At 49.0% G+C, this 139000-nt stretch overlaps 7 protein-coding genes, 2 long non-coding RNA genes and 1 other non-coding gene across 15 annotated transcripts; 7 read left to right on the plus strand and 3 right to left on the minus strand.

Moving 5' to 3' along the window:
• Positions 1-2230: 2230 nt before the first annotated feature.
• ST3GAL2 (ST3 beta-galactoside alpha-2,3-sialyltransferase 2) lies at positions 2231-52062 on the plus strand. 5 transcript variants are annotated; one of them, XM_061137634.1, is made up of 7 exons: positions 2231-2266; positions 37025-38314; positions 41068-41261; positions 46600-46779; positions 48319-48364; positions 48669-48788; positions 49640-52062. In XM_061137634.1, exons 2-7 carry the CDS (start codon positions 37976-37978, stop codon positions 49811-49813), a joined length of 1053 nt encoding a protein of 350 aa, XP_060993617.1. In that variant the 5' UTR covers positions 2231-2266; positions 37025-37975; the 3' UTR covers positions 49814-52062. The 5 variants fall into 5 exon arrangements, with proteins under 5 accessions (XP_060993617.1, XP_060993594.1, XP_060993610.1 ...); XM_061137611.1 differs by lacking the exon at positions 2231-2266 and adding an exon at positions 2959-3096; XM_061137627.1 differs by lacking the exon at positions 2231-2266 and adding an exon at positions 5010-5031.
• LOC133049859 (large ribosomal subunit protein eL34-like) lies at positions 16202-17675 on the plus strand. The gene has a single exon (XM_061133897.1). It carries the CDS (start codon positions 16726-16728, stop codon positions 17077-17079), a length of 354 nt encoding a protein of 117 aa, XP_060989880.1. The 5' UTR covers positions 16202-16725; the 3' UTR covers positions 17080-17675.
• A 4871-nt stretch (positions 52063-56933) lies between the features above and the next one.
• LOC133052824 (uncharacterized) lies at positions 56934-66264 on the plus strand. Its single transcript, XR_009692077.1, has 3 exons — positions 56934-58034; positions 58217-59631; positions 65463-66264. It is a non-coding gene; the product is annotated as an uncharacterized LOC133052824 (long non-coding RNA).
• Positions 59843-77124, minus strand: LOC133052744 (ATP-dependent RNA helicase DDX19A). Its single transcript, XM_061137607.1, has 12 exons — positions 76946-77124; positions 73760-73808; positions 71290-71340; positions 70197-70332; positions 67881-67973; positions 66758-66860; positions 66272-66386; positions 62964-63141; positions 62370-62607; positions 61676-61838; positions 61042-61233; positions 59843-60826 (listed from the first exon to the last, which is right to left on the minus strand). The coding sequence occupies exons 1-12, from the start codon at positions 77000-77002 to the stop codon at positions 60765-60767; spliced, it is 1437 nt and encodes a 478-aa protein (XP_060993590.1). The 5' UTR covers positions 77003-77124; the 3' UTR covers positions 59843-60764.
• Positions 77125-77162: 38 nt separating this feature from the next.
• Positions 77163-104117, plus strand: LOC133052843 (uncharacterized). Its single transcript, XR_009692078.1, has 3 exons — positions 77163-77248; positions 99025-99170; positions 103668-104117. It is a non-coding gene; the product is annotated as an uncharacterized LOC133052843 (long non-coding RNA).
• LOC133052832 (ATP-dependent RNA helicase DDX19B) lies at positions 86682-104306 on the minus strand. Its single transcript, XM_061137669.1, has 12 exons — positions 104104-104306; positions 96096-96144; positions 95180-95233; positions 93827-93962; positions 93454-93546; positions 91254-91356; positions 90576-90690; positions 89122-89299; positions 88528-88765; positions 87825-87987; positions 87192-87383; positions 86682-86976 (listed from the first exon to the last, which is right to left on the minus strand). Exons 1-12 carry the CDS (start codon positions 104158-104160, stop codon positions 86915-86917), a joined length of 1440 nt encoding a protein of 479 aa, XP_060993652.1. The 5' UTR covers positions 104161-104306; the 3' UTR covers positions 86682-86914.
• Positions 104307-110574: 6268 nt separating this feature from the next.
• On the plus strand, positions 110575-130565 carry AARS1 (alanyl-tRNA synthetase 1). The gene is made up of 21 exons (XM_061137683.1): positions 110575-110665; positions 113424-113588; positions 115959-116147; positions 116390-116535; positions 117166-117357; positions 117725-117869; positions 118235-118380; positions 118982-119090; positions 119245-119395; positions 120248-120372; positions 120782-120926; positions 121967-122145; positions 122858-122971; positions 124277-124483; positions 124953-125137; positions 126206-126314; positions 126938-127051; positions 127616-127735; positions 127858-127944; positions 128331-128444; positions 130020-130565. Exons 2-21 carry the CDS (start codon positions 113445-113447, stop codon positions 130203-130205), a joined length of 2907 nt encoding a protein of 968 aa, XP_060993666.1. The 5' UTR covers positions 110575-110665; positions 113424-113444; the 3' UTR covers positions 130206-130565.
• Positions 130566-131260: 695 nt separating this feature from the next.
• On the plus strand, positions 131261-132557 carry EXOSC6 (exosome component 6). Its single transcript, XM_061137689.1, has one exon. The coding sequence runs from the start codon at positions 131299-131301 to the stop codon at positions 132115-132117; it is 819 nt and encodes a 272-aa protein (XP_060993672.1). The 5' UTR covers positions 131261-131298; the 3' UTR covers positions 132118-132557.
• Positions 132558-132712: 155 nt separating this feature from the next.
• On the minus strand, positions 132713-136407 carry LOC133052873 (uncharacterized). 2 transcript variants are annotated; one of them, XM_061137703.1, is made up of 6 exons: positions 135839-136407; positions 135078-135128; positions 134846-134988; positions 134618-134731; positions 134158-134300; positions 132713-133461 (listed from the first exon to the last, which is right to left on the minus strand). In XM_061137703.1, the coding sequence occupies exons 1-6, from the start codon at positions 135928-135930 to the stop codon at positions 133423-133425; spliced, it is 582 nt and encodes a 193-aa protein (XP_060993686.1). In that variant the 5' UTR covers positions 135931-136407; the 3' UTR covers positions 132713-133422. The 2 variants fall into 2 exon arrangements, with proteins under 2 accessions (XP_060993686.1, XP_060993681.1); XM_061137698.1 differs by lacking the exon at positions 132713-133461 and having other exon boundaries at positions 133496-134300.
• On the plus strand, positions 136289-136359 carry TRNAG-GCC (transfer RNA glycine (anticodon GCC)). The gene has a single exon. It is a non-coding gene; the product is annotated as a tRNA-Gly (tRNA).
• Positions 136408-139000: the final 2593 nt, after the last annotated feature.

The following is a 139000-nucleotide window of genomic DNA, read 5'->3' on the forward strand; positions in this document are numbered from 1 at the left end:
TGACTGGGCGCTTTACAGGGAGAATGAGAAAGTATGGAGGGAGGTGAGCAGAGAAGTGAAAACTACAAAGGGTTGGTCAGTGTACATGTTGATTAGGTCAGCTGTATCTGTTAGCTGGCAAGCATTGAAGCTAGGATTCTACCCTCCCACAGAGGCCCTATTCTTTCCAGTGATTATATATTCCAAAGGAATGGCTTTCAGGTCCTTGAGAAAGACACGTAACACATATACATTTGATGCACACCTTAAAAGGAAAGGAAGAAGTCACAACTGTAAGCCTTTTTAGTAAACGCTCTAAGAAGGGGTGGGGGGCGGTAATTACAACTGGTATTGGCTAGAATAAACAGTAAATTTTTGAGCTTTATCAGGCAGGCACTTTAAAGGGGGGATAGAGTCATCCCAGGGATGCGGCCTTGAGATGTTAGAAACTATGTTACTGTGTTTAAGTCTTTTAATGTGGGGGGAGGTTGTGTGTGTTAGTGGCTCAGTCCTCAGTCATGTCCAACTCTTTGTGACCCCATGGACTGTAGCCCGCAAGGCTCCTCTCTCCATGGAATTCTCCAGGCAAGGAGACTGGAGTGGGTAGCCATTCCCTTCTCCAGGGGATCTTCCCAACCCAGGGATCGAACCTTGGTCTCCTGCACTGCAGGCAGATTCTTTACTGTCTGAACCACCAAGGAGGAGGGTGGATAAAGTCATCTGTGTTGAGAGTACAGTTTTTTGGTTTTGCCGGGGTGGTTTTGTGGCTGTGCTGTGTGGCATGTGGGATGTGACCTTAGTTCCCTGACTAGGGATTGAACTGCAGTGGACCAACGGAGTCCTAACCAAGAGTATAGTTTTTATAGGCCAAGGTTGAGACATACTGGAGAAGAGGGCCTACAGGAGCCTGGTCAGAGTTTGGTGGAGCAGAGAACTTGATCATCTCACAGCTGAAAGGGTCTGAGATCGTGCCAGAGGGTGAAGGTGACCAAGTTTCCCCTTGGAGTTCTATAGCTCCCAGAACATCAGGATAGCAGGTGGTTAAGGGTCTACCCAGGTAAGGTGTGGTGTGAGAGTCACTTTCAGATACCTGACAAGTCAAGAATCCACCTTCCCACCTCTCAATCCTCCAGCCTGTTATAGGTCATAGAACACCTGGAAGCAGAGGATTCTATGGAGCTGACCCTATCCTAGAGGTTTGAGATCTCAATCCCATAGTTTGGGGAGTAGCACCACACCCAACAAGTTCCCCTTTGAAACAGAAAACCTTACCAGCTTTGAAGAGAATGCTAAGGGCTAAGGACTGGGACATCTTTCAGGCTCATGTGGAAAGTGAATGTCGCTCAGTCATGTCTGACTGTTTGTGACCCCATGGATTATACAGTCCATGGAATTCTCCAGGCCAGAATACTGGAGTGGGTAGTCTTTCCCTTCTCCAGGGGATCTTCCCAACCCAGGGACCAAATCCAGGTCTCCCGCACTGCGGGTGGATTCTTTACCAGCTGAGCCACATGAAAGTCCAAGAATACTAGATTGGGTAGCCCTTCTCCAGGAGATCTTCCTGACCCAGGAATCGAACCAGGGTCTCATGCATTGCAGGCGGATTCTTTACCAACTGAGCTATGAGAGAAGCCCTCAGGTTCATATAGTATTTTCCTTTTACTGCAGCAACTGATTGATTTATTTAAATTAAAAAGAACTTTTTTTGTGCTAAACTAGCCTGAAACCCCACTTTCTATGGCCTGACTTTTCTGAGGCTTATATTATCCCACAGCAGGCTTGTCCTTGAAGGACAATGCCAGAACTCTAGCCAACAAACGCCAATAGGCGGGGTTCTCAAAGTGGTTCCTCAAACCAGCATCTACTGACAACGTGTTAGAAAGGAAAACTCTCAGAGCCACCCTGGACTTAAAGCAACAGCAACGGGAGGGGTATGGGTCAGCTATGTTTACACAAACTCTCCAGGAGAATCTGATAGACGCCTGTTAGAGAACCAGCGACTTACAGGCCTCCCTCTGCCCGAAGGGATAAAGCTTGGAGGGCAACCGGGCGTTTCATTAACGATTTGAGGTAGATCTGGAAACTGGGGAAAGCACGTGTTAAGAGAAGACATAGAAAAATATTTAAAATGGGTAACACCTTGCCCTATGTGTGTACTTTGCCCTAAACAGTTGGGAGCTAAGGGCGTCAGCTAGAAAGAGAGTGGGTGGGACTGGAATTATCAATAGAAGGTCCCCAGGGGGGTGAGCGCTCCAGGAAACCCAGACACTCGGCCCACCTTTTCCAGGTAGGGAAAACCCCACGCCCACGTGGGGTGATCTCTTTTCTCCCGCCTGGGCGCAGCGGCCTCACCGCAGCTCCGGCTTGCGGAGCCCGGGCAGGAAGCCAAGCTAGCCTCAGGTCAAGGCTCTTTCCGCGCGAATGGTAACCGTCCCCAGCGTGAGGCTCTCGGGCTAGAGGCTTCGCCTGCAGCCCTGCGCGGCTGCAGCGGACCACAGCCGTGTGAGAGACATCCTCCACTGCTGGGCGCCCCCCTCGAGGTCTAGGTATTCAGCCCCGGCGCAGCGCGTCGCAGACCCCACATCCTGTCTCCGCCGTCGGTACCCCGGCCTCACGGGAGTGGAAACCTCCCATCCCCCTCCCCACCCGCGCTGTAGACGTCCCGAGCCCCCGGGGGACTACAAAGCCCACAAGCGCGCGGGCTGGCGCGCTGTCTTCTGGGAGTAGTAGTTCCGCATGTCGGGCTCTCCTGGCGGCGCGGCGCGCACTGGACTCCATTTCCCAGGATGACTAGGCGAGCGGGGGAGGGGGCGGGGCAGGGCCGGAGGATGTGAGTGGGGAGGGGGCCCTCGCCCCCCGCCCCCCGCCCCCACCCTTCCCTTCCAGTCAGGCTGGGTGGGGGGAGGGGCCGGGCTGAGGCGGCGGCGGCGGCGGCGGCGGCGGCGGCGGCTCGCTCCGGGCGGGCAAGGGCGGGACTGGCCCGCTGCGGGCGGACTGGGGAGCCGCTGAGCTAACGGGTCCGGACGCTGGCGGCGGCGGCGGCTTTCTCTGCATCGGCGGCGGCGGCGGCGGCGGCAGCGGCGAGCATGGCCCGCGCGGCGCCCGGAGCTGCCTGAGGTGCGCGGGCGGGCGGGCGGGATGTGAGGCGCCCCGGGCCCCTTGCTGCCACGAACCCCCTCCGCTCGGGCAGCTGGCTCGACCAGCGGCCCAGACCCTCCCGGTCCACCCCGTTAACTTCCCCTGGGTCGGGGCGCTGGGCTCCGCCGTGGGGGCGGTGGTCCTCTTACCCTGGCCTCCCTCCCGGTTGCCCGCCTTCTGCTCCTGCACCTCCAGCCGTTCCCACGCGCGGCTCTTCCACCCCGTGGTGGCAGTCCCCAGCCCCCCAGCCCAGCCCGAGAAGCGCTCCGTGCCCCAGTCCCGACTTCAGCCCACTGCCTAGTTCGCACCCCCAGCCCCGCGCGCGCTTCTGGCCTGTGCACCCCTTGGGGACCCTCGCTCCGCTCCTCCTGGCCACAGGCTGTCTTTGCACCATCAGCAGCTCTCTCCTCTTTTCCCTACCTGGCACTGCCCCCGAGCCATCCACAGTGGCCCAGTTCTCTCTGATGAGACCTAACAGCCTGACCTCCTTCCCACTTCGGAGAAACCAAGGCTTGGCACAGTGAACCAGGAACTTGGCCAAGTCCATGCCCCAGCCCTGTCGGGCTGGTCTGAGCCCTTGCCTTGGCATGAAAGAGTCATTTCTTCCCTCAGTCATTCCTCTGTGACTGGACCAAACTTCCCAGTTGCCTGCCGCAGCTCCGTGCTGAGCTCCGTTTAGTCTCCCTTTCCCCGTTCTCCCACTTGTTTCCCCCTCCTCCTTCCTGTATTTAATTTCTGGCCTCCTTTGCCTGTAGAGTCCCCCACCCATCACTCCTTTACTCAAGTTAGCCATTTGATTTCTATTTCTTGCCAACTGCATCCGTCTCCCATCTTGCCTCTTGCTTTACAGCTACAGTGAAACACTGAAGAACAGAGTCTAAGGTGCTGTTGGGGGGAAAGGAGAGAGGTGCTGGTGGTGGGAAGGGAGTGGCAGCCTCTTCCAGCTAAAGCTGCCGAGGGGGCTCAGGGCACTCTGGAGTCCCTGCATCAGTCAGTCTTAGCCAGTGATGCACACTCCCATCTTGTCTTTGGGACAGTTGTCTGGAAGCTGGTTGGTCATTTCTTCCTCTCATTATGCGTGGTGGACTCCACCATCCCTCAGAGATGGAGGGAACCTCCCACATTGGTGGAGATGGCGGCATAAGAGAAGTCTGGGAGACCACACCCCTAACCCTCATCTTGCTTCTGCTGCTAACTTTGGAGATGGTTGCCGGCAAAAGGAAGGATGCCTGCTAGGTGCCCCCTGAGCTCTTTGTGGAGGAAGATGTAGTGACTGTAGGTGGTGATCTCAAGTTTATTCGTGGTATTCAGGGTTTGAAGGAAAGAGGGAGCCAGGGCTCAGAGAGGTGGTGGAGACTTGCCTGTATCAGTTTTGTGTTTTTTTGGTTTAGTTTTGTTTTATCTTTCTTCGGCAGATTTACCTATGGGTCATCTCTTCTTAGCCCAGTTTTCAGTTTCCCAGTGGGAAGTTGGGGGAGGGAGGGAAATCTATGAACCATCATGAAGGCAGGCTCTGGGAGTTCCGTTGGGGTCCTGAATGAGCAATCTTGATCTGAACCAGATGGTTCCCTGCTTCAGCACCCCCTCTCTCATCCCTCCCCCTTGGCTGTGAATAGGACATCTTTAATCCTGTAACTTGAGAATGGAGGCAGGGAGGCCAGGGGGCCAGCTGTCTGTGTGCGTGTTTATGTCTGCATCTGCGCTCACCATGTGAGCTTGCCAGGGGCCTGTGGGAGTGACCCTGCACGGGAGTGCAGTGCCGTGATGTGCTGTGGCGTGCTCACAGCCCTCTAGGAACTTTCCGAGCCCAGACCCCACATGGGGTCAATTTCTCAGCTGCTAAGAACCACTGGTTGTAGCCTCATGGTCCGTTTCCCCACAAGCCAAACCTCTGGACCTGAACGATGCCTCAAGGTGAGGATCACTCTTATTTTGAAAACTACCTGCAGTTAGGAGGAGTCTCAAAGAGAAGCCTGGGGTGGGGGGCGGGTTTCCTTGAATTGGAGTTCCCCCTTGCCAACATGGAAAGAGAAGAGCTGGCGGAGGGAGGAGGAGCTGGCGAGAGGGGTGAGAAGTTGATTCCTTTGCCTTGTTCTATACGCCATCCTGCCTTGTGTATTGTGTACTTGATTTTGACCCCCCACCCCCCGCCGGCTGTTAGACTGTGGAAGTTCTTCAGATGTGTCCTTGTTTCTGAAATACCACCCCACAGCTTGGTCTTTGGCACAGAGTAGGTGTTCAGTAATCCCCCTGAAGAGCTGTGTAAGGCGCAGTTTGCTGGGCCCCACTCCCAGACGTTTCTGATTCAGGCAGTCTGGGTGTGGCCTGAGATTTTATTTCTGTCCGGCTTCCTGACCATAGCACTTGAGAACCACTGGTTTGGGGCCATGAGAGTTGCCTGGGCGATTAATCCAGGCCCATGTAAGGTCTTCAGGAGGCTGCCTCCCACCTTGTTTCCCCACCCAGGACTGTTCTGGCAGCTTCCCTGGGTTGGTCTTTTCCTTCCAGTCCCATGCTTTCCAGTGTGGGCTAGATTAATGGTCGGGGTGACTTGTAGGGCCTGAGCTCCCAGTCCCCCATAACCACATAGCAGACACTGTACTGTGGCCATTTGAAGGAAGGACCCCGCCCCCCGCCCCCAGCCAAAGCAGGACGTTCAGGCACCAGGGCTTTGGAAAAGGGGTAGCTGCGAGGACATGGGGAAGCAGACATTGAACTAGGCGCTCCTCTGTCCCGCCCCTCAGACTGAGCCGGTTGGGTGCTGGCCATGGCTGCACACTGGACAGGATGCCGAGGACCCTCTGATTGAGACAAACAGGAGGAGCCCCGTACATTGTGCTTTATCTCCGCCATGCATTTGTTCACCTACTGTTTTTCAGGAGGTTTATAAGGCAGAGGTAGACCCAGGTGGGGTTACTAAGAAACAGAGATGCTCTGTGGGTCACACAACAGGCCCAGGGCTCATGATTTCAATCCGCCGAAAGAGCATCTGCTAACCCAGGAGCTGTGGGTAGCTGGAGTGACGGCTGCTGTTCCCTGAGTGGTTACTCTTAGCCAGTCACCGGGCTGGACGTTCTTGCATGTCCGCTCGTCACATTCTCACAGCAGCGTTGCAGGGTTAGCATTATTGTCACTCTTTCACAGAGGAAGAACTGAGGCTTACAGAACTTATGAGGCTTGCCCATAAACTCAGCTGGTAAGTAGAGGATGTGGAAGCCAAATGGGGTCTTTCTGACCCCGTGCTCTTTGTCACTCACTGTCTGTCTTGCCCAGAAAACCTGTAATTGGCCTTTGAGTTGTCTGCCCACAAAGCCTAGTGAATTTATTGAGTCTGGAACTCTGCCAGGTGTTGTGGAGGACAGGATGACCAAGTCCCTGTCCACCGGGAGCGGGATAAGACAGGTACTCCGATATCCGCAGTGGGAGGCAGAAGGGGTAGCCAGGGGCTTGTGGGTTTAGAGGAGGAGAGGTCATCCCCAAAGAGGGCTCAAAAGAGGACTCTGGGTTGGGCCCTGAAGGGGAAGGCAGAGTTCCAACAGTGCCTGCAGGCCAGGGAGTGTACTGGTCAGCAGGGGAAGGAGAGACCATAACGGCGCTTTCAGGGAATTTTCTCTTTTGGTTGGAGCATAGGAGAGGTATTTTAAAAAGAAGTTTGGTTACAAGTAACACCTTGGCTGACTTTGGTAGGAAAGGACTTCATTGGAAGGCTGTGGGAACTCCTAGAATCTGAGGAATGACTCGAGACCCAAGTCCCCTGCAGGGTCTTTTTTAAAAGCAATTATTTGTCTTTTTTTTTTTCTAAATAGGTTTTTAAGAAATTATATATTTATTTTATATTTGGTTGTGCTGGATCTCTGTTGCTGCATGCAGGCTTTCTCTAGTTGCCGAGAGCGGGGCTGCTCTCCAGTTGCGGTGCACAGGCTTCTTCTCCCTGCAGTGGCTTCTCTTGCTGTGGAGAACAGGCTCTAGGGCATGCGGGCTTCAGTAGCTGTGGTGCATGGGCTTGGTTGCTCCGTGGCATGTGGAATCTTCCCAGACCAGAGATCAAACCCGTGTACCCTGCATTGGCAGGCGGATTCCTAACCACTGGACCACCAGGGAAGTCCCCCTCCAGGGTCTTGGAGTAGGTATGTCAGGAGCCAAAGGCCAGCCTCTTCAGGGTACCACTGTGGCCAGGATAACTCTGTTCCAGCTGTGCTCTGGGATTTTGTCACCATAGGTTGGGAGTCATATCCCAGAGAGGAGATGTCTGGTTGGCCCAGACTGGGCCATGCCTCCTCCCTTGGCCGGGGAAGGACTGGTGACACAGTAGGCAGTCCCCCCAAACTGTATCGAAAAGTTGGAGTCCCCAGAAGAAGAGGCAGTAGAGATTGCAAGAGATCAGTCCAGCACAGTGTTGTTCAGTGAGGACTTGACTCAGCAGATAGCAGAAAGAGGGCTCGGTTTCGACAAGTTTCTGAGCAGGCAGAGGGCAGGCTGGTAGCAGGGTATGGCTGGGTCATAAAGGGACAAGGAAAGAAGGGAGGGAGGAAATGGAAAATTAGTTAGGGTCCAGGTGAGAAGTAATGAAGACTGGAACTTGGCAGTAAAAATGGAAAGAAGGGACTGATTCTGGAGAACTATGAAAGTAGATATCTTCTGGAATAGACAGTCAGTTGGCTGGGGTTAGACACTTCCTTGCCTGGGTGATGAGGTCAGGTCCTTTAGCTGAAGTGGGGCAGTCAGGAGGAGGAGGAGTCTGCAGGAGATGAAGTGTCCTTGCTTTGGAGGAGCTGTGTGCAGGATGCTGACAGCGCTCCCGGAAGCCTGGTTAGCTTGTTACTCCGGACTCCATGCTGCCTGCCTGAGGTTTGGGGCCTCAGCCCTGAGGGGGTGGAGCCCCACCGCCTCAGGGGCCCGGTTCATTCTGAAAGCAACTGGGGCTTTGTGGTCCATGCTCAGCATGCCCGCATCTCTTCTTGTCTCTCCACTTCCGCCAAGGGTGGCCTTCTCCTTCCTCCCCCTTCCCCGTTCTCAGTTTCCGTGCCGCAACTTTCCCCCACCATGTTGTCCCAATATCTGAGCCCTTACCCACTCCAGGAGCTGGCCCAGCTCTTTGGGGACCTCGGTTTTAGATTTTCCCCTCTTCTTTAGCAACAAGTTCTCACTATTAGGACTGCTGCTGCTGCTAAGTCGCTTCAGTCGTGTCCGACTCTGTGCGACCCCATAGATGGCAGCCCACCAGGCTCCTCTGTCCCTGGGATTCTCCAGGCAAGAACACTGGAGTGGGTTGCCATTTCCTTCTCCAATGCATGAAAGTGAAAAGTGAAAGTGAAGTCACTCAGTCGTGTTCGACTCTTCGCGACCCCATGGTCTGCAGCCTACCAGGCTCCTCCGCCCATGGGATTTTCCAGGCAAGACTACTGGAGGGGATTGCCATTGCCTTCTCCGAATTATTAGGGCAGATATCTGCAAATGACATTTTGCATGTAGGGGGTGTGAACTTTGCCTGCTATCTGAGGAAAACAGTCATTTCCTTCAGTTATGCTGGGCGCACCAGGGACACCTGTGTGTGTGCCTAAGCAGCCATTCTGGGGCACCTCTTGGTGCTTATTTATAAATCATGATTGTAATTACAGCGTATTGTCAGTCACACTTTCACGTTGCCATTGCAGACCTCTCCTAAGGCTCCAGGGCATAGGCTGGGCTTTGGGCCACCCCAACTTTCTAGCTGAGCACTGGAGAGGTCTCCTGCTGCAGGAATGGGAGAAGGACTTCCCCGGTGGTTCAGTGGTTAAGATTCCACTGCAGGGGGGCTCGGGTTTGATCCCTGGTTGAGGAACTAAGATCCCACATGCCACTCAGCCAAAAAATTAAATAACTACATAAAAAGAAAGTGAGGAAGGGAGCAGCGTTCTCTGTGAGATGGGGCAGAAGGAGTGATGCTGAAGGGCACTTATCCCTGCGGGTTTTCAGAGAGGCTCATCTTCCTGGGGTGAAGAGAACTGTCCCCCTCAGTTATAGCTGTTAGCATTCAAATGAGTGTGTATTTTTTTTTAATTAATTGATTTTTTATTGAAGGATGATTACTTTACAGAATTTTGCTGTTTTCTTCAAACCTCAACATGAATGAGCCATAGTGGATGTGATATTTTGCCATGCATGATATGAACGCACTGCCTGCTACCCGTGTACAATAAGGTGAACTAGGAACAAGAGAAATCTAGAGACAAATGTAATTTTTCTTTATTTTGCTGTCAGTGCTAAATTTGTGTTGTGAAATAATCATATTAAAACAAAACAACAGTTCTGCTATCAGATGTTGAAAAACATCCTCAAACGCCTTCTTCCTTAAGGGGGATGTGACTGCAAATGAGGAAGCTCAGAGAGGGAAAGAGGTTGATTGGCATCCCCCCAGTGGCTGCTGAGGTTGGGAGGAGCGGGTAGCACAGGCTTCTCCTGCCTGGAGGGGCATCTCTTCCTGGTTTGATCACGTTTACCCGTTAGCATCCTTTTTCCTTTTCTCCCCTTCTCTTCTTCTCTAGGCTCAGGGTGGGAAGCAGGAGGGGGACACAGAAAGCAGCTCTGCTTGTGTACAGTTGAGGTGCGAGGCCCATCCTGCTCCCGAAAGGGGGCTTGGGGGACAGAGGAGACCCTGAGGGGTCAGGGCATGACCCAGAGACCCCAGAGAGCAGTCCTTGCCCCTTCCCTCTGAACCCTCCAGCTGTGAAGTCCCTGCACAGAGGGCCAGCAACACTCCCCGGGCTGGCCAGGTCTGCAGCCTTCTGAGGGAGGAAATCCGCAAAAAACGCAAATCGCAAATTGGTCTAGAGGGGACTGCTCTGATGAGGGAAAAAATCAACAACTTTTCTGTGTGGTTTAAAGGAATTTGGAGGGGGCGGCGTGGGTAGTGAAAGGGGAAGTTGAGAGGTGGATTGTAGGAAGAGGAACAAGGGAGGGAATTGAGGGCTGGAGTGGGGCGTCCCCCTCCCTGCCCTGTCACCCCACAGCCCCACCCTGCTCCTCCACTCTCTCTCCCTCCTTCCTTCTTTTTTTTTATTGACATATAACTGACATATAACATTATATTGGTTTCAGGTGTACAACGTAATGATTCCACACTTGTATACTCTGCGAAATGTCTACAAATTAGTTAACGATATGTTACCATGCATAGTTACTACCTTCTTCCTTCTTTGTAGGGAGGATCCCTTTGGGTTTGCAAGGGACTCTCCCTGACCTTTGAATAGAGTTCCCCCCAACTGTCAAGTTCAGTTGAAAACAAAACACTCATGGTTTGATGCTGGTGGAGCCAGAGTCAGGGGGAAATGAAAGTCTCTGTGGCCCCTGTGCTGTGTGCTCTGCCCGAGCAAGCGAGCAGGCTGCAGCCAGAAGGGCCGAGGCTGTGCCAGAAAGCCGGGGAGGGGCGGGAGCCCGGTCCTGTCTCTCTTGGGTTTTCTCGGGAGCCATCTGAGGCCCAGGCAGCCAGCCGCAAGGGGCTTTCCAGCAGTTGGCCTTCTCTCTGTTCCATCCTGTCCCAGAGGGCTTGCTGTCTCCCCGGGCCCACACCTGTGTAGCTTCTGGCCGGTTCCTGGGTCCTCCAGCATGGCTCAGGAGGAGACCCCAAGTGTGACAGGTAGGGGGAGACAGGACAGCTTGAAAGGGGTTAGGAGAGTCCCGGGGACTCCTGCTGCGGGCTTCCCCGGTGACTCAGCAGTGAAGAATCTGCCTGCCAATGCAGGAGATGTCAGTTTGATCCCTGAATCAGGAAGATTCCCTGGGGAAGGAAATGGCGACCCACTCCGGTGTTCTTGGGTGGGAAATCTCATGGACAGAGGAGCCTGGTGGGCTATAGTCTGTGGGGTCGCAGAGTCGGACTCAGCTTAGAAACTAAACAGCAGCAGGATGCTCTGTTCAAGCTCTTCCAATGTAGGGAAGCCAGCACTGGCACTTCCTTAGGAGGATGCTGTGAAATGGGTGCTGTGTGACCCAGGGCAAGCTGCTGCCCCTCTCTGGGCCCCAGAGTCGCCTCATCTGTAAATAGAGAATTTAAAGATCTGTTCATGGACTTGCTGTCAAATCGTCTAGTAGGCCGAACAGAGGAGCGCCATATCCTGCGAGGGGAATACTGCTGGGGCCCCAGGATACCACTGCAGGGTCCAGGAGGCGCTGAGAATTGTTCCGACCTTTCTGCTAACCAGTTGGACGTATTGAACGTCACCCAGCCTGCTCTGTCCTCTCTGGAGAACTTGGGCTCCTGCAGCCAAGGGAGCTGCCCCCTGCCTCCCGTTGTCCTCATCCCCCTTCCCAAACGTTGCTCTGCCTCTGTCCTGGGCTCAGGCAGAGAAAAACCCCCGGTCTGTCATCACATCCATCTCTTCCTGTGCTGGCCATTGGTTAGGCTTTGGAGTGACTGTGTATAGGCTTTCTGTTTCTCTCTGCTCCCAGTCCCCTCACCTCCTCCTGCCTTGGGCTCTGCTTTAGTGAGAATTTGCCCCCAAAGCCAGCTTGGGGGTTGGATCACATGCTGAAGACGGGAGGTGCTGGGTCAGTAGCGCAGACTCTGGGTGGGCCTACTGAGGGTTGAGAACTCGCCTGGAAAGGGGGGGCGGGGCAAAAAGACCTCCTAAAGGTTTTTAGGAGAGCGGAGGACGCGGTGAGGCCAAGCCACATATAACGTGACGTGGAGGCCTGACCTGAAAGGCCAGGGGACCAGAGGCCGGGGTAGGCCAGGGTGGGCTGAGCATAGGGTTTCATTGCCCAGGAAGGAGGGGCAGGATGGGCGGGCTGGCCAATAGGTGGACCCCCGAGACTGCCCTGGCAGGAAGAGAGGCCCTGGCTCCCCGGGCTGGGCTGGTCGCACCGGGTTGTGCGCGAGTGTGGGCAGGGTTGTTAATGACTGTTTGTTCTCCGCGGGCTGCAAGGCTGCCAAGGGTCAGTCTGATAAGAGGGAAGAGATAGACTCCTCGAGGTTTATCCTCCCGCCAGCTGCCTCCTTTCTGATGGCCCCAGATACTGACAGGCTATTGTGGCCCTGCTCTCGCCCCTTCCTGACACATACCGCCCCTGGCTGCAGCCCAGCTGGGCTTCCCCTGCCTGGCCTCCAGCTCCCGTTCCCATCTGGGGTCAGTCCTAGAAGGCTGAGCCAGTTCCAAGTCAGCCTGGGATGGGAGAACCCGGGGGTGGCCAGGGCTCTGGACTGAGCAGCCTCTCCTAGACCTGCCTGGTCCATGTTGGCCTCAGGGTTACCCCCAGCTCCCCCAGCCATGCCGTGGGGTCTTGAGGGAGCCCCACCTTTGCCCCAGAGCTTTGGGAGGTCTGGTTCTTTCTCTGAGAGGAATAGAAATGGGGATCTGATGGAATTTGCATTTGGGAAGGTCATTTGGCCTTTCTGTGGAGAGTGAATTGGTGGGAGGGAGGTCTCGAGTAGATTTGGGGCTTTAGCAGTTCAGGGGCTACTGTAGGTGGACGATGGCAGTGCTTCGATAGAGAGGGAGTGGCAGACGTGGAGGAAGGTAGAAAAGGGAGAGATTTAGGTGGGAAACCTCAGATGGACTTTGTAATAGGTTGGCTGAAGGAGGTTGAAGGAAGGAAGGGGCGTAGATGATTCCCAGGTTTCAGGGTCAGATGGATGATGCCCCTTTGCTGACACTGGGAATACAGAGGGAAGTTCAGGTTTTGGGGGCTTAAAGTGTGGGTGAGTTTGGCATTGTGAGTAGGGTGAGTTTGAGGTACTGTTGGGTACATGCAAGGTGTCTCATCAGAGAGGTGGCTGCTAGAAATGAGTGGGATAGATGGATAGAACTCAGGGTAGTGTCTGGCAGCATTTAGAAAAGTCAGACATGACTCTTAGGTTGAGAAACAGATTTGGAAAGGGTTTTTTCCCTCAAATCCATTGCCAGACAAGGAATGGCGCCAAGGGTCCTGACTCCCCGTTGCAGTCCGTGTCCAGGTGGTCTTCTCTTGCCCTGATCACTTCAACCAGGTCAGGACCCAGCCGGGCAGCACCCTCCCCTCCAGTCTTGCTCGTGGTTGCGGGACTTTGGCTGTGAGCAGTCCTGACCCCGGGCCACCCGGAAAGACTGCATACATCAATGGCTCTCCCACCATCTGTGCATCCGGGCAGTGTCCTCAGCTGGAGAAGGGTGTGGGTCCTGGCCAGGGAGTTCCCAGAGTCACTGCTGGGAGCCCAGAATCCCTCTGTGCCTGAGGGCCCCTCAGCTGGACAGACTTATCAAGGGCAGGGTTTCAGGGCCAGGTTCAGGGCAGCCCTTTTGCACTACGTGGCAAGTGATACTGTAGTGGTTGTTAAAAATTCTTTTAAATGAAATGGAAAATAGTTGTACATGTGTGCAAGATTGTATCAGTTGGACTTCTTCCATTACAGCAGCCGAAAGCCAACTCTAAAAGTGCTTTGATAAAAGGGAACTGGTTGACTCATACCTGAGGGAATGGCTGGCCACATGCAGGGAAGGGAAGAGCTCAAACAATAGCCGCCTCACCCTGCCTTCTCTGTCAGGACACCGTCCTCGCCCCCCACGTGGTAGAAGGTGTCTGCCAGCAGCGCACGCCTCTGCCTTCTGAGCATCCCAGCCCAGAACTGCCTCGGGACTCCTGGGTTCACTTGGAATCGGGGCCCTCCCCCAGCCCTGGATCAAGAACTGAGCTGTGCTTAGTCCCTGAGTCGTGTCCGACTCTTTGCGACCCCATGGACTGTAGCCCGCCGGGCCCATCTGTCCATGGGATTCTCCAGGCAGGAATACTGGAGTGGGTTGCCATGCCCTCCTCCAGGGGATCGTCCCAGACCAGGGATCGAACCCAGGCCTCCTGCACTGCAGGCAGATTCTTTACCCTCTGAGCCACCAGGGAAGCTGGCTGGATGCATTTGGTGCTCTGATTGGGCACAGAGATGGAAGTTTGGGAAGAGATGATTCTCAGAAGGAAGATGGGGTTGTCGTCCATTCTAAGGGCATCGTGTACTGAGGCGCAATAAGCAGAGCCAAGTGTGTGTGTCAGAATCACACCGTAGGCAAACTTACAAGGATTTGTTGCCATTTATTCACTCACCTTGTTAAAAACTGAATGCTGGAATGTAGACTAAGACTCAGAATCACAGAGTCACTCCATTTTTAGATCGGGAAGTGGGAGCTGAGAAATTTGCCTAAGATCCTCAAACCACTAGGTAGAAGCACTGAGTCCAAGAACCCAGGCCGCCTATCTGACTTGCAGACAGAGGTTCTTTCCAATAGGAATGGCATCTTTACGGGAGGAGCTCCCTGCCGCAACCCCTGTGCCCTGGCTGCCCATCCACGGAAGTCCTGCATCCCCTGGAAGCAAGATAAAGAGCAGACACCGGCGGCTCATGGCAATGGTCCCTTCCTCGTGGTGGCCCAGGGCCATCCACGTGGTGGCTGATGTTATGCAGGCCTCTGTCTGGGCTCAGGGGGTCGTTCACTCTGCATGTTCAGCCTGCTCCCTTGGCCCAGCTAGGCCTGTCCGAGCCCTGGAGCTGCCCCCATGCTCTCCCGCCTGCCCTGCCTTCTTGGCTCCTGAAGTGCCCACCCTCCCGTGAGTTTCCTTCTGAGACCCTGTAAGGACACAGCTCCAGGGCCGCTGCGCTTCCTGGGTGAGTGGAGTGCTTCCTGCTGGACAGGGCCATGCCGCGCCCTGTCTTCTTGGCTCCTGAAGTGCCCACCCTCCCGTGAGTTTCCTGCTGAGACCCTGTAAGGACGCAGCTCCAGGGCCGCTGTGCTTCCTGCTGGACAGGATCGTGCCCTGCCCCCCCGGCCTGTCCCCTCCCTTAGAAGACGGTGCTCAGGTCAGCAGTGCCGGTTTCAGTTACAGAGATGATTTTGGCCTCAGTTCACCCGTCACTTCCCATTTGTGGGGGTACAGAGGTTTGACTCAGCCTGGCAGAGCCAAGAGTGGGGTGTTGTGGAAAGAGCTCTGTGGGGACTCCCTGGCGCTCCAGTGGCTAGGACGCCACACTTTCACTGCTGAGGACCCAAATGCAATCCCTGATGAGGAGCCGAGCTCCTGCAAGCTGTGTGCTGTGGTCAAAAACAAAGCAGACAAAGCCCCACGGGGTGAGCCCACCACAGACCTAGTGGAATGGCTAGTCTCCTGAGCTGTCGGCCGACCCAGTCTGGCCAGAGCGCTCTGTTGCCCCACATGCTTGGCTCCCACAGGCTCTCTGGCCCACCTGTTTCTGTCTGGGGTCCTGTTCTCGGAGATCGGCCAGTCTGGGCCAGGCCTCCTGCTCCCGCAGGCAGGGCCATGGTGTCTGCACGCGTCCCCGCCCCCTCCCCTCTGTGATGCTGAAACCCAGCGGTACCTCGGGTGTGTAATGCCTTGTAGCTTACAGTCGTCACTCACTGCATCTTGACGGTGACTGTGAGGTAAGCAGGGCGGCAGGTGTCACCATACCCATTTTACAGACAGAAGACCTGAGTACCAGAAAGGTATGATTTGCCCAGACTCGCCAACTTTCAGATAGAGCCAGTCTTGGAACTGAAGTCCAGAGTCCACTAGGCTAAACTCACAAGCATGTGTTGAAGTGGGGCTGCCTCATCTCACCAGGCGAGGGGCTTGGGAGGAGGCCCTGGACCCCCCCTCTTCACAGCCCTGGTCACTCATACAGCCCAAGCTCCAGACAGGCACCATCGTGTTGGCCAGCCCCTGGTAACCCCAGGGCACGTAATTAAGTCAGTCAAGAGGTATCCCTCCCTCTGGACTCTCATGGTGGACCCTGGTCTCCCTATTCCTCCTGTCCATGTTCCCCAGAGTTGACACCAGTAATGTCATGATGTCCATGATTACTGGACATCCTGACCAGCAATGTCAGGATGTCATGACAGTTATTATCTTAGCATGGAGTGTATAACTCAGGCCAAGTCTGGGAGGGTCAGCCACTCTCTGCGGATGGGACTGGGGAGGGCTCCTTGCTCCACAGCCTGGCTCCCCTCACCCCGGGGCAAGGGGCCCGAGGCAGGGCGAGGGGAAGGCCGCCTTTGCGGTCCTCATGGCAGCCGACACTGCCACTTGGCTGAATTGGTAAAGCGGATTACCTGCCTAGCAACCTTGGGGGGGGGGGGGGGCGGTTCTTTCCCTGCAGGGGTCCAGCCTGAGTCACTCACAGTGTATTATCAGCTCCTCGGTGACAAGGACGGTGGCTTAGCTGGAGCCAGGGAGGAATGGAAGCAGGTATGCACTGGTCTCGACAGTTTCCTAGCCACCTGCTCTCTGCCCCCTGGAGCTGACTTTTAGTGACCCGGGATTGGTGCGGGCACAGGCAGGAGTGCGTCCGTGGGGTTGGTGCTGGGAGCGCCTCTGTGGCACTGGGCAGGGCGCAAGCTCAGGGCCTCTGCCTGGATGGCACAGCTCTCCCTTCTGCTGGAAAGATGACTCCGGAGAACACAGGCTGAACGAGGGGCCCACCCCTGGGCTTCTCTGCACCTCCAGTCCTGGGGGAGAGAGACGACATCACTCCCTTTAATCTCCTGGTCCAGGCGTGGATGCAGACACCTCCTTTGGGTTTTCATTAACATAGCTGTCACAGGCTGACCTTTCCAAAAGACATTAATAAATATAAAAGGACTCTTCTGGGGACGGCATCTAGAGGCATTCAGGATGGTGCAGCGTCTGACGTACCGTCATAGGCTGTCCTACAATACAGCCTCTAACAAAACCAGGCTGTCCCGAACCCCTGGTAATAGAATTGTTTACCTTTATACCAAGAAGGTTGGGAGAGCACCAAAATCCACATGTGGTGTGTGTGCAGGCCAGCTTAGAGGCGTTCGTGCCGTGAGACCTAAAGTTCTCATGAGGTTGTCTAAAACGAAGAAACACATCAGCCGAGCCTGTGGTGGTTCCATGTGTGCTAAATGTGTCCGGGACAGGATCAAGCGTGCTTTCCTTATTGAAGAGCAGAAGATCGTTGTGAAAGTATTGAAAGCACAAGCACAGAGTCAGAAAGCTAAATAAAAAATGAACCATTTTTGAGTAATAAATAAAAAAAATAAATATAAAAGGAGAATAAAAGAAAGCTAAAGATAAGGTGTATGAAGAATAAAAACAGTCTGGCTCACAAGGGACAGGTTCCTGGTTTGTTTCCGGGGTTTTTGGGGTACTCTTCCCCACTGGAGATATGCTCCCCTAGCATGGAGCGCACCTCTGCATGCCTTTCTTCCAGAGTCTCTGGTCTCCTAGCGCTGACCTGTTTCCCTGTCTAAGGAGCCCTGGTGCCTATCCTGCCTTGAGTCCTCCCTGGAGCAGGTGGGTCATCTCTTCTCGTTGTTATTCCGTTGCTAAGTTGTGTCTGACTCTTTGCAACCCCAGGGACTAGAGCATGCCAGTCTCCCCCATCCACTGTCTCCCACAGTTTGCTCAAAATCCTACCCATTGAGTCGGTGATGCTACCTAACCATTTCATCCTCTACCTTCTCCTTTTGCCTTCAGTCTTTCCCAGCACCAGAGTCTTTTCCAGAGAGTCAGCTCTTTGCATCAGGTGGCCAAAGCATTGGAGCTTCAGCTTCAGCATCAGTCCTTTCCAGTGCATGTTCAGGGTTGATTTCCTTTGGGGTTGACTGTGAGGGAATGTGGCTCCTTCCCAAGGTCCCCCAGAGAATTGGCACCGACTGGGCTGTACCTGTAACAGTGCCGCCTCATTTATCCTAAGTAAGCCTTGTAACAGGAAGGCATTCTCTTGACACGGTGCTCAGGCCCCAGCTTAGCCCGTGAGCTGCTGCAGAGGGCTAGTGGCTCCTCCAGCATCTGATCTCACCACCTGGCTCCTTCTTCCCACTGGGCAGCAAGAATAGAAACTGATAAGTTGGCCTGGTTGATGAAAGTTTCTGGGTGAGTTGGGCGAAAGATTGTTCTGGTTTAAAAAACAACAGAGAACACTTTGAAGTCATCTAGTCCTGATAAAGGAGATAAGCACCTGACCACAGATCGGCGTTTCTGGTCCGCCTCCTGCCTGGCTTATGAGTGGTGCTAAGACGGGCCTCCACACCCCACCGGCATGCAAGGTGGTCCCATTTCATTCCCAGTGTTGAGAGGAAGCCAGAGAAAAATAAAAAAAAAACTGCCACCTGATAAGGAAATGTGGGGGCAGGATGGATAGAATACCGGAGGTTGTCTACAGTCCACTGGCCCTCCCCTGCTGGAGCTGTTTAGAGGAATTTGCAGCTGACAAAGTAGGGCTCTGTCCTGCAGCCCTGGCCGTCCCCTTCACGACGTTGCCTGGTTCCAGCGGCTCGGCAGACTTCCCACCTGGGTGGCTTGGCTGGGTCGTGAGGATTGAAAGGTTCCAACCAAGGTATCCTGAGGGTATCCTGACCAAGGGGAGGAGGTTGGCACAGTCCTGGGGCAGAGGACACAGCCCTGTTCTCACTCGCACCTTCAAGTATGATGCTGGCCCGAGCGGAGAGTGCGTTCCTTACTTCCCTCCTGGGCTGGGGGGCTGGAGAAGCCTGGAACTGGGGCTGCTGTTTTCCTGGAAGCATTGCTTCTGGACCATCACATCCCAGGAGCTCTGTGAGCATTCCTGGGGGCTGGAGCTGGTCCCACGGATCAGAGCTGTGGGTCAGGTCTGTCCCACTGTGCGCCCAGGAGGAGCTGGTGTCTGCCCTCTGGTTGCTGAGGGCCTGCAGTCCTGCTGAATCGTGCGTGTGCTGTGAGGACACAGACCCCGGTCCTGCGGCCTGCCTTGCCCGCAGAGCATCGGTCACCTGCCTCCTGGGCTCCTCTCCTGCAGGGTCACCGTGCTGCTCCTTTAGGTAGGACCTCTTCTCTGACATTCTCTCTTCCCCCCCGCCATCCCACAAAGGATACAGGGGTAGACGCTAGAGTTTTAAGTTGAATCCTTCAACTCTGAGCCTGGGCCAAGGCCTGGCTGGAACTGGGAGTCATGGAGATGGTGGCCTGGAGGCTTCTAGAAGCACAACTTCTCCCTTCCCTGGGTGTGCACTGGCAGGACTAGTGTAGACCCTAGCTCCAGCCTTCTCCATCAGCTGCTTCAGGTTGCCGGCCTCCCAAGGCTTCCGGTGCTGGGCGGAGAGCCCTGTCCAGAACCCCATGCCGGGTGCAGGCTGGGGAGGGCGCGGACCAGGACAGTGGTGGGGAACGGAAGCACCAGTCCTGTCCCTTCCCCGGTGGGAGGGCGGCAGTGATCAGATGCAGGATTCCTTGGGTGCCATCTCAGAGCGCTGGTTGGAAATGAGGGAGAGAACATTTGCCCTTTGCGCGCAGCCCCTGGAGCTTCCTTCTCAGCCTGCACGCCCTTGCCGGGAGTGCTGCAGGCAGCTGTCTGGGTTCCCTGGCTGGTCCCCCGCCCTGTGGGTGCACGCGTTGGGGAGGTAGAGGTTGGTTACCTGGAGAAACTATCTACTCCTCTTCCTGTTCACTCAGTTCCAGCAGGGGCAATGGAATGTCGTGAGCCTCTCTTCTAAACCCTCTATCAAACCTACACCTGCCCTCCCACCCCAGGGCAGAGGGTGTGTGCACATTTGGGGGAACCGGTGTTGAGAAGGATTGGATTAACCCATGTTCCTGAGAAGAGCAAAGAGTGCTGTCTTTCATGAGCGTGAGCTGGATGAGAAGCATTGTCCTTCTCCCCAGGGTCTAGGAGCTGAGGATCTGACTCACCCCTTCCTTCTGGAAGCCCTCAGCTCTGCCCACCATGCCCATTCTAGCTGTGGGCATTGCTCCGGTTATGCCCTCCTAAGTCCTCTGGGATAGGCCGTCCCCAGGGATAGGCCGTCCCCAGCTCCATCTTCTTTAGCGGCAAGGCCAGCAGCTGGTCTTTAGGGTTGGCTGCCCTTGGCATGCCCTTGAAAGGGCAGCTCTCCTGGGGGAGCCTGGCCAGCAAAACCAGGGAGCCCTGGGTGGTGGGTGGACCAGAGGGGCTGGTGGAGCCTTCTCAGAATGGGATTCGCATTGCTCTGCTCCTTGAAGGAGCAAGAGCTGAGAGGCCAGAGAAGGAGCTTTGCTGCAGGGTCAGTGATACAGCTGCTCAGGATGGGGAGGGCTGGGCCCTTCTGTGCCGCCTGCCTCTCCCGGGTGCAGGAGATGCTTGTTGAACAAACACATCCTCTGCTTTGCTCTTGAGATCTGAAACGTCCCCTGGACACCCAGACAAGGGACAGAAGGAGACGGAGGGCTCGGTGGCAGCTCTGCAGCTCTTCATTACATCTCTGGTGTGACTGAGGTCTAAATCGTAAACTGTGGTGAAGAGCCGAGCCACCTGGCGATTTGAACCTTATCTTTAAAGACAATCAGAGCAGACTCAAAGCACCCTTGTCCCCTGGCCCTGGTAGGCGGTGTGGTCACGTTTAATTGCCTTAGGGAGGCAGAGTTGGGCAATAAGGTCTAGACTTCAGGTTCTCCAGACTGCTCTCTGGCTTGCCCCAGGCCACCATTTATCCATTTACTCATCCCACTCCCTCTGCCTCCAGAAGCCCTCAAAGATCTCTCTCCCAGTCTCTTACCTTCAGCATCTCCTGGCTGTCTCCTGCCTCTCTCTTTCTCTTTCTCTTTTTCCCTTTCTTTGGCGGGGGAGACTGCCACACAGCTCTCAGGATCTTCTTCAACCAGGGAGGAGACCCATGCCTCCTGCATTGGCAGCACTGTCTTGACACTGAACTGTCGGGGAAGTCCACCTCCTGCCTCTCAATGTCAGAGGCTTTCAGCCCTGTGAAGAAACCCTCTTATTAACTTTGTCTTTTGTAGAATCTTGTTGCCAACGTGTGTCTAGAGAGTCACAGAGGTGGCCAAGTATGGGATGGACCTTGGTGAGCTGTTTAGAATCAGCTTAGGGACTTCCCTGGCGGTCCAGCGGTTAAGACCCCAAGCTTCCAATGCAGTGGGTACGGATTTTACCCCTGGTTGGGGAAACTAAGATCCGACATTCCACGCAGCACGGCTGAAAAAAAAGGGACCAGCTCAGGGCAGGCTTGTGTTCTGAGTGTGTGATGAAGCCAGGCACAGGTGACAGGCTCCGTGACCCCTCTGCCGCAGGATGGACACAGTGTTCCTTACTGCGCGGCCTGGGGGTGAAGGTCCACGGGGCGACTGGCTCTGAGACCTCAGGCCTCTGCTGCCCGCCCCGCCCCCGGAAGCTGCCGCTGTGGGGGTCGGAGGTTGGGCAGGCAGTGCCTGTGCTTAGGCACAGGAGGGAGCTCTGGGGCGAGACCTTGGCTGTCCGGGACTGAGAGGCGGGGGCTGGGGTGGGACTGACTGACCCGTGGCCCCCACCTGCCCAGCCTGGGAGCACAGGAAATTTTCTGAGCTTCCTGAGCTGGAAGTTTTCTGGCTCTCATCCTTACAGAAACTCTCCAAGATACGCGATATCTCCATGTTACGGAAAAGGGCATGGATCAGAAAGGTTAAATGGTTCATAGCTGACAGGTGGCAAAACCAGAATCTGAAGCAAAGCTTTTTAGGTGCTTTCCCCTCCCCCCCCCCCCCCCCCCCCATTTTGGAAGGTTTAACTGGGAAGGACTCTGAGCTGGGGTGGGCGGTCGTGAGATCTGACAAGTCCCAGCTCGAGAGAACCTAGCCAGCAGCCTGTGGTGCTTAGGGTCGGACCAGAGAGAGGTGCGTCCTAGCAGTCCTGGTGTCTCTGCTGGTAGAAACTGAGGAGCGGGCTGCCTCAACCATTCCTACCATCCAGGCAGCCCCCTTAGCTTTTATACATTCACCTTTCTCCTTGCCTCTGACTTGTGAAATCTGGTTTGTACTTGAGGCCTCATGTTTCCTGGTGGTCTGTAAGAAGTCAGAGAAAACTTTCATTTCTAGACTGTCATAGCCGTAAGAGTGGGGGCTGATTATAATGATCATTTCCCTTTGCACATTTACACAATGATTTATGAAAGTGGTTTCAAAGCATTTTTTATTACCCTTATTTCTTCTGCTTCTTACAACCCTGTGGTTATATAGAGAGATGATATTCAGTTGAACAATTTTAAAAAAATTTTTATTTCATATTGGAGTCTAGTTGATTTACAATGTTGTGTTAGTTTCAGGTGTAGAGCAAAGTGTTTTTGTTATACATATATCCCTTCCTTTTCAGAAAATCTTTTTCTGTATAGGTTATTATAGAATATTGAGTAGAGATCCCTGTGCCACGTAGTAGATCCTTGTTGATTCTCTGTTTTATACATAGTAGTGTGTATATATTAATCCCAAACTTCGAAATTATCTCTCCCATCTATGGGCAAATATTTTTTGATGCCTGCCATACAAAGGCCAATGCTAAGTAATGAATTAAATAACATGTCCGTGTCTTTTTAGGTTTTGTGTAGGAACTTAATAAATGTGGGCTAGATTTGGCCTATGGTCCAAATTAGCTCATAACCCGAGAGGAATGGGCATAGTGAGAGATGAGGCTTGGGAGGGTGGCCTGGTTTAGGGGGGTCTCTGGGTGCTCTGTGAGCCTGACCTGGGCTGTGTGAAGGAGAGTGCTGTGTCTCCATCTCATGCTTTTGAATGCAGGAAGGTGATGCGTTTAAGTCTGAAATGCCACATGGCTAAAGAGGCAATTGAGAATGTAGGTCTGGAGTCTAGGGTAGAAGGGTAGGCTCCTATTTGGAAGGGGCACATAGAGAGGCAAAGGAGGAAAAGAGCCGAGGGCGGAACCTTCAGAATCCATTAGCTGCTGGAAAAAACAAGCAGTGGAAGGGTCTGAGTCAAGAAGGTAGGTCACAGTGGCTTGGAAGTCAAAGTGATGGTCAGCAGGAAACAAACAGGAAATAATCAGAGAGGAAGGAGAGGGGATGTGGGAGAGCCTTCCTCTGATTGTTCAAGAACCTTGTCCTGGAAGGAAAAAGTGTCTAGCTGCCTGATGATAGCCCAGACTAGAATTTGGCTCCCAAATTCGCTGCTGTCCTGATGTAATTGAGACTAAAGACTGGGCCTGCTGCAGGGGGCTGGGGTCTTGAAGGGAGTCAGGTGGGCCATTCATCAAGAGTGTCCATGTGGCCAGTATGCAAGTTTCCCTGGCAAGGTAAAACACTGGTAGATGCTGAAGTGGTGTGGAAGAGGGGCTGAAGGCATGGGGCTGGGTGTGTGCCCACCCCTGCAGCCGCCCCACGGTGGATTGGGATGAAGATGGGGTGGGGGTGGGAGAGCAGTTTTAACTGGAGCGTTTGCTTAGCTTACCCCAGGCCGTCTCAGTGAGCTTCCCTCAGTGTCCTGGCTGGAGTTCTGTGAATCCCATTAGAGAGGGCTTGATATGTCTTCTCGGGAGATGGGTATCGGCAAGGAGTCCTAGTTCCTTGGTACGAATAATTTAGTCCAGCTCATCCAGTCAAGATGGCACTGTAAATGTATACGCTAAACACATAGTGATACGTAAAAAAGACAAAAAGCTGAAAACATAGTCGGGTCCTCCCGCTCCCTCCCCGCATAAAATGATAAACACCCCTGTAACGAGAAGCAGAGCGAGAACACTCGGGCGAGCAGGGCAGACGCTGCAGCCCTGCTGGTCTCTGAGTCTGGGTGTCGGCAGAAGCGACTGGACATCTGGGGTAGCAGCTCCGAAGTGCTCCACACAAAGCATGGCACTAGCGCTGGGCACCCTGCTGCCACCCGGGGGCGGGGAAACTGGCGGTGCCGCCCGTTCCTGGGGCTGTGGCTCGTCAAGAAGGTGCCTGCCTAGGCACACCCCAGGGTCAGAGCCCGGACCTAAGCTGAGCTAGTGCCGCAAGATGTAATTCTAGGCCAGGAGACCCAGAGGACCTGGGGACGCAAAGGTCAAAACCCCTGGATGGTGGAGGGATGAGCTTATATACTCAGAAACATGTGAGGAGGGAATTCCCTGGTGGTCCACTGGTTAGAGGTCTATGCTTCCACTGTAGGAGGCATGGGTTCAATCCCTGTTCAGGGAATTAAGATCCTGCATGCTGTGTAGCCAAAAAAATTAAATAAATAAAAATGTTAAAAAATCACAAAGATGGTGGCCATGTTTGGGTCAGCCTTTAAAAAAAAAGTAAGGAAAACTAATATGAAAAAAGAACACAAAGAAAATTTTACCCTAGAAGAAATGAAAATAACAGAGTAATCAGTAAATATCTTTAATAGAAATAGGTTCAATTCAGTTCAGTCGCTCAGTCATGTCTGACTCTTTGTGACCCCATGAATTGCAGCACGCCAGGCCTCCCTGTCCATCACCAACTCCCGGAGTCTACTCAAACCCATGTCCATTGAGTCAGTGATGCCATCCAGCCATCTCATCCTCTGTCGTCCCCTTCTCCTCCTGCTCCCAATCCCTCCCAGCATCAGGATCTTTTCCAATGAGTCAACTCTTCGCATGAGGTGGCCAAAGTACTGGAGTTTCAGCTTCAGCATCAGTCCTTCCAGTGAACACCCAGGACTGATCTCCTTTAGGATGGACTGGTTGGATCTCCTTGCAGTCCAAGGGACTCTGAAGAGTTTTCTCCAACACCACAGTTCAAAAGCATCAGTTTTTCGGCACTCAGCTTTCTTCACAGTCCAACTCTCACATCCATACATGACCACTGGAAAAACCATAGCCTTGACCAGACAGACCTTTGTTGGCAAAGTAATGTCTGTGCTTTTTAATATGCTGTCTAGGTTGGTCATAACTTTCCTCCCAAGGAGTAAGCATCTTTTAATTTCATGGCTGCAATCACCATCTGCAGTGGTTTTGGAGTCCAAAAAAATAAAGTCTGACACTGTTTCCACTGTCTCCCCATCTATTTCCCATGAGGTGATGGGATCAGATGCCATGATCTTAGTTTTCTGAATGTTAAGCTTTAAACCAACTTTTTCACTCTCCTCTTCCACTTTCATCAAGAGGCTCTTTAGTTCCTTTTCACTTTCTGCCATAAGGGTGGTGTCATCTGCATATCTGAGGTTATTGATATTTCTCCTGGCAATCTTGATTCCAGCTTGTGCTTCTTCCAGCTCAGCGTTTCTCACGATGTACTCTGCATATAAGTTAAATAAGCAGGGATGGTAGGTGTTGCGAGAGGGCATCTGAGGGCAGACACACTAAAACCATAGTCACAGAAAACTAGCCAGTCTGATCACACAGACCATAGTCTTGTCTAACTCAATGAAACTAAGCCATGCTATGTGGGGCCACCCAAGACAGATGGGTCATGGTGGCGAGGTCTGACAGAATGTGGTCCACTGGAGAAGGGAATGGCAATCCACTTCAGTATTCTTGCCTTGAGAACCCCATGAACAGTATGAAAAGGCAAAAATGATAGGATACTGAAAGAGGAACTCCCCAGGTCGATAGGTGCCCAGTATGCTACTGGAGATCAATGGAGAAATAACTCCAGAAAGAATGAAGGGATGAAGCCAAAGCAAAAACAATACCCAGTTGTGGATGTGACTGGTGATAGAAGCAAGGTCTGATGCTGTAAAGAGCAATATTGCATAGGAACCTGGAATGTTAGGTCCATGAATCGAGGCAAATTGGAAGTGGTCAAACAGGAGATGGCAAGAGTGAATGTCGACATTCTAGGAATCAGCAAACTAAAATGGACTGGAATGGGTGAATTTAACTCAGATGACCATTATATCTACTACTGTGGGCAGGAATCCCTTAGAAGAAATGGAGTAACCATCATGGTCAACAAAAGAGTCCAAAATGCAGTACTTGGATGCAATTTCAAAAAAAAAGAGGTTAAGGATCGTCAAAGAAATTAGGGCAACAAGAAACTTATTAAAGCAAAGAAAGGGGAGTCATAAAGGAAAGAATAGGTGAATATGAAAATTTTAAATAAAAAATTACAGCATTGAAAAATAGTGTAATTAGAACTTGAGACGATGGATCACTATAGCCTGGACACATAGAAATCATGAATTGGACACTCATGCTGAGGAATTAATTTAGAATGCAGGATAGACGTGGAGGACAGAGTGACAGGCTTTAGTACAAGTCTAGTAGGAGTTCCAGATACGAATCAAGGAAATGGCAGAAAAACATCTGAAGTGATAATGACTAAGAATTCCAAAACTGACGTAACAGCATGAATACCAAACAGAATGCTGCTGCTGCTGCTAAGTCGCTTCAGTCGTGCCCGACTCCGTGCGACCCCACAGACGGCAGCCCACCAGGCTCCCCCGGCCCTGGGATTCTCCAGGCAAGAGCACGAGTGGGTTGCCATTTCCTTCTCCAAGGCATGCATGCATGCTAAGTTGTTTCAGTCGTGTCCAACTCTGTGTGACCCCATGAACAGCAGCCCGCCAGTCTCTCTTGTCCACAGGACTCTCCAGGCAAGAATAACTGGAGTGGGTTGCCATTTCCTTTTCCAATCAAACAGAATAAATAGCTAGATATAATACAGTGAAACTGCAGATAAGAATAAAGGGGGTAGAGTAACTTATTACCCTTCCCCCCAAAAAAGAAGAAAAGGAAAATGTGGGAATTCACTGGCGGCCCCGTGGTTAGGACTCTGCACTTCCACTGTAGGCGACACGGGTTCAGTTCCTGGTTGGGCAACTAAGATCCTGCAAGCTGCGTGGTGCAGCCAAAGAAAAAAACAATAAAGGGAAAATATTAAAAGCTACCAGGTGGGGGGACTAACAGAGAAATAAAAGATTTCAAAGAAATGACAATTAGACCGACAGACAACATTTCATCAACATTAAATGCCAGAGGTGATAGAAGACTGTCTTAAGGGAGCTAGAATTCTATATTCAGCTCTCATTCAAGACTGAGGAGAAATAAACATATTTCTGGACATGCTAAGACAGTTTTTAAGAATTTATTTTTGATAGAAGGATAATTGCTTTACAGAATTTTGTCATTTTCTGTCAAACCTCAACATGAATCAGCCATAGGTATACATATACCCCTCCTTTTGAACCTCCCTCCCATCTCCCTCCCCAGCTAAGACGGTTTTATCACCTGTAGATAGTGACTAAAAGAACTACCAAAGGTATACTTTAGTAAGAAGAAAACTTGGGGGAAGGAGATTGCTAGCATGAACATGGAGTGCAGAAATTGACATAGTATGTTGATAAATTTAACTATGGAATATATATTCAGATAATTCAGTCACCCACAGTGACTTAAATTCCAGAAAATATTTAATAAGCTTATGATGAGAAGTGTGGCGTTAGGGAGTCCCAGGGTTGGGGCAGTGGTCTAATACTGATATGAAAAACCCTGGGTCATTCCATTGTTCTGCTCTGCCGTCTCGAGGGTGTAAGATCCTTCTCGTTGTGACTGAGAGATGGCTGCTACAGCCCCGGGTAGCACAGCATCACCCTATAACTTCCCAAGCAGGCGGATGCTAAGAAAAAGGAAGCTTTCTAATGTGCCTCTTTGTTGGGAAGAAGAATCTTTCCAGGAAGGCCCCGGCAGATACCTCCTTATGTCTCATGGGCCCGAGCTGGTTCATCCCTACACCAGTTCCTGGTAAAAGGGGACAGGCTTACTGTGGTTGCCTGTCCAGGCGTGCCTTGTCTCCTGGGACTGGGTTCTTTGCCGCCTGAGCCAAATCAGGACTCTGTTGGCAGGAAAGAAGGGGGAGCGGCTGCTGGTACACAAGCAGCAGTGTCTGCCACAGACGGCAAAACACAAAAACAGGGATTCTGTGTCTAGTTTGGTTTTTTAATTTTAAGAAGGAAAACTAAAATTGTTAACCACATAGGCAAGGAAGAATAAGGTAGAGTAAGGAAGGGAATACCATTCTTAATTCACATCAGGTTTCTGCCGTGTTAAATAGAACAGTATTACTGAAAACCTTAGGCCTCGTTAAGAAAGTGTATATATGCTAGCAATTTAAGATAGCCACTAAAAGAGGAAAGAAGAGGGATATGATTTCCAACCCAGGAGGGAAAGAAGTGGTGGGAGTAGGGACAATGTGTCAATCCAACAAGGCAGGAAAAGGAAAAAGAACTAAAGGAAAACTAGTAAAGAGAAAACAGAGAGAGTAACATGAGTCCAAATACATCAGGGTAAAGGGTTATACTCATGTGTTAAACAACTACCAGATAAGATGCAAATAAGGAGTGGTCTGAAGCCTGGAGAGACTGGTCAGTGGACACACGGCCTTAACAGGAACCACCCTAGCCTTCACCGTACAAGTGGTTCTGTTCTTTAAAACACTTGTTTATTCCTTGTGCTATATTCTGGCCTCTCCTCAATTGTTTCTGTCTGGCTTTGCCTTGCTATTGAGATAGTATTGCTTTTCCAGACTGCTTCCTGCCTACTGTAGATACGTATAACAAAGTCCTGGACTCTGTCCTGCCACAGGACACCAACACACCACGCAGGGACTCCTTTAAGGGCAGGTGTGGTGCAGCGCCAGGACCCCGCACCCCGCGCCCCCCTGCCCCGCTGCTTGCCCATGCCCCAGGACTCAGCATCCCTCCCTTGGAGCCTGTTTCTTAGGCTGCACCATCGATCCTGATCCTCTCACAATGAAGACTGATGTTTTATTTCTCCCGGGCTTATTGGAAAGTTAGCCAGAGTGACGACCATAGGCTGGAAGAGCTGTGTTAGCTCTTGCTTTCTGGTTTCCTGGCTGCCAACTCTGGACAGCGTCAGCAGTCCTGGAGCTGAGATCTCAGACTGGACATCCAATCAGAGTGAGGTGTCCTATAGTAAGACGGACTCCTAAAGCAGACACTGCCGGAGGGGTTGTGACTGGGGAGCGAGGGGGCCAGAGTCACTAGGATAACTGAGGGGTCTGTGCCAGAGGCTGGTGCCAGTGTGTTGCAATGGATGAGTTCAGGTAGCCAGGCATGCAGAGGTCAAGCTAGCAGTTCTCAGATCAAGGACGTGGGCTCCAGTTGAGTGTGAAAGGGGGGGCTGTTGGGTCCCTTCCTCCGCGTCTTGACTGACCCCCCCCCCCCCGCCCCGGGCATCTGCTGTTGCCACACCCAGGAGGCAGGCAGTTTGCTGGGTTGCTCGGTGGCCAGGTTCTGGGACACAGGGAGTGCTTTGATGATTGTACCTCAGTAAGTGGGAAAAGCCTCTCTGTAAGGAAGGCAGTGAGGGCCTGTGGAGGGAGCGCTGGCCTTGGAGCCATCAGCCCTGGGATAGCATTAAAGCTCCGTCCCTCGCCGCCTGGCTGACCTCGTTCGGCTGTCTTGGGACTTCTGTGAATACCGAATGAGAGGCTGTGCCTGCGAATGCTCAGAAACGCAGAAAGCATCACACATGTGAGTACTAATCTGGGCTTGATGCTTTTCCGTTGAGGCTCTGGGACACATCCTTAGGCCGTGTGTCAGTGGGTGGAAAGAGGGAGCTTTATCAGTCTCGGGCTGGGATTTTCTTTCCTTCTCTCCACCCCCTCCAGCTTCAAACAGCCTCCCTTCCCCCCCAGCCTCTGCTCCTTATTTTGACGTTTCTTTTCTCTGCCTGCCAAGAAGATTGTGTTCAGCTGCGCTGGTCTGAGGCTGTGCTATCCTGTGCTTCATTAGGTTAATTCGATGGCTTGTCTCCTGGGAACGGACCAGAGACTGGCTCTAAAACCGCACTCGCCTCCAAAACCCAGTTCCCACTGTTCTCCTTTGGGGCTGGCTTTGCTGCTCAGTTCCATATGCCTGCTTTTCCTTTCTTCCACCTGCAAGCTGGCCAGGGCCTCCTTTGGCTTCCCTTGGTTCTTTCTATTGGTGTAGTTGTTCAGGCTTGCATCCCCTACTGGGTAGAAGGTTCTAGGGGTCAAGGCTGCCCCCGACCTTCTGGATTCTGGTCGCCAGTTCCTCTGTTCAGCCTCAGAATCTTGAGTTCAGCCAGTCTTTCAGGGGGCATTTATCATTAAATGGTCTCAAAAGATTTGCTAACTTTGCAACCACAACCCTCTTGGACGACGCTAGCACTGCCTTGCCTCCCACCAAATCCCCCTCATTTCTCTCCTCTCTTAGAGGATTGCTTTTCATCTATCTCTGTAAATCTCCAACCCCAGCTGTAAAGGTGCATCACTCCCCGTGCCTGAGCCCGGGCCCTGCCTTTCCTCCTGCTAGGCTAGTAAGCCCTGTCCATGTGGGACTGGCTCCCCCCACCCGCTGCCCTGGTCCTGCTACTCAGGACTTTGCTTCTCCATTAACCTCTTTTTCCTGCAGCATTAACTTCTCCCCCTACTGAACCATCCCCACCAGTATACAAGCATTCTATATATCGCATTCCGCATCTCCCATTCCACTCTACCTCATGCCTGGTTTTTGGTGACACCTTTATTGAGATGTAACTCACGTAAAGTTCGTCCATTTCAAGTGTACCAGTGAGTTGGTTCCAGTCTAGTCACCTGGTTGTGCAATTTTAGGCCACAGACCATTTTAGAACATTTCATCATCCCGTTCACAGTCACTCTGCACTTCCTCTAACCCCCAACCCTGGGCAATCACTAATTGACTTTATTCTGGACATTTCCCGTAAATGGAATCACATTGTAGATAGGCTTTTGTGTTGGGCTTTTTTCTTTTTTTGGGGGGGGAGCTTTTTTCACTTAGCACCATGTTTTCAAGGTTCATGCATGTAGCCTGTATCAGTGCTTTGTATGGCTAAGATTCCATTGTATGGATATTAGACATTTTGTTTATTCATCAGTTAATGGAACCTTGAGTTCTTTCTATAATCATTTGTATATGTGTTTTTATGTGGATATATATTTCCATTTCTCTTGAATTATAGACCTAAGATTAGAATTGCTGAGTCATGTGGTAACTCTGTGTTTAACCTTTTGACTGCCAGACTGTTTTCCAAACTGGCTGCGCCATTTCATATTCTCACCAGCAGTGTATGAAAGTTACAGTTTCTCCATATCTTCACTAATACTTGTTATTATCTGTCTTTTTTGATTATAGCCACCCTGGTGGGTGGTATCTGGTGGGATTTTTTTTTTTAACCATTCTACTTTAAAATTTTTTTTAATTTTTATTTATTTATTGGGTGTGCTGGGTCTTTGTTGTTGCATGGGCTGTTCTCTAATTGCAAAGAGCAGGGTCTACTCTCTAGTTGCAGTGCACAGGCTTCTCTTATTGCAGAGCACGGGCTCCAGGTTCCCGGGTTTCAGTAGATGAGGCACATGGGCTCAGTGGTTGCAGCTCCTGGGCTCCAGAGCACAGGCTTAATAGTTCTGGTACATGGGTTTAGCTGCTCCATGGTCTGGGGAATCTTCCTGGCCCAGGGTCGAACCTATGTCTCCCGCGTTGGCAGGGGGACTCTTCACTGCTGAGCCACCAGGGAAGCCCTGATTGTGGTTTCGAGATGCATCTCCCTGATAGCTAATGATGCTGCATCTTCTCCCCTGCATGCTGGCTGTTTCTCATCTAGTCAGGTGTCCACCCCTCCATACCTCTGGATCAGCCATTGTGAAGGTCGCTGCCAACAGCCTTCTCTTATCTGAGTCAGGCCTTCCCTCGACACTGTCTTCTGGTCCTGTAGTTTTAAAATGAACTATGCTCTGATGACTCTCGCTGGATCACTTCAGCTCTGACCTCATCCATGGGCTTCCGACAGCTGCGTCCTGCTGCCTGTTGCCATTTCCACATGGATGTTTAAAGGGCATCTCAGATTTAACCTGTTGTAAACAGAGCTCTTGTTGGGTTTTTTTTCCTTTTCTCTCACCCAAATCCATTTCTTTCCTGACTTTTCCGCATGAGTGAATGGCACCCCCACCACCCTCCATCTAGCCCAGCAGTTAAATCCTTCAGAATACGTCCAGCTACTCACCACCTCCACTGCCTGGGGTATTGTAGTAGCTCCTCTCCGGTGCCCTGCTAGTCTTACGCAGCAACCAGAGTTGTCCCTTAGCAAAAAATGTTTTAACCTGCAAAAAAAAAAAAAAATTAGATTTTATAATGAAATTCATCACACATTCAGAATAGTACATATCATGTACATTCCTTAAAGAATAAAAATTTAAAATACTCTGTTCTTCCTACCTGGATTAAAGAGGAACACATTTTCCTAGTACTTCTAACGTCCCGATAGGCCCTTCTTCTTCTTTTTTCTTTTCTGTTAGGGCCTTCTTATCTTACCTGTCTTCTTCCTCTCCAGGGAAACTTCCTGAATTTTACAGTGTTTCCCTGATTTTATCTGTTGTTTTATCATCTTTGTACAGAGGCTTAAACAATTGACTGCTTAGCGTTGCATAGTTTTGAACTTTTCATGAATTCACACAATAAGTATCCCTGACTTATTCTTTTTGCTCAGCATAATAGTCTTTTGGTCATATTCATCCCTGTTTATTTCTGAAACTGGAGTTCATTCATGTTTACCATATGACATGAATGGACCACAATTTATCCATCCTATTCTGATGGGCATTTGGGTTGTTGACAGTTTTCAGCTATTAGCCAGTGCTGCCTTAAGCATTCATGTATGTCTCTTGGTACATATGTTCACGTGTATCTGGTGGTAGAAACACCAGAGTTTACTACACAACCACAAGGATAACTAAAATTGAAAAGATAGAAGATACTCAGGCCATGAAACAAATGATACTCTCATTCATTACTGGTGGAAACTTATGCTACAGCCACTCTGGAAAGCTATTTGATCATTTCTGGTAAGGTTAAACATACTGGTGTATGTACCATATGACTCTATAATTCCACTCCCAGGTATTTACCCCAGAGAAGTGAGACTGTGTGTGTCCACAAAATGACTTGTACAGAAAGGTCAGGGCTGTTTTACTCACAGCAACCAAAAATTGCAAACAACTCACTGTCCAAACATGGATAAGAATAAACTACTGATACATACAACATGGATGAATCTCTAGAACACTGTGTTGAGCAAAAGAAGCCAGCCAGGCAGGAGTGTTTATATGAAGTTCAAGACCCAAGTAAATCTAGTGTATGATGACAGGACTCAGCAGAATGGTCGAGCGGTGAATGATGACCAGGAAGGGGCACAAGAGAGCCCCCTGGGCGGGGGAGGGGGATGGCTGTGTGTGGAAATGCACTGTATTTTATTCTGGGTGCTTACACACACACACACACACACACACACACACACATGGGTAAACATGCATTAAGCTCTACATCAAAAGGCGTCTGCATCTTATTGTTTGTGAATTAAACCTCAGTGGAAGAAATAGATTGTCCCGAGTAGGGGCAAGATTTTAGGGGAAAATGAAACAGCTGTCAGGGTTCAAATTAAGCTTTATTTATTTATTTCTTGATGTGGACCATTTTTAAACTCTTTATTGAATTTGTTACAATATTTTGTCTGTTTTATGTTCTGGTTTTTTTTGGCCTTGAAGCATATGAGATCTCAGCTCCTCAACCAGGGATCGAACCCACACCCCCTTCATTGCAAGGCAAAGTCTTAACTGGACCAGATGCCAGGGAAGTTCATGAACTTAAGCTTTAAATCAGCTTCATAGGACAAGCAGGCTGGACTCACCAGTTTTATAACTCATTGATTCCAAATATCCAGTCTTTGGGTGACAAACTTCATTCCCAGCCAAACCAGAGGGAGACTGCAGTTACTCCAAACGTCTTCTCACCTGGGGCATCACAGAATAAATCAGACCAGGACAGACGGGGAGACTTTCTAATCTCTCATGTTCTCATGCTCTCTGATCACGTGTGTTCCCATGCCATATTTCCTGTGAGAAAGATGTTTTTAAATTTTTCTTAAAAAAAATACTATTCATGTCCACGTTTTTTTAAGTAATGCCAGATTAGCCTCCCAAGCATTGTACCAATTTATTTTCTTACCAGAGGTGACTGAGTGTTCTTGATACACTGCATCCTCTCTCCACTGTTGGTACTGTTAGTTTTTAAAAATTTGCTTCAAGGGCCCATTTTAAAATATAAATCAGGTCATGACACATCCCTCCCTTAAAGCCGCCCATTAGATTCATAATAAATCCTAATCCTTTCAAAGCCCATCATAACTGGGCACCTCATACTTTCCTCTCCAACACTCTCCCCCATTTCCCTGCCCTTCTTGCCGTGTTCATTTATTTAATATTTATTTATTTGGCTGCGCCGGGTCTTGGGCTGCCCTGGTGGCTCAGACAGTAAAGAATCCACCTGCAATGCAATCCAATCCAATGCAATCAAAACCTAGATTTGATCCCTGGGTTGGAAAGACCCCCTGGAGGAGGGCATGGCAACCCACTCCAGTGTTCTTGCCTGGAGAATCCCATGGATAGAGGAGCCTGGCGTTCTGCAGTCCATGGGGTTGCACAGTCGGACACGACTCAGTGCCAGGTCTTAGTTGTGGCATGCCACACAGGATCTTCAGTCTTCTTGCTGCGTGTGGGATCTTAGTTCTCTGAGCAGGGACTGAACCCGGGCCTCCTGCGTTGGGAGTGTGGAGTCAGCCGCTGGACCAGCAGGAAAGCCCCTCTCCCAGCTTTAATGGGTCAGGCTCTTTCTTCCTGTGTCCCCTGTTCGCTCTCACGGCACCTGTCATTTCCGTCGTGGCATTCGTCACCCCTGTGTGTTTGTATTTGCCCTGGACCGGAAGATCCATGAGGACAGGACGCGTATGGACTGTCCCACACTAGCCCCCGAGCCCTCCCTGGCTCCTTCAGTATCTGTTGAATGAATAAACAAGCCAGCACCATCCAGGCGGCCCTGGAAGACTGGCCTCCTTCCTTCTGAGTGCCCCAGAGGCAGGGGCTGGTGCCCAAGTGTGTGCCCTTCCCCTGTCTTTTTGACCCTGGGGTTGACCTGGGCTTAACACGAAAGACCAGAGCAGCTGTGAAAGGGGAGAGATCAGAATTAGGCAGTAGCAGCCGGAGGCCACGGGGGTGCTTAACCATGCAATTTCTGGACTTGGAGCACTTGTCGATGACCTCGGGAAGTTTCTTGCTGCTTTAGCAACAGCCCCGCCCTGTGCCCAGAGTTGCCCTCAGCACCAGCTCCCACACACAGCCCAGCCTTGGGATTTGCAGAGCAAGGGTTCTTGCTGGTGACCGGCTTCTCTGCTCTTCCTAAACACAGTGACGAAACTTGGGCTTTTCCTCTCCCTGGCAAGCAGCCAGTTACCTCAGGTGCCTGATTCGTTAGGACTCCAAGGAGTTACTGCAGGCCCAGCCTGGGAGCCTTCGGAGCCTCCTGTGCTGGCTTCGGCTGGAGTCTGCCTTCAGGGGCCACACTGGGCCACCCTCCAGAAACCAGGTCTCCCAGCCTGACCCCTCGCCCCATCCCTTACTCATTCTGGAAAGTCGCCACCTCCGGGCGGGTTGCCTCGTGGCAGGCTCTCAGCTCACAGGGTGCTGGGAGCAGGACTCTGCAAACCTAAGTTCTTTTCGTTAGATGTTGGGTGTGAGCATTCGGAGGCCCTGAGGAGACAACAGAAGGAGACTTCTGTTGATACTGACAGACCGCGCGCCCAGCCGCTGTGCCTGGAGAGGGTGCAGGAGACCCTCGGGCAGGAGCGCGCTGGACCAGTGTGGCTGGGCCTGGGGCTTAGAGCTGGGAGCCCTGCTAAGGCCTGTGGGCAAAGCTTCACCCTGGACCCTGGGAAGCCAGCTTCTGTGTCTCCTTGTCTCTTACCCTGAGCCTCTGGGCCGTTGAAGGAACTCGTGGGCTGCTTTCTACACCCTGGCCAATCTCAGGCTTTGGAACCAGGTAGAACTGAACTTAAATCTCAGTTCCACTCAGGAGGCTACGACCTTAGGCAAGTCTTTCACGTGTGCAACCATTGTTTCCCCACCTAGAATAATGTCTCCTCATTGGAACATGCTAGTTCCGCTCCCTGATGGCTTTGTGGTTTGGCGTGGCCCCAGAAATTTGAGCTGCCATGAATGGAGAGGGTGGCAGAGGTTCTTGAATGTGGAGCCGAGAGGCCTTCTGTGCAGCAAAGGACCTGGGAGGGCTGGCTGAGGTGGCGCTCCTGTGAGCAGCTGTGCCCGGGGCCAGGTCAGAACCAGGGCAGGCGGGATTTGGAGAGGAGCTGGTGGAGACATGTGGGCCACGGGGATTAAGTGCTCCCCATGGCGTGGAGTCAGGCCTGGGGCTCCACTCCCAGCCTTGTCCTCACTCTCACCCTGGCTCCCGAGCACATGGTGTGAATTCGGGCTCCTTTCCTTCGGGCGGATCCACACGCCACCCTGCCGTCTCTTTTCACGGCGCTGGCCCAGGGCCTCAGGCTGTGAGTACCCACAGGGGCCCTGGCGTTTATTCCATAGCCTGCAGATGAAGGCAGCTGTCCAGAGGGCTGAGCAGTGGCCCCAGCGTCCTGTCACGGTCAGGTTCTCTGCTGACACCAGAGCTGGAAGGAGTGTGAACGATTCACCCGGCTAACCCAGGACCGCCTCATCTGTGTAGCCCACGCTGGGGAGAGAGGAGGGTCAATCCCAGGGCCCAGGCCGGCTGCACCCCTCACTGTGGGGGTGCTCTATCTCTTCTCAGGGGTCCAGAGCACCCAGGCCAGGGGGGTCATATCTGCAGTCCTCTGTGATCTTTCCTCTGGGCCATCTTCTCTTGTTTCACCTGAAATTAACCTCCTATAGCTGGGATAGGAGCTTCCTAAACCTGGCTTTTGCAGGTACTCATTTTGTGGCTCTAGGGAGATCACTTTCCATCCTTGTTGTTGAAGTGTCAAAGTGTTAGCTGCTCAGTCGTGTTTGACTTTCTACGATCCTATGGACTGTAGCCCACGCGGCTCGTCTGTCCATTGGATTCTCCAGGCAAGAATAGGGGAGTGGATTGGCATTTTCTTCTCCAGGGGCTCTTCCCGACCCAGGGATCAAACTCCACTCTCCTGCATCACAGGCAGAATCTTTACTGTCTGAACCACCTCTGGCTCATAGTGAGGATGGCGGGCTGCTCTAGTCCTGTGATGGCCTAGTTAAGGAGTGGAGCGCGGTGCTGTCTGCACGGGGAGGGAGGAGCCCTCCTTTGTTCGCCCTTTGGTTAAGGGGGCGTCTCCTTCCGCCAGCTCTGCCCACTCTGGGCCTCGGGGGCGGGACCGGGGGACAGCATGTGTGCATGTGGGATCTGTCTGCACGTTATTTTTCCTCTCTGATTTCAGAGTCACGCTGCGGCAGCCTGGTGCCTGACAAGTGAGGGGAACCTGCCGGGGGATTACTGCTCGCTCAGGGCAGGACCGAGGCCTCGGAAGCGGGGATGGGCAGGGCAGCCTCCAAGCCTGGGCCAGCAGCACCAAGAGCGCCCGCTCGGTTGCCCCAGGTGGCACTCAAAGCAGCACTCTTCTGAGGAGCGGGTGATCGCAGGCCCCAAAGGACCGCACGGCAGGAGCTGGAGCTCGGCCACCCCTACACAACTAGGACCATCGGGGGAAGTAGGAAGGAGGAACCCAACGGCAGGAGGACCTTGTCCCTGAAGAGTTTACCGGCACCCGCAGAGCTTCCTGAGTCTCTTCTCTCCAGATTGGGCTCGTTCCCTTTTCTCCCCCGGCAGAGGCATTGGGCCCAGAGACGGGAAGATTTCATGACGTTCTGGCTGCTGGAAGCCCACGTGCTCTCTGCTGTGACTGGGGTTCGAGGGCTTCCCCGCTGCGGGGGACGAGGGGCCGCCTCGGCATCTGCTCATGAACCACAAGGACCCCGAATGCTCCAGACTGGATCGTTTCAAGCCGCCAAAGAGGGGGACCCCCAGAGCTGGCAGCCAGCAACCCCAAGGGACTAGAGGGCTGGAATGGACTGACCTCCTCTTTGCCGCAGCTCCAGGAGCAGCAGAGCCTCTGTGGCCCAGCTAGTGGCAGACGGAGCTGATGAAGCCGTGAGCAGGGCTGGCGGCCGAGACAGGAGCCGCTGCTGCCGCCGGACTCTCCTGGCGCCGGGGGCGCATGCGCGGGCCCCTGCTGCAGTCCCAGCTCGGCACCCGCCCGCATGTCCTTTGCACGAGGTGCCAAAGCACGTGGGCTGCTCTGTAGCTGGCCTGTCGGCGGGCTGGGGAAGCAGTGGCCGCGGTGAGGTCCGCCTGCCGCCGGCCTGAGGGCCCAGCTCCCGGGGCGCGCACCATGAAGTGCTCGCTGCGGGTGTGGTTCCTCTCCATGGCCTTCCTGCTGGTGTTCGTCATGTCGCTGCTCTTCACCTACTCCCACCACAGCACAGCCACCCTGCCCTACCTGGACTCGGGCGCCCTGGACGGGGCCCCCCGGGTGAAGCTGGTTCCGGGCTACGCTGGCCTGCAGCGCCTCAGCAAGGAGGGGCTGGCCGGCAAGAGCTGCGCCTGTCGCCGCTGTATGGGCGATACCGGCGCCTCCGAGTGGTTCGACAGCCACTTCAACAGCAACATCTCCCCCGTCTGGACTCGGGAGAACATGGACCTGCCCCCCGACGTCCAGAGGTGGTGGATGGTGAGAAAGTCGTGGCCTTTGCTGCCCCCTCCCTGGGGTCTGTCCCCGTCTGTTTAGGAGACCCCCTGAGGGTCCCCTCTGGGATTTGGGCCGTCTGCCTCCTGGCCCCCTTTGCACCCTTCACTGGACCAGAGCCAGCCACCAGGGGCACAGAGTGTGAAGGGCAGAGCGCACTTTGGCCAGGAAGGGGAGAGAACGTACATTTCTAGTGCCTGTAGAGGCCAAACAGAGACCAGAAATGCCTGCTGGGTCAAGGAGGTAAAATAAACAGGAGAGGCAGGTCCCTGGGGAGAAGATGCTGAGAAGTGAGGCCCATGGCAACAGGAAGGCCTGCCCTTCAGAAAACAGGTGGCCACTCGGCTCCAGTGCTTACTGCGATGCTGGCTGCTTCCTCATTTGTAAATGTTTGCCCCAAATAATTTGAAACACCGTTCCATTCACTTGGTTCTCTCCACTTGCTGGAAAAGGTTTCCTTCTGGGTTAGGATAGGAAAGCATCATGGATCCTTTGGGGGCTGAGGGGAGGGGAGGAGAGGAAGCCACTCTGCTGGACCCTGTCACCTCTTTGCTGCTTTGCCCCCCCCCCCCCCCCCAATCGACTCTAGCGCGTCGCTCCACAGGCTCCGCCAGGGCCATCTGGTCGCCACACATGTCAGCTGTGGCTCTGTGTCAGTCCTCAACCCAGGGCCCCGCAGGCTGCCGGCGCTCCCTGCTGAGGGCTGCGGAGGCACTGCATGCTCCCCGGTTTCCCCAGCTGGCAAACGGGGAGGGTGGTAACTCTCCCTCTTTCTCACATTTAGGGCAGCTGTGAGAATGAGCTCCTGCGACCAGGCTTATCAGAGCAACTCACAGATCCTGCTCCTAGCCCAGACTGTCAGGGCCCCCAGGGAGGGGGAGTTTATAGGGCAGGATCTACCAGGAGCCACACAGGCCCTTCCCATGACAACTCAGAGCCCTCGAAGGGTCCTGCCTGTCCCTCATAGTCACATCCGTCATTTTATGGGGAAGTCCAGGTTCGGAGAGCACACAGGGCTTGCCCAAGGGCATAGGTCTCAGAAGTGGCCACGAAGGGCCAGAACTGGCCTCTGGGCAGCAATGGGCTGAGAGGCCGGCCAGGCCCCCCTGCCCACAGGGATGAAACTCAGAGCTGTCTAAGCCCTAGAAGCCACTTCTCTGCTGCTCCCCACAGTCACCTGCTTTTGCTGTGAACCTAGAAATTCCTACTTCAGAGCTAAGCTTCCTTTCCACACTGAGTCTTTGTTCTTGTGCTTGGGGGCCCTTCCTGTGCTCAGGGCAGCAGGCCCACCATCCCCTTCCTGCGTCTCGCCCCTGAGCAGCTCCTATGAGCCGCAAACCTGCAGTGTTATGGCTCAGACCGCAGAGCACGTTAAAGCCCTTAGAGGGGGTGGCTGGGGGTTGAGTCCAGCTCCGTGTTCTAAAACTGTTGTAGGAAGGGGGACCCCCTTCCAGGGCCCAAAGTTGGGCTCTTGTCTAACACTCGGAAAAGAATTGTCCGAGGAGACACGTGCTGACAAAGCAAGAGATTTTATTGGGAAAGGGCACCCGGGTGGAGAGCAGTAGGTAAGGGAACCCAGGAGAACTGCTCTGCCGCGTGGCTCGCAGTCTTGGGTTTTATGGTGATGGGATTAGTTTCCGGGTGGTCTTTGGCCAATCATTCTAATTCAGAGTCTTTCCTGGTGGCGCACGCATCGCTCAGCCAAGATGGATGCTAGCAGGAGGGATTCTGGGAAGTGGACGGACAGGTAGTGTCTCCTCTCGATCTTTCCCGAACTCTTCCGGCTGGTGGTGGCCTATTAGTTCCGTATTCCTTATCAGGATCTCCTGCCATAAAACAACTCATGCAAATGGTTACTATGGTACCTGACCAGGGTGGGCGGTTTCAATCAGTGTGCTTCCCCTAACAAAACTGTTTGCCTTAATTGCCATTATTAGGAATCAGCATATTTCACATGAGATCTGTATTTTCAGCTTTTCTTGAAAAATTAGAAAATCTGGTCCCTCTGACAGTCCCACAAGGCAACAATCGGCTGAAGTCAGCCCTTTTTCATGGCGGCTCCTGTCTGCTATGGGCCCACCTGCCTCTTCACTCCTGAGTGTTACCTGTCTGGCACTGTGGGCCTTTAAGTGCTGCCCTGGCCTCATTCTACAGTCTTCAGAATCACTGGTGGCGAGAGGGGCAGGGACCAGTTTCTCTCCAGCTCTTCTGACTCTGGAGGATATCTGTGCCCTTTTGCCTTTTCCCCAGGGCTGAGGGCTCCAGGTGTCCCCCGATCTCGCCTGGAGCTTCCGGCTGAGTCCCAGGGGCGCCCCCTGCAGGCTGACTGGGAATGAGTCTCTGAAGCTCCCCCGAGACTTTCCTTATCAAGGCATTCAGAATGACTGTAGAGCAGCTGCCCCAGAGGACTGCAGAGCAGGGGCCTCTCCACTTTGTGGCACAGGCCTGCAGACTCTCAGAGAGCAGGCTGGAGAGCACCTTGGCCCCTGAGTCCGACCAGGATCGCAGAGCTGCTCCTGAGAGCAGGGCACTGGTCTGGACACCGCTCTGTTGTTGAGTTCCGGGAGGGCCCTCACTGCTCAGGGGGGCTTCCGCCCCGCGACAGTAGGAGACCTGGGCAGCTTGGACCCTGCAGGCTGAGGGCAGCGAGGGGGAGCAGGCGGGAGTTGCCTCCTGCTCGCTCCACCCTCCCCACCCTCCCTGCTCCCCCCTTTCTTTTTTCTCCCTCTTCTCCACAGATGCTGCAGCCACAGTTCAAGTCACACAATACCAACGAGGTGCTGGAGAAGCTGTTCCAGATAGTGCCAGGCGAGAACCCCTACCGGTTCCGGGACCCCCGCCAGTGCCGGCGCTGTGCTGTGGTGGGCAACTCGGGCAACCTGCGGGGCTCTGGCTATGGGCCAGACGTGGACGGGCACAACTTTATCATGAGGTGAGTCCCCGGGGGAGCACAAGGCTGGATACGGGACAAGCCTCCAGGAGGGGGCACTGGCCTCCTTGACCTTGCCCAGCTGTGGGAGGAATTGCCAGCTGCTGGGGGTCCTGGAGGACCCTGATACCCAGAATCTTCCATGACAAGCTCAAGTTTCTTGCTTTTGTTTCTGAGGTGAATTTATTGTTGTTCAATCTCTCAGTCGTGTTCGATTCTTTGCGACCCCACGGACTGCAGTGCGCCCGGCTTCCCCCTCCTTCACCATCTCCCGTAGCTTGTTCAAACTCAGGTCTGTTGAGTTGGTGATGCCATCCAACCATCTTGTCCTCTGTGGATGAAGAGACACAATTCCCATTCTAAACTTTGCTTGAGGCCCATACTCAGCTTTCAACTCTGAATACCTCTGGAGAGAGCTAAAATCAGACTCCTGGCTGAGGTCTTGTGAAAACTCCCACCAGAGGCCCTTTCACCCGTCTGGTCCCCTTAGTTGTTGGGCCAGGAGTGTGGGCCCCAAACAACTGTGGGTGATCCCTCTGGCGACTGACAGAAGAGGGGTGTCCTGGGCAGAAAAAGGAGCTGTTGGTGCCTGCTCTGAGCCCTCATCCCTGACCCTTTACCTTTTTGCATTTAGACTGTGCAAGGGCTCATTCCCTCCACAGACATCTGAGCTCAGCCTTGAGGAGAAGAGAAGGGTTGGGAGGGCACGCCTTCCGGACAGAGACGCAGAGCAGGGAGCCCGGGCAGGGGAGCAGGCGGACTTGTGACTGGAGGTGGGCTGCTGTGCCGCCCCTGAACTTCTGTGTTCCCCACCTCCGCCCCCCAGACGTGGGGGCAGATGCCACGTGGGGGATCCTTCCATCTCACTCCTGGGTGGAGGGAGCGCCCTGAGAATAAAGATACTGAAAATGCCAGTTTTCACTAAGCATCTCTTAGGATGAGCATTGAGAAAGACCAGGTTTCACAGGAGGCGGAAGGAAGGGCTTTGTCTTAGAAACTGTTGCTGTCTCCATAGCAACACCAAGGCGGCAATATGTCTCTGAGGCTTTCCACAGTCCTTGCAAAACCTTTCTCATGTTAAGAGTGTTGGGGGTGGGGGAGAGAAGGGGATGCTAGGAGTAAGGAGGGTGGGGCAGAGAGGGATGCTAAGAGTGGTGGGGGTGGGAGAGATGGGGGATGCTAAGAGTGGCGGGGAGAGAGAGGGGGGATGCTAAGTGGGGGGTGGGGGTGTTAAGAGTCGGGGGGAGAGAGGGGGGATGCTAAGAGTGGGGGGAGAGAGAGGGGGATGTTAAGAGAGGGGGGAGGGGGCAGATGCTAAGAGTGGGGGGGCAGATGCTAAGAGGGGGGGGCAGATGCTAAGAGTGGGGGGAGGGGGATGCTAAGAGGGGGAAGAGAGGGGATGCTAAGAGTCGGGGGAGAGGGGATGCTAATCAAAATCCAGGCCCCCAGAGCCACCTGAGATCCTCCCCATCTTCTGGCTGCTGGCACCCAGAAAACAAGAGAGGCGGGCTGGGAGCCAGAGGGGACCTCTCTCCCTGAGATAGTGGCAGAGATGGGTGATAGGTGGCTGGCCAGTGCCTCAGAGCAGCCGTGGGACCCTTGGAAAGCCCGGGAAGGGCTCTGGCGTCTGTAGGTGCTGCCTGCAGGGCCTCTCCACCTCCTGCAGGGCTTCACCATGCACCTCGGGACGGTTGGGAAGCTCCAGGGAGTGGAGCACAGCGGGCAGAGACGCTTGGCTGCTGGACAGACCTGGACGGCACCTGGTCCTAGTCAGGCAGAGAGAGGCTCACAGGAGTCAGGCCAGGAGACGGGTGTTGTGGACTGACACCAGGACTTCTTTGTGGGTGTCATGAAGTCAAGTCGCTCAGTCGTGTCCGACTCTGTGCAACCCCACGGACTGTAGCCTACCAGGCTCCTCCGTCCATGGGATTTTCCAGGCAAGAGTACTGGAGTGGGTTGCCATTGCCTTCTCCAGGGTTCTTTACATATTCCGTATCAATGACCAAAACCCTCAATAGTGGCAGATCTAAAGATACTCTTATTAAAATCAAGTGGAAAAGAAGGATATTTTCTGCAACATTATTTAACATAATTCTCAGAGTTAGGAAGGAAGTAAAGCAAGGAATGAACAGCAAAAATGGCGATTGTGCACAGGATAAAAAAAAGTTTTACTTGTAGATAATATGAATAAACCAACAAGCTTGTAGAATTAATAACACAGTTGAGTAAAATGGTTAGATATTATGATAAATATGTATAAATATCTTTTACTTATATGAAACTGCAGATGAAGATTTGAGTTTTTCTGTAGGTGAGTGTTTGTCAACCCTGATTGCACATTATTAGTGTTACATGGAAAATATTAGTGTTACATTAAAAAATATACAGATGCCTGACCCCCACACCAGACTAGTCAAATGCCAGTCTCTTTGTGGAAGGAGTGGCTTTTCAGCTGATTTGTGGAAGCAGCCAGATGGCAATGGAGAGTGACTGCTTATAGGCGCGTGTTGGTTTGGAACCTGTGGGGAGGCCTCCCTTCCTGGAAACAGGACGGATGAAAGCCCCACGGATGAAAGGGAGGGCTGAGCTGAGTTACAGTGAGCTGATGGGGGAGTGTGCCCAGCCCCCAGCCCCCAGGCCCTCCCCTCACCGCCACCTCCCCTCTGACTCCAGAGCCCCCCTGACTAGATGGAGCTGAGCTGGTTCCCCTCAGCTGGCCAGCAGATGGATCTGCAGCTCCTCAAATAGCCGCGTGCAGATGGTAGGCTCACCGTGAATACATGAAAGAGTGAAAGGGACTGAGTGCCCACACTCTGAAGCCTAAGCATGCCCATATGCACATCCTGCTCCGGGTGCTCTGGCGGCAGGGGACAGAGAGAACTCTAGAAGCTTCTCCCTGGAGTCACGGAAATCCAACTTATCCTCTGCATCTCACCCTGGTCCCTTTCCAGGGCCTGGCTTCTCCAGAATGAATCAGCTGTCTCCAGAAGCATGCCACTTCCTTCCCTTTCCTTGGAGGCTCTGAAACATCTTTTTAGATCCCTTTTCCATTCATCTCCAAACTTTCGGAAGCGGCTGCCTGCCCAGCAAATGGGGGGCACTCGAGGGAGGTGGAGACTCTCCAGGAGGGCTGACTCGAGGCTGGGAGGCTGTGATCCTGGACGACAGGTCTAAGGAGGGGCGTCGTGACAGCTCTGGCTGCTGAACTGTGGGAAAGGCAGATGGGGGGTCTTCAGGGCTGATCTGGGGCAGCTGCAGCCCTGTGATCTGCAGGGCCATCTTGGCCTCTCCATCTTCAATGAGATGAGGTGTGTTTCTTGGGTCCTCACAAGCGTGAACCTTGACCCCAGCTCCTGCCCAGCCCAGACCCCAGCCAGCTTAACTGCCAGCAGTCCAAGTCTGCTACCCACTTGCATACCCCAGGCAGCTGAGAAACACCATCCTCTGCAACTGCTCTGTTCCTCACAGACCCCAGGGCTATCGTGGCAGAGCCAGATCCAGACTGTGGCTGTGCTGACAAGAGGACCAGTGGTGTGTGTGGAGCTGTACCCCACAGTGGATGAGAAAAAGGCATTTCAGCTCCTCTAGGAGACGGGATCTCTCAACCCTAAAGACCAAGACATCAGAGGGGCAGTTAATCTAAAGAACTGGGTTTGGGGGAAGGGGGGCAGGATCTTAATCCTTGTTCTGGGGCCAGAGCACAGTTGGTCCTGCAGGAAAGAATCTAGGCTTCTCCTTGAAGCAGACAGGAAGTAAAGTGGCTAAGAATAAGGACTCACTTTCTAGTTCCAAATCAGGCTACTCTTGGTTTCCCAAACATAATACTCTCCAGTCCCTCAAGGGAAGGGAACCAGAGAGGCAGAAGGTACAGCAAGTGATTGGTAGAGGGGGGCATCTTGGACACACCCTTACCACACTGTGCCATCCATAGAGGTGGCAGGGGAGCCCCTGTGACACAGGGCCCAGGACCTAGGGGGTGCTGGCCCCTTTAAGGACAGGGCATGTTTGAACTGGCTAAAAAGCTGGGAGAGCAAGTGGGGACTTTGCTGCCTCTCTCCCAGATCCCAGTGGAGGCCCAGGTTACAGCCACCCGCTTGGGTGGTGTGATTCTGCAGTGTGATCCACATAAGACTGTGTTCTCACAGCAGAAAAGACCAACAGGTTTGTGTTTAAAGCTGGATCATTTGTTTTTAAGATGCTCACAACAAGAGAAGCTTTGATTTCATTGATCCTATGTTTTGCACCACTTGAAAGGAATTGGAAGCCACCTTAGTGTGTCACACCGCGGTGGGCAGGGGAAGGTTGGGTGGAAGAGACTGTGCTGGGGTTCCAGGTTCTTTTAAGACGGCAAAGGAGAGAGCCCCGCACTGCACGTGTGCCCGGGACAGCTGAGGTGGGCACTGTCAGAGCTCCGGGTTTCCCCCTTGGTCTTGGAGTGGAAGGGCAGACAGGAACTGAAAGTGCAGCGACAGGGCGCTGGCGCTGGTGGAACTGAACCGGCTGCCTGGGGGCTGAGGGGGAGCTCCAGCTTCTTACCTTGCTTCACTGTCTTCTAGGAAAGGACAGAACAGCCTAGTGAGCTGTAAGCTGTGAAATGCTGTCTTTTTATTTTAAAAAATAGTAAAAATAATATGTGCTCATTATTGGGGGAAAAAACAGAAGTGTACACATTAAAAAGTGGATTATCCCATTCTCCAAGAGTAAGCATTGCTAAAATTTTAATACTCTTCCAGCTTTTTTCTATTTATATACAAAAGTCAGGTTTTTCCCTCCCTCATCCCTCTTCCCTTCTTTCCCTCACTTCCTCTTTCCCTTCTCTCTCCCTTTCCATCCTTCCCTTTTTTTCCCTCTTTTACAAAAAATGGAATCACACTATTGAATTTTCAGTTTTCCTTTTTTGCATTGTGATTTCCTCTGACTGCATAGGTATTCAAAAGATATGTGTTGAAAGAAGTGAGATTCCTCACCACTTTTTTTTTTTTTTAACTGAATAGCTCTTGAAAACTTATTTCTTACCAGCACATGAAAAATCTGATTCATTCATTCTGATGACCACATGCTGTTCTGTTACATGAATGTGACAAAATGTGTTGATATTAACTGGTTCTCTGTTTGATTGGTTCTTCTTTTTACTATTATAAACAATACTGCAATGAATATCCTTGCACACATTTTTGCACAGTGATGCAACCATTTTTATAGGATAGATTTCTGGAAATGGAATTGCTGGGTAAGTGCACACCTGTTTACATGTATGGTGGCCAGCACCAAACTGTCTTCTAGAATTCTTGTACCAGTTTCCGTGTCAGAGTCTTGTCACACCACCCTCTTGTCCCCGCAGGATGAATCAGGCACCAACCGTGGGCTTTGAGCAGGATGTCGGCAGCCGAACCACGCACCATTTCATGTACCCCGAGAGTGCCAGGAACCTGCCCGCCAACGTCAGCTTCGTACTGGTGCCCTTCAAGGCCCTGGACCTCCTGTGGATCGCCAGCGCCCTGTCCACCGGGCAGATCCGATTGTGAGCTGCTGCTGGCTGCAAGTGGGACACGGGGCGCCGCCCCGCCTGGGGAGGAACTGTTAGGGATCAGATCTTAGAATTCCTTTCATTGACTATTTTGGCCAAGAGAGGCTGGTGAGGAGAGAAGCAGCAGTAGGGATGGCCCCAAATGGTGGCTGGCTGAGGCCACAGCTTGTTTTGGGCCACTCCCTGCATGGTGGCAGCCAGCCTACTGGTGTTCGAGAGGTGATGGATACCTTTCCAGGCCCCCTTTCCAGGAGGTGGCTCCTGTCTGTTAGCTCTGCTTTAACAGCTTTATTGAGATAGGATTCACATACCATACAGTTCACACATGTAAAGTGCAGCTCAGTGGCTTTTAGTATATGCACAGGGTTTAGGGTTATGTAACCATTGCAAGAAATTTTAGAACACATGCATATTCCAGAGATGAAGATAATCTAAAGATGCCCCTGTACCCCTTACTCATCACCCGACTCCCTCCACCCCTAGCCCTAGGCAACCACTAATCTACTCTGTCTCACCATGGTTTTTGTGTGTGCACATGTGTGTGTAAAAATGTGTATATGTAACATAAAATACTATTTTAACCACACAGTTCATGAGCATTAAGTGCATTCACATTGCTGTACAAATCTCACCACAGCCCACCTCCAGAACTTTTTCATCATCTCAGATGAAAACTCTGTACCCATTAAATGGTAACTCCCCATTCCCTCCTCCCTCCAGCCCCTGATAACCACTGTTCTTTCTGTCTCTATGATTTGACTGTTCTAGGTATTTCATACACGTGGAATCATACAGTGTTTGTCCTTTTGCCTCTGGCTTATTTCAGTAGCATCATGTTTTCAGGGCTCATCTGTGTTATAGCCTGTGTCAGGGTTTTATCCCCTTTAAAGGCTGCATAGTATTCTGGTGTATGGATATATCATTTTTATCTCTTCATATGTCCATTGGATTATCTATTTTATCTATTCATCTGATCCATAACTGGATTACTTCCACCTTTGCCTGTTTTCACCATGTATTTTTTAAACACAGAAGTTGCAGTTTTCTGACTTTAGCTTATGTTTGGGAGTCCTCAGGGCTAAAATAAGTGCTGTAGAGTTTAAGTTCCATGGATACTCAGAAATGGGAGCATAGGTTACAGGCACCATGGCTAATAGGGAAGGAGGAATTTGTGCCTAATGTGAGGACAGTCGTGTCAGGGCTGCTGTGGGCAGAGGTTAAGAGCACAGACATGCTGGGTATGAGAAGATGGGCTAACCCAAGTGGAGACGTCACAGCAGAGAATCATGGGAAGAAAAGTTGCGGCTGAGTTATGGAATGCCCCAGTGCTTGTGTAAACCATCCTGATTTTATCTTGGAGGACGTAGGGAGCCATTGGTTTCTGGACAAGGAGCTGCAGTGAGGTGCAGTGGGAGAGCGGTCTGGAAGCAGGACAGCCTGTCATGAGGCCGTCATCACTTGGGCCTCAGCGGGAGGAAAGGCATCCTTGGGTGTATGGAGCCAGCTCAGCGTTACTTTTCTTTCTGCTTGCAGCACCTATGCCCCAGTGAAGTCCTTCCTTCGAGTGGACAAAGAGAAGGTAAGCTTCCTCCTCCCCACCTCAGTGGAAATAGTGCAGGCCTGACTCATGCTGTGCCTGGTCCTGTGGTTCAGGTATACCCCAGTACCCTTCCAGAACCTTCAGAGTCCCCATCTGCTGGTATGCCTGACTCCACCTCCCACCCCCCCCCACCCCCCCCGCCCCACACACACACACAGGCTGCAGGAACTAGGAAACCCTGATGGACAGGTCTACTGGCACGTGTGGAGGAACTGGTCAGAGCTTGGCCTGAGATTTCAGGTCCCAGAAGCCCTCATATGCTCATTACATTTTCTCCTTCTAGGTCCAGATCTACAACCCAGCCTTCTTCAAGTACATCCATGACAGGTGGACAGAGCATCATGGGCGGTACCCTTCCACTGGGATGCTGGTACTCTTCTTTGCCCTGCATGTGTGTGATGAGGTGGGTAGCCTGGTCTGGGGATAAGATAGTATAACCCAAGGGGCAGAGGGAACCAGCCTTTGTCAGGGCTTAGCAGTGCATCAAGAGGAATGTGTTTTTGTAGGAAGGAACTAAGTGGCCCTCATTACCCCTATTTCTAGGCTGCAGGGTATAGATCTGCATTTCCCAAACTTACTATTTTCATGATTTTACCATATCTGATATCAGTTCATTAAAACGTTAAATTTATTTAAAAAGAAAAGTGAATACCATAATTGATATTTACTTGCCATAAAGAAAGAATAACCGTAAATGAAGTGGAACAGTGTTGTACTTGCTTCAACAGAATGGTGTCTCCCACAGCTGTGGGCCCCAGGCCTACTCTGTGTTAAAAATGGAGATTAGTCATTCAAGGAGCCCTTCTCTGGGCTTTGCCTGCTACTCTGCCATGGATAGCAGTGCTCATGCCCAGTACACCCTTTTGCCAGTAAACTATTCAGTGTATGATATTGCGTACCTTACCAGCTTTCAATAAAATACACCATTAAGGGGGAAGAAAATGTTAGCAAGGGTTGGTGAGCTGTCAGGCTGGCCCCAAACTCAGGCGTTCTTGGTGTCATCAGAAGGTGGCTGGAAGGAGAACCGGAAGGGAACAGCCCTCTCCCTCTGGGACAGTGTCCTCTGGAACAGTGTCAGGGTTAGGTGTCCCGGGTCTTCTAGGCGCGTGCAGCGCGTCGGGAGCGGATGAGCCGCCGCCTGCTCGGGTCGGGGCGCCGCGGCCCCTTTCTTGTCCCCTCCCACGACCCAAGGCTCTCCCGTGCCCTCTGCTCCCGGCCCCGACGTGCAGTGACCCGCGCCGCCCTCACCCGCAGGTGAACGTGTACGGCTTCGGGGCCGACAGCCGGGGCAACTGGCACCACTACTGGGAGAATAACCGGTACGCGGGCGAGTTCCGGAAGACGGGCGTGCACGACGCCGACTTCGAGGCGCACATCATCGACATGCTGGCCAAGGCCAGCAAGATCGAGGTCTACAGAGGGAACTGAGCCCGGCCGCGTCGCGACTCTTTGGCCGCGCCGCGACTCCGGCCCCGCAGCGCGGCTCCCGCCGGGACTCGGGGTCAGCCCCGGGGCGGCGCCCTCCGGAGCGTCAGCGGGCAATCGGAGCGCTGCCGCCGCGGCCTGGACCAATCACGTTGCAGCCCAGCGAGCGCTGGCATCCTCGGCCAGCGAGGAGACGCCCCCAGCCGAGCACCAATCAGCGCCGCCGGCGGGCGGGGCCTCCAGCCAATCATGCGACTCAAGGAGGACTTCCGGCGCCGGGACCCGTCTCCGCCAATCGATGGCCTTCGGGCGCGGGCCGGCGGTCGATTAATTTCCCACTCCTTTATGCTTTTGGGTAGGGTTTTATTTCACGCTTTCTAAGGAGTAGGAATTCGTTCCGGCTTCGAGAAGTACACTTCCCGCAGGTTCGGCAGGAGGCGTCTCAGTCACTTTCCTGCCTAACCTCGCTGGGGGCGCCGAGAAGGAAACGGTGGGGAGGATGCGGGACAGCGGGGAGACTCCTCCTTCCCGGGAGTGCTCCCTGACCGCGGGGCAGGCGGAAGGGCGTTCCGGCAGCCTTTCGGGTGGGCGGGGAGCGGGGCGGTCAGGTGGTTTTCAGGGGGCGCACTTTTCCCCAGGGGAAAAGTTAGAGCCCTCCCGGACCGCCCCGGACCGCCTAGAGAACTAGACCCACATTTCCTTGATAGGTCAGATGTAGATGGGTGAGTGCAAACCCACCAAAGAAATGCAGTGAGAATCTGAAGGGCACGTGGGTCCTCTCCTCCTGCCTCCTTCCCTCCCGCCCTTGGCCACCCCGTGGAATGGCCTTTCTGACCGCGGCATTTAGTGTCTCACCAGAAAACTAGGATTGTCTGCACCCCTTCCTAGGCGGGCGAACTTCGTCTAGGGCTCAACTCTGAAACACAGGTGTAAGGAATAGGACAGGAAACCCCGTCACGTCAGATGTCAGGTGCTTTCCCGTGTGCCCTGGGCCCTATTGTTTGCTCACAACCTTTTCAGTGTCTCCCTAGGCCCTGGGTCTCCTCACCAGGCTACTTGTTCCTCTGAGGGGGAAGACTGCCCTGTGATTAGGGCAGTGCAGCTCCCCGCCTTTCCGCCTTTGGCTGCCTCTAGGGAGAGGGAGCAGCATGTAGGACAGAAGGCTGGAGATGAGACCAGCTCTCTGGTCCTTCACCCGTCACCCCCCAAAAGGGTAGGAAACCTCTTGCTCTGGGTTGGAATTTGCTTTAGCCTTATGATTTAGCTAACCTGAAATTATCATGGGTGGCCGACCAACAAAGATGCTTTTCAGATACTGAGCTGGCCATGCAAATAGCTGGGGAGGAGTGGACTTGCCCCTTGCATGCCTCCTCCCCTGCCCACATATCCTCTTGCCCGTGCTCACTTTGCGCCTTTTCCCTCTGACCCACTTTTCCGTTTCCAGCTCTAGAAGGGCTGCAAAGCTAACAACCAGAGGTTACAGCTGGAAGCTACTTGCATGACTGAACCCAGCTTAAGTTCCTAGAGGAAGCTGCTGAAGGTATTCTCACCCTTGAAGGTTGGGGGAGTGTAGGAGGGGAAAAGGGCTTCTGTGAAGCTTCCAAACCACTAAAAGGATCCCCCTTCCCAACAATGACTTAAAAAACATTAAACAAACAAACATAAAAACCACCCTTTTTTCTTAGTGAGTTGATACCACTCGGCAGCCTCCTGGTCTTTGGTATAGTTCCTGCAGCTGGCTGAGGGAACAGGAGCCAGCAGAGGAGTATGTTAGAGGCTTAGTGGGGGGCAGTGGGCCCCGCTAAAAGTTAATATATTGAGAACTTAGCTTGAGTCTGTCCCTTACCAATTCCAAAAGTAGGAGGAGTGAAGAATGGGGGTGGGTTAGGGAGGGCTTTAGTGGAACACCTCTTTCACCACCTCCTCCCCATCATTTTAGAAAGTCAAGACCAGTTATTCTTGCCAGTCTCATCTCAGTGCTTCCTAAAGAGGCTCTTGAGTGTTTAAGAGATGAAAAAATGCAATTATGCCAAACAGTATTGAGCAGAATAATTTATTTCTTTTGTTGTTGTTGTTGTTCCTTTTTCTTCTTTTGTTTGGGTTTTGTTTTGTTTAGAACATTAATAAATCCCCATTCTGGAAGAGGTAGGTCCCAGCACCCAGCCCAGATCTTCTTTTCTACAATAGTTATTTAAGCAAATGTTTTTTATTTTCTTCCCTTTCTCTTTCTGAATTAAAAATAAGAAACTGTATATTCACTTGTTCATTTTGAAATGTGTTTGATGGTGGAAAGGTGTATCGGTCAATTGGAAGTTGTGACCAAGTAATGGTGAAGACTGTTGGGGGCATTGCTGGGAGGGGGTGGTGAAATGGGGAAGGGGCGACTCCCAGGCACCCATCCCTTATACATGAAACCTCCCAGCCGCCAGCCGTGCCCTCTGGGAGGGTGGCCTTCACCACTGCCCGCTGTGTGGGCCCAGCGCAGTGTGCAGACCCCGCAGGTACAAGGATGGGGCTTTCCCTGCTCCATTTCTGGGTTCTGTGCAGCTTCGCATGATGCCATAGGTGTGGGTTGGCAGGAAATTGGCAAAATGGTTGGAGCTGGTGCCACAGGCGTCTGAGGTAACTGCCATTTTCTTAGGCTGTCTGGATCTACTTGACCTTAACTTCCATCATGCATCAGAATGCCCCTGAACATACAGTCTTATAGTCTGGTGGATGAGCTATCTCACGATGGCTCTTTTCAGAGTCTGTGTACTCAACTTGGTGCCCTGCTGTCCAGTTTCTGTGAATGCCCAAGAGCAAGCTGAGTGACTTTGCAAATGGAAGATACTTTTTGGTGGAGGAGAGCACCACTTTTTGGAAGTGGTGGAGGGTTTATTCTGAAACTGTAGGTCTCTGGGCTTTAGTTCTCCTATTTGGAGTTGCCAGAGGCTCCATATGACAGTTCTCTGCCACAGACACTCCCCGGTAGCACGTACCTGAATCATAAGGCCCAGTGTCCAGATGACATGCACATAGCCAGGACTGCCAAGAACTGTTTCTTGTCTGGGCCCCACTCAAAGCCACTGTCTTATGGGTCACTGTCCTTGGTGGGAGCAGCACTCCAGATGTTGTACATGTTACCTCCAGGGTTGAGCCTCACAAATTATATCTTTTTATTTTTTAATGTTGGCCGTGGACTCCATTGCTTTGATTTGGCAAAGATACTGTATCAGGAATCACAGGTTAGCATTGTTGCAGTAAACTACTGTCATTCTCCATGGTTCAGATGGCGAGTGAATGGGATGAGGAAGAAGTCACCCATCCTTCCATAACTCAAGCTGGACGGCAGCACCAGTTTCTGCTAACCCTGCTGGAATGTGGTATTGAGTTTGACTTAGCATGTTGGAGATAGTTCCAGGGACATCAGTTAGGCCCTACCCCCCTGGGTCTGGTTGCCAGTATGGAGCTTTTGCCAGGTAGTAAGTATCTCTCTTTCCTTTTGGAACTAAGGAAATTACCTTAAGATGAATCTGTGAATGTCCAATGAATCTCATTGGACCCACCATTAAATGGACTTGAACCAGAGCTCCATCTGTCATTGGCCGTAAGAAGGTCAAAGTCTCATAATAAAGTGGACTGCTTTGGCATTCTGGTCTCAAAGCTAGCGTATGGTGACTCCTGAAAGTCTGGGTATTTCCCTTCTCCCAGTGCACTGTGACTCCAGAAGTAGGTTGCTCTGGAAAAGCAACAGCTGCACAAAGGACCCTGAGATCTGCTTGAGGAGGGCTCCAGGTGTGTGGCCTGATTAGGTCTGGGAACTGAGTAAAAACCTGAAAATTCCCATCACTGCAACTCAGGTTTCTTCCCAGCACTCTTAGAATCTTCTCTCCCATACACATCGAGCAATACTTTTAGTAGGCTTCCAAGCATCTGCTTCATTTCTGGGGACCTTAATGGTCAATTAACTATTGTTCCAAATCCTTAGAGGTCAGAACTCTAGTTGCCAAACTGGATTATTGTGGTAGATGTGCCTCCCTGTCTCAAGTCAGGAGGCATGGCTTTCTAGTCTTTGTTACGCTGGGATCCCATTATTTGCTGACCCTCAAATGACAGCCACCAGAGTGGCTTTAAAGATGGTGCCCCAATCACTAATACATTTTAAAAAATTTTATTGAGGTATAGTTGATTTGTAAGTGTTGTGCTTTTAACTATAGCTCCCATGAGCTTATCCCTAGAGCTTATTTATCCTACACTGGAAGTTTATACCTTTTGGCCGCCTTTGCCCATTCCTCCTCCTTTTTGGCAAGCACCAATCTGCTCTCTGTTTCTATGAGAGCAGTATTTTTAGATTCTGCATGAAAGTAAGATCACACAATATTTGTCTTTCTCCATCGAACTTATTTCACTTAGCATAATGCCCTCAATGTCCATCCCTGTTGTCACAAAAGGCAGGATTTCTTTTTTTTTTTTAATGGCTGAATAATAGTCTGTTGTATATATATTCATATTTTCTTATTTTCTTCACCCCTTCATCTGTCAATGGACATTTAGGTTGTTTCTGTGTCTTTGCTATTGTGAATAATGCTGCAGTGAATATGGGAGTGCACATGTCTCTTTGAGATAGTAATATTCCCTTGGATGTGTACCCAGGAGTGAAATTGTTGAATCATATGGTAGTTCTATTCGCAAGAGTGAAGCTAGAGCCTATCACACACCCCTCACAGAAATTAACTCCAAATGGATTTGACTTAAATGTAAAACATGAAGCCAAAATATATAAAGAACTCATATAACACAATGGCAAAAAAACAAAAACAATCTGGTTAAAAAATGGGCAGATATGAATAGACATTTCTCCAAAGAAGACATACGGATGGCCAACAGGTCCATGAAAAGATGAGCAACATCCTTAATCCTCAGGGAAATGCAAATCAAAGCCATAATGAGATATCACCATACTACTTTTAGAACGACTTATCAAAGAGACAAGGGATAATCACTGGTAAGGATGTGGAACAAAGGGAACCCTTGTGCACTGTTGGTGAGAATGTAAATTAGTGCAGCCACTATGGGAAACAGTATAGAGGTTCCTTAGTGATTTATTTTAAGATGAACACTGACGTAGTCACCCTCAGGTTGTGCAAGCAACCCAGAGGCCTTGCTGCTCCATCTTGCTTGCTAACCCCCATCCTTCCCCTAAAGGTGACCACTACCCTGATACTTACTTGCCTCCTGAGAAATCTGTATGCAGGTCAAGAAGCAACAGTTAGAACTGGACATGGAACAACAGACTGGTTCCAAATTGGGAAAGGAGTACATCAAGGCTGTATATTGTCACCCTGCTTATTTAACTTATATGCAGAGTACATCATGTGAAATGCTAGGCTGGATGAAGCACAAGCTGGAATCAAGATTGCTGGGAGAAGTGTCAATAACCTCAGATATGTAGATGATACCACCCTTATTGCAGAAAGTGAAGAAGAACTAAAGATCCTCTTCATGAAAGTGAAAGAGGAGAGTGAAAAAGTTGGCTTAAAACTCAACATTCAGAAAACTAAGATCATGGCATCCAGTCCCATCACTTCATGGCAAATAGATGGGGAAACAACAGAAACAGTGAGAGACTTTATTTTGGGGGGCTCCAAAATCACTGCAGATGGTAACTCCTGCCATGAAATTAAAAGAGGCTTGCTCCTTGGAAGAAAAGCTATGACCAACCTAGATAGCTTATTAAAAAGCAGAGACATTACTTTGCTGACAAAGGTCCATCTAGTTAAAGCTATGGTTTTTCTAGTAGTCATGTATGGATGTGAGAGTTGGACTATAAAGAAAACTGCTGCTGCTGCTGCTGCTAAGTCGCTTCAGTCGTGTCCGACTCTGTGTGACCCCATAGACGGCAGCCCACCAGGCTCCCCTATCCCTGGGATTCTCCAGGCAAGAACACTGGAGTGGGTTGCCATTTCCTTCTCCAATGCATGAAAGTGAAAATTAAAAGTGAAGTTGCTCAGTCGTGTCCGACTCTTAGCAACCCCATGGACTGCAGCCTACCAGGCTCCTCTATCCATGGGATTTTCCAGACAAGAGTACTGGAGTGGGGTGCCATTGCCTTCTCTGAAAGAAAGCTGAGCACCGAAGAATTGATGCTTTTGAACTGTGGTGTTGGAGAAGACTCTTGAGAGTCCCTTGGACTGCAAGGAGATCCAACCAGTCTATCCTAAAGGAAATCAGTTCTGAATATTCATTGGAAGGACTGATGCTGAAGCTGAAGCTCCAATACTTTGACTATCTGATGTGAAAAACTGATTTCTTAGGACAGGCCCTGTTGCTGGGAAAGACAGAAGGCAGAAGGAGAAGGGGACAACAGAGGATGAGATAGTTGGATGGCATCACCGACTCAGTGGCCATGAGTTTGAGCAAGCTCCGGGAGTTGGTGATGGACAGGGAAGCCTGGCGTGCTGCAGTCCATGGGGCCACAAAGAGTCAGACATGACTGAGTGACTGAACTGACTGACTGACCCTGACACTCAGTTCTCTTTCATTAGTCTTGACTGCCGAGACCTGAGGCCGTATGGAAATTCAGTTTATAACAGAGATGACCTCTCAAGTCACTTAGGAAAAGATGGATGTTGCAATAAATGTTATTGAAATAACTAGATAACCATCTGGAAAAAGATAAAATTAGATCCATAGCCAAAACCACCAAAATACCAAAAGAGTCAGAGCTAAATGTAAAAAATAAAACAATAAAAGTAGTTGTTCATTGATGTAGTCAAACAGAATACATCAACTTTGTAGCTGGTTTTTGGATTGGGATTTTTTTTCGTGTTCTATGTAGTTTCCCGTATCACTAAAAATTGGAGTTTTTTCATTCCTTTTTGTGTGTTCCAAACATTTTGTTAAATTTCCTCTTCTGATGTCACAGCTTCCATTTTATTTGTCCATTTGAGTTTATACCTTTCTCCTCCCCTATAATTTCAACAAGCTCATGGAAAGGAAAGTTAGCTAAATGTGATATTTAATTGCATACTTAGCAGATACCCTTTTCTTCCTCAGTTTTCCTGTCTTCATAGAGCTGATTTTTTTCTGATTTTTTTTTTTTTAATCCCTCTCTGTCACGATGGAGGCTTTTTAAATAATTGGGAATTGTTCTCTCTTCTAAAATAATGGATTAAGAAACTGCTTGGGAATTTTGCATACCTGGATGGAACATACCTGCTATCTGGGTTGACATTAGGTTGCCTGGACAGGGAACCAGCTTTTCCAAGGCAGGGAGAGATGGTAAGGATAAGCTGCAATGGTAAGGTTGTGCTGCAGTGATAAACATCTTTCCAACTGGCAGTGGCTTAAAATATTTCTCACAAGCTATTTTTCCATCAGGAGCTCTGTTCCTCAGACCACTCAGGACCCAGGCAGACAGTGGCACCATCTGGGGGTGGGTCTGTTGTTTCAGGGGCAGAAAAAAAGAATCTGGTGAGCCACAGGCTGTCTTTGAATGCTTCTGTCAAGAAGTTCACATTTCCTTGATGCCAGAGAAGTCCCACGGCCATGTCTCAATCCAGTAAGAATGTGTACTCTGAAGAGAGGTACCATATTTGGGTAAGCAGTAATGCTGTCTGAACACAGAGGGATCCTTGAAGAGAAACACTTGGATTTATGGCCTGGCCAGGGGTAGGTGGATACACACTTGGCTGGCACTCTGCTGGATGCCAGGGGAAGGGGCAGGAAATGATTAAGTATTTTATTTATCTATCTATCACAGGAACGAATGGCTGGGAACTGCCATTCGGCAGGCAAGGAACTCCTTCCTGTGACACGCTTGGCACGGTAGGAAAACATCATTCCTGGCTTGCGGAGGGGAGGGGTGAAACCTTAAAACATTTTTAAAAATCAAATTTTTCCTTTCTGAGCGTGAGTTAGGAAGCAATGCTCCTTCTCACTACCCTTCCAGAAAAATCACAGCTTCTGCAGTGAGTATATGTCTGTGTGACAACTAACACAAAAATGCAAAAAGATGCCCCTTCCCCTTCCACTCAGTGAACTGTGTGTACCAGGGCCAGCCTGTTCCCCAAGAATATAGAAACAATACCTTTCATCCAACAACTGGTTTTTGTTTTTGAGAAGAATACAGGCTCTTTCTGGTAACGCACTTCTCTCTAGGGAGAAGGCTTGAAGTAAAAAGAACATACAGTGAGTGTCCACATTCAGAGGGATCTGAGTTCAGTCCTTCCTTTACTATAAGGTAACTGCTTTTTCTTTCTATACACTTACAACTATTCTAAAAAAATCAAGTCTATTTTTTTTAAAAAAGGTTTTTTCCATGGAAGGAGTCGGGGGAAAGGGTCAAGAGTCAACCAATCAGGAACATCCAAGAATAGTCTTACTGTGTGAATCTGCTGAAATTTGGTTGTGTTCATATTGCAGGACAGGGCCCAAGTCCTCCTCCCTTCCTCCAGGGCCCATGTCTTGATGGAAGCCTCCATCCAGCCGGCGGGCAGGTGAAGCTCCTGTCCAGCGCCATCCAAGCAGTAATGCTGCCTTGGGTTCTGATCTTGTATGCGGTGCTTCCCAGTTCCTCGGCTCCATGGGACCTGCTGGCCGGCAGCTGCTCTGCCCCCAGACAGGAACACAGCAAGCTCTGGCTTCAGCCCTGCTCAGCACACTGCATTTCTCCCGGTTGCTGATCCACAGTATTCACCTCGTTTTGGGGGTTGGACAGTACGTTTTCTGGTTCTCCCTTTTCTGTATCACTGCTGTGTTTCAGGGTCCACGTGGGTGTCACCTAACTGGAACACTGGCTCTGCACCAGGCCTCTTCTCCCTCCTTGTTTCCCTCCGAACACCCACATGTCTCCTCCTCGCCACCCCCGCTGCCTTGTCCCTGGCCTTTCTGGACCCTTGCTGCCTTTCTCACCCGACTCTTCTCAGAGCCACTCCCGCACCCATGACTCGTGTGCACCCCTCATAACCTGCGGTCACTGTCTGCCTGCTTCACTCCCAGGACTCTCTCCCACGTCTGATCCCATTTGGACCTTGTCGCTCGGTCTCGACTCTGACCCACGCATGCACAGCTCTGCCATACACTCACCCATAGGTAATAGTAATACTTCACAGAAGATCAGGCAGGCAAATCATTTTAAGACCTACAAAAACATGAGTAATTTATAATACTGAGATGAGCAAAGATTTTCTGCCCATGACACCAAATCCAGATTTCTTAAAAATGAATGTTAAGACTACTGAAGTTAAACTTTTGTGTAGTATTAAGAAAAAATGATTTTGTAAAGACAAACTAGGAAAACATCTACCACTCAAGACAGTCTAACTTCCCTAAAGTAGAAAGGTGGCTATAACTCACAGAGGTCAAACAAGCCGTTGACAAAATGGTGAGATGGGAATGGGCAGCACCCCCCAGAAGAGGTGCTGGTATAAATACCAATAAACCCGAATATTGCTACAATTAAAAAAAAAAAGCAATTATGTAATCTATTTTTGCTGCTCGGAGTTGCAGTTTTAAAAATTCATATGGAGGGGGGTTGGCAAGCAGGTAGGTATTTTTGCTATCACTGAAATGACATGTTGGTAAAAACTTTTCAGCAGGCTACATTAGCAATGTGTTAAAATGTTAAGCATCTCCACTCTGACCCAACAACTCTACTTCCAGAAACGCATCCTGAGTGGGTCTCAGCGGGGCAGAGAGGAGAGGGGCCAGCATTAGCCATGGGCAACAACCCGGTGTTTCTCACTAGGAGCCAGGACGCAAATGCTCGGGCAGCTACACCCTGGAACGGTGCTGATGGAGAGGGAGGCACAGCCGTGTCACGTGTCCAAGACACACAGGTGAGTGAGAAGGCAGGCCGCACAACGCCAGCAGAACGTTCACATTTTTTTTTTTTTTTTTTGGGAGAATGTTCACATTTTTGCAAAAGAAAAGTAGGTTGACATAATCAAACAGAAGGCGATATTCTGAATATTCATCAAGCTGCTAGCAGTGGTGAAGCCAGAGAGGCAGGGGCCAGAACACTTGCACTTTATAAATTACACACACACATACCTTTTTAATGAGCATGTATTAGTCTAATAAGCAGAAAAATACAAGTAAAAACAACAAATCATGATTAGTAAAGCGTTCCATAATTATTTTTAAATTTTTTAACATAGTGGATGATGGGTATAGCTCTGATTAGTCCATCCTTATTCATAAAGACAGTGTATGAAGCAGAGTAAGCAACAGGTTCACTGTTATGGATGAACGGCATCATCAGAGCTTTCACTTGGTCATAACTTCCCCTCCAAACTCTGCTGCTCACGTCCAGGCATAGTGTACCGTCCATGGTAAGAACTCACCTGGCCAGGTGTGTGTCAGAAACCACCTCAGCGGCTGGGACACCAGGCACCTGAGCAGACAGAGCCACTGCGGGAGGGGGAGGCAGCCCTAGGCCACCCAGCTGTGCCAGGCCAGTGCCTCTGAAGACAGTTCGCTGACTTCGTGCTCCTCCCCAAATCTGAGGTGTACAAAGGGAGCCAAGACGCTCACCCCGGGAGAGGGAGGGATTCCTCTGCAGAGAACAGAGGGAAAGCAATCAGCCGGGACACCAGTGGATCCGTGGAGGGCCCAGGCTGCTCCTCTGTTGTTGCTTCAGGGCCTCCAGGCGGTTTGAACACCCATGGCCAGAAAACAGGCAGTGGCTCCTGCAGCCAGCGGTTACCAATAGTGACCACATTATTATAAAGATGGGGGAAACCGTGGCTTTGAAAAAGGATGGGAGGAAAAGGACTCAACTTTCCAAAATTCAGATTTTTTTCTTCTACCTTCCTGAATAATTTGGGTAATTTTTGTCAAGTCCAAACGTAATTTCAGATGAGGTAGGCAGTTTGTCTACTCGTGCTGTCATCCTCGCGGGAACAGTCAGGGTGCGCCGTGGAAGCACTCGTGTCCGCGGCGGGGGCGGCACAGAGACTGCAGGGGCTTCTCAGTTGGCTATTTTCTCAATCTCGTCCAAGTCGTCCGTGTCCAGTCTTTCTATTTTCTTATCTGAGGGAAGAGAAAGGCGGCTTCAGAGAGAGCCCCGCACAGATCGCGGGGGACGCAGGCAGGGGAGGGGCTCCCTGGGACGGGCCCGCCCCCCGCCGCAGGCCTCCCTGCGCCCCCGAGGTGGCGGCCCGGCCGAGCGCTCCGGGTGCACGGAGACCATCCTGTCCTGGGGAAGGCGAGGGCCGGGACAGGGCCAGGGCCCTCCCGGGACTCACTGAAATGCTCCTGGATTCTATTCAGGATGTTCATGCTGTGCTTGCTGTCCACCATGTTCACGGCCAGGCCCCGCTTGCCAAAGCGGCCGGTGCGCCCGATCCGGTGCAGGTAGGTCTCGTTGTCCGGGTTCCCGTCCTTGTCCACGGGGAGGTCAAAGTTGATGACGACAGACACCTGTTCCACGTCGATCCCTGCGTGTGGGAGAGTTGGACACGAGTGAGCACGGGAGACAGAAATCGCCGCCGCCCGGTCAGGCCCACCCTCACCCAGCTCAGGCGGAAGGCAGGGTCTGGGACAGGCCAGCTCTGGGGCTGGGACACGGGCAGGTGGCAGAACCCAGAGGGAGAGGACGGGCCGTCCCGGTGCTGGCCAAATTCCGGCATCAGCCAGAGAGCCCCTGCTGGATCCGAGGATCTGGAGATGCAGCTGACGCCGCACTGGGGCCAAGAAGAGCAGGCGCCGTCCTCGGCCAGCAGCCAGCACTCCCGGCTTCTGTGGACGGTCTCCTCGGCTGAGAGCCCCCCACAGGCTCGCCCACAAAACAGCATCTCCCCCAAACCACCGCAGCCTCCCACACACGAAGACCCCCCTGCCGCCCCGAGCCTGGCGGGCCAGGACCCGGCCTCCGCTCACCGCGGGCGCACACGTTGGTGGTGACCAGAACCTTCTCTTTGCCCTCCCGGAAGCGCTCAATCACCGCAGCCCTCTGCTCCACCACCATCTCCCCACTCAGCAGGGCCACCTGGTGGCCTTCTTTCGAGAGCTCTGCGGCCAGCCAGCTAGCTGTTTTGCGGGTCTGGAGTGAAAAGAAGTGTTTTAAATGAAGACACCTGTAAAAAGAAAATGAAGACACCTGCAGAAAAGTGGCTTTTTTTTTTTCTTGCTGTTGACACACATGAACGCTCTACTGAGTTCAGTCAGCAAGATGGGCTTAAAGTTTCTGAATATTTTTTAGCCACATGATTTTGGGGGGATAAATTACATCAATGATCTCAGTATTATTGTGGTTTGAGCCAAAGGTCTGCATTCTGAAATAATCTACATTCTTAATACTTCAAAATTATTTACTTGGAAGTTATTTGGAATTTTTTTCCCCCAAGTAATCTCTAAGAAGTAGGGATCGGAGAAGGTTTAGCTCTTCAGTCTTCCCCTTACAACTCATTACAACCTGAGAGACTATGTCCTGGGACCGATTTCTCTCCTTTCCAGCCACAGGCAGTTAACAAGGTCCCCAGCACTAAGAGCAGCTGGCTGAGTGGGAGCAGCAGGGCCACGTCCTCCCGGCCCCCACCCCCACGGGACACCGCCGCCTCCTGCTGCTGCTCACATGGCAGAAGATCATGGCTTGAGCAATGGTGATGGCCCCGTAGATGTTACACAAGGCCTGGAACTTCTCGTCTCTGCTGTTGCACAGGACGTAATACTGCTTGATGGTGTCCAGTGTCTCCTCCTCACGCTTCAGTTTGATAATGTTCGGGTCGGGGACCACTTTCTGGGCAAATTTCCAGACAGAGTCTTCAAAGGTGGCAGAGAAAAGCAGCATCTGGCAGTTCCTGGGCAGCATCCTGCAAGGGGAGGCCCAGGTGTCCGGCATGACCCCGACCCGGGCTTTCCCTGGAAGGACCAGGACGCAGCCTCCCCAGGCCTGATGACCTGCATCCCCAGGAAGGGGCAGCGGGGAGCAGCTTTGGGGAGGAAGGGGGAGCAGACGTGGGGCAGGGACGGGTGACCAAGAGTCTCTGAGTCTCCCTCCTCAACCCGGGCGGAGGGTGTGCTCAGTGCTGACAAAGAAATGGCCCATCAAACAAATGCCCCTGAAAGCTGCGAAGAGCCTGGCAGGGGCAAGAAGGGGAGTGTGAGATAACAGGAGCAGGAACTGCAGGTCGGGAGCCGAGAAGTCCCTCCTGGCTCGAGGGCCTACCTCTGGATGCGGATGCTCTGATCTTGGTGGCCCTGAGTGGCTATCATCACGTCAGCCTCGTCGAGAACAAACACCTTGATCTTCTTGGGGTCGATGAACTTGAGCTTGGAGCACCAGTCCAGAACGGTCCCCGGGGTGCCAATGACAATGTGCTCACTGATTTTCTGACCTCTTTCCACTGTGGAGACAAGATGTGTTCTGCGGGCATTTCTATCTAAAACTTTTGGGTCCTTCTGCTATAAAACGGCCATGACACCTGTCTCACTGTACTGTGGTTGGGAATAAATTGTACAGTGAATCTTCCATGCATGTTAGTTCCCTTTACCTACTTCCTCCTGTAATTTCCCATCACCCAGCTCTTTTTCTTTAGCATTACTCTTATTCTTTTTACACCATCCCTTCACTCATGCTTCACTGATTTCCTTATAAATTGGTAGTTTTGAGTCCCAGGATTCTGGCCAAGTGATTTTTTGCCTTGTTAGACATTCTAATTGTGTAGATGGTTTTCCTAAATACAAATTCTACTAGAAAAAAAAACACAACAGCACATTACTCTCCAACTACTGCTGGCAGGAGTTGAAACTGCTTTATCCATCAACACAATTACTAACGCATGGGACTTCCCTGGTGGTCCAGTTGTTAAGACCCCATGCTTTCACTGCAGGGGGCAGAGGTTCAAGACCCGGCTGGGGAAGTAAGAACCTGCATGCCATATGTCAACTGTCGCCCGCTGCACCCCTCCTCCCCCAAAAAAGCAACTTAGAACATTAAAAAAAATTTACTAATGCCTGTAGCCTTTGATCAGAACTTCCACTATTAGGAATCAATCCTGTGTGCATATGAGTATGTGTGAAATAACATATATACAAGGATATACATGCATCAAAACATAACTAATTAAGCAAAATATGATGCACCCAATGGATGACACCAATAAAAGTATAAAGCTGTTTAGGAACTGATATGCAGTAATCTCCAAAATACATTATTAAATGTGAAAAAGAGGCTGCAGAGCAACCTATATGCCAATAGGGGCAAAAAGTAATACATGTTGTACGTGTACGTGTGTGTGAATGTACACATCATATATGCACACACACAGTATCGCTTGTCAGCAGCCACACAGGCCATCTCTGGTAGGACACATGAGGGACTGTTTACTACTGGGTGCTCTGTGCTGGGCTATGCTTAGTCACTCAGTCGTGTCCGACTCTTTGCGACCCCACAGACTGTAGCCCGCCCAGCTCCTCTGTCCATGGGATTCTCCAGGCAAGAATACTGGAGTGGGTTGCCACTTCCTTCTCCATGGGTGCTCTAGGAAGGAGAACCAAATGGTTGAAGGGTATAGGAGACAGAAAAGTTTCTACCATACACCCTTTTTACTTTTGAAACATGTGAATGTTTTTAACTTAAATTTTAAAAACAAAATTTAAAATTTGAGGAGGGGACTCTGGTTAGGAATACATCAACTCCACTGGAAGAGTTTTAAATGAAATCTTCAACACACTGTGATTTTCACTGCACACTGCTGATCAGTCTACATTGAATTAAAAAAAAAATACAGTACATTAAGTGGTTAATACTATATTTAATATATAGTAATATATTAACCCCTCACACACAGTGAAGTCCCCTGTTATTATAAACAATCTAGAGAAGATCCATGTTGCCACAAGGTTCCAGTATACTACACTTAGTTGCACCTGCAGTTTGAGACATCAAACACATACAAACACACTTAGCCTAATAATTTCTGGTTAAAGTGGTACTGCTGCATGCTGAAACATGATGGTTTTCTCCAGGAAAAGTCCTTGTGTGATCATTTGTGTGTGAACTGTACAAGCCATTTTTGTTTGTTGACTGACAAACTACAGAAAATTAACTAGGGAATCTGATATACACTTTCTTGAATGAGAACAACGAGAGCCTGACTTTTCAGTGAAAACAATCGACTGTTATTTGCTGTTATGAACATCAGAACTTTGGAAAACTTGTAGTGATGCTGTAAACTTGAGAGTTTCTCTGTACGTAAACTCCTCTGAGTTGTTTGGTGGTAACATTAATGCATTTTAAATGCTGTTTAAAATTCTGTATAATGAAACATGTCAACATTCTCAGCATAACTCAGTAAGACATTTGGTATTTTCCAAATGACCAAGGTATAATGTTAGGAAATTACTATTGCACAAAAGATGCATTCAAAGTGCAAGGGAGAACAAGGAATTTTAATGTAACAGTATGAAGAGGTCATTAATATGATTTCAAATATCACACGGCAGTTATCTTTTACGTAATTACTACTTGTTGGGTTTTGGTACGGCATCCTAAAAACAGTATCTGAAATTTTAAGAACGGCTAGATTTTCTTCATATTCTTTCAAAATAAGCACTTATGGCCCTCAATACTGTTTAAGAGTAAGAGTCGAAAGGTTTAAGAATTGCTGCTCGAGGCGATTATAAATGGCTGAATTGAAGGGATGTCCCTCTTCTCTTTGTCTAGGTAACGCCCGCTGCTTCCTGAAGTGAGTGTGCCTGTGTATACTCCCCACTGGAGCGCGTGAGCTTCCTAGTTCTACATCTTGGCCAACACTTGGTATGTCATACTCCCTCATTTCTACCATCTGAGAGGCATATAGTGGTTTCAACTGACGTTTCCCTGATGACTAATGAAGCTATATTTCTTTACCCATTGACCAGCCATCTGAATTCCTTCTTCAGTGAGGGGTCTGTTCACTCCTCTTTTGTCCATTTTCCTATTAGAATGATTACTTTTTTCTATTTGATTTGTAGTTTTATATTCTGATAACTTCCCCATTACCAATTTTCTACCTGTCCTCCTATTTTAACTACATTCTCTAAATTTTGCAGAAAAAAGAATTGGTGGAAGGATTTCTGACTTGGTAAGAACTGTACATGCTCGTAGATTACTCTTACTAAAGCTGTTTTACCTCTGAAGAAAGGGATCTGATCCAACCTACCATCCTCCCTGCTTACTCTCTCTCGTAGGCAGCTTTCAGAACTCTGGATGCTGAATTCAAACCCTGCCTCCTCAGCGAAACACTCCACACCTTAAGAGCCCCATGACTCAGGCAGGGATTTTTTTTTTTTTTAACAACTTAAAATCTTATTTTAAGAGTGGAGAGAATTATTAAGAAATGGGCAAGTATTTAAATAAATTTGCTGAAATCCATGCTGGGCTCCAAGGTCAGACTGAACCAGAAAGTTGAATATCATCACCTCATCTTCAAAATTCAAACACCCCACCTGCTGCCTGAGCTCACAGCCTGGGTCTTGCCCCTTTATACTCACATTTATTGCCTCGCACAGCATAAGCAAGCTTTAGTTCTGGATGAAATTTGCCCATTTGTTCAATCACTTTTCCTGTTTGAAGCGCCAGCTCATACGTCGGGGAGAGGCACAGACACTAACGGGCAGATCATAGGAGATGAGTTTAGAAAAGCCTTGCAGTGGCAGGCCACAGGTTCTAGAGCAACAGGAACACTGGTATCATTACCACCCAAACAGTGTAGGGAGCCCTGACCTCATCAACCAGGCCCGCCTGTCAGCAGTAGGCGGAAGCCTTCAGCAGGGAGGCCTGGCTTGGCAGATGCTGTCAGAAGCCACATTCAAGGCTGCTGCTTTGAATCCTATGCATGGAAGCGCCTGTTGTGCCATTGGGCTTTGCCTGAGCAACAGTCTGAGGCATCAGGAGCATTCAGATTCCACCAGGGATGCCCTTGTCAACCGCCGCCCCCAGATGGCGCTGCCCTTCCAGGGCCCCCAGGACCCCCTCACCTGCGGGTATCTCTCTGCTGGCTCCACCCGGCTGAGCATGGCCAGGACGAAGGCGGCCGTTTTACCAGTACCCGACTGCGACTGGGCAATCAGGTTCTGTGGGCTGGACCCAGGAAGAACAGAGATGAGGATAACATTGGTTAGAAACAATCAAGTGTCCAAATGTTCTCTCTGGGTGGTAGGGAAAGGGATTTTCCCCCTCATTCAGGTTTTCTGCCTTGAGCACAATGATACATTTTTTATATGTTGCTAAAAAAAACCTGCTTAAATATTAAGGGAAATGATGATTATTTTAGATGAGCTCACACTAAAAAATATTCATTCCAGACTCTAGTGCAGCTACAGTTCCCTAGTTTTATACCCCAAGAGGCCCATGGGAATTGTGACTGCAGAGTAAGATCTGGGCAAATGTCACTGCATGATGTGTCTTCAGGACTCGGCTCCTTCTGTGTGCTCCCTTTTCCCACCTTCGGAAAATGTAAGATACTAAGTCAGATGCTTCAGAGGAAGCTTTCATATTTCACTCCATGTAATTCAGTGTCATGGGAACAGGTGGCATTTTCATCATTAAAAAAGAAAAACAATATAGTTGAATGAAAAAAGTTGCTATGTAAAGTATGATACCATTATCTAAGGTTTAAAAAGATGCCAACTACTCTTTAGATCCTTAGGGAAACACAGGTATGTAGTAAAAGGATAAAGAACCATGAGAAATGATGACCCACTTCCGTGATGCGCTCTTGGGTCGGGGAGGGGCTGTGAGTGGAGAGGGTTACATGGGGACTACAATTGTCAACTAGATTAATGATGCTTTATTTCTCGGCAGGATGCGTTACAGCAATGTTCCTGGTATGGTTCCTGATACTTTTTTGAAGCCCTCAAAATTTTCAATATTATTTTAAAAAGTGTTTAAAACAGCATTGACTTTCTCTATCAGTTTTTATTAAGTGGAAAAGGCAGAAAATGTGTTGAATTGCACCTGATTCTCTCGCCACCTGTCCAAGCTGTTTCCCTGAAGAAGCTTGTTGCTCCCAATGGCTCATCTATGCTCAGGAACACTACCCTCTTGGTGGGAGATGCGAAACCCCATCCTGGAGATGTGTACCAGGGTCTGTATACTCACGGCTCAGCAAGCATCATGGGTAATGCATTCTCTTGTATCTTGGATGGCCGATTGAAGCCCATGGCATAGACTCCCTGGAGAAGCTGTGGTTTCCTAGGAGGCCGGGGAGAGAGAGGATGGTTCCTAGTTGTCGCAACTGTTTTCAAGACCTAAGATTTTATTTTTCCCTATATCTAGCAAAGAGTGATACTTTCTGGGCCGTCAGACATATTTTCCTGTGCCTTAAAAAATACTAACTAAAAATAAAACCAACATCTTTCCCTACTAAATCTTGATCTGAAACTATTATGCAATTTATAAAATCTGGGCTAGTTTCCTTTCTTAGAGAAATTCATCTTTCAGTAGACCCACAAATTTGATTGGCCTGGATGCAGTAAGAATGGTTCCTATTAATTCACAGTATAAAATAAATTATGAAAGATATCTAAAAGCAAACACTGCTTACTGTACCGCTAAGATACACAAGTCCCTTTCGAGAATGAGACTTCGGTTTTCATTTTTCAGTGCAGGTGCTCCATGGAACCACAGCCGTGTTGTGTTCCATGGGCCTTCCAAACAAGGCAGCTGCACAAGGACTCGGGACAATTGAGACGTAATTCAGCCAGTTTCTAGTAAATAGGTGACGCAAGTTCAGTTATCATACTGGACTTTACAGCTGCTCAGATTTACTATGTCTAGTCAAAAGCACCAACTTCTTATATAAGTGGCTACACAACAAATATCAATTAAAGCTGTTCTTATAGCACATCTGTAATAAGCTCTCTGCTACTTCTAAACTGACAGGATGTTTAACAAAAATCACACCGTATTATTATTAAAGAAACATCAAACTAAGGCAAGAATGTTCTCTAAGCCTTCCTGAGAGTTCCACAGGGTCTCTAAAAGGCAGTTTTTCTGGCCTCTGGTGGTTCTCAGACACAAAGAACTTTGAAAATTAGCGTACTTCCATTTGGAAGAAAAGGCTGTGAGGCTTGGCAGGTTCTGATTTAGTTGCCAAGGAAACAAAGTTACTACTGAAAGAGGACTCAAGTGATCCAGGAACTTTCAGTGGCTCATTATTTCCCTTTTATTTTGCCTATCTTTTCAGTACAAAATAGACCAAGTATATAGGTGCCTTAGGTTTTATTCTTTGTTTCGTTCGGCTACTAACAATTAAATCAGGAAGAACTTGCCTTTTCAGAGGCCAGTTCATCGCTGGTTGACCTGAGAGCTCCAGTCCTTTGAACAAGACCACTGATACTAGGAAAGGCAAGCTGCCAGAGCACGTTGGGCTGCTCTGACAGAATGTATGAAGAGAGGCAGAGATGAGAAATTTACTGACAAAAGCCCTTCACAGAGAAAATACACATAGAAAAGTATAATTTCCTGGGGGGAGAAAAAAAGGCCACACTTTAAAAATCTTTTTATTTTTTATTTAAAAAATCTTATTTATTTAAAAATCTTAGCTATTGCTTCATTAACACCTTGATTTGGTTTCTAGTTAGTTCTCTGACTTTAAGTGTGTATGTGTGGGCAATGAACAAGACAAAGAATCCATTCATTCCACCACTTTTTTATTCACCAGCTATTCTGTCTATGATTTGGGTGCTGGTAAGCAGCAAGAACGGTAGTTACATCTTGTATTACTCATAACACCCAGCCGTGTCAAGTATATAAACCAATGACCCATAAATACCTCTTTACTAACTTACTGAAGGGAACAGAAAACTTGGTATGACGTTATATAATTCTCTGCGTTTAGAGTAAGGACATCTTAGAAGTCATTCTCAGCACAGTGCCATAAAGGTACACTCTTAAGGCTTGATCCTGGGTTCTGGATTTTTTGAAAAAAATCTGTAACACTGAAGGCTGATTTTCACTATAGTTACTGGGAATCCTGCACAGGCTTTTTGGACAGATTTTATAAAAGTAGATAAACTTTTCTTAACACTGTAAACCCTATAGTCTAACAAAAGGGCTTACCTAATAAGAAATGTTCCTGACATCCAGAAATCACCTGTCAGCCAATATTTTATTGAAAGTTCTAAGAGCATAAAAGAAAAAAGACTTTCAGCTATGATGAATAAATCTGTGGCATTTTAAATTCCCTAAGGAGGAAAACTGGGTTGCCAAGAGACAAGGGTGGAGGGAGACCATCACTTTTTCATACTTTTAAACTTTTGAATCATGTGAATTATTAACTAGTCAAAGAAAGTAAATATATATTAAGATTTTAAAAGAAAGCAGAGAGGAAAATTCCTACAAGGTCTCTGAGATACTAAGTCTTACAAAAGAGGAACTAGCAAGGATCAGTTGTTCAAAGGAACAGGTACTCACAGCCGAAGCTCCTCGAAGGACTTGACTGAGTAGAGCGGGGAGCTGGGATCCCGCTGCAGGACTTCCACTTGGTTGGTGTTATCGACAAGGTTGCTTCTGATCAGCTTGTTGAGTAAGGACTGGGCGGCTCTGTCCTCTGTAGGGAAAACCAACAGATCTTCCTCATACTCATCAGGCAAACCCCATGTCTGCACCCCCTCCTGGATGGCCCAGCAAAGTGGGAGGAAAACACAATCACACCAAGCAGTCTCACTTTAACTCCTGATCTCTAGGTGCAAGTAGGCTGAGTCTCTGGGCAGTGTTTAGGTTTCTATACACCACTCATTCACTCGTTTCCCTTCTTCAGTTTCTGACCTCTCCACTTCTCAGGACCCCGAGAAGGAAACCCCATCAGAAGTGCCTCCACATGCTGTGGTGACAACCCACACACCCACCTGTGTCTGTGGGCATCCTCTCTCTACCTTCGCTGCTATTAACTATGGATGGACAGTTATGCTCCTGATCCCATCCCGTCTTCTGGACAAGGACATTTCTCCCAGCAGTGACCTTTCTCTCTTGCATTCTGTCTCTCCCTCTACTAGATCACTCCCACCAGCATGTGTACCTGTTTTGCCATCCCTCATCATAAATCTTCCTCCTTTATCCTACATGCCCATCCACTTACCGCCCTAATTCTCTGCTCCCTTCATGAAGCATACCCTCACAGGGCTGTCTATACTTAGACTGTCCACTTCTATACTGTCTATGCTGTCCACTTCCTATTCTCCCCAGAGTGCACACTCAGAGGTTTTTTCATTACTCTCCCCATTTGACTTCAACAGCCCCTTGTCAAACTCATCAATGACTTCTACATTCTAAGTCAACTGAGGAGCCAATTTTCAGTTCTGTTAACTTATTGCCTATACAGGACTCCCTACCTTTAAAACACTCCCTTATTCCGGTCTCTGGGACACCACCCTCTATTGGTTCTATCTCACTGGCTGCTCTCAATCTCCTTGGCTGAGTCCCCTTCATCTCCTCGATCTTATAACTCACAGTGCCTCTGGCTCCAGAGAGGCAAGTCCTAGGTGACAGGGTTTCAAAGGGTAGTTACCTTTCTCTTCTTCATCTGTTTTCTCTGGAGTGGCATTGGTTTTGATAACACCTACACAAGAAAACAGTTATCATAATCAGAAAGGCAAATATCAAATCCATTCAAAAGGTAGGACAATATAAATATCAGACCTTATTTAAGTGATCAAAATGTAAATAGTTGGGTTTCTTTATGTTTAATGGATTTTTATTCTAAGTTTAGTGCATAAGAAAATTCAAATTTCTAGAAATGTTGGTTGACTTCAGAGTGATGTCACCTCTGACTTCCTTATCCTAATTTAAAATATACCATTATGTTAGCAGACACAATGAGACATAAGAAAGAAAATGAAGGTATTAAAAATTTTAAAGAAGTAAAATGATCACTTTCTGTAGAATATGTGATTGTAAACTTGCAGGACTAAGAGTATAACTTAAAAATGACTACAAAATATCTCAATTAAAGATGGAAGAGCTAGGTACAAAATAAATAAATAGAAAACAGTAGCTTTTATAAATACAGGTATTACTGAAGAGATACTATTTATAATAGCAACTAAAAGATAAAATACTGCATCTAGAAATAAAGCTAGCAGAAAATATATGAAGAAAAACTTTAATAAAACTCATAAACTGATGCAAAGAGATAAAGCTAAAAAGCCTATAAATAAATTAAAATGTAACTCTAAGACATTCAATGAACCCACAAGAAAGCAGGAAAAGAGGCAGAGAAACAAAATATGAGGGGACAAACAGAAAACAAATAGTAAAATTGCCAACCTAAACCTAGCTGCATCAATAATTACCTTAAATGTAAATGGATAAAATACTTCCATTAAATGACAGTGAGAAAAAAAAAGACAGTGATTATTAGAATGGATTAAAAAAAAGCAAGATCCAACTGGTAGCTGTTTATAAGAGGCAAACTTTATTTTTTTGTTTTTAATTGTGGTACAGTTGATTTTACAATATTGTATTAGTTTCAGGTATGCAACATAATGATTCAAAATTTTTATAGATTATACTCCTACAAGAGGCACTTCAATATAAAGACACAAATAAGTTGAAAGTCAGAGGGGATAGAAAGAGATGCAACCAGTAAGCATATGAAGGCTGGATTAGCTCAGGTAATGCAGATTTCAAGAACAAAATCATCACCAGAGATAAAGGAGGATAGTTTTTTTTTTTTTAATTAAAAAAAATAATTTTATTTATTTATATATGTATTTATTTGGGGGAACTGTGCTGGGTCTTTGCTGCTGTGCCAGCTTTTCTCTAGTATCAGCAAGCCAGGGCTACTCTCTAATTGTGCATGGGCTTCTCTCATTGCAGTGGCTTCTCTTGTGCGGAGCACAGCTTCTGGGGCACGTACGCCTCAGCAGCTGCGCCTGTGGGCTCAGCAGTTTCGGCTCCTGGGCTCGAGAGTCCCAGGCTCAACAGTTACAGCGCACGGCCTTCGTTGCTCCATGGCCATGTGGAATCTTCCCAGATCAGGGATCAAACCTGGGTCTCCTACATTGGTAGGTGGATTCTTTATCACTGAGCCACCTGGGAAGCCCAAATAAGGATATTTCTAGTAAGAGGATCCATTCATCAGGAACACATAAATGTGAATGTACCTGGCAACAGATCTGTAAAACACAGGAGGCAAAACTGACAAAATTAAAGGGAGAAATAGACTATTCCACAATTACAGTTGGAAATTTTAATGCCTCTCTTTCAACAACTGAAACAACTAGACCAAAAAGCAAACAAACAAAAAACAGTCAAGACGCAGAAGATCTGAGCAACACTATCAACAAAGACTTAGTACAGCTAGCTAGGTAAATTTTTTTTGTTTTTTAAATCTGGAAAACTAATCTGTCCTTGTCAGTCATGAAACTGTTAGGTACTTAGAATAGGAAACAGGAGTCCAGAATGGCGGTGGCTAAAAGACAGGAAAGGGGAAAGCCCGCAAAAATAGAACAAAGGGAGGTCTGAGGACCGGAGTGAGGACCTCAGGTAGAACAAACAGCACTCCTGGCTAGCCCAATTTACATAGGACAGGCCCGGGGGGAGGAAAAAACATATAAAAGGAGGAGCCAAAGGGCCGGGGTCTCTCTCTCTCCCTCCCCGCCCGCCACCGCTGAGTGCTCCCCCACTCTTCTCTTCGCATCTTTGGGTAGGCATGCCCTCACGCCTAAAGGCTGGATTTTCCTGCTATTTTCTAAATAAAATAGAGCTGTAACACTGATCTATCTAAGAGCTATAACACGGTCTGTCCAAGACCCAAGAGCTATGTCACGCCAAGGGCTCTAACGTCCGTCACTTCAAATTTTTGTTGAGACGAGACGGAACCGAGGAGAATCCACTCGCCTGACAACACTGAATTTACTGGCTCTCAGATCTGGTGCCGACATCTGCCACAGGTGCTAGTGAAAGCTGCTTTCCACACTGCAGCTGAGAGTACAAAGCAGAAGCACACATATAGATTGTAGTTACTTGTGACTCACCATTGGTCTCTGGTTTGACTTTTTCTTCCTTAATCTGCAAATTACTCATCTGAATGGGAATGAAAGGAAACACTTAAGAGCAGAGACACCTGATAACAAAATACCATGAGTTACAATTGACTGTTAAAACCGGGTTTGAACTTCAAGGGTTCACTTATTCAAGGATAAATACTACAGTATTACTCAACCCATGGCTGGTTGAATGTGGGGCCACCTATACGGAGGTGCAGTGTTATTTGGGGATTTTCAACTGCAGTGTGGGTTGGGGGCTCATAACCCCCAAATTGTTCACTGGTCAATCACATTTATCAAGCACTTAAGTCTAAATGGTAAAATAAAAGGGGTCTTACCCAACCATTAGGAAGCAATGTTTTAAAACATTTATTTACATCAACCACTCAAGAAACAGAATGGATAAAACCAGATATGAGTATGTTTAGGTCTATATTTGTATTATTCATAGGACTGTAGGTTAAAAAAGATTTGAAACCAATTCTCAGTAACTGTCACTAGGGAATACCTGATGCTGAAAACTAGTTTTAAACTCTAGAGTACAAATGATAACCTTTATAATATTTTTCTATTTACTTGTGGATAACTGTCAGTTTTACACCCCTGAACTGATTCTGCCTGAACTCCAGTGCCAAATCTCCAAATGCTTCATGGGTACTTGATAGACAGGAGTTAACACAGCAGGTCTGACTGCTAGCCTTCAGAAAGCCAGCTTGGAAAGCTGAACCCTGGCAGGCTTCTGGGAGCCTGGATGATGAGAAGGTTCCCACCATTCCCAAAACTGCTGAAGGGTTCACTAACGATGTTTCTAAAAACATATGATGGTTTATGATAACAACTGCTTTCCTTCCAGGAGTCTGGAATTTTGGTACCTTCGAGGCAAAGAATGACTATGTGACAGGCACCCAGTAAAAACCCTGAGCACTTAGTCTCTAACGAGCTTCTTTGACAACACTTCGTATGTGTTGTTACTAACTGTGGCTAGAGGAATTAAGCAGGAATAAAGTGGAGCTTCTGACTCCTCTAGGAGAGGATTGTTGCAAGCTTGAGACTGGTTTCCTCTGGACTTTTCAACATGGCCTTTTCCTTTTGCTAATTTTGCTTTTCATTGCAATAAATCATAGCTTTGAGTCCTCTGAAGAAACCACTGAACTTGGACACCTCTTGGTGACTCACAATACAGGTACTTACCAAGTTGTCTCCTTATTTCAAATTCAGAACTGGTAAACCTGTACTCATCACCCTACACATCAAATCTGCTGTTCCTCCCACTCCACTAAACCTGTTATTAGCACTTTATTAATGCCACCTTGTGGGATCCAGGTTGAAAACTGTAATCTATGCTTTATCTCTCTTCTTTTTCCTAAATCTTTTGTGGTTGTTGTTTAGTTGCTAAATTATGTTCAACTCTAGCGTGACCCCCGTGGACTGTAGCCTGCCAGGCTCCTCTGTCCATGGGATTTCCAACAAGAATACTGGAGTGGGTTGCCATTTCCTTCTCCAGGAGATCTTCCCAACCCAGGGATCAAACCCCCATCTCCTGCATTGGCAGGCCGATTCTTTACCAGTAAGCCACCATGGAAGCCATCTAAATCTTTTATACCTCCACAATTATCTCTTAAATCCATCCTTTCATCTACACTTTCACCATTCAATGCAGGCCCTCTATCTCTGTACTATTAGAGTAATTTCCACACTGATCTTTTGTTTAGCCACCACTCCTAATATATTCTGTTCTCTGTAGTCCAATAGTTCTTGCTAGTCCTCAGATCTAATCTTGTCAGTATCCTTAAAATTGCCCAAACCATTCAAATAAAGCCTCTCCTCTGTAAATTCTTTGTTAAGGTCTAAAGTACACTCTCTATTTTCAATACTGCTCCTACCACAACCCAATAGCCTTATGCTGCAGCAAAAATTATTCTGATTCCTGTTCTCTGTACAAGTCCAGCACTTTGGTACATTCTGTTCTAAAATGCTGTTCACCTTCATCTCTCTTCAGTTCAGTTCAGTCGCTCAGTCGTGTCCGACTCTTTGTGACCCCATGAACCGCAGCACGCCAGGCCTCCCTGTCCATCACCAACTCCCGGAGTCCACCCAAACCCATGTCCATCGAGTCAGCGATGCCATCCAACCATCTCATCCTCTGTCGTCCCCTTCTCCTCCTGCCCTCAATCTTTCCCAGCATCAGGGTCTTTCCAAATGAGTCAGCTCTTCACATCATCTCTCTTAGTTACTGTAATATCCAGCACAAATATAAACTTCTTCACAAGGAATTTCCCTGACTTTCTTACTCATAAACATCCTCTTCCCACTCAGAGTTCAGTTCTAACATGACTCTTACCATTTTCACAATTCCCACCAGTTAGCCTTGTTAACTAAACCATAAAGGTTCTTCCTATACTTCCCTGGACTTAGTCCATTTCAACTACCTGCTGAGAAACTGATAATCCTTCCAAAGCAATAAATGGTGACTGGAGAAGAGTTATAATTTAGGCATTAAAAGGTTACATAAGACTTCAGACTACAAAAAGCAACACAAAGAACCCCTATATTCTTAAAATCAATAGTCCATTACCACCAAATCAACATACCTTAAAGAGGTAAGAACAGAGAGTCACAGTTTACACTATAATTACCTTCCCGCTGAATGGATCTTCATTAATTAAAGAACCATTGCATGAAATTAAATGTCACTTTAAACACCGATGAAACAATTTGTACTGCCTCCCGCAACGTTTGCAACAGATTGAAACAGTAAATATAAACCTGAATCCGTTATTCTGCGAAGTGATACAAACTGCCAACAATGTTAAGTCGGCATCTAAAAATTGGTAAAATAAGAGTAACATAGAATCACTCAGAAAACAGATGAAAAAGAGAATCAGCACTGTTCCTTTCCTTACAATCCCCACTGAGAAGGAGGTGCAATGTAGGAAAGACAGTTTACAGAGCAAGTACAGGATAAAGCCTTTAACTGGCTCAGATCAAAGCAAAAGGCTCCATACTGGCCTCTTCTGCCTTAGCCGCAAATCAGGGCTAACAGATTCCCCGCAGCAAACCTTTGGGGTGTGCAGGCCCCGGGTCTGCTCAACCCAGACAGCTCCCCGGACCCCAAGCAGTGTCAGCTTGGGCCCTCCTACTACGCTCGCCCCGCCTGGAGCTGAAGCCACTGACCGACTTGACAGCCGCTTCCTGCTCGTCCACTGCCAGGGCCCACGAGTCGGTGGCCATGGTCCCGGCGGAGGAAGGCCGACTTGGGAAACACACACAGCGGCTAGCGCAGCAACACCAGCCCCGGCCCGGCTGCAAGCGCCAGACCCACACTCACGCGGGCCGGAAGCGGCGGTTCACGAAGATGACGTCAGTTCTATTACGTCACCATTCCGCGCCGCGCTGGGGCTTCGCCCCGCCCCTCCTGCGTCAGCTCGCCTTTTCTGCTGATTGCCTCAGGAGCGGCCTCGTCGTGCCTTAAAATCCGTAAGTTCTGTGGAGTGAAACTCCACGCCCTCACTTTTCTGCCTCACGTCACATTGCAGACACCTCAGTGTATTTTTAAGTCTGTCACATCCTGTAGTGTTTGCGTCTCTGAGCTGTAAGGCCTTGCACAAAGGAAAGTCCTAGAAGAAAACTGTGGTCCCGGTTTCTGCTGTTACGAACGAGGTAACAGGTAAGACAGCAAAAACCGGAGCGACACCGAAAGCCCTTCAGCCCCCGTAATTCCACCACAAAGCAAACGGGGGTCCTTCTAGTTTCTGTCCATAAACACAGGTGTTTTATATAGTCCTAAACAAAGTACATGTACAGTTTTAAATTTGACTTTTTATACGGCTAAGAATTTTTAAACGTCACAACTACCAACTTGATGTTATTATAGTCTGTCAATCTCATATCAGGTAAATTACCTAAGTCCCCTTTCTCCTCCTCCTCAGGGATGTAAGTTGTTTTGCATGTTTTATTATTAGTTGATAACACTTCAAGGAGCATTTCTATACCATCAAAATTATCTTGTTTGCTTCTAATTTACTTTTTGTCTTTCCCCATTAAAATATTAACTCTTCAGACAAGAGCAAAGATCTTATCTTTCTTAATCTCAGCTGATTAATAAACCTAGAAAAGTGTATGACACATGGTAGATTCTCATTAAATACTTTTTAATGTATGACTGAATAGACTAACAAAGCTTTTAATTCAAAATATATTACTCTAGAGCACATTTCTAATCATTGCAACATTTATATCAAAATGTGTGAATGATATGACCGGTTTATAAGGGAATAAATACTAAGCACAAGAAAAAGAGCTCAAAGTCTTTAGTTATTAAGGAAATGCAAATCAAAGTCACAGTGAGATACAACTGCACACTGGCTACAATGACTAAAATTAAAGATTGACCCACCATGTGTTGGTAAAGTTGTGGAGTGTTAAAGAAAAAAATATTCAGTGACGCTTGTTAATGATGATAAGGCAAACTTTATTCAGGACCATTGGCATAAGCATAAGGATGACTGTAATGGAATTTTCAGCAGAGGAGAAATATTGGGCTCAATTCCAAATACAGCATGGGCAAGTGGAAATTTATTGTCAAGGAGCAGGGGGGTGGATGGAAAATTACTGAAAGGAAACATCAGGGGTAAGGAGAATTCTTGTTAAGCCAATTTAATAGGATTTTTGCTGAAGACAGGAAAGGGTGATCAGACATCACCTGGAAGATGGTGGAGAATGAAGAACCTGACCAGAGATTAAGGGTGATGAGATATCAAGGGTGGGTGGTTCTCACTAAAACTGAATCTTACAAAGACATGCACAGATGGGCCTAGGAGAAGGTTCCGGAGCCTGACTAAATGCTGGTCAAGCAAGGAAGCTGTCAGGAGCACCTGGAGCTCTCACAAGCCCCTCAAGAGAATATAAAATGGTGCAGTGGTTTCACATAACTGTCCTGCAGTGTCTCAAGAAGTTAAATCTGTGCTTTCTCTGTGATCCAGCAGTTCTACTCCTAGCTACTATCCAAGAGAAATGAAACATAAAGACTTGCACACAGATGTTCATTGGAGATTTACTCATAATAATCCCAGGTTGAAAACAACTCAAATGTTCATCACAGGATGATGGATAAATAAATTTCAGTATATTTATTAAATAGAATACATTTCAGCAATAAGAAGGAACAGACTACTGATACACATGATGAAAGAGAAGAATCTTACAGACATTATGTTGAAAGAAAGATGCCAGACACAAGATGCATAAATGTATAATCCATTTATATGAGATTCAGTGTAAGCAGCTCTTTGCAGGAAGCCAGCCGCAGCAGGAAGCCTCTTCTCTTGTCACTTTAGTACAGCTATACTTTAACATTTAAACCAGGCACCCCCAGGCTCTACTCATCTCCAGGCCAAGCACACCTTTGAAATCTTCTAATCAAACGGTACCTTGCCTAACTTGTTGGTTCTTTCTATAGATCAGAGAAGTAGAAGTGAGGAATAAGTAAGTAACTGATGACCAGATCTCTTCCCTAGCTTCCCCTTCAGTAATCTCCCAAACTGTGTGATCAGTGTGTGAACAGCATTACAGCTAGAAGAAGAAAAGTTGAGGAGGCTTCCCTGGTGGGCCCGTGCTTAAAACCACTCTTCCAATGTGGGAGAGCAATTTCCATGGTCAGGGAACTAGATCCCGCATACCACAACTAAGACCCAGCACAACCAGATGAATAAATTTTTAAAAAGAAAAGAAATGCAAAAGAATCCTTGCCTGATAAAAGTAGCTGGAACCACAAGATTCTTGTATTTTTAGAAAGAGAAGCTGAGGAGCCTGCACACTGTGGGGAATGGCAACAGCTCAACCCCCCGTCTCAGTGATTGACTGATACCGCTTCCCTGTAAAAGTTTCATTGCCACGCAGTCTTTGGAGATGGTTTTTTGGGGAAACTGAATCCACTATCTCCCCAGATTGCTGGCATTCTGATTAAAGGCACCTTTTCTATCTACCATTTGTGAGTACTGATTTTGTTAGCAGCTGCACCCCCATTAGATAACAATGAAAAAATTTTTTTTAATTATGTTTTGATCTTAATTGTTGGTTAAACAGGAGAAATATCAATAACCTCAGATATGCAGATGACACCACCCTTAAGGCAGAAAGTGAAGAGGAACTAAAAAGACTCTTGAAAGTGAAAGAGGAGAGTGAAAAAGTTGGCTTAAAGCTCACCATTCAGAAAACTAAGATCATGGCATCTGGCCCCATCACTTTATGGCAAATAGATGGGGAGACAGTGGAAGCGGTGCCTGACTTTATTTTTTTGGGCTCCAAAATCACTGCAGATGGTGATTGCAGCCATGAAATTAAAAGACGCCTACTCCTTGGAAGGAAAGTTATGACCAACCTAGATAGCATGTTAAAAAGCAGAGACATTACTTTGCCAACAAAGGTCCGTCTAGTCAAGGCTATGGTTTTTCCAGTGGTCATGTACGGATGTGAGAGTTGGACCGTGAAGAAAGCTGAGTGCTGAAAAATTGATGCTTTTGAACTGTGGTGTTGGAGAAGACTCTTGAGAGTCCCTTGGACTGCAAGGAGATCCAACTAGTCCATCCTAAAGGAGATCAGTCCTGGGTGTTCATTGGAAGGACTGATGCTGAAGCTGAAACTCCAATACTTTGGCCACCTCATGTGAAGAGTTGACTCATTGGAAAACACCCTGATGCTGGGAGGGATCGGGGGCAGGAGGAGAAGGGGACAACAGAGGATTAGATGGCTGGATGGCATCACCAACTCGATGGGCATGAGTTTGAGTAAACTCCGGGAGTTGGTAATGGACAGGGAGGCCTGGCATGCTGCGATTCATGGGATCGCAAAGAGTCGGACACAACTGAGCGACTGAACTGAAACATGTATACAATTGTCAAAACTCAGAACAATCATACACCTAATATTTGTGCATTACAACCTGTGTATATGCCAATTAATAAAACAGTATAATGAGAAAATAAAATATAAAAAAATACTGCTGCTGCTAAGTCGCTTCAGTCATGTTCAGCTCTGTGCGACCCCATAGATGGTAGCCCACCAGGCTCTCCCGTCCCTGGGATTCTCCAGGCAAGAACACTGGAGTGGGTTGCCATTTCCTTCTCCAGTGCATGAAAGTGAAAAGTGAAAGTGAAGTCGCTCAGTCATGTCTGACTCCTAGCAACCCCATGGACTGCAGCCTACCAGGCTCCTCTGCCCGTGGGATTTTCCAGGCAGGAATACTAGAGTGGGGTGCCATTGCCTTCTGCAATAAAAAATACAGGTAGTAGTAAATTTACTTTAAAAATGGGAGGGCTTAGAATGTTTTCTCGGTTCTTAACCACTCATCAAAACAAGTGGTTAAGGGCATGCACACATTATGTACATATTGTCTTCCCAAGTAGCTGGTCTAACACCCAGCATCCTCACCATTAGTGGAGTTACTGCTTTGAGGCTACATTGTTTATTAGGAGAAGGCACCATGGTCTGACTGTGTGTCAGGCACTATAGGATGGCGGCTCTGCTCTTGGAGTTACTGTCCCTTCTCCTTGTGATGCCTGTACTGGGGAAGGGGAAGTGGAATCCTGTAAGATTTGGAAAATAATTTAGGAATAGTGGCAGGAGCCAGACCAAGTTTGTATTTTTCCTACAAAGGTCTGATGACTAATTTATAAATATCAAACAGGTTTTTAAAAATTGTATGAAAAAGTGATAAGGGATAATTTTTTTAAAGAAAATATGTAAAATATATTCCACTATTAACACACTTTAACAGCAGCAACATGCCTGCTGACAGCTAGAAGTTCAGTGATGGCTGATTTTACCCACCTCCCAGCCTTACTCAGCTTCATCTCAAGGGAACACAGATGCTAAACAAGTAGTCCCAAACATGTGCGTATTTGTTTATGCAGCAGGTGCAGCCTAGTGGCTAAGGATGCAGGTCCTGGAGCCAGACTGCCCAGGGGTGAGCCTGTCCTGCTACTTCTGACCTGTGTGTTATAGGGCATGTGACTTAACCTCTGTGCCTATGTCCTGATCTGTAGAATAGGAATCCTAATACATCTGTTGTCAGGAGTAAATAATCTATGTAGAATTTTTTTTTTTTTTGGGAAAGTCTTTACTGAATTTGTTACCATATTGCTCCTGCTTTATGTTTTTTTTTTGTGGCATGTTGGGTCTTAGCTCCCCTGCCCGGGATCAAATGTGCACTTCCTGCCCCGGAGCGGGGGGTGTTAACCACTGGACCGCCAAAGACGTCTCTGTGTAGACTTTTTTTTAAAATTATTTGACAGGTTTCAGTTGCAGCACACAGGATCTTCAGTCTTCATTGAAATCTTTTAGTTGCAGTATGCAGGATCTTTGGTTGCTGCGAACTCTTTAATTGTGGCATTTGGGATCTAGTTCCCTGACCAGGGACCAAACCTGGGCCCCTTGCATTGGCAGAGTGGAGTCTTAGCCACTGGACCACCAGGGAAGGCCTCTGTGAAGACCTTTATTTTTTTAATGAGTTACTTTATTTGTAACTGCTCTGGGTCTTCGTTGCTTTGTGCGGGCTTTCTCTAGTGGTGCCCCAGCGAGGCTACTCTAGTTGCAATGCGTGGACTTCTTATTGCAGTGGCTTCTCTTGTGAAGCACATGCCCTAGGGCATGCGGTCTTCAGTACTTGTGGTGCATCTGCTTAGTTGCTCTGTACCATGTGGGATCTTCCCAGAGCAGGGATCAAACCTGTGTTCCCTGCATTGCCAGGCAGATTCTTAACCACTGGACCACGAGGCAAGTCCTTATGTATAATGTTGCCTGACAGTAATGTCAGTCGGGAAGTACAGACACCAGTACAGGGCACCCTAGAGATCAGTACAGGGCACTGAGGGACACTGAAGAAGCGGTTTTTCTATTGAAAGAGGAAGGACTTGCAGGAGTGAGACCGAAGGAGGGAAGAACTGGGAGAAGAGTTCGAAGCAGAGGGGTAACCACAGCAGTTGGTGCACCTGGTCACTTGGCAGAGGGGAGAGGTTCTCCGCCCAGGCTCCTCTCCCTACACGGGTGCCCAGCTCTCCTGTGCTCTGTCGAGGGCGAGGGGCTTTCAGCACTTTTGAACAGGAGGTTGGCTGCAGGTGACGCCCTGGGGTGGCATGAAGAATTATCCTCTGATCTTCCGCTCTGTTCCCTGAGTGCCTGCAGCCCGAGTTACTCACTCTTTCCACATGCCCATCTTAGCTAGAATCCTGGAGGTGAAACATTCTTAGCTTCATCCATAAGTGCTGACAGTTCCTTTGAATTTTTTTTTCTTGCTTCAAAGTGGGCTGGCTAGGCGAGGAAATAATGGCCTCAAAATGAGAAATTGGAGAGGGAAATGCACAAGATCACTAACTTCACCAAGGCATATCCCAGCACAAAAGGAAATTTCGGTGAGGATGGAATTGGCGTCGAGTACAAGGGGGAAAGTAAAGGAAGTGAGGAATGCCTAGTACATAAAGTATTAGGGATATATATACACACACACACAAAACATGTTACCCAGTTTGCACTTATGGAAAATGGAAAGTAAGGGTTGGAGGACTTAAGGAGGAGAGTAGGATAATCAGACTCAAACGTTACAAACATTACCCTGGCTGCTATGTGACAAATGAACTGGAGGAAAATCCAAGTAGAAGCAGAACACTGTTACGGACCAGTGTAGACCAGATGTCAATGGTGATCTAGACCAGGGTCTAAGCTAAGCTAAGACTATTTTGCATTTCTCCAATTGAAGAATTCCAACAATACAGGAGGCCTATGGATGAGGATATAACAGTTGTAAAGACTCAGAAAATATGTACTAGTACTTCCAGGAGAGTTCCATTTAAATAGTACGCACCCCCCCACCCTTCTTCCTCTGGAAGAAGCTGGCTGTAGGGCTGCATAAAAGATCTGCCACCCAAGCACCTCTGCCTATGAGATATGGATAAAGCAGAGACTGTGAGTGTCTCATCTGAGCAGCTGACATCCCAGACAGCCATCACTCTCAGGCTTCATATAATATTCTTTTTCTCCACCTACTCCTGTTCTCCACTTTACAATTAGGGCTAAGGAAAAGCCCCTTGCTCTGCTGAATACTAGTGGCAGAACAGCTCTTCTGGGTATTGGAGCCTTCTAGCATCAGCCCTTCAGGTTCCCTCTCCACTGTGTCATTTTTAGAAAATGCTGCAACCTGAGTCAGTCAACAGAATAAGGAACATTTATTCTCAAGCGGAAAAGCAAAGTCAGATAAAGTGCGGGGGGTTCCTGAGAACCTTTTATCTATGTTCAGGATCAAGGGAAACCTGAAGAGAGTCCCTGAAATCTACAATAGCTTGAGGGTTTTGGTGAAGAAGACGGGCCAGTCCTTCCTGGCGAAGGTGACAGGCATAACTTCATGAGTCATTCGTTTGTGACTCAACTCTGATGTCATCTGTTCTTTCCAAACCTTCGCGTTTCTCCCCAAAATTATTGCTGCCTAGTGTGCCTAAATTTTAAGAGCCACAAATTTGTTTTTGGAATAACAACAGTAAGTAGGTGTTGCTGGCATCGGCCTTCTTTCCAATTAGCCAGCAGCCTCTGGTTTACCAGCAAGAAAAACAGGAAGGTAAGGAGCCCTCTGGTAACTGAGTAGGGCTCGTGGCCTGTGGAGACATCCCAGCTGCTCATGTTGGAGCAGTGTCAACTCTGAAATGGGATAGTACTATCAGGTGATGACTAGTCTATGGAATAATACATAAATCTTCACCAGCACCAGCAACGAAAACATGCTGCTGTTTTTTGTACTCAGAAATGATGTCTTAGTAACATGGACACGTCATAATTAGTTCCATTAGGCATCAATAAAGAATACATTAAAAAAATACATTAAAATCTATTGTTTATGGATAATGAACATATCCAGAATTTTCTTTCTTTTTTTTTTTCATATCCAGAATTTTCCACTGGGCCAGAATCTTTTTCAAGCAAGTTTCTCTGTTCTAGGGCACAGTTTATCATTTAATACATAAGAACTTACTAAAAACAGCAAAAGACACTCTGGGGGCTGAAGCTCATTAAGGGATTCAATACATTTTTACATCATTGGTGTCTCAAAATGGCACAAGGTCACAGAGGCAGCTGTGGCCCATCACCCCCCTGAACCCAGGCACTAGCGGGAATGAGTATGGATGGCAGTGACACTGGGGGGACCATCTAGAGCCATCCATAAGGTGAGTCTTACCTTTTAAAAAGACACATACTCTTTTGAGAGTTTTTCTTCAAGAAAACACATTTAAACAAAATACAGCATAAACTCCATGGAACCCATCCAGTGAGTTCTTAGGAGTCCAAGCCCCCAGATAAGGAACTGTTGACCTAGATTTCTCTCAGATACCCATGTATTCCTGTTGTTGGAGAGTCTGAAGCATATTCCTTCCCATTTCCTGTTCAGATTTGGGGCTACTCAGGTCATCTGTGTTGTGAGAAGGTGGGGTATACTCAGCCTGCAGCCTCAGGAGGAGTCTGTGCTCCTTTAATTATTGCCTTTAAGTTATTTCAGGGTTGGTCTGCAGGACCTTTTGTAAAATTTCTTCTCTTCTTAACAAGACTCCCACGGTGGCTCAAAGTTGGCTGGAAGTACACAGACTCAACACCGTCAAGTGCCTATAGGGGAACATGGCAAGACTGGTGGTCTGTGGTTCTCTTTGCAGCATCTGTAAGGTCAGATTAAAGAAAATACCTGGAGGCTGGCATTGGCCCTTTCCCTTCCCAGGAGACAAATCTGGCCCTAAAACACAGAAATGCCTATAAGAAAGGCCTGGGATTCAAATAGTTCTCATCATGGAAAATCTCTTACAGGCCTGATTCTAGACAAAGTGGCCCTTCTGTCAAAGAGCTGGAGAGGACTCCTCTGGGCTGGGGTTTCATATGCTCTTGCACCTCGGTTTCATGTCATCTTTGCTCCGTCACTCTGGGCACCAACAGCTTTGGTTGGGTATGAGGAGGTGTCCATTCCTATTCTCTACTCTGACTTATGCACGCGATGCCGAGTGAGGATGGAGCAGAGGCCTTGGAGAGAGAAATGGCTGAGTCCACCGTGTCTCTTAGTTGCCCCTGTTTGTGTCCCAAGCACCATGGACGCAGACACTCGGAATTCCTTTATAATCAAGATGGCGAATTTCTGAAACCATTCCCCAGCTCCGATTTAAACAAACAAACTTGCTTTCTGCAAAGCAAGCATTTGTGACTATTGCTGGTCACTTTTGGAGCTGCCTTAAGCCTGGCCATTAGCAACTTGAAACACAGTGTTCACTGTTTCTCCAAAACAGATTACCTTTTATTTGCTTGGAGCTGCTAAGAGGTCATGGTGATATTAGGAGTGTAAAAAAGATGCTGAAATATCAGGCTGTGTGGCAAGCAAGGACTACCACTAATTCTCCATGATGGCTCCTCCAAAGGACTGTTCAAGCACAGGCAAGGGATCCGCCAATTATCAGGTGTGCATTCTACACAGATCGTACCTGCTGAGAACAGGCCATGGTCTGCAACAGACTTGTATACACCAAAGATGCCAGGTTCGCATTTTGGGTCATGCTTAGCAAATCCCTTCCTGCTGTAGCCATCAGACAGAAGGGGATTAAAACACTCAAAAGGAGCTGTCCCAACCCAAGTTCAAAGCAGCAGCTTACAGGTCTCCTCTGCTTTCTCACACCACACCCCAAGCATGACGACTGGCTCACAACCTAACCTACTTGGTCTCTCGCTGTTCGCTCTTCACCTCAACTCCGTCAGGCTTCTGTAAGGGCTGGAGGCTGTCCTGAACACCAAGCAGACAACAGGTTGGGCTGCCACTGAGACTCCTCAGCAAACAGCCAGCCACAACATCTGGACTGTGGTTATGATGGGGAAAACACTGGCCAAAAAACAGACAGAATTTCCAAAAGGTAAATTTCTGTGTATTCACGCCTAATCTTCAAAAGTTGTGTAAACAATTTTCTTTTTCTACCTTCCCCCATCATTTGCACAATTTTTGTCAAGTCCAAACGTAATTTCAGATGAGGTAGGCAGTTTGTCTACTCGTGCTGTCATCCTCGCGGGAACAGTCAGGGTGCGCCGTGGAAGCACTCGTGTCCGCGGCGGGGGCGGCACAGAGACTGCAGGGGCTTCTCAGTTGGCTATTTTCTCAATCTCGTCCAAGTCGTCCGTGTCCAGTCTTTCTATTTTCTTATCTGAGGGAAGAGAAAGGCGGCTTCAGAGAGAGCCCCGCACAGATCGCGGGGGACGCAGGCAGGGGAGGGGCTCCCTGGGACGGGCCCGCCCCCCGCCGCAGGCCTCCCTGCGCCCCCGAGGTGGCGGCCCGGCCGAGCGCTCCGGGTGCACGGAGACCATCCTGTCCTGGGGAAGGCGAGGGCCGGGACAGGGCCAGGGCCCTCCCGGGACTCACTGAAATGCTCCTGGATTCTATTCAGGATGTTCATGCTGTGCTTGCTGTCCACCATGTTCACGGCCAGGCCCCGCTTGCCAAAGCGGCCGGTGCGCCCGATCCGGTGCAGGTAGGTCTCGTTGTCTGGGTTCCCATCCTTGTCCACGGGGAGGTCAAAGTTGATGACGACAGACACCTGTTCCACGTCGATCCCTGCGTGCGGGAGAGTTGGACACGAGTGAGCACGGGAGACAGAAATCGCCGCCGCCCGGTCAGGCCCACCCTCACCCAGCTCAGGCGGAAGGCAGGGTCTGGGACAGGCCAGCTCTGGGGCTGGGACACGGGCAGGTGGCAGAACCCAGAGGGAGAGGACGGGCCGTCCCGGTGCTGGCCAAATTCCGGCATCAGCCAGAGAGCCCCTGCTGGATCCGAGGATCTGGAGACGCAGCTGACACCGCACTGGGGCCAAGAAGAGCAGGCGCCGTCCTCGGCCAGCAGCCAGCACTCCCGGCTTCTGTGGACGGTCTCCTCGGCTGAGAGCCCCCCACAGGCTCGCCCACAAAACAGCATCTCCCCCAAACCACCGCAGCCTCCCACACACGAAGACCCCCTGCCGCCCCGAGCCTGGCGGGCCAGGACCCGGCCTCCGCTCACCGCGGGCGCACACGTTGGTGGTGACCAGAACCTTCTCTTTGCCCTCCCGGAAGCGCTCAATCACCGCAGCCCTCTGCTCCACCACCATCTCCCCACTCAGCAGGGCCACCTGGTGGCCTTCTTTCGAGAGCTCTGCGGCCAGCCAGCTAGCTGTTTTGCGGGTCTGGAGTGAAAAGAAGTGTTTTAAATGAAGACACCTGTAAAAAGAAAATGAAGACACCTGCAGAAAAGTGGCTTTTTTTTTTTTGCTGTTGACACACATGAACGCTCTACTGAGTTCAGTCAGCAAGATGGGCTTAAAGTTTCTGAATATTTTTTAGCCACATGATTTTGGGGGGATAAATTACATCAATGATCTCAGTGTTATTGTGGTTTGAGCCAAAGGTCTGCATTCTGAAATAATCTACATTCTTAATACTTCAAAATTATTTACTTGGAAGTTATTTGGAATTTTTCCCCCCAAGTAATCTCTAAGAAGTAGGGATCGGAGAAGGTTTAGCTCTTCAGTCTTCCCCTTACAACTCATTACAACCTGAGAGACTATGTCCTGGGACCGATTTCTCTCCTTTCCAGCCACAGGCAGTTAACACGGTCCCCAGCACTAAGAGCAGCTGGCTGAGTGGGAGCAGCGGGGCCACGTCCTCCGGCCGCCCCCCCCCCCCCCCGCCACGGGACACCGCCGCCTCCTGCTGCTGCTGCTCACATGGCAGAAGATCATGGCTTGAGCAATGGTGATGGCCCCGTAGATGTTACACAAGGCCTGGAACTTCTCGTCTCTGCTGTTGCACAGGACGTAATACTGCTTGATGGTGTCCAGCGTCTCCTCCTCACGCTTCAGTTTGATGATGTTCGGGTCGGGGACCACTTTCTGGGCAAATTTCCAGACAGAGTCTTCAAAGGTGGCAGAGAAAAGCAGCATCTGGCAGTTCCTGGGCAGCATCCTGCAAGGGGAGGCCCAGGTGTCCGGCATGACCCTGACCCGGGCTTTCCTTGGAAGGACCAGGACGCAGCCTCCCCAGGCCTGATGACCTGCATCCCCAGGAAGGGGCAGCGGGGAGCAGCTTTGGGGAGGAAGGGGGAGCAGACGTGGGGCAGGGACGGGTGATCAAGAGTCTCTGAGTCTCCCTCCTCAACCCAGGCGGAGGGCGTGCTCATTGCTGACACAGAAATGGCCCATCAAACAAATGCCCCTGAAAGCTGCGAAGAGCCTGGCAGGGGCAAGAAGGGGAGTGTGAGATAACAGGAGCAGGAACTGCAGGTCGGGAGCCGAGAAGTCCCTCCTGGCTCGAGGGCCTACCTCTGGATGCGGATGCTCTGATCTTGGTGGCCCTGAGTGGCTATCATCACGTCAGCCTCGTCGAGAACAAACACCTTGATCTTCTTGGGGTCGATGAACTTGAGCTTGGAGCACCAGTCCAGAACGGTCCCCGGGGTGCCAATGACAATGTGCTCACTGATTTTCTGACCTCTTTCCACTGTGGAGACAAGATGTGTTCTGTTTCATGGGTATTTCCATGGCAAAGCCAGCTTCACTGTCCAAGCAATTTTAAAGTTATGATGTATTTTAAAGCAATTGTTTTGATGTTTGCATTAATATTTTAAGGCAAGGTCAGGATAGCACTATAGTATTTAATGGACATACACACAAAAAACAGACAGTAATGCTGAAGATTTGGTAAAGGCATGAACCATGAGATGAAAACCTCTTCAGTAGTATTCTTTTACATTCTCCATAATCATCAACCTCTTTCAAGGATTTCATACCTATATTTCTTGTCTGTTAGCATTATTCTGCCTAGCCTGGGTTTGCTTTTCCCCACAAGTAGACTTTTTCAAAGTTAGTTGGTTGTGAAACAAGCAAAAGTAGAAAGAGTGGATAAAGAAAAAAAAAAAAAAATATCTCCCAGAGTTAATTGCCATGAACATTCTAGAACATTTTTACTCTAATAATGACATTTTAAAAATTAGGCTATTAAACAAATCCGGAATTTGTAACATTTTATAAGCAACTGGTCTGCTCAAAATGTCAAATGTAAAATAGTTTGGGTGGGTGTGGGTGGGGATGTGAAGGGACTATTCTAGCCTGCAAGAAACTAAAGAGATACAACAATCAAGTGTAATGCATATATACTGCTTCAGTCTTGGTTCAACAAAAAAACCATAAAAAAACACTTCTGGAGCAATTAGGAAGGAAATTAAAATGGAAAAGATGCTAGTTATCAGAGAATCTGTAATTTTGTTGGTTGTAATATGTTATTGTGGGTATGCTGAAGAATGCTCTTACTATGAAATGCATAATGAATTACTTTGAAATAAAAAGTCACAATGTCTACAGTTTTCCTTCATTTTAATAATATTTGGCTGCATTGGGTCTTGGTTGTGGCACACAGGATCTTTTTGGTTGTGGCATGTGGGACCTTTTTTTCTTTAAGTTGTGGCATGCAGACTTAGTTGTGGTTTGTGGGATCTTGACCAGGGTTGAACCTAGGCGTCCTGTTTTGGGAGCTCAGAGTCTTAGCCACTGGATCACCAGGGAAGTCCCCTACAATTTACCTTCAAATGATTCACCACCACCGCCCCCCCAAGATATAAATAATACACATAAAGCAAATATGGCAAAATGTTAACTTTTCGAATCTAGGTGGAAGGCACATGTCTTTATTGTAAATTTCAACTGCTGCATATGTTTTGGGATTTTTCAAAATAAAAAGTTATTACCTTAATTAACTAGGATCAGATATTCATACTCACACTTATTGCCACGAACAGCATAAGCTAGCTTCAGTTCAGGGTAAAATTTGCCCATCTGCTCAATCACTTTTCCCGTTTGAAGGGCAAGCTCATATGTTGGGGAGAGGCACAGACACTGGTAGGGAAAGAGTGCAGAGAGAATTCAAGACACTCACTGTTATGCAATGGGGAATTACTATTAGGACTTAATGATCCCTCCAGCAGAGGCCGAAGGGAAGAATATACAGAGTGCACACCATTTGACTGTTTAAGCTGCAAAGTCAGAAGTACAATTCTCAGGGGTCAGAACTCTGGCTGGGTAGACACTTGAGAACAGCCATTTGGCCACTGGAGTACCAAAAACCACATGTGAGCAGGGATCTGAAATTCCAGCTGGAGATTAGCTTCCTTTTCTCTTATTCAGAAGGTGCTCAGAACTTCCTAATGGATTATAAGAGATTAAGGAGCTTTTTCCTACAGCTAAAGGAGCCTAGCCTGTAAGCACTGTCCCAGGACTGGCATGTCATTGAAAGGGAAAAAGGATTTTTGATGTTATTGGAAGATCAACCATGTTATTTGTGCTCAACTTAAGGGGTTCTAGTTGATGTAAAAAGTAATACATAGCTCATCTTTTAATTCACCAAATGGCATTTCCCTTCTAGTTACGAGTTAGAAAACCCAGCTTCACCAAGCCCTTACCTGGGGGTGTCTGCTGGCTGGTTCTACCTGGCTGAGCATGGCCAACACAAAGGCAGCTGTTTTGCCAGTACCAGACTGGGACTGGGCAATTAAGTTCTGTGGGCTGCACAAGAAAACAAACTGTTCAGGAGTGTAAATCGCATGTATTCTTTCGGTGCATAAAAACGAAGAATAAAGCTTAATTAAATAATGAGTATCTCAGCTTGCTTGACAGGAGGCGGCTTTGGCTTCTGCAGTAGAGTTACATGTGCTAGCTTCACAGATAGAAGATTTTATGGTGGGATTTGAAGCACTTCTTATCTTTCATCTACTCTTGACATAGCAGTGAGTGATTCTTCTTTTCTGCTCAAAAACCTCCCAGGCACTCCAGATTTCATTCAGAGTAGAAGTTAACATTCTTACAGTGCCCTACAAGGTCCCACCTGATGAGGCTCCCCGCTAGCTCTCCGTTCTCACCTGCTACCAGCTCCCTTACTCCACTCCACCACTGCAGCTGCCCCAGAGCTGCTCAGAACACACCAGCCATGCTCTCGTCCTTGGGCTTCTGCAGCAGCCAGACACTGCCTGGGACAGCTGTCCGTGGGTGACAGCACACCAACTCGCCTCTCCTTCAAGTGTCTGCTCAGATACTACCTATTTAATGAGAGTCCACCCTACTACGTGATTTAAAGTTGCAACTTACTTTGAAGCGCCTTAAAAAACAAGAGGTACTGGTGGACCGATACATGATGAAACATAGGAAACTGTCAGTGAAAGAATCTAGGAGGTGCATATATAGGTGTTCACTATAAAACCCTTTCAACTTTGTTGTATGTCTGAAAACTTCCATAATAAAACATTGGGGGTAAAACTGCAATCTTGGTCTTCCCAATCCCCCTCCTATCATGCTCTATTTATTATTCTCCTTAGCACTTACTGCCTTTTTAAAAAAGAGCTTTATTGAGATGTAATTCATGTACCATGCAGTTCATCCATTTAAAGTATATAAGTCAATCTTTTTGGTATATGACTTTAATAATTTTTTTTAAATTGTGGTAAAATATATAACATAAAATTTGCCATTTTAAAGTATACAATTCAGTGGCATTAACTGTATTTACAATCTATCACCTTTAAACATACTATATATTTATTTTTAATAAAAATAAATCTATACTCCAAACTAGAATGTAAGTTCCTTGTGGGAAAGAATTTTCGTCTGCTTTGTTCAGTAATGTATCTAAGTGCCTAGTACAGTATGTGTCACAAACCAAGTCCTCAATAAATAAGTTAATGAAGGACAAGTATTAGAAAATTCTCAGAGCTCTTCTAACATTGACAGTCTAACAGTGAGCATCTATGAAAGCATCAAGATCCATAAATACAAGTGGCAATTAGAAACAATATAATAAATATTCCATTTATTCATGTTTAAGTATGCTCAAAATGTCATTTAAAAAAATATATCACTATTGTGACACAGGACATAAAAAACTTTGAGAAGATACAGACCTACAATACCTGTTTTCAGACAAATAGGGAAAGGGGTTTTCAGGATTTAAGATTTTATGCAATTTTATATAATCATATGTAATGTAGGGATCAATTTTTATAAAAAGTTCCTTATGTTCTAGAACCCTGTTACTCAAAGTGTGGTCTGACTCCAGCACCACCAGCAACACTGGGAAGCGTCTTAGAAATGGTGAGCCTCAGTCCCCGCCTCAGACTCACTGAAACCAGAATCTGCATTTTAATAAAGTCCCACGAGTTTCACATGCCTCTGAAAGTGTGAGCAGCACTGCCCCAGAAAACAATGTTAGCGACAGTACTGTTCTGATCGCCTCAATCCCTGTTTAGTTTTTGTCATCTACATTTGACACATATATTTTACTTACTCATATAATGAAATCATGGTGTATATAAATGGTATAAATGTATATATATTTACCAACGTAGAAATATTATCATATAATTATCATATCAAAAAAAGCATTAAACCATTTTATATGTTTCCTTTAAGTGAAAAGTATACAAATCCAAGTTTACATAGAAAAACATCTAGAAGTCTCTACTCCAAATATTAACAGTGTGGAGGGGAGGGAAATAACAAATTTCTTCTTTTTTCTTATTTTTCATTGTTTTCTAACTTTTCTAAAATGGACATGTGTGTATGTATATATTTTTAATAATGAAAGTTAAAGAGGTGCATCAGGACACATACGGCTCAGCAAGCATTAAAGGCAATGCGTTCTCTTGTATCTTGGATGGACGATTGAAGCCCATGGCATAGACTCCTTGGAGAAGCTGTGGTTTCCTAGAAAAACAGTTCAGAATGAAAATCACAGTCTCTGGTTGAAGAAAGAAGCCAAGGATCTAACTAACAATACTAAAACTGTGAATAGGGCACGATACATGTGTGTAGCTAAAGCTTTTACAAATTACCAAGAAATTTTACTTACTAACCCAAAGCAGCTAAATTTTTAAATTAAACTTGTATTAGCTAAAAATGTTCTGTAGTGATGAAAAAATACGTGTTAACAGGCCTAGAATTTCTAGTTAAACACAAAGGGGAGAGTCAGAAAGTAACTACTCACAGCCGAAGCTCCTCAAAGGACTTGACTGAGTAGAGCGGGGAGCTGGGATCCCGCTGCAGGACTTCCACTTGGTTGGTGTTATCAACAAGGTTGCTTCTGATCAGCTTGTTGAGTAAGGACTGGGCGGCTCTGTCCTCTGTAGGAAAAAAGCATGAAGATTTTTAGGTGTCCGTGAAATCCAGCATGATCTCTGAATTCAGCTGCCATCAGTATTTTAAGCAATAACACATATTTGTACTGGGACTCCTAATTCAAGGTAGAGTTTAGTTCTGATTTATAAATACAATTAAAATAGTTTATTAAAAGCAAAGTTTATGATACTCAAATCATCTGTTGGGGCCTCATATTCTTCTCCAGAACTCTATTCCTAACAACTATCCTTTCTTGAAGTTACTGATTTCTCCTCTCAAAACCCGAATATTTACTCTCCAATATGTACCCAATATAAATTTTAAAATGATGACTTTAAAAACCCCATCACAATAATGGGGGAAAAAACCAAATTGACAAAGTCTGTATCTTGATATCGGATAAGCTGTTTGCATCTTGTTATTTATGTTAAACTGTCAAAATATCAAATATAATTTTATTAGAAAATGGAGATGCAAGTTAAAATTTCTTTTATAAAGACCTGCACAAGGTAATCATTCAAGGAATATTTCCTGCTGCTGCTGAAGTTTATCATCTGTTCAAAGTAAAATTTCTCTAAAATGTAAAGAATTAGAATCCCTTTAGAAAGAAAGTGAAGTCACTCAGTTGTGTCCGACTCTTTGCGACCTCATGGACCGTAGCCTACCAGGTTCCTCCGTCCATGGGATTCTCCAGGCAAGAATACTGCAGTGGGTTGCCATTTCCTTCTTCAGATCTTCCCAACCCCGGCAATGAATTCTGCGCTTCCACTATAATGCGGCAGACGCTTTACCGTCTGAGTCACTAGGGAAGTCCATTGGCATCGGTATAAACCTCCTAGAATCCCTAGAATCCCTTTACCAATGACTATATTAAATTTTTACTAGCACTGTGCTGGTGGGTGGTTTAGATGCTAAGTCGTGTCTGACTCTGTGACCCCATGGACTGTAGCACTCCAGGCTCCTCTGTCCATGGGATTCTTCAGGCAAGAATACTGGAGTGGGTTGCCATTTCCTTCTCCTGGGGATCTTCCCGACCCAAGAATAGAACCTGGGTCCCCTGCATTACAGACAGATTCTTTACCGACTGAATTAGGAGAGAATACTAGCACTGACTTCCATTAAACTACAGCCAAGTCACAGTGCAAAAATGAAACCTCCTAACATTCCATTCTCTTAGACTGTAGAACTTCACGTATAATAATATAACTCTAGGCTAGGTTACCTTTCTCTTCTTCATCAGCCTTCTCTGCATTAGCATTGGTCTTGACAACAGCACCTTTATCAGACACAAAGCGGCCATCATTCAAAATCACATCCCATACCCAACAGCTGAGACAGTTCAAATTCTATGAGACACTAGAAATGTAAAGGCCTGGGGAGCAAAAAAATAAATGAGGAAACCAAGCCACAGATGAAAACATTTTATTGTTACTATATAAACAAAGGTATGAAAACTGATGCTTACTTTTCAGTTCTTTCCTATTCCAAGTCTTCTCACTGTACCTCAGAAACTATTAATCCCTCACAGCATCAATATTTCTCAAATGTTATAGAAAGATGATTACATGACCTTTATGCTCAACAGAGATATACCTATGCAAATCATATTTCATCAATATATAAACACCACAGTGCCATTAAGAGTCTATGTGTATAAATGGTTGATTAATAGAAACGTATATTCAGTGTTGTAGTTGTATAAAGATATACAGAAAAAGATCTGAGTAAGGTAAATGTTACACTTTCTCCCTTACAACTTTAAATACATGAACAAAAATTCAATGGACATCTTAGATTTTGTAGATATGACTTCAGAATAATCACAACAGGTTAGCCCTCAGGTTGCTCATACTTTGTCTATTTCATCTCAAATTCAGGAATATTTTAAAAAATAATCACTGGCAGTATATTTTCATGGTTAGTGATACATTTAATAATTTATAAGCCAGTTAGGTATCCTCATATTTATATGAAGCATAACAAAACAATCCAGTTTGTAGATTCCCAAATTAAATAACTGCCAGTATTTGCCTGCCTCCTGTCTGGTACATATATAATTTTTTTCCCCCAGCTGTTATATTAAAACAAATACTAAAGGAAATCATTTTTTGTTTTCAAAATAGCATTTAGTTACTCACCATTGGCATCTGGTTTGATTTTCTCTTCCTTAAGATGCAAGTTGCTCAACTAAATGGAGAATATGGGGGGAGAAGTGTCAGGAAAATAACTTAAAAGATTTTGCATCAATAGTGCCTCCCCCAGTGAAGCTGGGAAGAAATGAACCACTCTCATGACCTCTTATTCATTAGGGCATATTCATTAGGCTGTTCTGCTGGGCTCCTTTTGTTTACTAAACGTTAGAGAGAATAAACAAGATATCCTACAAGTACAGCAGTACTGAAGCCGAAGCTCCTGTATTTTGGTCACCTGATGCAAAGAGCCACTGGAAGAGACCCTGATGCTGGCAAAGATCATGGGTGAGAGGAAAAGCAGGTGACAGAGGATGAGATGGTTGGATAGCATCACCGATACAGCGGACATGAACTTGAGTAAACTCTGGGAGGTAGTGAAGGGCAGGGAAGCTTGGTGTGCTACAGTCCGTGGGGTTTCAGAGCTGGACATGAGTTAGCAACAGCAGTAGAAAAAACTGGTTACACAACAGCTCAAAATCCACACTTCCTAACTGCAATCCCTAGAAACAATTATAACTTGAGTGTGCTTAATGCTCTGATTACACACCTTCTCACAATCTCTCAATAGAGTACCATGTGAGTTGTCATTCTCGTGTTTCAAACAAGAAAATTTAAAAAGATACTGGAACATGCAGTCACTCTTCAAACAGAGAACGCTGAGGTGGGAGGTCTGTGAGGAAAAGCATCGGTGAGCGCGGATCGGTTATGCCACAGGCTGTGTTCAGGCCCCGGGCCGCAGCACGCCAGGCACAGCCTCTCATTCAGGGTGCCCTGTGCTGGACGTCTGGTGTTTAAGTTGGTGACAGCCTAGAGCACCGTGGCGCGCTGTGCAATCAGACACAGAAGAGGATGAAGCAGAAGAGGAAGGAGGGGACAGAGGAAAGACATCGGAAACAAAGATTGAGCAGGGCTTTGAGCAAACACCGTTAGGGATACCCTCGAAGGACTTATCTCCCCTATTATAATAAAAATTTGTCATGCGATGGGGAGGGAGGTGGGGGGGGTCAGGATGGGGACACATGTAAATCCACGGCTCATTCATATCAATGTATGGCAAAACCCACTACAATATTGTAAAGTAATTAGCCTCCAACAAATAAAAATAAATGAAAAAAAAATTTAAAGTGACCTGATTAAAGAAAAAAAATTTGTCAATTATACTTCAATAAAGCCAAAAGAAAAAAAAAGACTAGAACAAAACATAAAGTCAGGGGATATTTCTATTTTTAGTTTACCTTTGGATCAAGGACAGAGCAGGTGCTCTAGTCAAAATATTAAGTAGGGCTTAAGACATGGAGAGAAGGGAAAAAGAATGAAAATCACCATTATCAAATGGCTGCTTCTTAAAGCACCACCTGCACAGGTTTTCTATGTCTTGAGGTTTATTTCTAAGTGGAGAGAGGAATGAAAACACTTTTAATGAGTGGTTAGCTGGGAATCGAGGAACTTCACTTCTATTGATGGAAACTGTAAAGGAGTTTCTGGTGTCTGTCTGTCTACTTTGGTGTTGGGATGGAGGGAAGAGGAAGAAGGGGGAAAGACACTGGAGAGGCTGGCAAGAAGGGAAACTGGCAAATAAGGAAAGCACTATAAAGCAGTGACAACCCTTCATTATTTCTGAAGGACACAGAGCACACTAATAGATAATGAGGAGGCCAGCACAGTATGTGATATTTAAAGTCAAAGTCACTCCGTCGTGTCTGACTTTTTGTGACCCCGTGGACTGTCCATGGGGTTCTCCAGGCCAGAACACTGGAGCGGATAGCCGGTCCCTTCTCCAGGGGATCTTCCCAACTCAGAGATCAAACCCAGGTCTCCTGCTTGGCAGGCAAATTCTTTACCACTGAGCCACCCTGAAGCCCCACATGATATGTGAAAGTGGAAGTCAAGTCATTCAGTCGTGTCCGACTCTCTGCGACCCCATGGACTGTAGCCTACCAGGATCCTCAGTCCATGGGATTTTCCAGGCAAGAATACTGGAGTGGGTTGCCATTTCCTTCTCCAGGGGATCTTCCCGACCCAGGGATCGAACCTGGGTCCCCTGCATTGTAGGCAGAGGCTTTACCATCTGAGGCTTAACATATTCTAGTCATCACTGAAGTACTCTTCCACATTCTGCCAATGAACCTAGTTTAAGTCTAATATTCAAGGCTGTTAAAAAACAAAAAAGACAAATAGACGGACTTACTGGCAATATTTACAAGAGCAGGGTTAATAGTACTCACTCCTAGGATGATAACTGCTACCTAAAATAAGTGACAGGGTTGATGTATAAGTTAGAAATATCCTTTACTGTAATATTCAATGATAAAAGGACAACCTATTATTTTGTTGGTATATTGTTAAAATTGAAGCTAACAGAGTAAATAAAATAGTTAAATAAAATGCTATCAACTTTATACATTGCAACAATGTAAATGAAACCAAAAGATGCTCTGATTACAGTGTATCAGAATTCTGGAGACGTTCCAGCAGATTCTGAAAACATACCCTGGCCCTCACGTGGCTGTAGCAATCTCAAAGCCTATACAGCAAAAGCATCCGGACAATGAAGTCTGCATCATCCACTGCAGTGTCAGTGAACTGAAGGCTGAAACTTATGATTAAGTCCAGTTACTTCAGATTTCTTCCATTGCTCTGCTTACTTGGACCAAAAGCAGGAACCAGTTTCTCTTGCAACTTCATTCAAAACCACTTTGCAATAAAAAAAAATTAACCAAAAGCCAAAACACCCACCTTATAATATCTACATTTTTAATGCCTTCAGTTAATATTTTAGTTTTTAAGATATGTAAAAATAATCAGAAACTATAAGTTATACACTGCATTTTATTCAAAAGCTACTTGAGAAAAGATTCTGTTTGCTTTTTTTTAGCCATGCCTTGCAGCATGAGGGATCCTACTTCCCCAACCAGGAATTGAACCTGTGCCCCACTCATTTGGAGTGCAGAGTCCCAACCACTGGACCACCAGGGAAGTCCCAAGAGAGGATTCTTGACACAGAAGAAGGAAGATTTAATGGTAAGGGAGTTATACTGAATAAGGAATGCTCTGCGCACAATAGTGAAGTAGGAGACTTCAGAGGCTTACTCCTGAGTCTCCTGCTCCCTTTGCCCTCCTCTGAATTGAAATTTCCCCAAGAAACAAGGAGAACAAAGAGGGACAAGGAAGTAAACACAAACAAGATCTAATATTTTCTTAAATGAGCAAAAAATGGAGCTAGATGAATATTTAAAATACAAGGGCTTCCCTTGTGGCTCAGTGCTAAGGAATCTGCCTGCCAATGCAGGAGACGTTGGTTTGATCCGTGGGTCAGGAAGATCTCCTGGAGGAGGAAATGGCAACCCACTCCAATATTCTTGCCTGAAAAAATCCCATGGACAAAGGAGCCTGGCGGGGTACAGTGCTGGGGTTGCAAACAGTTGAACATGATTTAGTGCCTAAACAGCAACAACCTTGCACTGTACATGTCACAGTCACCTACATCATGCAATTCCTGTGGAGGTTCTCAGTGGGAGTTCCACGAAACAGAAGGAAACAGCTGTCTTTACTCATTTGTTCAGTTTTAAAATATTGGGATCTATTATAATTCACCTGTGCATGATGAAGTAAACTTAGAAAACTTATCCAGGTTCAGCTAATCTCTACAACATGAACTAGTAATTTAAAAGATTTCTGCAAAGAAACTGAATTACAGAAAACTACAATCATAATAATAGCTACTATTTACACAGCACTTATTTCAGGCATGTCTATAAATTAATGAGGTGGGTACTCTGTTTATCCCCATTTAACAGATGTGGGAGCTGAAGCACAGAAAGTTCAGTAACTTGCCAAAAGTCATGTAACTAATAAGTGAGGGACCCAGAATACAAATCCAAGTCTGTCTGGTTACAAAGTCTGAGGTCTTAACTTCTACACAATAGAGCCTCTCATAGATGATACTAATTTAAAAAATAAAAATAATAATAAAGATGATACAATGATGCAGTCACTTTGGAAAACAGTATAGCAGTTCTTCAAAACTTAAACACAGAGTTACTATATAATCCAGCAATACCACTTTTCTGATACCCAAGTGAATTGAAAATGTATGTTCATACAAAAACTTGTACATGATGATTGTACCAACATTATTCATAATAGCTAAAAAGCAGAAAGAATTCAAATGCCCATCAGTGGACACTGATGAATAGATAAATAAAATGTGGCATATCTATATATCATCATTTGGCAACAAAAATTAAGTATTGATATATGCAACAACATGGATGAACCGTGAAAATGTGCTCAGTGAAAGAAGTCAGCCACAGAAGAGCACATATGATAGGATTCCATTTATATTCCGTGTCCTGAATAGGCAAATCTAAAGAGACAGAAAACAGATTAGTGGCTACAAAGGGCTGGGCTGAGGAGAAACAGGGGGTTTGGGATGATGAAAATGTTCTCAAATTGACTGTGGTAATGTTGATCCAATCTTCCTACTACATAAAAAATCAACTCAAAATGGATCATAGGCATAAATGTGACATTTAAAGCCATAAATCTTCTAAAAGAAAATACAGGTGAAAAACTTTGTGGACTTGGGTTAGGTATATTTCTTAGAACACAAAAAGAACTAATCATCAAAAAACTGACAAATTAGAATTAGCCAAAATTCAAAGTGTCTGTTCTTCAAAAAGTACTATTAAGAAAATTAAAATGTTAAGTTTCAATCAGGGAGAATATTTATGCAAATAACATATTTGATAAAGGACTTGTATCCAGAATACATGAAGAATTCTCCCAACTCAATAATAAGAAAACAATAAATTTTTTTTAATCATCAATCAGTTTTTTTTTTAATTGGCAAAAGATTTGAAAAGCCACTTCAAGAAGTTATACAGGTGGCAAAGCACATAAAAAGACACACAACATCATTAGTCATTCAGTTCAGTTCAGTCACTCAGCTGTGTCTGACTCTTTACGACCCCATGGACTGCAGCACGCCAGGCTTCCCTGTCCATCATCAACTCCCAGAGTTTACTCAAACCCATGTCCATTGAGTCGGTGATGCCATCCAACCATCTCATCCTCTGTCGTCCCCTTCTCCTGCCTTCAATCTTTCCCAGCATCAGGGTCTTTTCAAATGAGTCAGCTCTTCACATCAGGTGGCCAAAGTATTGGAGTTTCAGCTTCAACATGAATATTCAGGACTGATTTCCTTTAGGATTGACTGGTTGGATCTCCTTGAAGTCATTAGGGAAATGTAAATTAAAGCCTCATGAGATATCTCTATACACCTATTAGAATGGAGGAAAAAACTGGCCAGGCTGTGCTGCTGAGAATGTGAAGCAACTGGAGCTCTCACACGTTGCTGGTGGTAATACAAAATGCTGCAGCCCTTTGGAAAACAGTTTGTTATATAACTTACAAAGTTAAACATACACTTAACATATAACCCAACAAATCACACTATTAGATATCTACCAAAGAGAAATGCAGACATAAGTCCATACCGAAATCTGCATATCCTAATGTGTATAACAGCTTTATTCATAAATACCCCCAAACTAGAAAATACCCAAATGTTCATCATCAGGTTAAACAAGCTGTGGTACACCCATACATGGAATACTACCCAGCAATAAAAATAGAACAAACTACTGAAAGCCAGATTTTTCAAAAGGTTTGCATACTGTATAATACCATTTATACTACATTTTGGAAAAGGTATAAGTAAAATGACAGAAAACAGATCAGCAGTTGCCAGAGAAGGGTAGAGACAAGAAAGTGAATGCAAAAAAAGTTGGGGGAACTTTTTGGAGTGGTGGAAACGCTCTGTATGTTGATGGTGGTAGTGACAGGACTGTGCCTCTGTCAAAATTCACAGAATTGTAGTACAAGGTGAATTTTACTTTACATTATATCACAATCAACTTGACTTTAAAAATTTTAAAAATTAATGAGATTCAACATTCAGCTAATAAGAGTTTGAAATGAGGGAGTGAAAATAAAAACAAAGAAGAAATCAACAATGAAAAATTTCAAGAAAATTTCCCATAACACAAGGGCAACAGTTTTCAGACTGAAGTTCCCACCCCATGCCTAATAAAATGAATGAAAATAAACCCATATCAAGACACATTATCATGAATTTTCTGATGACTGGAGACAAACAGAAGATTCTTCAAGCTTAAAAAGGGAAAAAGAGGTCCCATCAGTAATCAGGATGGTCTCAGACATCTCAACTACAAATACAGAAATCTAGAAGGCAGTAAAACAATGTCTTTAAAATTTGGCAAGTGGGGCTTCTCTAGTGGCTCAGTGGTAAAGAATCTGTCTGCCAGTTCAGGAGACATAGGTTCAATCCCTGATCTAGGATGATCCCACATGTCATGGAGCAACTGAGCCCGGGGACCACAGCTACTGAGTTTGTGCTCTAGAACCCGAGCCCGGGGGCTGCGACTCCTGAGCCTGCAAAGTGCAGTTACTGAAGCCCACACACCCTAGAGCCCGTGCTCTGCAGTAAGAGAAACCGTGGGGATGAGAAGCCCACACATCACAACTAGAGAAAAGCCCAAGCAGCAACAAAGACCCAGCAGAGCCATAAATAAATTAAAAAAAACTTTTTTTTAATTGGCAGGAAAATAATTTCCAACCTACAATTAATGCTACACCCAGCAATACTATTATTCAAACAATAGGGCAAAACAAGCTAATTTCAGAAATGCAGTATCTTAAAAAATGGACTTCCCATACACCTTCAGAAAGCTGATAGATATATGACTCCACCAAATCAAGAAAGATGTAGAGGGGGATGAAGAAATGAAAGGATCCAGTACAAGAGAAGAGGGGCAAGTCCCCTGAATGAGGGCAAAGAGAAATTTGCCCTGTTCCCCTCCAGCCCCTAAAACAAATTGGGGCAATTAGTACAGTTCAAAACAGGCTACAAGACCTTGGAGAAATGGAACTGACAGAATACTTGGTGTGTGGGGACATCCTGAGATAAACATAGACGATTAGCAAAGAGCCTGGGGTTGAACTGGTGATAAGCACAAAACAAAAACATAAATTCCAAGGAAAAAGTCGTATAGGAAAAATATTTGAGTTATTAATATATAAACACAGAAAACTAATCTAACTAAAATCACAGTGGAAATATGAGGAATAGGAAGGTGTGCTTCTGTGGAGGGAAAAAGAGGATGAAAGTGTCAAAATCAAGAAACACCTAAAACGGAAAACTGAATAAGTAGCAAAGCAAGCATGTAATTCAGGGAACAAGGCGGTCAATATCGTAGATCAATGTCAAGAGAAACAGCAGTTTTCTTTGGGGAGGAAAAAAATGACTCCTTAGGTGCATATGAAACTTTTATCACTTATAGAAAAAAATAATACTAAGTCTTTGTTCTCCAGAAATTCACAGAAGTAGGTACCAACAGAGCGGGTTCAAAGCACTATCATAATGCGAGTGTTTAGGCGGGAAAAATTAATTCTACACAGTACCGTTTAACATATATCTTGCTTATTGTATGTCAGGCCCACAACAAAGTTAAGCAGATCACGAGAGGATTTACAGACTGCCGGGCCCACAGAGTGGATCATTCATCATCAGTGAGCAAGCTGAGGAAGCACACAAACATGAGTAAGCCATGGTTCCTGGACACAAGCAGCTCAGATGGGGAAGTGGAAAATGACACTTAAATAGGTGATTATTACAGTTCGGGGCGGTAAGTGCAATCCTGACTCCAGGAAGACAGGCGGGCGGCTGGCTCTTTTCCGATGGGAGCGCTCACCTGTGCTTACGTAACCCGGGGAGGCTGGCGGGTGGGGGAAAAAAGCCAGCTCAGGGTCCAGGCTCCATCCCCACACGTACCCCATCCCGGCTCGGACCAACCCAGGGAGTGACTTTTTCCAGGATCTCATCCCGGCCAAAATTAGCCCCCTGACCCTTTCACGACTGAAACCAACTCACCGACTCGGCTGCCGCTTCCTGCTCGTCCACCGCCAGGGCCCACGAGTCAGTGGCCATGGTCACGGGCACAGGCTGGGACGCAGGTGCTGGCGAACGAGGCGGCTCGTGCGGCGCGATCAGCAATCCGGGGCGGCTGCGGCCCCGGGGAGGGGAAAGTCATTCGCTCCGGAGCTGGGGACCGGAAGCGGCGCGCCCCAGTGACGTCAGAGTTCGCGCCGGCCGGCCGGCCCCGCGCCCTCTTTGGACTGGCGTTTTTGTCGCCTTCAAACCTCCACCTCTTCATTGCTCTTAAGTTTCTTATCCAACGTCCAGAACGGTAGACTAAGATAGTATCTTAAAGTGCCTGGCTCTCCAACCAAAGAGCAAAACCACACTCTTCTCCAGCACAGTGATATATTAGATGCTCATATACATTGAATGTACCAATACACAAAACCATTACCGATAGTGAGCAAAATGAATTTGAAGGAAGCAGATTTTTTTTTCCTTCGCTTTTTATGTCCAGGTGTTAGCTGGAGTATTGGAAATCAGCCGTCTCAAACACGGTTTGGTTAAAATTTTGTCCCACAGACTTATGTGGCAACAGCACTTATAGGAACCTAACCTTGAAAAATACTCGAGGGTGCTGGGGAAATGTGTTCCAGGTAGAATATCAGAGACAAAGAGCAAGTAGGTTTGTGGAGCAAAAACAGTTTCTGGAATGATGACAATAATCAGGGATGAAGTTGGTAGGAGGCTGATGAAAAAGGACCGCGTGGAGCAGCTTAATGAGCAAATGAGTTCATTCGAGGGAACACCCGATTCTGGTGTGACTTTTAGAGATAGCTTTGTCTGGGCTAGAATCCCAGCTCTCTCACGTAAGCATTCTATGATTGGGAGAATTTTTTAAAAGGAAAAAAAAATGTATATATTGGGCTTTAAGAAGAGGTAAAAAGAAAAACATTAAAAAAAAAAAAAAAGAAGAGGTAAAATAAGAAAAAAAGGATAAAATAAGGATTAAGTGTGACAGTTTAACTGGGATCAAACAAGACCTCTTTCCTTGATACTTCACTAGAAGGAAGCTGGGCAATTTCCCTGCAACCTGAGAAATGAATCCCTACTTCTCTCACTTTGCCACTCATCCACCACAACAAATTAAATTCAAATAATAGTGGCCTCTATGTGGAATTTTACTTGTAAAGTGTAAGTAAAAATGTTTTGAAAACGGTAAAGCAGTTCCTGCAGTCCTCTTCTTGCCAGGATTCTTTTTCTCCAACACTTTTTACAGAGTTAATTTCGAGAAGATTCTTTTGGACCCTGCAGATGAGGATGTGCAGGAAGAAAAAGGTAAATATGCATATGGCAGGCCATGACCTACACCTCATTATGTGAGAAGCAACCCTGGGACTCTTTTGCCAAATTATATTGATCACAGGAGTAAAAGTGGTTAAAGAACCTTTAAGTTTAATGAGTTTAAAGGTAAATCATCAAAGGTGCAGGGCTGTATACAATAGAATTCACTTGTGTAAACAAAACAAACACGCTTGTACATACTATAGAAAATGTATAATACACATAGAAAAGTGGTATCAGTGGCTGCTTCTAGTGAGGGGCTCTAAAAGTCTGAGCTGGGAGGAAACTGCATAAAGTTCATCCTTTGAAAGTTATTTTTCATGTGCGTGTTTTCCTTTTAAAATTGTATTTCAGACAAACAGGAAAGGGAATTCTGTAACAAACAGTTAAGATTCAAATGAAGCCCCTGCATTACCATCCCAAGAGGCAGACACTCTCCTGAATTTGAGTGCTTATCTTCTCCATAAATGCTTTTAGTGTGTATAGATGCTTCTTAAAAAAAAACAAACTTAATAAGCCCCAGCAATCTAGACTTTCCTATGTCCACCTTCAACACCTGCAGTGTGTGGCTCCTGCTAAGAAGGAAACTATAATTTCCAAAGTAGGGCATGGAGCGAGGAATCCAGGGATTTTAAATTCAATCGCCTGCATTTTCCCCCACGCGAACTTAGGTAGCCTGCCTCCTCTGAAATCATGGTAAACACCCATCTCACGGTTCGAGGATTCAACATCACAAGGTTAAGAGCCTTTTACCCAGTGCCTGGTCTGTGACGAACGTTTGATTAAATACCAGCCGTTATTATTATTCCTGTTCCCTGCCGCCCCGGGAGAAGGAGACACCTAAATATGGGAAAGAGGCTCTCACATCTACGCACAGAGATACTCACATCGCGCACAGGCAGAGCAAGCCGAAAGCGGCCTAAGGCGCGGCCGCGGACCCGGCCAGCAGCCCCGGCCATCGCAGCTCAGCATGGCGGTTACCTCTGCCAACTGCCGCTCACAGCCAGAGCCTCATTGGCCGGTGCATGGAAGCCGGTCCCGCCAGCCAATCAGAGGGGGCAGCAAACATTGCGCCTGCGCACCTGGGTGCTTAACGTTCCTCTGCTGTTCAGTTCAGTTCAGTCGCTCAGTTGTGTCCGACTCTTTGCGACCCCATGAGTCGCAGCATGCCAGGCCTCCCTGTCCATCACCAACTCTCGGAGTTTACTCAAACTCATGTCCATCGAGTCAGTGATGCCATCCAGCCATCTCATCCTCTGTCGTCCCCTTCTCCTCCTGCCCGCAATCCCTCCCACCATCAGGGTGTTTTCCAATGAGTCAACTCGTCGCATGAGGTGGCCAAAGTATTGGAGTTTCAGCTTCAGCATCAGGCCTTCCAATGAACACCCAGGACTGATCTCCTTTAGGATGGACTAGTTGGATCTCCTTGCAGTCCAAGGGACTCTCAAGAGTCTTCTCCAACACCACAGTTCAAAAGTATCAATTCTTCCGCGCTCAGCTTTCTTCACAGTTCAATTCTCACATCCATACATGACCACTGGAAAAACCATAGCCTTGACTAGACGGACCTTTCCTAGCAGGTAATGAAGTAGCTCTTTGTAAGGTGGTTGTGAGATTCAGTGTCTACTGCATGCTAAATGCTTAAGGGATGTTAGGTGTGATGATGGTTATTAATACTTTACTGTCAAGTTAAGTGACTTTTTACTAGCTTTTGAGCTTGACCTATCTGTGTTTGTTGTTTAGTTGCTAAGTCAACTGACTGGCTCTACTGCAACCCCTTGGACTACAGCCCACCACGCTCCTTTGTCCATGGGATTTCCCAGGTAAAAATACTGGAGTGGGTTGCCATTTCCTTCTCCAGGGGATTTTCCTGACCCAGGGATTGAACACGAGTCTCCTGCAATGGTAAAGGCGGATTCTTTACCATTGAGCCATTTAGGAAGCTCTGGTAGCATTCTCTTTTACACAAAAATGTTGCAGGAAGGGGGACTCCTTCTAGGGCTGGAAAGGGGGAATCTCGTCTAACACTCGAAAATGAATTGTCTGAGGACACACATGTACTTATGAGGTGAGAGACTTTATTGGGAAGGGGTGCCTGGGTGGGGAGCAGGGGATGCGAACCCAGAACCCAGAAGAACTGCTCTGCCAAGTCTCAGGTTTTATGGTGATGGGATTAATTTCCAGGTTGTCTTTGGCCATTAATTCTGTCTCAGAGTCCTTTCTGGATGCACCGGCGTTATTCAGCCAAGATGGATGCCAGCAAGGATTCTGGGAGGTGGTAGGACATGTGGTGTCTCCTTTTGACCTTTCCTGAATTCTTCTGGTTGGTGGGGGCTTGTTAGTTCCCTGTTCCTTACCAGGACCTCCTGCCATAAAATACTCACTCAAATGGTTACTGCAGTGCCTGGCCAGGGTGGGTGGTTTCAGTCAATGTTTCCCCTAACAAAAAGGATAAAATTTTTCTGTAATATTGAGACCAAACAGGAGTCTGTGGGGCCATCCTGGGCACACAAGCCTTTGTAGGAATTAGGCTTCATTCAGCCTCCTTGACCCTCTCTGAACTCCAAAGGGTAGATTCAAACATTTGCTAATCAGGGAAGGGAAGGATTGTGGAAACAAGAGACTAGCAGTCTAGAAACAATAGTGCAGTTTTTGGGTAAGGTCTTGGTTCCTCCTCAAGGACTATGCATACAGTATCTTTGAGTTCTCTGGCAGGAAGAACTGCACCCCCCCACCCCGCCCCCCCACAACTTCAGGCTGGGCAGGAGATTCTCGGAGCACCACCCTATTACCTCACCACCAACCAATCAGAAGGGAGTCACACACCCTGCAGCCCTCACCCCAAATTTTGTCATAAAAAACTCCCCCAGACCATCAGGGAGGTTGGGGTTTTTGAGCACCATCTACCTGTTCTCCTTGCTTGTCCTTGCAGTAAACCTTTCTCTGCTCTAAATTCCCATGTTCTGAGATGTTTGGCCTCACTGTGCATTGGGCATGCAAACTTGTGTTCTCCTAATGTATCTTTAACCTAGGGATGACCAGCACAATTTTATACCTTTGTATTTAGATATACAAGATGATGTAGGTTAATATTGGAGATGATTCTGGGAAAGACTGAAGGCAGGAGAAGGGGATAACAGAGGATGATGAGATGGTTGGAAGGCATCACTGACTCGCTAGACATGAGTTTGAGCAAGCTCCAGGAGTTGGTGATAGACAGGGAAGCCTGGCATGCTGCAGTCCATGAGGTCGCAAAGAGTTGGATGTGACTGAGCAACTGAACTGACTGAGACTCACTGTGTGCGGGCAATACAGAGAAAGAGAGAGTGAGTCACTGAGTCACACCCTTGTGGAAGTTTGAATTACTTTTAAGGGTCATTTCTTCATGGTTTCCTGGGTTTCCTTTGGCCGGTGATTTTGATTTGTCTGATTCACAATGCATATTTGGTGTATCTCAGGATCCTCCCCTGTGTGCCCATGCATCTCTTAGCCAAGATGGACTTTACAAAAAAGGCATATGGGTAGAGAACATCCCTCGACATAACTCCTTTTTGACCTCCAAGGAAACTTTTTTGCACTTTTTTGTGCAAAACTTTTTTGTGGTCAGGGAGTTCTCTTGACTGTGAAAATAAGAAGTATGTATCTGGGTAGGACCCAGCCTCCTCCCTTAATTGTCCCACTATGCTTGTCTTGGAGTTTCAGTCCTTATAGAATGAATCTCCAATTGCTTTACCCTGGGGCTGGTTGGGGGTGGGGGTGGCATCTACCTCCTGTCTCAGAGAGGTTAAGATCTTGGGTCTTGAAGTGACACAGACACAGGTTTGAATATTGGCTCTTCAACTTTTTCAGTGTGTACCTAGGCAAAACAGTTACCTCATCTCTATAAACGGGATGCCAGTTGATCTGCCTCAAACACAGTCGAAAAATTAAGCAGAATACAGTCAAAGCTTTGGTTTTTCCAGCAGTCCTGTACAGATGTGAGAGTTGGACCATAAAGAAGACTGAGCGCTGAAGAACTGATGCTTTTGAGAGTTCCCTGGACAGCAAGGAGATCAAACCAGTCAATCCTAAAGAAAATCAACCCTGAATATTCATTGGAAGCTGATGCTGAAGCTCCAATACTATGGCCAACTGATGTGAAGAGCTGACTCACTGGAATAGACCTTGATACTGGGAAAGATTAAGGGCAGGAGGACAAGGGGGCGACAGAGAATGAGATGGCATCACTGACCCAATTGACAGGAATTTGAGCAACTTTCAGGAGATAGTGAAGGACAGAAAAGCCTGGTGTGCTGCAGACCATGGGGCCGCAAGTAGTCAGCACGACTGAGCAACTGAACAACAGCAAAAAGGAAATGTTTACTAATGCTTTGCATATAAATATTAACTATTATTTTTCTTTTTTTTATGAGTTTATTTTTTTTTATTTTTTAAATTTTTTATTGTAGTGGTTTTTGCCATACATTGACATGAATCAGCCTATTATTTTTCAAAGGCAGATGGAAGACCAGAGGCCAATTTGTCTCTCAAAGAGTAAGTTATTTCTTCCACACCAAATCCAAGGTCTGACAAGGACACGTGTGTCCACTGGCATAACATATCAGAATCCGCATACCATTCTATAACAACATAACGAACACAGCTAGATGCTAAGAGCTGTGACCTCTACCAAACACACGTCACTGTTTCCCCTCATTAGCCAAATCAACCACTAGAACTTATCCTGTGTGCTCAGTTGTGTCCCACTCTTTGTGACCCCATGGGCTGTAACCCGCCATGGTCCTCTGTCCATGGGGATTCTTCAGGCAGAAACACTGGAGTGGGTTGCTATGCTCTCCTCCAGGGGATCTCCCCAACCCAGGGATCGAACCCAGGTCTCCCGCACCGCAGGCGGATTCTTTACCATCTGAGGCACGAGGGAAGCCCACGACACATCTTATGGATACTAAAATGTCGGTTTCCAGAAGTCCGCAACCTTACTCGTCACGTGATGGGCCCCAATCCCTTCTTTCCCGGCCATTGCGTCAGCCAGCAGTAGAGCCGCCTTCCCAGGAACCAACTAAGAAGCTGATACGTACTCCAGTTGACTGGCATGTTGCTTGACCAATAACGTCTCGGAAAGGCAAGGCAAGGCGAGGCACTTTGCCCCGCGCTCTCTGGTTGGACGGGGCGGTGCGTGCTGCAGCCGCCGCGGCTTGAGGCCCGTGCCCCTGCGCGTCTGTGGGAACAGGTAACCGAGGGTTCCGGGCAGTGGGCTCTGAGGGGGAGGTCAGGAACTGTGACCCCTGGGAGAAGCAGACTGGACCGAGAGAGTTCTGCCGCGCCGAGATAGCGGCTGGGCCCGGCGTCTGACCCCTGGGCCAGGTCCAGTGAGGCCTCTGGAACCGGGCCGGAACCGAGGCTGAGGCGGCCGCTGGGCGACACGGCCGCCGGAAAGTGGCTTTTTGTCAGACCCCTGGAGCGCTGGGGTGGCTTTGGCCTTGGGTGGCCTTGCTGAGAACCGAGACCTTGGAGGGATCCTCGTGGTCGACTACCCGTCCCAGGCGGAGGTTTTATATGCCCTGGTTTTAATCCCCAGGGGCGGGCGGGGTTGCCGGGGAGCGTGGTCAGGACGGGTAGGATCAGGCTGTGTGAGCCGCTCCCTCAGTTGTCCGCTCCCCAATTTCTTGATGGTAGCTCCGTAACTGATTCTAGTCCAGGCCCTGCTGGACGCACTTGGCATGCTCCGTCACATTCAGCGGTTACTTTCTCTGTCAGTCTGTTTCCGCTATGCTTTAAGTTCATTAGCAATTCGCTCTTAAAGGATTCCTATAGCATGAAATATTTAGCAACCACTGTACAACCTCCAGTCATGATTCCCACTGGGCTGGAACTTACAGCCTCTTGGGGAGATGGACATCAGGCCCTCAAATGCATGTGGAAATTATGGCAGAAGGCACCTGGGGCTCTGAAACTAAAACAGGGAGAATCTGATCAAAAAGGAGAAGCCTTCCTTAAATAAATCTCTTTGAAATTGAGATACCAACAATGAGAAATTAACTAGGAAAAAGCAAAGAGGGGAATAGGGTAGTCAGCTTACTTGGTAAATGAAGAGCAAGTTGATAGGTCCAGTGGCTGGAACCTTAAACCAAAGGCCGCACGCAACTCCTGCTGGGATATGGAATCTGGTCTGCTCTGTGTTACCTCTGTATCCAGTGTAACCTTCCTGTATATTTATATTGAATAAATGAATGAGTTGTGGTGATACAGCCTTTAATAGTCCCAGCCTCCGTAGGGCTTTACATCAATGTACTGGCTCCTTTTATATCATACTACAGTTACTTCTGGGTATGACTGTCTCCCCATTAAGGGCGTAGACTCGCATTCATCTTGGTTCCCAGCTTATAGTATGGATTCAGTATGTTGAAAGAATAAGCAGAGATGGAAAATCCATATGTCTTTTGGAACGAAACTTTGTTTTTCTCGGTGACACGTTTAGAGGAGAAGCAACGAACGCTGTGAAACAGCTATGATGCTGTTGCTCCGTCAGAGTTAGCACCCTGTGTTCATTGTTGCCACCGTTATTATTAAGATGCATTGAGCCATGTTGAGGAGGGTCGAGGAGGAATGTGATGTGACAGAGTTTCTAGAAACTGTAGCCGTGACTCCTTGGCTTCAACAGAAAGTCCTCAGCTATGGAAATTTTAATCAGTTCTTTGGCTCAGTGTTTCACCATCTTTTTCCCCAAAGGGCTTTTTGTTTGAATAATGGGTTGATTGAGTTGTGAATAAATCAATTGAAATTGTGATTAAACATAAAATCTAAGAGTCACAATCTCATCATAGTTGCTATATACATCTTTCTTTCTTGTATCTTCTTCCTAAAAAGGAATAAAACTTTGAGGTAAGTGATGTAAAGTAATAGTATCCAGTTTGTTCCAGTTTACCAGTTGCTTCCAAATACAGGAGGCCTTTTGAACCACACACCCCAGGTGTAGGCAGGATAGGTACTACTGTTTTACAAGAAGAGAAACAAGTGTAGGACAAAGTGACTTTAAAGGTTAGAGCTAGGTCTAAGATTAGAGACTTTTAGATAATATTGTGAATGAGATGGTTCCTTATTTTTCTAGACACCCAGAGCTCTATGGCAGTACAGCCCCGTGCCACTTCTCTCTCACCCGCCTGTCAGAGAAGCCATGTAATATATATGAAAGAGATTGGAAACTGTAAATCTGTTTTACTCCTGATTTTCCTCTCTTCTGAGTCCCTTTCTCTTTCATAGATTCTGAGCTCTGCCTTCTTACTGCAGCTACAGTATCTCACTCCCTAGCAGTCTAAAAGCTGGGAGGGCAGTGGTTTACCTGTTGGGTTCTGGAACTAAGTTGAGGCAGGTTCATCCCTGCTACTTGCAGGTAGTCTCTTGTGCAGATAAGCCCATCTCCAGGTCCGTTGTTGCCGGCCACAGCCTCCCCAAGGTGCTTAGGCCAAACCTGAAGGTTCTGGCTTTGGGGATAGTGAAACTTCGCACAGTTGTGGGTGAAGACAGAGCTGGAAGGGGCCTTTCGAGTACAGCCCTCTTGATGGTGAAGTAAAGTGACTCCCTTAAAGACTTCTCCTGAGCCTCCTCCCTCCCCAGTGGGCTTTTGTGCTAGATCATGAGGTTTAATTCTCATTTCCTAATTCCTGACCTAGGGCTTGGCACAGTGGGTGCTCCGTACATTCTTGCAGTGAATAAATGCATGAAGAAACCACCTCCTCTGCTTAATGTGTTGGTATATTGAACTTGAGGTTGGCCCTGGAAGGAAGAGCACGTGCAGTTGTCTGCTAGTGCAGCACGTTTTGCTTCAATGATAATTTTAGCCTTGAACATTCCAACATAGAGGTTTTAGGATCACACAGCTTACCCATGTCCTTCTTTGACTTGGCCTGAGAAGCTAGGAGTCTTGTATAATGCTTACTTATCTCTTAGTTTCAATTCCCCTCATTTCTTTCATTTTTTTCTTTGGTTAGTTCCCTAGGGTTATTTTCAAGATGGACGCAACCCTAACAGCAGGTGAAATCCGGCAGCGTTTTATAGATTTCTTCAAGAGAAATGAACACACCTATGTGCACTCATCTGCCACCATCCCTTTGGACGATCCCACTTTGCTCTTTGCCAACGCAGGCATGAACCAGGTAAGGTTGTTTTCCCATTCCCCTTGCCTTTTTGTCCGCATAGGAGGCAGCAAAGCAACCCTGAAGTCCTACGAAATCCCGGTCCTGTCACTTACTATGTAGTCCTTATGTTGTTGAACTTCCATTTCTTTGTGTGTGAAAAGAGAAATAATAATAGTGCCTGTCTTTAGGTTGCAATGAGGAGTAAATAAAGTAATGCATTAAAAGTGTTTACCACAGGGACTTACTTACCTGATGGTCCAGTGGTTTAGACTCCACACTTCCACTGCAAGGGGCTCGGGTGAAGCCAAAAAAAAAAAAGGTGTAGCACAGTATTTGAAGTAGGTACTTGAACATTAGCTATTGTTATTTTTAATTATGATGAGAGACCCTGATACTCAGGGATTAACCTTGCATGCCTCTTAAGAAAAATACAGCCTGCATCTAGTCTATAATTTTTTGCTCTTTTTTTTTTCCCTTCCTAAGGAAAAAGCTATGTGTTATTAGAATCAGAGTCTGGGTTAATCTTGCTGAGCCCTGAAGAGACTTGTTAACTCAGCTGTTGTGGTTCTCCTTCATCTTCTCATTGTCCTTGTATTTTTCTTTATAAAATAAGTCAGTTCTTCAGAATTCTTTTAAGGCTTTGCTTTCATTCCCATTCTAGGCCATGCACTGTTTTATGGATTTATAATTTTTCCTTGCATCTACTGCCACCAATGTCAATTTGGATCTACTGCTAAAGAAACTTATTGGGGCAATTGATCTATAAAAGATACTTGAAAGTTTTATTTTAGGAGACAAGAGTTTTCTCTTGAAATAGTGGGAGCATCACAAGTTGATAAAGGTGTTTCAGTATGCCTGTGACATGGAAAACTGTTTAATTGGTTGGAAGTGGCTTCAGGTTAGATGGTGCCCTCGGGGCTTTCCTTTGGAGGTTCTCTGGGTGCCCCGCTTAGCCTGATGGGCCCACCAGCCCTTAGGATGACCCTCTCTGGGATAAGCTGACATTTTCTTTTGTCCCAGGTCTCTTCTCTGGCTTTGAAAAGTGGCACCAGTGGAAACATTTTCCACCTTGTGTAACGTGAACTATGAAATTATAAAAGTGTTTTCCATTATGTGTGTGAATCCCATGCATACACCTAGAATTGAGGGTGCTAATTTTAGGTGGATTCTTTCAAGGTGGTGGGTTTTCTGGAGCACTGAAACAGTTCTGTTCTACTTATGCATACCTCGGCTTTGTCTTCTCCCATATGAACTGACTGTACTTGGCAGAAGGACCACAAAGTCCAAGGTTGATAAACATTCCTTGAATAACAGTCACTAGTAGATTGCATGTGGCACCTCCTATACACCAGGCACTGTTCTATGTCTTACATACACTAACACATTTGATGCTCACTCTGTACCATCCCACTGAGGCAGTGAAGGCTCGGCTAAAACTGCCTAAGCTTATGAGACTGGAGCGTGGATTTGAACTCAGAGAGAGTCATTTGTTTAACTTATGTGCTCTGTTGCTAAGTCGTTTCCAACTCTTTGAGATCTCATGGACTTTAGCCTGCCAGGCTCCTCTGTCAATGGGATTTACCAGGAAAGCATACTGGAGGGGGTTGCCATTTCCTTCTCCAGGGATTGAACCTGGGTCGTCTGCATTGGCAGGCAGATTCTTTACCACTGAGCCACCATGGAAGCCCTTTATGTGGTCTACTGCCTCTTAATCAGAAATACCTTTTTTTTTTTTTTTTTGCTTGATTGTTTGTACATTTTGAATTAGTATTTGTTAGGCATCTGCTCGTTCTATCCAGGTGCTGGTTATACAGAACTAAGTAAGATAGTTTTTCCTTTAAGGAGTTTGTGGTCTAGTGCAGGACTATCCAGTAGAACTCTATGCAGTGATGGTAATTCTGTAGCTAATCACACATCAGCCAGTTGTGATTATGGAGCTAGTATGACCTAGTTGTGCTAATTTTACTTCTTTAAAAGGTCTCAAAATTTTTTCTTCCTTATCACCTTTACTACCAAGCCAGCACATCAGGTTTGGAATAAGTTCTTCTAGAAAGATGGTGTAAGCCCTGACTGTCAGAGACTTAAGAGGAAGCACTGGTTTCACTGCATCAGCCTTGCCCCTTATCCTAGATCTGGCAGGGCTTTCTGTCTCAGTTGGTGTTACTGGCATTGATGGGAATCATTAGAGAACTAGGGCCAGGGGGGCGCTGCTCCAAGACATTCTCCTCTGCTGCAGCCCACAGGGCCACCTGCCTCTGATAAGTTTCCGTTTTGCAGGCTGATCATATCTGGAACCGAACAGTTTAATGTGTAGTCTCTTCCTGCCAGCGTGCAACCACCTGATATATCTGCAGCTCTTTAAAAGTTGAAATGTTCCTTTTTTTTTAGTTCAAACCCATCTTTCTGAATACTATTGACCCATCTCACGCTATGGCAAAGCTGAGCAGAGCTGCCAACACTCAGAAATGCATCCGGGCTGGCGGCAAACACAATGACCTGGATGACGTGGGCAAGGATGTCTATCATCACACCTTCTTTGAGATGCTGGGCTCCTGGTCCTTTGGAGATTACTTCAAGGTAAGTTCAAAGAGAAGATCTGTTGGCATTTTGAGATTCAGAAGTGAAGGACATTTCTTAATTCTAAGACTTCCTGAAAGCAGTGCCTGTAATTTGATTATTTCAGTTTACATTTGGATTTCTTGTATAAATTGATCCTGAATTTGACTGTTTATGGTGAAGACACTGTTTTGGCCCTCTTCTACTCATACTAAATAGATTTTGGTTTGGTCACGTTCCACATCTTTTTGATCTTGTTGTAGGAACTGGCATGTAAGATGGCTCTAGAACTTCTTACCCAAGAGTTTGGCATTCCAGTTGAAAGACTCTACGTTACTTACTTTGGTGGGGACGAAGCAGCTGGCTTAGAACCAGACCTGGAATGCAAACAGATCTGGCAAAACTTGGGGTAAGAATGCAGCTTGCATGTTGAGAGTATGAGTATGAGGAATAAAATGATTCTGTGCTCAGTGCCAGAGTGGGGTCTTAGGACTTGGAGTGCATTGCCATTTCCTATTTTAGGGTGTGAATTGGGAGGTGGAGGTGCCTGGGAGTAATTATCTTTTGCTGCATCCGTTGCTTTCTTTGTAGGTTTACTTGATCATTCTGTTGTTGAAAGCCAACATGAAGAGGCATAGGGAGGTGACTTTAAATGATATGCAGCTTTTTTAAAAACACTTACACTGTCATAATTGTCCTCATTTATGAAAATGAAGGAACATTTGCAAAGAAATTTGTTGAATTCTGTACATATTCAGCATAAACATTTTCACTTTTATGTGTTTCTCAGCTTTATCTAGATATTTGCATATTTTCATTTAGTTGTGATTATAACATGTGTATTTTATATTCTCTTGTAGTGACTCTTGAATCATATTGTGCTTCTTTAGCAGGATTTGCTGCAGGCTTGGCCTTAGTAATTGCCAAAGAGTGAGCTCTCTTTCTAGAAATGCATAAGGATCTCCTTTTCTCAGGGATGCAAGTCTGTGCAGAATCCTGTCGCTGGCTGTAACTGGGCCTTTCTTCCCACTCTCTGCAGGCTGGATGACAGCAGAATCCTCCCCGGCAACATGAAGGATAACTTCTGGGAGATGGGTGACACGGGCCCATGTGGTCCCTGCAGTGAGATCCACTATGACCGGGTTGGTGGTCGGGATGCGGCTCACCTTGTCAACCAAGACGACCCCAACGTGCTGGAGATCTGGAACCTCGTGTTCATCCAGTATAACAGGTCGCCTCAGGGTCCTGAACTGTTCCTGCTAAGAGCAGCAGCTTTCCTCAAGCCAAGTAGAGCAAGAGGAACTCAGAGCGTGTGGTTGTCTTCTCATCCCGTCTTTGGGGCCAGTGGGCCAGTGCTAAAGGCATAATTTGCTGTAACTTGAACTGCTGTTCTAAAGCTCATTTCCTTGAAGCTTGCCTCACTCTGTAATGGATCCCAGATTATTTCTTCCCTTTTCTCTGCACTCCCGTCTTCCTACCAAAATAGGCAGAAGCTAATGACAGTCACAGCCTGCAAATGGCTAACTGAGTTGTACCCAGCAGGGAGAGGTGGCAGCCAGAGTCCGTGTTTCACCTTCCTCTTTATCTGGATCTTGCAGGGAAACCGATGGCATTCTGAAGCCTCTTCCCAAGAAAAGCATCGACACAGGGATGGGCCTGGAGCGACTGGTGTCCGTGCTGCAGAATAAGATGTCCAACTATGACACTGACCTTTTTGTCCCTTATTTTGAAGCCATCCAAAAGGTACTGGTCCTATTGCAGACTTCGGTGGAGGTTTCCAGGCTGGCTGTTAGTTCTGTCAAAAATAAAACAGTTGTATGCTTTGCCACGTGAGGGCACCTGTGACCATCTGCCAGCTTCATGGTTAATATTAATAACAGTGTTCTGAAGAAGCACAGGGCATTGTGATTTACTGAGTGCAGCAGCCTGGTTAGAGGCTCTTCAGTCTTGCCCCTGTCACCTTTCTTGGGATTACAGGATCTGGCAAGGTGGTCACCCTTTCTCCTTGTGCCCCCACCCCCACCCCGCAGTCCTCTGGAACCTTCTAGGGTAAGGCAGCACCAGAAGGGCCACTTCCCAATGAGCTGCCTCCTGGTTTTTATCTGCAGGGCACAGGTGCTCGGCCATACACTGGGAAAGTGGGTGCAGAGGACACTGACGGGATCGACATGGCCTACCGGGTGCTGGCTGACCACGCACGGACCATCACTGTGGCCCTGGCCGATGGCGGCCGACCTGACAATACAGGGCGGGGGTAAGTGTGTTACACGGTGCAGCTTTAGGGCTGACACCGAGTTTTTGGCTCTGTGGAACTTAAAGCCACACTTCATTATTGCTTTATGTGTCATCTAGGTGGTTGGAGGGATTCTTTTTTTTCCCTTTTTTAGGAATAGAGGGAGTTTCAGCTCACTTTGAACAGAGTTCACTATATTAAATCTTTGCTGCCAAGTACAAGGTAATAAGGATTGTATTTAAGGTTGCCTGATAAGATACTGACAGGGGCAGGGTAGATAATAATTAACCCAAGGCATCTTGATTATTGACAGGCAGGACCTGGGGTTGTGGGCATCAAGTCGGCCATCTGGTCTGTACTTCCTGCCCCCATCTTTGGTTTAGCAGAACAAGGCTGGAAGATGAACCAAGGTTACCCTTGATGCGTATTTGTGGATATGTAGTAACATCCACAAAACATGAGTTTTATGCTGGAATTAATGTTCATGACCTTGGGGGAATGCAAAAAAGCCTTAGGAGAGTCTCTCAAAGAGTAGGCCTTTTGGTAGAATTCCAAAGGGCCCTCTACAAAGTGCTTGACTGGGAATGCTGTCTAGCAGGGTCTTGGGTTCTGCTTCTTACAGGTATGTGTTGAGACGGATTCTCCGCCGGGCTGTTCGATATTCCCATGAGAAACTCAATGCCAGCAGGGGTTTCTTTGCTACGTTAGTAGACGTCGTTGTCCAGTCTCTGGTAAGTGTGTTTCCTGCTCACCTCTTCTGTACTAAAGTGCAAACCTTAATTGGGGTAGGGTGAGCGATATCACACTGTTAATGAGAATTTTTAGAGGAGTTATGGTATAATCCTTGTCTTTATTGGCCTCAAATCTGTGTTTCCCATTTGCCAGGGTGATGCGTTTCCTGAGCTGAAGAAGGACCCAGATATGGTGAAGGACATCATTAATGAAGAAGAAGTGCAGTTTCTCAAGACGCTCAGCAGAGGGCGTCGCATCCTGGACAGGAAAATTCAGAGCCTGGGAGACAGCAAAATCATTCCTGGTAAGAACCGGTTTTTTCCTTTCTTCATCAGGCTGGTTCATCTTCCTGGAAGAGGCAAGCCCTTTCTCACAAACTTGACTGTAGGCTCTTGTGTCTCCAAAGGCTGAGCATAGCCTGGTTAGACCACTTTGGTGTGAAATGGGGTTTAATAATATGATTTAAAAAGTAATATATTATTGTGGCAAAGTATTCAAACAGTATAGAGGTAAAAAGTGAAAATCCTCTTTGACTCATTTTTCAGAAGTCACAATTCTTTGGCATTTTGCATATAACTAACTAGTCAAGACTTTTCTTTCTTTCTAGTTTTCAAGACTAGTCAAGACATGCATACAGATGTATATAGGGGTGTGTGTGCTCACAAGCAAAAATGGGAACAAATAGTATATAATGTTTTACAGGTTTATTTTTTACCTGACAGGAAAATTAGTTCCAAAAGTTTTTACTCTTTATGGAAGTGTAATGTACAGGGTGAAAGCCTGGTGTATTTCCCACAAACTGAACACACTTGTGTTCAGATTAGGAAATAGAGCTTTCCCAGGGACTCTTTGTGCTTCTCCCAGGGTGACTGGAAAAGATTTAATGGATTTTCTGATACAGAACCAAAACTGACTTGCATGGCTCTTTAATTCCTCCTGTCATTGCCAGCTTCCTCCTGGGAAGGAGGGAGTGGGAAAGAGGGAGGTTGTTTCCATCATTTTTTAATCTTTTAAAATTTATTTGTTTTTAACGGGAGGACAGTTGTTGTATAGTGTTGTGTTGTTTTCTGCCGTGAATCAGCCGTCAGCATGTGTGTGCCCCCCTGAGCCTCCTCCCTGTCCCTGTCGCTCTTACATGCTCCGTGGTGCTGTGCAGGGGATACCGCTTGGCTCCTCTACGACACCTACGGGTTCCCCGTGGATCTCACCGCGCTGATTGCTGAGGAGAAGGGGCTGGTGGTGGACATGGATGGCTTTGACGAGGAGAGGAAGCTGGCCCAGGTAAAGTGTTTATGGAGTGAGAAGGAAACTCAGCGCCAAGCAAGGCAGGGCTTGACTGCAAAGCATGAGTTTCCTCCCATTAAAGGTTTTGAAATTTCTGTTTTTCCCAAGACTAGTGAGTCTCAAGCGGGGCAGTTTGGCAGCGATGTGTAAAAACGTCTCTCGGGTTTCTGAACGTGCGGGTGGGCAAGTGTGCTGCTGTGTAGTGGGTCGAGGCCAGGAGTGCTGCTCAGCCTCCTCCAGTGGACAGCCTCTCAGAGTAAGAGTTCACCGGTTCCAAGTGTCACGGTGCTGAGATCAGAAAAACTGTTGAGAGCTTTACATGGGGCATGGTTTAGCAATTTTGAGTCCTTCAGAGTTCTTTTTCTCTGACATTAAGGTAACTTGTGCTTATTTCTCTTGCTGGCAGCTGAAATCACAGGGCAAGGGAGCTGGTGGGGAGGACCTCATTATGCTGGACATTTATGCTATTGAAGAGCTGCGGGAAAAGGGTCTGGAGGCAACAGATGATTCCCCGAAGTACAGTTACTATTCGGACTCCAGTGGGACCTACGGTATGTTCATTTGCTCATCTGGGGTGGTTTTCAAGCAAGGCTTCTCAAAAGATTGGAAACCCTAAGTATCCATGGTAGCCTCACCTGTAGCACTGTGTGGTCATGCTGGGTTATTTTATACTCAGAGAGGCCCTTTGTGATCGACTTTCTGTCTCTTTTATTTTGGAATAATTACAGATTCACAGGATGTTGTAAAAAAACAAATTTAACTTGAGATCTCTTGTACCTTATACCCAGTTTTCACTAATTATATTAATAACATCTTGTTAGGAAACAAGAAAAATGATACTGACTGGTAAAATTCATAGCGGCTGTTGAATTTTGCATCAGGACAGTAGTGTTCTAAAGTTAAGACAGCTCAAATACACAGGCACTACATGTTTTTGCTTTCTTCTTTTTTTAAAAAAATATTTGTTTATATGTCAGTGCTGAGTCTTAGTTGCAGCTCTTCGGGTCTTTAGTTGCAGTCTTTAGCTGCAGCATATGAATTCTTAGTTGTGGCGTGGGGATCTGGTTCCTTGACGGGGGATTGAACCCAGGCCCCGAAGCATTGGAAGCATGGAGTTGTAACCACTGGACTACCAGGGAAGTCCTGTTTCTTTCTTTTTTCACTCCAGCAGGGATTCCTAAATCTATCCAAGGAAGCCCACAAAATGAATATAGTCTTTATGAATTGACCTTGGAAAGAGAATTTATCACTACTCTTAAATATCTGCTTATCAAGTTCACCGGCTTTCTGTTCAGTACCTCAGAGTTAAGGTGACCAACTGTCCCATTTTCCCAGAATTGTCCCAGTGTTTCCTCACATCCTGGGAAATCCCTTGGTCCCAAGCAAACCGGGGAAGTTGATCATCCCTGAGTATTGTGTTCTCCAGTAGAAGACCAGCATGTTAAGCCCTTTTGTGAAGGCTAATAGGCTGGCTTCCAACATAACAGTAGACAGTTAGGACCTCAGGAGAGTTTGAGAAATAGAATCCAGCACAAGCCAGCTGAGAACGTGTGAGTGAAATCATCTACTGTGTTTTTCCCCTTGTGCACAGTGTTTGAGAGTGCAGTAGCTACAGTGATGGCTCTGCGCCGGGATAAGATGTTTGTGGAAGAAGTGTCCACAGGCCAGGAGTGTGGAGTGGTGCTGGACAAGACCTGTTTCTATGCTGAGCAGGGAGGGCAGATCTACGACGAAGGGTACCTGGTGAAGGTCGACGACAGCAGTGAAGACGTGAGCCAGCAGCTCCTCCTCGCTAGCCAGGGGGCGGGCGGCCAGCCACGGCCTGCACCCCGACAGCCACTTTGGCAGCTGGGTGCTCCCGGGCCTGAGGGGCAGACACCACCGCTCTCTGGGTTGTCCCATGGCCAGTGTTTCTGAAGCCAGGGGCACCGCTGCTTGTGCCGTGTCGCTTCCCTCACCATCAGCTCCCCTCACAGTGGGGTCTTTGCAGCCAGGCTGCTTAGGGTGATCCTTGGGTCTTCTAGGCTCCCCTCAGAAATAAGGAGAGCCAGCCCCACAAGGGAGGGTGGGGAACGGGATGGGGTCCTCATCCAAGCTGCAGCCTGTCGCTCTGCTGCTGCTGGCTCTATGGTTTTGGACGAGTTCCCAGACTTGAGTTTCCTTACCCTGGCTTTAGTTCTCTAAGATGCTCCCTAATGGAGCGTGTGTGTATACATACATGTCTACTACGTATTTAAACTGCTGTGTGTGTATAATAATATAATGGGTATATAGTGGCCTGTATATATATTAATGTATATACATACATATATATCGTAATAATATTAATGTTATGTGTGTAACATGTAAAGAGAGAATTCATATATATGTTTATCTGTATTTGCATGTATACATACCTGTACGTGTACATACACACACACACACATATACACATTTGGATTTATTTAGTTAGTTGTGTATTGGTCTCCTCCTTGACTCTTAGAAAACTGAGTTCACAGTGAAGAATACTCAGGTCCGAGGAGGATATGTGCTGCACATAGGAACACTCTACGGCAGCCTGAAAGTGGGGGACCAGGTCCGGCTGTTTATTGATGAGGTGAGTTGCTTTATGCTGGTCAGCACTGGATAGGATCACTGATCTCTCCCTCCCCCTTTTAAAAAAGAAGTCAGCTTTATGGAGGCATAACTGGCATGTAGAATTATAAGATATTTAAAGTGTACGTCATGGTGATTTGATAGGCTGTGAAAAGAATTCAACTCTTCTTCTGGCTTTAAATTGGTCCATCATTATTACCCCTTCTAAGTGAAATTATAAATAGGTAATTACAAGTAAGGTGCAGGAGTAAATTTTATGAGGGTTGTAACTGAAATTTAAATCTAAATGTCCCAAGTAAGACCACGGTGATTTCAGTTGAGATCCTGTAGCTTCATTTTCATGGATTCCCTTTCTCCAGCTTTACCTCAAATACTTCAGGAGCCAAGGATCCCATATTGTGAAATAGTTTCTACTGTGTGTGTCAGAGCTCCAAAATAGCAGTAGCATAAAACACAGTGGAAATGCACTTTTCACCTGAAAGTCCACGCTGATGCAGAGGCCCTCCTCACAAAGTCAGAGGGCCTGCTGTTCCTTGTTTGCTGTTCTTCCTTCATTCCTGGGGTGTTGCTCTTGATTTCACATTCCAAGAAGGTTGCTGTCAGATCCATTCTCTACAGCAGGGGTTGGTGAGCTTCTTGTGTAAATTTCCTGCATGCATGTGTGCATACTCAGTTGCTCAGTCATGTCTGACTTTTTGCGACCCCATGCCCCACATACTATAGCCTGCCAGACTCCTCTGTCCACAGAAATTTCCCAGGCAAGAATACTGGAGTGGGGTACCATTTCCTCCTCCAGGGGATCTTCCTGACCCAGGGATCGAACCCATGGGTTTCCTGCATCTCGTGCATTGGCAGGTGGATTTCTTACTGCTGAGTCACCTGGGAATCCCTTGTAAAGTGCCAGATAGTAAATATTTTTGGTTTTCTGAACCATACAGTCTCCATCACAACTGCTGTTGTGGCACAAAAGCACTGTAGACAATATATAAACATGGGTGGGCTGTGTTCTGGAAAACCTAGCTATAAAAATGGACCGCAGGACGGATTCGGCCCACAGGCCGTAACTCGCCACCTCCTGTTGCGGATGGTGGGAAAGAGGAGGGGGAGGGGGGATGTGTCCCTTCTCACTGACTGGAAGTGACTCACCTAGCCACAGTTAGCTGTGAGGGACGCTGCAGGCTTTCTTCTGCGCAGCCGTGTGTCCAGCTAAAGCCTTTAGGCCTTGGGAAGAAAGGGAGGGTGGGTGTTGGGGACCGACCAGCGGTCCACCACCGACCTCTCCACCAGCCTGCTCTGCCCCGTGCAGCCCCGACGAAGGCCTGTCATGAGCAACCACACGGCCACCCACATCCTGAACTTCGCCCTGCGCTCCGTGCTGGGGGAGGCTGACCAGAGAGGCTCCCTAGTTGCACCTGACCGCCTTCGCTTTGACTTCACTGCCAAGGGAGCCATGTCCACCCAGCAGATCAAGAAGGCTGAGGAGATTGCAAATGAGATGATTGAGGCAGCCAAGGTAGGTTGGATTACATGTGAACTCTGAGTCATGAACTTCTCTCCTTCCTGCACCATTTACGGAGCCGCTGCCGCCCAAATGCTCTCCCTCTATTGAACCGTATCCTGTCCTGTGAACATGTGTGCTTAACGCAGTGGTTCTCAGCTGTTCTGGGTAGGGGACAGTGCTGGTGTTCGTGAGGGGTCTCTGCTCCACCTCCTCCTCAGGACAGCCAGAGCCCTTCTAGTTATATCTGGTTTACATATAGCAGCATATCCATTCCAGATTTGGTGCATGGTTTAACGAAATAGTTGGAAATTCCTATTTTGAGCTCCTTGACCTTACATATGGGGCTTTATTTTGGGACGTGATCAGCACAGCCAGGATCAGAAACCAGAGCCCTGCCTGCAAGTCCGCAGTCTCCCTGCTCCCTCCTGCACCCCCAGAGAACATCTCCCCAGCTGTCTCTCCTGTCCTTTCTCCACGGCAGCCGGTCTACACTGAGGATTGTCCTCTGGCGGCAGCTAAAGCCATCCAGGGCCTGCGGGCTGTGTTTGATGAGACCTACCCTGACCCTGTGCGAGTCGTCTCCATTGGGGTCCCAGTGTCTGAGCTGCTGGATGACCCCTCCGGTCCTGCTGGCTCACTCACTTCTGTTGAGTTCTGTGGGGGAACGTGAGTACCTTGGGGGCAGTGGTGGACCTGCCTCTTACTAATTTGGGTTACCCTTGGAGGATGTGGGTAATGGGCTAGACCAGCTCTGGTTTGTCTGAGGTTGAAGAGGAGTCCTCGGAAATGCAGGTGCCAAGTAGCTCTCCCAGAAGTCAGCATCTCTGTGCCCCCATCACACCCTCAGTGTCTGATAGTGACTTTACTGAGTGTGTGGTGAAACGCTCTTCTTAGGAGGAGAAAGTGGAAAATGTCACCTTAACCCTTACCTCACGGCTGTTTGCTCTGGTTCCCTGGACAGATGACAAGAGAAGCCTGTGAATTCATGATTCAGCAGGGCCGTGGCGCTTCTAACCCGATCTTAGCTCCTTTCGACTCCCAGGGCCTCATATAGTTCCCTTTGTCAGCTGAAGGAGCATCTGGGGAATTAATAACCCCATTGTCTCAGAGCCCCTATGTTAGGCCACACGGTAGAGCTGACTCAGCTTGACTGTGGCCAGTCACTTGCTTCTGTCAACTTGAAGATCTCCGTATCCCTTGAGGTCTTTCTGGAACAGTGTGGTGGCCTGGGAAATTCCTGCTTCCAAAGGAATCATGGGGAAAAGAACATTCCTAAGGCCACGGTAGAGCCCATCCAGGGCCTCCTCTGAGTCTCGGGCAGGTCAATGGCAGGTGGGGGATGGGGCCGGGGTCCTTGTGGATGACACAGTAAATGAGCATTTGAGGTGAGGTTCTCTGAGCAGTGCAGTTGTTGAAGAGGTTGTGGTAACATTTTAAAGGTAGTCCACCGACACTTTCAGAAGGGGCAGAAGATAACTGTCCTGTGAGGGAGAATTTTCTGCATTTAATGTGTGAGAAAACTAAGGCTCAGAAAGGTGGTTCCTTGCGCAGCGTCAGCTCCAGCTAGGCCTTCTCTGACTGCCTTCAGAGCTGTACCCTGACGTAACATGAAGGGCTTTTTCCCCTGCTCCCTGGGGAAGCTTCCCCAGGAGCCACCACCTCCTAGGGCTCCTGCCCCCAGCTGAGGGCTCCCAGGTGCGGGGAGGACCGTGAACTTTGCTTTCTGCCATGCAGACACCTGCAGAACTCGAGTCACGCAGGAGCGTTTGTGATCGTGAGTGAAGAAGCTATTGCCAAGGGCATCCGGAGGATAGTTGCTGTCACAGGGGCTGAAGCCCACAAGGTGAGCGGCTGAGGCTGGGCTCTGAGTCCACGGGGCACGTGGCCGCTGTGGGCAGGCTCGGAGGTCCGGCGTGCCCTCCAAACGCCCTCCAGTTACTCGTGCCTGGGAGGAGGAAGCCACCGTCACCTGAGTCTTGCTAGCTATCTTTTAAACTTTTAAAATGCAGGTAAGCTTTGCCGTCATGCGTTCATGTTCAGGAGGGAGGCCGTGTTTTGCCGTGTTGTCCATGCCCCTGGCACTTCGCCGCCTCTCCCTGGGGGCATGCACTTAGTTTGAGATGCATGGAGTAGGGGGACAATTGCTCGGCATGGGGACTGGAACTCACGCCTGACACATGCTGAGGCTTGAGGAGTGGTCATTTCATGGGTGCGAAGGGCTTCTGACTCGTGAGTTCTTGGTTACCCCCGAGCCCAAGATCCACTGGCCAGGTGTGTGAGGAGAATGCTTCCTCCTGAGGCATGAGGCTGCAGACACCTGCTCCCTGAAGGAAGAGAAAGGTCTGATGTTCTGGGGGAGTTTTGTGTCAGAGCCTGCTGTCAGAGCCTGCCACAGTTGACAGGCAGAATTGTGAAGTTCAAGGTTCCCTGACCCAGAGTTTACAACTCTGGTTTTCCTCCTCACAGGCCCTCAGGAAAGCAGAGAGCTTGAAGAAATCTCTCTGTGTCATGGAGGCCAAAGTGAAGGCCCAGACTGCGCCGAACAAGGACGTGCAGAAAGAGATCGCGGACCTCGGGGAGGTAGGGCGGCCTCCCTCCTCAGGTCGTGGTTCTCGGGGCCGTGGGCGTTGGGACTGACCGCTGATGTCTGGCAGCCTGGCAAAGGGCGCTCCATGGACCCTGGTCTGCGGACCCTGGAACCTGCTTGCTGCCCCTGTTGCTGATGGCAGGAGAGCCTCTTCCAAGCGCTAGTGGGCACTGGTGTTGAGGGCGTTGGGACAGGTCCTGTGGGTGCCCACTTTCTCCAGGTCTCCTGGTCCCAAGTCACTTTATGACATTTTATGGTTTTGTGTTCTCTGAGACCTGGGTTCAATCCCTGGGTCGGGAAGATCCCCTGGAGGAGGGCATGGCAACCCACTCCAGTATTCTTGCCTGGAGAGTCCCATGGACAGAGGAGCCTGGCGGGCTGCAGTCCATGGGGTCACGAAGAGTCAGACACGACTGAGCAACTAACACTTTCACTTTCTTCTTCTGGACACTGGTTGGGGAACTTTGCTGTTCAAAGCCAGAAGGGTGGGCTGGGCTGGGCTCACCTCCTACCTCCTGGTGGTCCAGATCCCAGTGGTATTCCTGTTCTGTGTCCAGGCCCTGGCCACTGCCATCATCCCTCAGTGGCAGAAGGATGAATTCCGGGAGAATCTCAAGTCCCTGAAGAAGATCATGGATGACCTAGACCGGGCTAGCAAAGCCGATGTGCAGAAGCGGGTGGGTCTCGGCAGTGCGGGCGGGAGGAGGATTCACCCAGCAGAGGCTGCGCAGGCTGCTGTCTGGGGGTCGGAGTCTGGGCCTCTGACCTGAGGCCTCTCTCTGGACTTCCTTCCATGCAGGTGTTGGAGAAGACGAAACAGCTCATCGACAGCAGCCCCAACCAGCCCCTGGTCATCCTGGAGGTAGAGAGCGGCGCCTCGGCCAAGGCAAGCCTGGCGGGGCCCCCGCACTGCCCTGTGCCCGTCTGCTGCCCGTCTCCTCCCCACAGGCTCCCCGTAGCCCTCTGGGGGCTGAGTGTGAGCCCTGTGGCTCTGAGCCAAGGAGCTGCCTGAGGGCCCGCCCTTCGGGACTGAGTTGGACTGAGCCGTGGCTGGAGAGCTGTGGCTCCTGGAGGTGCATGGCCGGCCTGAGCCCGGGTGGGCGAGGCCCTGTGCTGAGCCCCCGTCCAGGCTCTGGGACCAGCGCCTGCTCTTAGGGGCAGGGGCGGGGGTGGGGGGCACCCTGAGAACTGAGTCCTGCAAACCCACCGCACTTGAGGAGAGCATGGCCCCCTTTCTCAGGGCCACGGCCTGATGCCAGCTTCTCCCCACAGGCCCTGAACGAAGCCCTGAAGCTCTTTAAGACGCATTCCCCCCAGACGTCCGCCATGCTCTTCACAGTGGATAATGAGGCCGGAAGGATCACGTGCTTGTGTCAAGTCCCCCAGGTCAGAACGCCCTGCAGTCCTGCTCAGGCAGCCCTGTGCTTGTGGGAGGTGATGTCCATAGCTCTTCTCAGGGACCCTGATTTTTCTTGGTTGTTTGCCAAGACTCGTGTGTGTGTGTGTGCGTGTGTGTGTGTGTGTGCACGCGTGCGCGCAGCCTGTTAGAGATGCCGTTCTGTTGTCCACCTGTCACCTCCCTAGTGCCCTTCAGCCTCGTGTGTGTGTGCACGCGCGCACACATGTGTGCAGCCTGTTAGAGATGCCGTTCTGTTGTCCATCTGTCCCCTCCCTAGTGCCCTTCAGCCTCATGTGTGTGTGTGCACGCGCGCACACGTGCGTGCAGCCTATTAGAGATGCCGTTCTGTTGTCCACCTGTCCCCTCCCTAGTGCCCTTCAGCCTCGTGTGTGTGTGCACGCGCGCACACATGTGTGCAGCCTATTAGAGATGCCGTTCTGTTGTCCACCTGTCCCCTCCCTAGTACCCTTCAGCCTCGTGTGTGTGTGTGTGTGTGTGTGTGCGTGCGCACGCGCGCGTGCAGCCTGTTAGAAATGCTGTTCTGTTGTCCACTGTTAGAAATGCTGTTCTGTTGTCCACCTGTCCCCTCCCTAGTGCCCTTCAGCCTCGTGTGTGTGTGCACGCGCGCACACATGCGTGCAGCCTATTAGAGATGCCGTTCTGTTGTCCACCTGTCCCCTCCCTAGTGCCCTTCAGCCTCCTGTGTGTGTGTGTGTGTGTGCGTGCGCACGCACGCGTGCAGCCTGTTAGAAATGCCGTTCTGTTGTCCACCTGTCACCTCCCTAGTGCCCTTCAGCCTCCTGTGTGTGTGTGTGTGTGTGTGTGCGTGCGCACGCACGCGTGCAGCCTGTTAGAAATGCTGTTCTGTTGTCCACCTGTCACCTCCCTAGTGCCCTTCAGCCTCGTGTGTGTGTGCACGCGCGCACACATGTGTGCAGCCTGTTAGAGATGCCGTTCTGTTGTCCACCTGTCCCCTCCCTAGTGCCCTTCAGCCTCGTGTGTGTGTGCACGCGCGCACACGTGCGTGCAGCCTGTTAGAGATGCTGTTCTGTTGTCCACCTGTCCCCTCCCTAGTGCTCTTCAGCCTCGTGTGTGTGTGCACGCGCGCACACATGCGTGCAGCCTATTAGAGATGCCGTTCTGTTGTCCACCTGTCCCCTCCCTAGTGCCCTTCAGCCTCGTGTGTGTGTGCACGCGCGCACACATGCGTGCAGCCTATTAGAGATGCCGTTCTGTTGTCCACCTGTCCCCTCCCTAGTGCCCTTCAGCCTTGTGTGTGTGTGCCCGCGCACACACGTGCGTGCAGCCTGTTAGAGATGCTGTTCTGTTGTCCACCTGTCCCCTCCCTAGTGCCCTTCAGCCTCAGGCCCTCCCCCCTGGCGAATACGTTTAACCGTGCTGGCTTTGCTGCTCAGTGTGCGTCGCCCTGGCTGTGGCCCCAGCTGTGTGCTCTCAGCCCTGGCGGCATCAGGGCAGGATTGGGCTTCTGGCTCCAGCCCTCTGCTTGTCTGCCTCAATCCCGTCCCCTGTGCTGACTCCCACTCCACCTTCCTGTCTCCTAGAATGCAGCCAACCGGGGCCTGAAAGCCAGCGAGTGGGTGCAGCAGGTGTCAGGCCTGATGGACGGCAAAGGCGGTGGCAAAGACGTGTCTGCTCAGGCCACGGGCAAGAACGTGGGCTGCCTGCAGGAGGCGCTGCAGCTGGCCACCTCCTTTGCCCAGCTGCGCCTGGGAGACGTGAAGAACTGAGAGGGAAGGGCAGGTCCACCAGGAGGCATCTCCCCCGCCCCGACCCAGACACATCCGTCCAGCCAGGAGCTCTCCTTCCACCACAAGGACGTTTGAATCTTGGGACCTTTAAACAGCCCCGTCTGTCCTAACCCAGCAGTAACCGGAACTTAACCTGGGAGCCAGCCTATGACTCAACACCCATGTTACATTTCTGCCCCGAGCACATCCGCGCCATCCGTCTAGAACTACTACCCCAGGATTGCTTTTTCATCATCACGCTTGTGTCTGTAGAGAGTTCTCTGCAGACTCAGTGCTGTGGGCCTCAAGAGAGGAATCATTTTTGCCGCAGAGAATAAAAAGACCATGTGCAATACTTGATATGATACTGCCACGTGATTTTTTTACTCCTCCTCCCCTCTCGCCCTCCCCCCTATAGGTGTCCCCAGGGTGATAACCCGTGGTTCCCTGGGTGTCTGTAGACTAATTGCTGTGGTTCCAGCTGGTTTCTGGTTGCAGTCCTTGCTGAGTCCAGCCCCAGACCTCTGAACTTTGAGAATAATGGTCCCTAGATTTGTGTCAAAACATCTGTGGGGATGGCCCACAGAATGGGGTGAGATAGAGGAATTCATTATTCAGTGGAAGATAGTCCGTGGGGTTGCTGGCAACAGAGACAGGCTTCGTTTTTGGTGGTGCTTAGAGGAGAACATTCTCATTTATAAGTCTCATATGTCTTTTCCTCTCCTGATGTACAGGTTGGATGTGAGGTCAGAGACATTCTTTGGTTGTGTCACTAGTGCAGGACCAATTACAGCTTCACAAGTGAGAGGAAGAAGACCCACGCCCTGGGCTTGCCCTGGCCCGAAGGCTAGAGGTCAGCGGGGCCGGCCTAGATGCCACTTCTGCATGCCCGTCTGATCCACCCAGGGACCCCGCGCTGGCCGTCCTCACGGCGGCCCGGGGCTCCGCGACGCGCGCCATCCCCCTCCGGAGCGGCAGGGGGCGGTGTGGCGCCAGCCGCTCTCCCGCGCACCCTCGCGAGGCCGGCCGGGCGGGCGGAAGCGCCGGCGCACGGGGCGGCTGACGCGCGGTGCCGGCCGGCAGCAGCGCCGCCATGCCCGGGGACCACCGCCGCATCCGCGGGCCCGAGGAGTCGCAGCCGCCGCAGCTGTACGCGACCGGCGAGGGCGAGGCGCCGGCCCCTCGCGACCCGGCGCGCCTGCGGCCTGTGTACGCGCGCGCCGGGCTGCTGAGCCAGGCCAAGGGTTCGGCCTACTTGGAGGCGGGCGGCACCAAGGTGCTGTGCGCCGTGTCGGGCCCGCGCCCCGCCGAGGGCGGCGAGCGCGGCGGCGGCCCGGCCGGGGCGGGCGGCGAGGCCCCCGCGGCGCTGCGCGGCCGCCTGCTCTGCGACTTCCGCCGCGCGCCCTTCTCGGGCCGCCGGCGCCGCGCCCCGCCTGGCGGCGGCGAGGAACGCGAGCTGGCGCTGGCGCTGCAGGAGGCGCTCGAGCCGGCCGTGCGCCTGGGCCGCTACCCGCGCGCGCAGCTCGAGGTGTCGGCGCTGCTGCTGGAGGACGGCGGCTCGGCGCTGGCCGCCGCGCTCACGGCCGCCGCTCTCGCCCTGGCCGACGCGGGCGTCGAGATGTACGACCTGGTGGTGGGCTGCGGCCTGAGCCGCGCGCCGGCGCCCGCGCCCGCCTGGCTGCTGGACCCCACGCTGCTGGAGGAGGAGCGCGCCGCCGCCGGCCTCACCGTGGCGCTCATGCCGGTGCTCAACCAGGTGGCCGGGCTGCTGGGCAGCGGGGAGGGCGGCCCGACCGAGAGCTGGGCGGAGGCCGTGCGCCTGGGGCTCGAGGGCTGCCAGCGCCTCTACCCCGTTCTCCAGCAGTGCTTGGTGCGGGCCGCCCGCCGGAGGGGTGCAGCCGCGCCCCTCTGAGCCAGAGACCCGAGCAACGATGGACGCCGAGGACCGAGCCACCGCTGCCGCCACAAGGACCTGCGCCGTCGGCCTGCAGACGGCGTGCGCCAAGCTGAGAACTGAGAGCACCAGAGAGGATCTGCCGAGGCGTGCTCAGAATAGCCATGTTGGAGCGATTCTTTCCAGACTGCTTCGTTAAAGAAACTTTTCAAATTGTTTTGACTCCCAGCCACGACCCAGTTGAAGAAACCTGCCAGTGCATCTTGACTCCTAAGTTGGGAAGGACTTACGCTGGACTCGTCGGGAAACCTGGAGCTGTTGTCCTGCAAGGGATGGGCCCTATGCAGGCCAGCCGGGGACTCTCTCCTGAATAACTGGGCTGCTTTTGAGAGCGGGGACAAGGGGGCTGTGCCTTCCACCTACATCTGAACCCAAACAAAAACTCTTATAATCTGAAACATTCTTCTGTTGTTTTTGGTACTGACTTTAATGAGTAAGGCTCTTCTGAGCTGGGGAGTGTGTTCTCAGGGCTTGGGATAAGCATTTTCTTTAATGTGTTCTGATGTCGCTGGTCCACCAGAGAGAGGGCACCTGAACTGCCAGGAGTGGGAGATTCTGGATACTGGAGAGGGAGTCTGGCGATTCTGTAGGGCAGAGGGGGCCTGTCTGACCACGAGGGTGGGCTCCGCCCTGTGTGGCTCCTGAGCCCTGCAGGTCTGTGCTCAGGTCTGAATTGGCAAAAGGGCCGCCCGGGGTCCTCCCTGCACCAGCTTGGTGTGACCTAAGCTTGTGTCTCAGGGGCCTGCTCAGCTCTAGGAAAGGCTGGCTTGAGGCAGCTGAAAGACCAGAATGAGGCCTGGGGACCACACCAAGAACCCCTGACTGGGGGAAAGATACAAACTTTATTTGCCCCCAGTGACATTATATGTATTTCCAAAGCAGATCTGAAATACATAGAATCACAGCAGCAAGAAGCAAGGTAAGAACGGTAAGCCTGTTGACGCCCAGACGGGACTGGGGGCTTCGAGAGGGGAAGAGAGCTGATGCTGCTCCGGGAGGCGGGCGTCGAGCTCCCCTTGCAGCCTGAGATGGTGCGCTGGTGCTGGGCAGCTGCGGGCCGCCCCCCTTCCCTGCAGTACCTAGACTGCCATCTGGACAAAGCTAAAACCAGCACTAGCGGAGGGTGCCTGGCTGCGCCATGCCTCCATTTCCATCGCCTTTGCTCCAGGATGGGTGGCTTGGGTGCCACTGAGAGACCCTCGAGAAAACACTCAAGGAAAGGACCGTGCCTGGAGCTGCTGAGCCTGGAGGGGTTCCAGCCTGCTACTGACAGCCCTCCTGGTCTAATGCCTGATTCTTGACCTGTAGGAGAAGCAGAAGCAGGACCCTAGCACAGAGGGCCAAAGTGCAGTGAGGCTGGCAAGGGGCCATCTGCTAACAACTCCCAGCCTCCAACCCCCGCCTCCCTTTCCTGGCAGCTCTGGCATCTCAGTGCTACTGTAGATTCTTCGTGAACCCAGAACCACCAGACACATGGCATTTTGTCCACCCAGCCCAGTTTTCCTAGATGTGATTCCATCTTGGGGAGCAGTAAGGGTCCCCTGACCCAACAGGCCAAGGGGCAGCCAGAGCGGGGCAAATGGAAGAAAGGAAGCTCCTTACTGCTAACCCTGCAGCAGCCCGGCCCTGCTGGGAGGGTCCTGACAACAGCGGGTGCTTGGCCCACTTCAGGACTACCAATGGGGCGGAGGCTATGGTACAGTACGGAACACTGGGGCCCTTGGAAGCTGCACAAAAGGCTATTATCAGATCCAGGTTTGGATTTTTCAGCCCAGGAAGGTCTGTGTGCTTCGGCTTCCGTGGGGAGCCGTGGGGACCCCATCATCCATTGGGGACAATGCGAGGGAATTAAGGGGAAAAAATAGGACAGGGCCCTATCTTCCAGACATTGTCTGTGACAGAGGTCAGTCGCCTACCTGCAGCCGCTGCTGTGGTCTCCTGCACAAACAAGAAGCCAAACAAGGAGGGTGAGGATGGGGGAGGTGCCAGGCCACTCACCGCGTCCTCTGGGTCTGTGTGCTCCTGGGAGCCGTCCGCCTCCGGAAGGGCCCTCGGGCCTCTGGGCTTCTGCCTCGGTTCGGTGGTTCTGCATAAGGACCCCTGACTCCCAGAGCCCCTGTTCTGTTCACAGACCTCTGTCCCTAGACAGGGACAGTCCCAGTCAGAGGCCGGGTCTGAAGGCCCCAGCTAACCCCAAAGAGGCCACTCAGTGTGCAGCACTGATCTCAGGTGTCTAGGGCTGGGAGAGGACAAGATGCGGTGGGCTGAATGAGACACAGCCCAGGCTCCAGACAGCTCCTGAGTGGGTGAGGGGGCCACTCCTGGAAGGAATGGGGGGAGTGCACCTGGGGAGGGTGAGGAGGAGCCCTGCAGCCAGGGAGAGCCCGAGGCTGGACCCCGGGTACCTTCAGCTGTGGGAAAACCTGGCGCCTGTGGAGTGCAGCCTTGGGGGCCTGACCTGGAAGCTGGTCCCTCCGCTGTTCCATGAGCTCCACGCGCTGCAGCAGGCGGTCCACCTGGGCTTTGATGTGGCTCAGCTCGGCCCTGAGGCAGTGCAGCTCCTCGGTCTGGACTGGGGGGCGGGGGCAGAGGGCGCTGCTGGCTGGGACCTCTAAGCCCACCCTCCCTGCTGAGGGCCTCCCAGCTCCCCACTACCCTACCAGCGAGGGCTGTGCCCCTCACTCACGCTTTATCTCGGGGGGCAGCTGGCTCTTCCTGGGGGCCCTGTGGGGACTGAAGCGGCCCTTGGCCCCCGTGCCCAGGTGGGCCCTCCAGATCCTGACAGGCACACGGTGGAGGAGGGGAGGGACCCCCTGGTGTTCGTACACCCTGTGGGGACAGGACAGAGGGAATCAGGCCACCAGCCTCCCCTGCGCCCAGAGGCCCACCTGCGCCAGACCCTGCGCCAGACCACCCACCTGCAGGGGCTATCTTCCCGGTGTAGCTCATAATCCAGGCTGTAGCTGCTGCTGTAATAGAAACGGGGAGAGGATCACTGCCCGGGGCCAGAGTCCTTGCCTAGACGCCAGTTTAATTTGGGGAAACAGGTTTGCAGCTTTTCCTTAGAATCCCAGGGTTCTTCACCAAAAGAGCCTCTTAGGCACTTGACCAAGGTCACTTTGGGAGACCACAGCAAACCAGCTTCCCCGTCGCTGGGCTCTGACCGGGGCACCTTGCAGGTGGCTCCCGCTGGCAGGAGGGGCAACTGCCCACAGGCTTCTGGCCAGCCAGATCTGGGCCCTCCGCGGGCTCCTCTGGCTGACCCAGGCACTGCTGGTCTTAGTCTGGCTCTTAGTCTGGCAAAGGATGAAAGGGAAGAGTTAAGTCAGGGCCCAAAGCTGTGGAGGGGCTAAGAACCTTTACTCCTGCGTGGGAATGGCCGGGATGCGGGGTCAGACAGGCAGGGTGAGCGCCAAGGCCCGGCCACCTTAGATGCAGTCCAGGACGGGTAAGACCCGCGGTTATGCACCGTGCTCCCCCCGCCCCCAGGGAACCGGTGCCCAGGAGAGGACAGGAGGTGGGCCCCAGGGTGGGGCTGGGCCCAGCCTGGGCAGGAAGGTCCGGAGGGGCTAACACCCCTGAACTTCAGGGCAGCTTGAGGTTTCCGTTGGAGCAAGAGGGGCGCTGGGGTGGGGAGGAGGGGGCTGTGAGCCAGGTTCAAGGAAGTTTCTGAAATAACCTTCTGGGGCCCTGCGCCCAGGAACGAGGGGAGAGGTCGGTGGGAGCCCTGAGGCACTCGGGGGACATTCGGAGGGAGACCTTCGCCTTCATCGCGATGCCCCCAGGCCTGTGGATGAGGTTTCCGGCCGCCCCCGCTTTGCCTTCTGGCCTCAGGAAGTGCGGGTGGGCCGCCCGGGAGCCTCGGGACGCTGCTGATCCCGGGGGTGGGAGGCCCTTCCTGGGAGAAAGGGGAGAAGGGGGCGGCAGGGCGGGGTGCCCCGCTTCCGGCGCCACGGGGGCGAGGACGGAACTCGGGGTTTCGGGTCTCAGCTGAGCGCGGCCCCTCGGGGAACCTTCTTGCTGGTGCGGGCCCTCGACTGGGATGCAACTCCGCTCCGGAGCGCAGGGGAGGGGAGCCAGGCGGGCCGAAAGACGACTACCGACCTAGCCGAGAGAAAGCTTCGCTCAGGCATTGGTGGTTCAGTGGTAGAATTCTCGCCTGCCACGCGGGAGGCCCGGGTTCGATTCCCGGCCAATGCAGAAAGCTAGCTGTTTTCTTTTTTTTCCCCCCCTTAAAATGACTTTCTAAAACACCTAAAAATGACTAAGTAACAGTGATTCACTGACTGTTGAGTACAAACTTGGGAGCTACAGGAGCTGAGACAGACAGAGTTGAGTTTGGGGGTTAGACGTTAGGCTGCAGCTTGCTGCAGGTCGAGGGCCTGGGGTCATCCCTGCTCTGCCCCCCACCGCCCCCACGCCCCTAGTTTCCACCAGGGTTTGTAGCCTTGCCCCTCCCGGGTCCACAGCCCCTTCTGTCCCCTGGTCTGGGCTAATGATTATAGTCCGTAGGCTTCCACTTCCCATAAAAAGAGAAATAAAATGCATCATCGGAATGGTGCGACGGCAGAGATCAGACCTCAGGGCCAAGGGCCAGGGGACATGGGGCAATACTTCTGCCACAAACCTTTCCCTCTAGGTTGACAGATGCCGTTTTGAGACCCAAGGCACATGACTTGGACTTGACCAGTTCTCACAGAGAAGGCATCCAGCACCTCGGGGGCCGCCAGGACCCCACCCCGCTTTGGGATGTTTTCCCACAGTCTGCTGCCTGACCGCCCCCCACCAAGGGCTTCATTCTCCCCACTGGAGACACATGGGTCTTGAAGAGGCCACCCCTGCCCCGGGCCTTGAGTGCCCGGCACCCCTGAGTGAAGTCTGCAGTCCTGAAGGAGAGCTGGCATTTCTTCCATCGCTCCTGTCTTCCTCCACAGGCACCTACAGGGTGGAGGCCGAGCCTGCTGGGCGAGGGGCTGGGAGGCCATGAAGCCAGAAGAAGGCAACTGGAGCTGAAGGAGGGTTAGCCCAGCTCCAAAGTGGCCACGTGGAAAAACAGGGCAGAGAACTGTGGGAAGGGGCCAGTTACATCCTATTAGACGGACATTTGCAAAACCCTATCAACCCCCAGATGAGAGTCTCCCACATGAGATGGGAGGCAAACCACACACTGTATATGCAGTTCTGCATCACTGAAGAAACCCAAGTCTAAAAATCTGTGTTACCTGTGTATTACCGTATGTGAAATAGATGACCAGTCCAAGTTCAATGCATGAAGCAGGGCACTCACAGCCGGCGCGCTGGGACGACCCAGAGGGATGAGGGTGGGGAAGAAGGTGGGAAGGGGGTTCGGGGTGCGGACACAGGTACACCCGTGGCTGATTCATGTCAGTGTATGGCAGAAACCACCACAATAGTGAAGTGATTAGCCTCCAAGTAAAATAAATTAATTAACAACAACAAAAAAGTCTGTTACCTATGAGTACGCATCTACTACTCAGCCGCAAACAAATGCAGAGAAAAAAGCAGTCCCTCGCGTCAAAGGTAAACCAGAGCCTCAGGCTGCCACAGACAGGGAGAGATTTGGCCTAATTGCTCTCGAGGTCAGCCTGGAGGCGCAGAAGCTTCTCACAGTGGCCCCCACCCAGCCCTGCCGTCCTGCTTCCAGGGAGATGAGGCCGAAAAGAAACCAGAACCTTCAGTACCAAGTGTTTACACAGCGCTGTACCTCACAGCAACCACCTGCCTGACTGCCTCCTGCCTCCCCTACGGCGAGGCAGAAGCCACCGAGGGTTCGCAGACGCCCGCGGAGGGGACCAAGGGCCCACCGCTTCCCATACACCCTCCTCATCACCTGTGAAAATGGCACGGTGGCTGGCAGAGGTTGCTGAGCGCCTTTCTGAAAACGTTTAAAGGTTCCTTTAAAATTCCTTGAGGCTTCCCAAGCTAGAGAGACGATTTCATCCAGAAAGGTTCCCATTTTCTACTTCCCAAACATCTACACCCAAAAACAGCTCCCGAGCACCTCGCAGGAGAGGTTCCGCTCGGAGGACCCACAACCTCCAGGTCCAGGCGAGGGGAGACGGCACCCCCAGCAGGATGGGTGCTGGGTTATGTCAGCTAGAAGTGGCCTTGGAGTGAGCTGGATCGCCCCCCCGACCCCGACCCCCAGTTTACAGACAAAACCTGGGGCTGAGGGACCCCGGCCTCCTCCGGGGCCACGGTGAACGGGACAGGCGGTCTGGCCGGTTAGCAGGGGCATACTGAGCGAGCCTCCTGGGGTGCTGCTTCTGTCCCGGGGAGCCCAGGGCCCCAGACAAGCCGTGGTCAGACTCCCTTCCCAACAGGCCACCCCGGACTCACCGGGAGACGGCTGTGCCCCATGGCCTCTTCCGGCTCCGCCGGGCAGCGCTGGGCCTGGTCTCCCGAGCCATGTCTGATCTGAAGAGAGAGCCGCGGGGGCAGAGCTGGGGGACCAGGGTGCAGGAGGGGGGCGCCCAGCGCATGGGCCCGCTCCGGGCCAGCCCTCTCCGCCCTGCTGCCCCGAGGGGAGGCCGTGCAGCGGGACCTGTGCCCAGTCTGTGGGCAGCGCGCCTGGCCCGCGGACCCGGCCCAGCTGTCCAGGGCTGGGCTCCCGCTCCAGAGGGACCGGCCCCACTCTCAGGGGACCCGGTGCTGAGACAGTGTCCCTTTGACTCACTTCAAGGCAAAAGAACCCCCAGGGGTGGGGAGGCCGCTCTACCGTTCCCCCAAACTGAGCACGGGAACAGCCCCATCGCCCAGCCCCTGGGGCCTGGGGTGGGACTGTCACCCCAGGAGGGGGGATGTCCGTGACCCCTGAGGG

The sequence above is a fragment of the Dama dama genome, chromosome 4 (genome assembly GCF_033118175.1).
Source record: "Dama dama isolate Ldn47 chromosome 4, ASM3311817v1, whole genome shotgun sequence".
Classification (NCBI taxonomy): domain Eukaryota; kingdom Metazoa; phylum Chordata; class Mammalia; order Artiodactyla; family Cervidae; genus Dama; species Dama dama.

Coding starts and splice junctions, on each gene's coding strand:
- LOC133052873 (XM_061137698.1), bottom strand. CDS start 135,930: ATGAAGGCGAAGGTCTCCCTCCGAATGTCCCCCGAGTGCCTCAGGGCT. Junction 134,732..134,845: donor GCTGCCCCCCGAGATAAAGC/GTGAGTGAGGGG, acceptor CCCGCCCCCCAG/TCCAGACCGAGGAGCTGCAC. Junction 134,301..134,617: donor GCGGAGGGACCAGCTTCCAG/GTCAGGCCCCCA, acceptor GTCCCTGTCTAG/GGACAGAGGTCTGTGAACAG.
- AARS1 (XM_061137683.1), top strand. CDS start 113,445: ATGGACGCAACCCTAACAGCAGGTGAAATCCGGCAGCGTTTTATAGAT. Junction 116,536..117,165: donor CAGATCTGGCAAAACTTGGG/GTAAGAATGCAG, acceptor CACTCTCTGCAG/GCTGGATGACAGCAGAATCC. Junction 117,870..118,234: donor ATTTTGAAGCCATCCAAAAG/GTACTGGTCCTA, acceptor TTTTATCTGCAG/GGCACAGGTGCTCGGCCATA.
- ST3GAL2 (XM_061137634.1), top strand. CDS start 37,976: ATGAAGTGCTCGCTGCGGGTGTGGTTCCTCTCCATGGCCTTCCTGCTG. Junction 41,262..46,599: donor GGGCACAACTTTATCATGAG/GTGAGTCCCCGG, acceptor TTGTCCCCGCAG/GATGAATCAGGCACCAACCG. Junction 48,789..49,639: donor CCCTGCATGTGTGTGATGAG/GTGGGTAGCCTG, acceptor CCTCACCCGCAG/GTGAACGTGTACGGCTTCGG.
- LOC133052744 (XM_061137607.1), bottom strand. CDS start 77,002: ATGGCCACCGACTCGTGGGCCCTGGCAGTGGACGAGCAGGAAGCGGCT. Junction 70,333..71,289: donor AACAGATGAAGAAGAGAAAG/GTAACTACCCTT, acceptor TTTTCCCTACAG/AGGACAGAGCCGCCCAGTCC. Junction 67,974..70,196: donor TCCTTCGAGGAGCTTCGGCT/GTGAGTACCTGT, acceptor CCGGCCTCCTAG/GAAACCACAGCTTCTCCAGG.
- LOC133052832 (XM_061137669.1), bottom strand. CDS start 104,160: ATGGCCACTGACTCGTGGGCCCTGGCGGTGGACGAGCAGGAAGCGGCA. Junction 89,300..90,575: donor TGCTGTTCGTGGCAATAAGT/GTGAGTATGAAT, acceptor TTGTCTCCACAG/TGGAAAGAGGTCAGAAAATC. Junction 88,766..89,121: donor CAGAGCATCCGCATCCAGAG/GTAGGCCCTCGA, acceptor CTCCCCTTGCAG/GATGCTGCCCAGGAACTGCC.
- LOC133049859 (XM_061133897.1), top strand. CDS start 16,726: ATGGTGCAGCGTCTGACGTACCGTCATAGGCTGTCCTACAATACAGCC.
- EXOSC6 (XM_061137689.1), top strand. CDS start 131,299: ATGCCCGGGGACCACCGCCGCATCCGCGGGCCCGAGGAGTCGCAGCCG.